The sequence below is a fragment of the Melanerpes formicivorus genome, unplaced genomic scaffold, assembly GCF_026170545.1.
Source record: "Melanerpes formicivorus ecotype bairdi unplaced genomic scaffold, bMelFor1.0.p_v2 SCAF_2, whole genome shotgun sequence".
Classification (NCBI taxonomy): Eukaryota; Metazoa; Chordata; class Aves; order Piciformes; family Picidae; genus Melanerpes; species Melanerpes formicivorus.
Genome location: NW_027142354.1, coordinates 38336322 through 38458217, shown reverse-complemented (window position 1 = coordinate 38458217; position 121896 = coordinate 38336322). Strand labels below are relative to the sequence as shown.

Genomic DNA, 121896 nt, shown 5'->3' with positions numbered 1-121896 from the left:
TCCTTTCAGCAGAAAAGCCTTTCTGCAAGCCAGTGGGAGAGCCCCCTTGGGCTGGGAGGGTCATGAACCGTGACTGGGTTCCTGGTGGCAGGGCAGGGCTTGTGCTCGCACAGAAGTACACAACCCCCTGCTCTTTGTGCATTATGCATGCTCCTGCCAGAGTCGTCTTCTCCCAGCTTCCAGACCCCAACCCACTCCACAAAGAAAAGGCTGCAAGAACAATAGCTCCTTTTTTTCCTTTTTTTTTCCTTCTCTTTTTCTTTTGTACACAAATATATACAGGGTATTATACACATCTCTACACAGACAGTGCCACTCAGAACACACAGCTCTCTGCAGGCAGAGTCCCAGCAGCTGCTGAGGCAGTCCAGGCCACAACTGTACCTACAGAGACTGAAGCATCCCAGCTCACCTGCTGGACTGGGGACAAGGGTGGTAGGTGTGTGCAAGACAAGGGAAGCAGGATCAACATCCTCCCTGCCCCAGCCTGGGAGTAAACTGGGAGCTCACATGCTCATTTCATATGTAGCTCATCTCTGGAGGGGACAGGTGATCCTCACTATGCTCCTCTGCACCCACATGTGCTCCAGCCCCAGTGGAGCCCTGGGAGCCAGGGTGACCTGCCCTCCCCATGCATCCAAGACCTACATCTCTTCCCCTCCATCCCCCTCTAGACCTAGGATTCCTATAGAGAGGTGTACAAGAATGTCATCTACGTCCTCCCCAGAGCAGCCCCCCGCCTGCTCTGTGTATCTGGCTCCCCTTCTCTAATGGGGGACAAGGGAGAGAAAAGCCATGGGATGGGACTGCCCTGCCCAGAGCACGGCTGGGTAGGGCTGACGCCTCACTCGTTCAGGTCTATTAAAGTGCTTGGAGCTCCAGGGCCAGCACGGGTGATTGAAAAGGTAAAGGCTGTTCCCTTCCACCTGGACCCATCAGGCCCTGGGGGGCACGGCCCCAGTGAGCCGGCGCAGCACCCACAGGCAAAGGGAGGGTGGTAGTGTCTGCAACGAGCACCAAACGGGATGGTGGCAGGGGCTTGAGGGAAATAAATATAGTTCAGTAGCAGGGAGATTTATTATTGTCCTTTACATTTTACACAAGGAGAGGGGGGAAGCAATTGAAGGCAACTGATCCTGACTAGAAATGTCCTCACAAAGAGTCTTTAAACAGGGTCAGGCCTCCTTGTAGATACTAGAGGCTCCGGTCCACCTCTCCTATCTGTCTGGTCCCCTGCCTGTCTCCAGAACAGTATTCACCAGGGAGAAGGCAAAGGCAGAGGAGAAGCAGCCCCCCTCTTTCAGCCTACACCCAGTCAGGGCAGGTGAAGAAAACCAGCATAGCCCCATGAGGTTTTTGTGCTCCTGAAGGTGGTGGGCTTGCTTAGAGTAAGTCCTGGGGAACCCCCTCCAACAGGACTCCCTCTCTCTGCCTCAGATGGGGGAAGATCCTGCAGCAGCTCAGGGAAGGCAGCCCATGAGGCCCCCTGTGGCAATCAGGCAGCACCAGCCCCTCAGGGTGCTGAGGGCCTGCGGTCCAGGACCCTTTCTTCTAGCACCCAAGTGACCCCCAGCACAGCCCCCATGCCTGAGCCTGCCGTGCACACATAGGGCAGCAAAGGAGGTCATGGTACCACCACAAGGGTCAGGTTGATTTGTTTGAAAAGGAAGAGAAATGTGCACAAAAAAAAAACCCACAACAAAAAAGCCACTTAAAATGATGCTGCAATCCCCTGCCTGTGCCCCTGGGGGAGGAGGGGATAGGACCTGGGGAAGAGGCTGCCTGCGCCTCCTTTTGCCCTCAAGAAGTGCTCTCAACGTCCCTCACCCTGCAAGGAGCTGCCCAGTTCACACCACCCTTGCACCCCTTCTCCAGGGTGATGCTACCCCTGACCACAAAGCTAGGCTGTCACCTACCCTGTAGGAGTGGGAAGCCTCTGCCACCAGCCCCCATGCTTAACCCAGCTCCTGGCATGCCACAGCAAGTGGATGCCACAAGGGGCTGATAAAGAGCATGCATGGTGAGAAGGTGCAACAAAAGCCACCTCCCTCCCTAGGCAGGGCTCCCAATACACTGACTAAAGCTTTTCCTTTATTACCTTCCTGTAAATCTAATAAATTATTAGTATTTTTCACTAGGACAAGGGACAGAGAAGTCACCAAAGGTTCCCCTTGTGGCCCACCCCACCAAAGCACCCAGCTTTCCTCCTCCTTGCAGGTCCAGAGCAGCACCATGGGGATCACAGTCCCCCTCTTCCCCAGCCCCCAGCATTTTGGGGTCCAGGGATGCAGTAATGAAGGTAGCTAGTAAAGAGCATGCCTGCCGAGCTGCTGGGCTGGTGCAGGGGTGGAGGGACAGGAAAATGGAGAGCTTGGGGCAGGACCTCTGCCCTCACTGAGGACAGTGGCCCTGGAGGGTGGGTGGGGCAAGAAGCTAGCACCCTCAGGTGCCTCTCCCTAGGTCTCCATGCACACAGCCTGCCCTGCTCCTGGGCCTCCTTCCCCTCCCACCCTCTGAGGTCCCTACTGGTGGATCTCATTCTCTATCAGGCTATCTTCACATGACTGGAAATCCGTGTCGTTCATGCCATCTGTGTTGATGAGCTCCTCGTCCTGCGACCCCTGCTCCTCTGACTCTGTCGCTTCGCCCTCCGGTGAGGAGTCCTGCAGCACTTGGGCGATGTACTTCTGCCAGGGGCAGGCAAGGGGGTTGGAGAGAGTAGAAACACATGTCAGTCTGGGGGGCTGCTCGGGGCAGCAAAGCACAACATGCAAAGTGCCATGCAAGACATCGAGCCCGGGAAGGGCCAGGAAAGGTCCAGACTCTCTGGGATGTACCAGGAAAGGGGGTTAAAAGCAAGGCTAGCTTGCCCCTGCAACAGTGGATGTGTCAAACCCCAGCACCCTGGGACAGGCAGCACAGCCATGAGGCCAGGGCTGGGAAAGTATGGGGCTCCTCAGCACTTTAGAGTCTGTGTGGACTAGAAGACTGTGCTCCTGTTTTTGCCAGCTAGATGTGTCCCTCTGAAGCTGAGCCTGTCTCCTATGGGGAATCACCTATTGGAGAGATACTACTGCCCTTAGTTACACAGAAAATAGGAAAGAGCCTGGATTATATGCCCACACCCCAGACTCACTCTCCTGAGGAAGTGGGAGGCTCTGCTTTACCCTGTCTCTGCATGTAACCCCCCCAAACAGCTCTGCACATACCATGACCAGAAAAATCTAAGGGTGGAAGGAAGCTGCTGGAATGAGCCAAGAAGTTTAAAAAAAAGGGTCTCTGAGATCTCAGAGAGTTAGGCAGAGGAAGAGAGAGTGCCCAAAGCACTTCCCTGGCCATCAAGGCAATGCCCACAGAGGCCCCTTTTACACTGCCACTAGGGTCAGCCTGGTGGATGAGAGCCTTTGCTGATGGGTAGGCGTGCAAAGATGCAGAAGGAGAAGGGAGACCAACCTGGCTGGACTCACTGCTCCTGCTGAAAGAGGCAGGGAGTAAATGCACAGTGCCTGAGGAGCACTGGGAAAGGGCTGCAGTGATTAGGTGATTACACTTACATTGTCCAGCTCCAGTGACAACAGCACCCGACACCTGCATCCCACCCTCACTGGGAGTCCCCAGATTCTCCCTCAGGGAGTTACCTCCCCCTTCCAATCCCAGGTAAGGAGTGTGCCAGGGCATGAAGGTGGAGACAGGGACTCACAGCTGATTTTGGAGCCGGCAGACTGGTGGCAGCTCTCCCATTCTGCCTATTTTCTACAGTGTCCACCTCTGTGTGGTCAATCTGGAAGAAAAGGAGAAATTGAGAGACTTCATATGGCAACATGTTTATTCTTCCACCACAGGGGCAGTACACAGAGGGAGTGTCCCCTCTGTGAAGGCAGGGTTAAGAGGCTCTGCTGAGGAGCAGGTTGGGAGCCCCTCAGAGGCCCTGCTCTTCTGTGACTGAGTTGTGCTCCCAAAGAGAAGGGTCCCGTGCCCCTACCCAGCACTTTGCCTCACCTTGTAGTTATGAGCGCTGAGGTATTTGAAGTGCCCGAAGCAGACGTGACACAGACAGATCACAATGGTGATGACAAGGACCACAAAGGTGAACATGGAAGTGGGGGCCAGGAACCCTGGGATAAAAGAAAAACAAAGTGGAGATGTCCAAGGAGCCCCGACCATGCGCTGTGGGTGGGAACTGCCAGGACCACAGCTCGGCCAGGAAAGCAGCTCTGTAGGAGGCCAGGAGTTGGCATCTCAGCCCTGTGCTCACCTGCACGCATAGTGGAGAAGAAGAGAAGCCAGAAAAGGCAGAGGATGGGGGCTGCCACCACCTGGTTTACAGCCCCTGAATGGATCTTCTTGTCCAGCTTGGCAGGCAGATAAGCATAATACAAGTTGTACCGGTCCACCAGGTGCTTAAGCAGCATGTACATGAGCCCTAGGAGAAAGGGAGTGATGCTAACAGAACAGGGGATCAGTCTCTTGCCCAGGGCCTCTGACTGACAGGAAGTATCTCCCCCACACTACCCTTCTTGGCTCCCTCCTCGAACTCTCCCCAGCCGCTAACCCAGGGAGGAGGAGAGGTATCACCTACCAAAAGGGACGATGATAGGGCAGGTGATGCTGTATGTCATGACCACAGTGAAGACACACATCATCCAGGCATAAGCAGCCCCAAACTGGAACTCATAGGCCTGGTGCTGCAAGAGAGAACAAACCTCTGTCAGCGTGACCCTGGGAGCCAAGCAGGGGTGTGCAACACACCCAGCCGCACGCACAGCATCGGACCAGCCCCGTTAAGGTCCCATGGCAGCTCCAATTGCAGGTGGAGGCCAGAAGCTCCCCGCTCAGGCTGTCCAGGTACCCGTTTGACGTTCCTGCGCTCGGCGGCAGAGCGAGCCAGGCAGAGGCGTATCATGTACATCAGCAGGCCGGGGATGCGCAGCAGGTCCATGGCGTTCCCGATGAAGGCAGAGGCGATGACGTAGTTGACGAAGAAGGCCCCGTTGTCCGGCAGGAACACACATCTGGGGAGGTGCAGTGAGAGAAGGCTGCAGGAGGTGCTCCTCCCTTGCAGGGTGGCAGCTGGGAGCTCCCGGTACTGCGGACACCAATGAGAACCTCCCCCCCTTGCAAAGAGCCTTCTGCCCCATCCCACTTACTCAAATCGCACAGCGGCTTCGGCAAGGAATTTTTTGTCAAACAACCAGCGGAAAAACACATCCAAGCTGTGGAAAATGGGGTTGAGAAGAACAGAGAATTGGTCAGAAGCAGCAACAGACAGACATGCACATGAAAACATCTGGAAGCCGCTCAAGAATGACCCACGGCTCTGACTACAGGCTGTTTTGTTCCCTCTTGGGATGTGTCACCAGTAATTATGTAAACCAGACACTGTGAAAAACGGAGCAGAACCAAAAAAGGGATATATAGCTAGCTTCCCACTCCCCTGTGTGTTCTTCTCCCTTTGCTGTCAGTAAAGTGTTTTCCTCTCCTCACTGTTTGGGCACAATGCCCATGCAGGAACAGGTGAATGATGACTCTATAAAGGAAACTGGTGAGTGAGAAAGTAGCCTCCATCGATGACTGGATGAGGGCATTGAGTCCATCATCAGTAAATTTGCAGATGACACCAAGCTGGGGGCAGGTGTTGATATGTTAGAGGGTAGAAGAGCTCTGCAGAGAGACCTTGACAGACTGGACAGATGGGCAGAGTCCAAGGGCATGAGATTTAACACATCCAAGTGCCAGGTTCTACACATTGGCCACAACAACCCCATGCACTGCTATAGGCTGGGGTCAGAGTGGCTGGAGAGCGGCCAGGCAGAAAGGGACCTGGAGGTACTGGTTGATAGTAGGCTGAACATGAAGCAGCAGTGTGCCCAGGTGGCCAAGAAGGCAAATGGTATCCTGGCCTGCATCAGGAATAGTGTGGCCAGCAGGAGCAGGGAAGTCATTGTGCCCCTGTACTCGGCACTGGTTAGGCCACACCTTGAGTCCTGTGTCCAGTTCTGGGCCCCTCACTTGAGGAAAGATGTTGAGTTGCTGGAAGGTGTCCAGAGAAGGGCAACAAAGCTGGGGAGGGGTTTGGAGCACAAGGCCTATGAGGAGAGGCTGAGGGAGTTGGGGTTGCTTAGCCTGGAGAAGAGGAGGCTCAGGGGAGACCTTACTGCTCTCTACAACTACTTGAAGGGAGGTTGTGGACAGGCGGGGGCTGGTCTTTTCTCCCAGGCAAGCAGCACCAGAACAAGAGGACACAGTCTCAAGCTATGCCAGGGGAGGTTTAGGCTGGATGTTAGGAAGAAGTTCTTCACAGAAAGAGTGACTGGCCATTGGAATGTGCTGCCCAGGGAGGTGATGAAGTCACCATCATTGGAGGTGTTTAGGAAGAGACTGGATGGGGTGCTTGGTGCCATGGTTTAGTTGATTAGATGGTGTTGGGTGATAGGTTGGACTCAATCTTGAAGGTCTCTTCCAACCTGGTCAATTCTATTCTAAGAGATTAAAACAACCAAAAACCAACCCAAACCAAAACCAACCAACCAAAATTTAAATCATTTAGGAGAAACAAGTGCCATTTCCCTAAATTCTGGGGTTTGGCTTTTTTTCCTTTTTAAATATAAAGCCATGCAATCCTCTGACACCTGAGGTATTGGTCAAGTACACTGCTCCAGAAGAAACAGCAGGGGCACCCAGTCCTCAGAAGGAAGCTGACCTGTTAAGGAGGATCTAGGGAACCATAAACCTTCCGAGAACATTCACCTGCCCAGGTCACAAGGTTATACATTCAACAATGCATTTTTAGTCTGGCAGTGAATGTTGCTGTAGTCACCCCCTGTGATGGAGAGGCCTATTCTTCTGCCTGTGTGAGAGGGTTTGTTTATTAGCAGGAACTGCCTGACTTCACCACTGAGGGGCTGTATCTCAAATGTTGAATTTAGGAAGGTGGAGATTTCCCCACTCTACACCACGTAGGTACTTCTTAGCAGTGAGGATCCCCTGCCCCACTCCTCACAGCTTTGCTTTCCATACACTGTTTCCCTGCTTGATCACTGTCCAGTGCTGGGAGCCCACTCTGATGGCTGGTAGCTGATGCACTGCCGTTTGCCAGAGGATATTTCTATAACCACTACAGGAGGATTTAGGGTTCACATCCAAACAGACAAGCACTGCTGCCGCCTACACAACTGTCCCACCAGCCAAACCCTGCAGCCCACTCAGTTCTGGCTTAAATGGGAAATTCACTAATTTTGTGCAAAACTTGGAATGTGCACCGAACACAGAGAGGTGGGAAGTGCCTCCTTCACAACCACGAGACCTTGAGTAGACTTTTCACATGCATCCAACCATGTCACTTTTTGCTGCATTATTTGTAACACCATGGCAGCTATCAATGCTCCTGGAGAGCCAGCCAGGCCTGGTATAGCCTGGCCCCACAACCAGGATTAAACACCAAGGGGATAATGGCCACAGCACTTGTGCATTGGGGAAGTACATGGTGTAGGAGAGCAACCAGGGCTCCATATCAACCCTCTCCCCATGCTCCAGGTCTCTGCACTTGCTTCCCTTTCCCACCATCCCTACCTGCTCAGGCCCAGTGATGGCAGCAGCAAGACCATGAAGATGAGGAAGGTGTAACACTTGTGCATAGTTGTTCTGTTCTCTCCAGACCTGAGGGCAGAGAGGAGGCTGTTAATCTTTCACTGTCACCCTGCCAGCCCCAAGAGCAGCATCCCCATAGCTTCCTCATCAGAAAGAAATTTCCAGTGTCTAACCTGAATCCCATCCTGTCAACTACTAGTACGTGAACCCTTTCCCTTCATCATGTATGAGGTCTGTTCTTGAGTCCCAATTACTCCCAGGTGGTCCCATAGGCTGTCCCACTGGTTGTAACTATAGAGAGGACTCTGCAATTGTCTGTCTCAACCTGCAGTCCTCAGAACGGGTGACATCCTCCCCACCAGACTCTAATACAGAGCAGAAAACAAAGCTTACATTGCACATCCTCTGGGGAAGGTGCCTCGCAAGCAGCATATTTCTAGTGCTCTCCACTTCAAACACATTCCCTATGGCCAGAAGCCACAGCACCTTAGAGTGGTTTTCTCTTGGAAAAAGCAGTGACTTACACATGGATACAGGCACACCACCCCTGTCTGCTCCTCTCACCCAAGATTTCCCTCACTGCTAGCACTGCTCAGTGACCAGTCCAAACTCCTCCCAAGCTTTCTTCTTACAGAACTATGTCAAACTCTGCTCAGACAACCATGCCAAATAGCAACTAAGGATCAGCAGAACAGCTATCCATGACAGATCACAGGTGTCCAAGACATGCAACAAAAGAACGTGCCGGAATGGTAGAGAGAAGCAAAGCTTGTGAGGGGTTTGGAGCACAGCCCTATGAGGAGAGGCTGAGGGAGCTGGGGTTGCTTAGCCTGGAGAAGAGGAGGCTCAGGGCAGACCTTATTGCTCTCTACAACTACCTGAAGGGAGGTTGTAGCCAGGAGGGGAATGGTCTCTTCTCCCAGGCAACCAGCACCAGAACAAGAGGACACAGTCTCAAGCTGTGCCAGGGGAGGTTTAGGCTGGATGTTAGGAAGAAGTTCTTCCCAGAAAGAGTGATTGCCCATTGGAATGGGCTGTCCAGGGAGGTGGTGGAGTCACCATCATTGGAGGTGTTTAGGAAGAGACTGGATGGGGTGCTTGGTGCTGTGGTTTAGTTGATTAGATGGTGTTGGGTGATAGGTTGGACTCAATCTCAAAGGTCTTTTCCAACCTGGTTAAATCTATTCTATTCAAGCAGAAGGATCCAGGAGCTTTACATCAGTGAGAAGTGTCTAGTGGCCAGGCAGCATGTTAGTATGACTAAGGTCAGGTGGTGGCTCTCCTTACCTGGTCCAGTGCGCTTCAAAGAAGGCAGAATAATAGACGATGGTGGGAAGCAGAGCAGAGAAACACCACAGCAGCAGGGTAGGGAAGAACTGGGTGATGATGGGGTTCTGCAATGAGGCAGAGAAGAGACTGCATATTACACAGTGTGGCAGCTCTCACATCAGCCACAGGTATAGCTGCCTTTGCTGATGCTGAGTTTGCTGCATCGCAGCTTCCACTGCACCCTGGCCAGAGCGAGCATCTCCCTCACGGTCAGGCTCACAGGACCCGGGGAAAAATGACAGTCTCTTTCCCTACTCCCTCCCTTGCAGGGCCTGTTGTTTCTCAGGGTGGTTCCCATGCTACCCACCCTTGAACCAGTGTTCAGAAGTCTTACATTGAGGTACTCCACAGGCTTAGTGACGTTGAACTTGTCCATAGTGGTGATGATGATAGCAGGGGTGGTGAGGAAGAAGAGAAGGATGAAGAGGACTACGTTGATCACAAGGCAGCGGATCCACCAGATGAAGCCCCTTATGGAGAGGTGTTCCCTGAGAGGGGGAAAGGAGGACATCGTGATGGCTACATTAGGAAGAGCAGATGGCTACATCTGGAGCCTCAGGTTGTGCACTGCAGCCCAGCCTGTATTAACAGCACTTGGGGTGCCAGATCAAAGACTTTCCCCCTCCAAGTCAAATCAGACTTCTAGCTCATCCAGGCTGGGCTCCAGCCTGAAATATTCATTCAGCTACCAGAGGAACAAACGAGAAGGGAGGGTGCATGCCTTTCCTATTGGCAGGGCTCACTGCATCCCAGAAAGCTGCTCACCAGTAGATGTTCTGTGGGTCAGGGGCATAGCTGACAGTCCAGTTGGAGACATGAAGGGACTCACTGCAGGAAGAGGCCCTGGGCTCCCCACGGCATGCACAGCCCTGGCACTTGCAAGCGTTGAAATCTTTGAGGATTCTGGAAAAGAAGAGAAATGGGGAAATGCTGACACAGAGAACTGTCAGGGACAAAGCTGAGGGGTATGCCCTGGTGCTGCCATTCCTCTGATTTAAGGTGAGAGATGAGAGAGGACCCTTTGCACTCACATGGCTGTGATGGTCTCATTGTGGAAAGTGACAAAGGCCATCCCCAGAGGCTTTTCATTCACCTTCTCCTTCTCTCGCTTGTAGTCATCTTTCAGCTTCTGTTCCAGCTTGGTATAGTATTCAATGGCCTCCACCTGAGCAGGGGGACAGGGGTCAGAGCAAAGACCTGGGGACCTAAGCCTCCATTTGCCCTGCTGTTCAACACCTCCAGCACTTCCCCACCTCCTCACAGCCCCTGATGACGCAGCAGCACAGGTGGCCACAGGGCTTGGGGTTGATCATGGATGGAGTGTTCTCCTTGGTCTGCAGGTTGGTGAAGTAGATTCGCCCACGCTCAGCTTTCTTCCTGAAACAGAAGAATGGAAGAAAAGGAAGGGAAGAAAGAGAGAGTGTGGCTCAGAAAAAGCTCCTCTGGCACCAGGCATGAGGGAGAGCCTGTGGCATCACCCACCCTGCCTTCTCTCCCAAACTAGGTTACCTCTCTGCATCTAGGAACATCAGTCGGGCCACGTCATAGCAGGGACGAGCCTCCAGGACGGTGCAGTTGGCATAGGCCTCCCTGCAGACAGGAAACAGCAACTCATCACACCCAACATCAGAAGTACCCTCAAGCGAACCTCATACATCCAGGACTTCTCTGGGCTGAGCATCATGTTGCATAGCAAGAGCTTGCTGGGGACAGCAGGGGAGCCTGCAGGCTCTGTCCTTTATAGCGAAAGCAACAAACGGGGCAAACGCTGCACCCGAGAATCATAGCATCATAGTGTCAAAGGCTTAGGCTGGAAGGGACCTCAGAGATCATCTGCTCCAACTCCCCTGCCATGGGCACAGACACCTCTCAACTAGACTTCATTGCCCAAGGCCTCATCCAATCTGGCCTTAAACACCTCCAAGGCGGGGGCATCCAGAACCTCCTGGGCAATCTATTCCAGAGTCTTCCCACCCCTGTACTGAAGAACTTCCTAAGGTCCAGTCTAAACCTGCTCTCCCTTAGCTTAAGGCCATTGCTCAGGGGTGGTGGAGTCACCATCACTGGAGGTGTTCAGGAGGAGACTTGCTGGGGTGCTTGGTGCCATGGGTTAGTTGATTAGGTGGTGTTGGATTCGTTGATAGGTTGGACACGATCTTGAAGGTCTCTTCCAACCTGGTCTGGTCTATTCTATTCCTGTCATCTCAGGACATGCTGTGTTCAGTACTTACAGAGCCATGGAGGTCAGCATGGTAAGAGATAGCTAAGAATTTCCCAGGCACAAAACCAAGGACACTGCACATCCAGATAAAAATTCACGCAGGAAAATAAGAGTGAGAGGCCCAGAATGAAAGCATTCACTGATTCTGGCTCTCTTCCTGCTCTGAACGTATCATTGCCATTCCAGGTAGCACTACCCCAACAAAAATATCCCTGTTAGAGAGCAGCCTTTAATTAGGGGCACAATGAGACTCACTCAAAATGCTTCTTGATCTTCTCTGGCTCAGCATATTTTGAGATGCCATTGATGAAGAGAGTTCGCTTAACCTGGAAGGAAGACAGAAAAAGGAAGGAAAAAAGGTAAGTGTTGATGGTGTGGATGACTGGGACGCAGCAACCCCCTGAGGTTTGAGTCAGCAACAGGAAAGGGCAGCCCCACCACTTCCAGCACCCAGGGCTCCCCTGCTTGGCCAATTCAACCACCTGTTGGCATCCTGCATCCTGGTGCACTGCAGACTGACAGGTGGCTTATACTGCAGCTGCCTGAACTGAAGAAGATGGAGAAACCTTTGAGAAAGACATGGGGTCCCTCTTACATGTTCACCAGTACAGGCCTCTGCTATTTGTTTGGAGCACAAGCCCTATGAGGAGAGGCTGAGGGAGCTGGGGTTGCTTAGCCTGGAGAAGAGGAGGCTCAGGGGAGACCTTATTGCTCTCTACAACTACCTGAAGGGAGGTTGTAGCCAGGTGGGGGTTGGTCTCTTTTCCTAGGCGGCCAGCACCAGAACAAGAGGACACAGTCTCAAGCTGTGCCAGGGGAGGTTTAGGCTGGACGTTAGGAAGAAGTTCTTCACAGAAAGAGTGATTGGCCATTGGAATGGGCTGCCCAGGGAGGTGGTGGAGTCACCATCACTGGAGTGTTTAGGAAGAGACTGGATGGGGTGCTTAGTGCCATGGTTTAGTTGATTAGATAGTGTTGGATGATAGGTTGGACTCAGTGATCTTGAAGGTCTCTTCCAACCTGGTTAATTCTATTCTATTTCCTCACAGGCAGTCAGGGCTGCTGCTTTGGATGAGATCTGCCTATGGCCAGGCATAGAAACAGAACAGCCAAATCAAAACAGCTCCAAATTGCTGTGGGAAGCAAGGTGCTTGGCACTCTCTTCAAGGCCACCCGACTTGACAGAAGGGCATGGGAAAATGTGCTTGGGAGAGTGGCTAGATCCTGCTCACCAAATCATCCTCTTTGTAGCGCATCTTGGAGGTGTGCCGGCGCATGCTGTACACCGTCAGCAGCAGGTACAGGAAGGCAAAAGATGTGTGCAGCCACAGGAGGTTATTCCTGTCACAAAGGAGACCACAAAGGTCAATGCAAGGTTGCCACTGTAAGTCTTTGTATGGCCAGCCAGGCCCTGAAGGCACCAGGGCCAGGAGCAGTGTAACCAGCATGGTATCCACATGCCTGTACTATAAACTTCCAAGAGCTCAGCCTGGAAATTGGAGCAGAGACAGTACTCTTACAGCAAGGGCAGATACACAGCCTTCCAGAAGGTGAGGCTCTGCATGCAAGTGGGCATTTACAGAATACTTCTTGAGGGCCTCAGTTATCCGTCCCAACCCTGTCCACACATACCCAGAATTCAGGTTAGCGATAGTTGTCCTCCCAAAGCTGTAGGCGTTGTTTTCTGGGGAGAGAGAGGTAGACACAAGCAAGTTCAGTTTTACTGAGTGGCACAGAGCACCACTGGGGTGGGCTGCAGCAGGAATCTGACCTCTACAATACCCCAAACCCCAGGCTGCTATGGGTGACCTGGATGTGCCACGCTCAAAGCGGGACAACGGTCAGGATTTCTGTTAGAATTATCCTGCCCTCTGCTGCTCTCCAGTGGTCTGGGACAGGATGTTGGAAGCATCTCTCCCCAGCCTAACCAACAGCTCCCTGCTCTCACCTAGCAGGTCCCCTGAGAAGTTGACAGGTAGCACGATGCCCACGGAAAGCACACCCACAGCCACCAGCAGCCCGATGATGTGCCTCTGGAAGGACAGGTAGTGCACTGCGTCACCCCCACACTTGTCCCGGATCTCGTCATCCCTGCCGGCGAGAGAAAGCCCATCAAGCAACCTTCCACATTCCCTCAGGTGCTGGAGAACAGCACAGGGGCAAGGCTGCCCCTCCTTTTTTGAAGCCCACACAGCACCCCTGGTTCTGACTTATAGACCTCTAGCTAGGCCCTGGAGTAGGGAGCCCATAGACTTGCACCAGTGAGCAGAAACCAGCCTGGTGCAGGGCTTATGCAGCACCATGCTCCTACCACCTGCCTCCCAGGACAGGCAGCTGGACATGTACAAATACCACTTCATGCTCTTCTGGTGGGCCTTGCCTCCCCTGCTGAGATACAGGGTAGCTGACACTATCCCACAGTGCTCTGAAGCCAAGAAGTGCTTAGGAGACTGCTCCGTAGCACCATCAGGCTGGGAGTGTCTTCCTTGCACCCTCCAGTGCTCCCTTTGCAGTCATTTCATGGACAATAGTGCCCCTAGCAGGAGTCCCAGGGAGAGGAACATCTCTGCAGATCAGCAAACTATTTCTGAGATGGAAGAGAAGCAGAAGAGACCTGGGGCTGGGTGCTCTTCTCTGCTACAGACTTACTGTGACCTTAGTTTTGGATTTAAGACTCCTCATCTAGTCCCATCTTTGCCTGTCCTCTGCCAGCAAGTGCAGCAATTTCACACAGCTGTACAGTGCTAAGTGTCCAAACACCCTGCACTGCTCCTCATTCTTTCCCATGTGAGTCTCTTGTGCAGGTCCTGGAGCACTTACTTTATCCTGAAGATGGCTGTCAGCCAGGAACAGAAACCCTGTGCAGAAAGGAGACAGGATGGTCTCATATCATTCTGTGTTCCCTTATCCCTGCTCCATTCTTTAAAGGCTCATGGAAGCAGGCCGGTGTCCTTGTACCTCCACAGACTTGACTCAGGGTGGGACAGACCATGAGCACCCAGACATGCAGAGCCATGGATGGGCCAAGGTGAAGGAGATAGCAGCACTACTCCATGGGGTGTGCCACAGGCTGGACTCAGCCATGTGGTGGCTGGGCCTTACCAACTAACAGCTCAACCTCTCAGTTGACTCATTGGCACCTGGCTAGCATGGAAGCTCTCCACAGCCATGGGACATCCATAAATTCCACCAAACTGGTACTTTAGCCACTGTCCTGGACAAGAGGAGCTCTGCAGGGACTGGGAAGGCAGGCTGGGCAAAGCCAATGCTCCTTAGAGAGCACCCTGAGGTGGAATAGTCCTTGGGAGCTTTACCGTCCTTCCATCACACTCTGTTACACTACTGAACTGTGCCTCCTCTTTAGAGAGAAAAACAGCTGTAGAGGCAGACAGTGGCATGAGGATGTGCTGGCAAGTACTGTTTGCAATGCTAAGATGATAGGTTGGACAGCTGTTAAGCCACAGGAGTGTGCACCTACTTATTTAAGCACGTCTGGAAGCGATGTATTTTTATCTCCTTGAGCTCTATACCACACACGCTACAAAGTGTGGGACCTAAGGCCTGAGAAAGGGAAGTGTTTCTTTTGATGAGCTCTTGGTTCAGACAAGCTGTGGGGTCCTGGTCACTCAAAGACAAGGTGTTTGACTCTTGATGCTACTCACGTTGTCCCTCTGGTCGAAGTCCACAGAGCTGGAGACAGAGGTGAGACGCTCGTAGCGGTCATGGTTGTCGGAGTGCAGGGCGGAGGCTACGCTAAAATGACAAGTGGGAGGTGATGGATAGTTAGAAGATGCAAGGAAGCAGCCTGGCCAGGAACCAAGAACACTCAGAAGATCAGAGGTTAATTCAGGTCAGTCTGCCCCAGGTGAGATGAAGAGAGGCAAAATCAGAGCAGAAGCAGCAGTAAGCAGAGAACCCTGCCTCAGCCAGCACCCTGAGCCCAGCAGCCCCCATAGCTGTGGACGCTACTCACTTGGCACCTTCTGAGAATCACCTGCATTATGCAGCAGCCCCTGTGAGGGGGGTAGAAGCTGCAAAGGTGGGGAGATTGGAGCCTGTTTAGCATAGGTTTTGTACAGAGCAGAGGTGGTAAAGAACTAGAGGGTGCCACAGTCCCTCTGGCTCTGGTGTGGCCACAAGGCAGAAGCCCTATCCTGAAGGGCTCCACTCACCTCAGGGAAAAGGAAGGCTGAGAGTCTGGTGTCTGTATCCTGCTACACCAGTCCTCCCTGCCTTTAGTGCTTCAGTGCAGGGAAACCCAGGAGAAGCAATGCAGCTGAGCCCCAGCAGCTGTACTGCCTAGAGCCAGACTCTACAGCCTTGGGCTGGGCCTCCTGCCTGGAAATTCCTTCAGCAGGAGCAGGGCAAATGGCTAGAAGTGAATGAGCACAGGCTAAAAGGCAGGAAAGAGAGAGAAGTGAATACACCAGACAACTTTACTCCAGACACAGGCAGGGACCTAGATGAAGAACCTGCAGCAGAAGCATCCAAGGCAGACAACAGCCCCCACTACAAATGGAGATGGAGGGCAGCTGGCAAAAGGAGACAAGAAAATGGTCCACAGACCTAAATTAAATATCACTTGCAAGATGACATCAGGCCAGAACCTTGAAAGTGCAACAATTTATATAGCTGAAATAAAGGCTAGAAGCAAAGGGAAAAACAAACAGATGAACACATGGTCGCCCTGTAACCAGCACAGGCTGAAGGAGGATCAGATGGACAAGAACCAGGATAAGCAGCAGCTGAAACAAGTGCTCGAAATGCACTGGGTGACAATATGGGAAGGAAAACAACCACAGCCCCTTGTGACCCTGCCAAAGGACAGAGGATGGAATATGTGGCCTTCCTCAAAGCAGAGCAGCACCTGCTGAGTCTCTAGCTGGAAGTAACAGAAAGAGGAGAAAGGAGATTACGTGAAGGTCATAGGACTACAGGAGTGCAGACTAGGCAGCGACGTGCAGCCTTGTGACAATGCACTCTGCTCTGCTGAAAGGACAGCGTGAGCTCCAACCAAGCCTTCAGCCCTTTAAAATCCCAGAGGCCTTGAAGCTGAATGCAGGCAGCAAGGGTGAATTTTTGTTGTCCACAGCCCCAGGGAGAGCCCAGGACAATGACATGGTGTGTTTTCAGCTCCTTGGTAGTGGAAGCAGAGAGAGCAGAACAGAAGTAGCGCTGGAGGGAACAACTGAGAAGAGTGCCACATCATGAAGTGACCAGGCTAGCTAAGCTCCATTCAGGGAGATGAAGAGACAAAAACCAAGATCACTGGCAGTAATGAGAAGATAGGAGGCCAAATCTTGCCAGCAATGGGAAGCTGAAGAGGAATCTACAATCACACTTTGCTGGAGGTTTTCATACAGCGAAGCACCAACAAAGCAAGTGGGCAGAGACAAGGTTGCTCTAAACAGCAAAAAGATTGAAGTGGGACCTTTCCTGCTGCCCCAGGTTTGGTGCTGGCCCTGTCATCAAAAGAAGGATGAGGTCTGAGACATTGCTAGCCTCAGGGCAAGAGAATTGAAGGCTCTGGGAAAGGAAGGCCAGGCATGCTGTGTAAAAGTCAGGAAGTGGTTGTGCGGGTGATAAGCCACCCAGGGCTGTGTTATCACAGTCCTTGCACAAGTTGGTGCTGGATGGTGCCACAACCTCCTGGTGCAGACTGAGTCTCTAATTAAGAGCGCCAATAGCTACCACAAACCCTGGCAAAAGGAAGGACATGGACAGCACTTGCAGGTTTTCAGGCAAATGGACATATCAGAGGAGGAAGTCCTCCCACAGCAAGAGCAGTGCTGCACATTCAAGCATTGGGAGCACCAGGCAGCATACACGAGTCCCTAACCCGCCACCTGCCCCTGCACCCCAGCACAAAGGACAGATGAGATGGAAAGGTGCTGTACAGCCAGGACAAGCTTTTCTTGCTGAGCTCCACAAACTTCTGAAAGTTTCTGGCTACCCACACTTTCCCAGCTCAAGCAATAGGGATGGGTGGGAGAGGTGCATTTTGTCAGTAGATGGCTTGAGCAAGCAGAGATGAAGAATGGGAGCTGGAAGAAACAGCCCCTGGACAAACGTGTGTGAGGGTAAGTGAGGTGGCCACCCTGAAAAACCTCAGAGCATGATGGCTCCCCAACAGGGTGTTAGCAGTGAAAAGTTGCCAGACACACCTGAAGCAGGGCCAGCCACAAGTGAAGCACTCAAGCATGAGTGAGGGGTCCCCTCTGTGTCACGTAACACAGCTGCCACCACCTCTGTTTTTCTAACTCCAACTGCTATGCTGCTTTGGAGTCAAGGAGAAACCACAGAAATGTGAGCATTTCTGTACTCTTGCATGGCAGTAGCAAGCCACTACTTTGCAAGTGATGGACTATGAGCAGTGAGGCTGCAGTCTGCTGCCTGAGCCTCAGACATTTGTCAGCCTAGCTGAAGAGAGCATTGCAGGCTCCACACTACCAGCTGATCACCTCCTCTGCAGCGTGTACCACCCAGTCAGTCAGCAAGACATAGAGGACTCTGAGGCCTCAGAGCAGTAAGAAAGAGGAAAAGGCAGGGAGGGAGAATTCTTGGCAGGATGTAACAGGCAACACCAGACCAAGGTGCTGGAGGATGTTCTCAGCAGCACCGAGGCAGGAAGTGTGATTCTGCAGAGAACAGAGAAAGGTGCTGCCTTGCATGTGCTGCCATCTGCGGGTAGGTGGCAAGGGACAAGGATGAACACCGATCCTGGACCCAGCAGCCTAACAGGGTAAAGGAAAAAGTCTTGCAAGTGTCTGCCAGATGCTCTCTGTGTACCTGCCTGCCCTTGCAGCTGGTGTGGGAGCAGGCCTCATGGCACCCTGCTATGAGAGGAATCAGGCAAAGGAGGTTCCCCTGCACCTAGGTCACCCAAGTGAGCTGTGGGTTCAGGCAGGCAAGATTATTTTCTCCATCGTAAGGCAGAAGAGCTGGACATGAGCAGGCAGAGAAGCATATGAGACTCTCCAGCTTGGCTGGGAGCTCCTCAGCACTGCTGCCCTCTGGGAGGTCTACTAGAGGAAAACCAGGGTGCATCCAGCTGCGGAAGTGGCTGACACCAAGGGGACAGAAAGAGAAGAGAGAACAAATCCACCGAGAGGGAGAAATCCAAGCCTGAACTCCCAGCTACATAGATTAGTTCAGAAGCAATACAGAAAACCATAGAAGGAGAAAGTGAGAGTGTGAGCAGAGAAGAAAGACCCTGAAGAAAACAACATACTATTCCCGCTCCTCTCGCTCCGTCTGCCAACGGCGGCGCCTGGGGGCACAGAAAAACAAAAGCAGAGGTTACAACCACAGGAGCAGGTGCTGGGTCTCCTGTGTTGGTGGGAAGCTATGCACTCAGCAGGGATCCACGTTGTCCTGAAGAAGAGAAACTTGCCAACAGTCAGGTTGGAGCAGACTTTCCTTCCAGAGCCCAGTGTCACCCAGGCCACGAGATCCCAGAGCTCCAGCTGCCCCACAGGCACAGTGCTTTGTTGCCAGCTAAAAGGAAGCTGGCTTTACCGGGTAGGTGGCTAGGCTCCCAACATGGATGTGTGTCCCAGGGAGCTCCTGAAGGACAGGGACAGGTAAGACAGCCTGCCAGGGCTGCCCAGCTGCCATCCGAGCTCCCCTCCCATGCATCTCCTTCCCACGCTCAAGAAGCCAATACACTTGCATCCCACCCTCCCAAAATGCTCATCTCACTTCTTGGATGGGTCAAGTAGCAGGGACTCCTCCCTGGGATGTCAATCCTGGTGATCCATATCCCTTACCACTGCCGTGCTGTCCCTCTCCCTGTGTTTACCAGCTCTACTTCACCACATAGCTGGCACCCCCCTGCCTTCCTGCCTACCGTCACTGCTCCCACTTCCTTGCACCCCATGCGCTTAAAGCATCACCTCTGACAAGGGCTAGCCTCTCTCCACACTGAAGGCTGGCTATTCCTACCTCTGCCAGGCCAGGAAAGGAGAGGAAGAGGAGCCACATGGATACAGTTGCTTATCTAACACTATATCCAGGACTGCTCATCTGAAACAGGAGATTTCTTGTTTCAGTGATGGAGAAAACAACTCTTAGTCTTTCCACTGTTAAGCAAGGCATGTTGAAGAGCGGCTTGCTTGAATCTGTATAACCAAAAGAAACCAGAGAGGCTGGAGCTCAGCCCTGTCTAAACCTTTGGGTGTGATGAACTCACAGAGTTGATCAAGTTGAAGAACCACCTATCATAGTCAGCCTTCAGAAGTCACACTTTGACTCCAGGACGTGACAAAGATCCATGGGCACAGCAAACTACCCCTGGAGGGAGGCAGGTTATTCACACAACCCCTCTAGCTTCATCAAGGAGATTTCCTTTTGCACTGGAGGAACATAATTGTTACTCTTCCTGCAGCTGACAGCCAAAATGAGAACAGCATCCCACTCTGCTGTGGAGCTGCCATCTTCAGTGGGCCCTGCCTTTTGCTGACAGACACTGCAGCTCAAGCACATTGGGCAGGAAGGATCCATACCCAGACCAACTCATCAGCACCTGGGAAGGAAACTAAACTCGCATTATCACAGCAGTACTGCACCTGGAAACACAGCCTATCTACCTACTACTTTCAAGTGCTTTTAAGAACTGCATCCAGCAGAGACACAAAAGACACCTTCACAGGCTTAACAAAGCCTTCATTGTGGCAGCCCTCAGCCTTCCTGTGATCTTTTTTCCTCCCTCCTCCCTCCATCTGCTGTTCCTCAGTAAGGGCCTCTATGCACCTCTGTAACTGCAGGCACTTTAAGTGGTATGGAGCCAGCATGGACTGCCTGTGTTGGATGAAGGATGCTGTAACAAAGAAGTAGGTAAGGGGGGATTTTTCCTGCTCCTGATGCTCAGGAGATACAAATGCTTGCCTCTGGCAAACACAAGGGGATTTATCCCTGGTGCCCCACAGCAAGGAAGGGCACCACATGTGCCTTGTTTTCCTGCCCCTCTCCCATGCTTACCTGTCAGCATCAGTCACCAGGGCCAGACGTCCGTAGTCCCAAGCAACTTTACGTAAAATTGAAAAGACAAACAACAGTGCCTGGAAGAGAGAAAAGGAGGAGCTGTGAGAGGAGGCATTGTCCAGCTCTGTCCTTGTCCTCTCTGTGCAGAGCCACAGGAGCGAGGAGGGGAAAGGACTGCTCAGCTAACAGCACACCAAGGCAGTGGGACAGCACAAGTTCCCCAGGGCTGTTAAAATCAAACTCTCTTGGTGGCTGTAGGAAGCATGGGGCCAGGATGTAACATATGGTAGCTAAGTTAGCCATGGGATCAAAAGGCACTCAGCTCCCAAGGAGATGAGATTATGATTACAGCATCTGTGGTCCTGCAGTTCCTAAGGAACAAACAAAGCTTTTGGGTAGGTAAAGCTGCAGGGATTTGGCAGGGATAAACAGGAGTTTTGGGATGGAGCACTGACCTAACCCGACCCATGTCCTCAAGAAAATCTGCAAGGCCCTTCTGTGGACTCATTGTGGTGGTACAGGAGTTATGTCAATAGTGGCTAAGCAATGCAGTCCAGACCATGTAGTCAGCCAGCAGCATTTGGGCCCCTCAACTCTAAATCACCCATCACCCCACCACAGTCCTCTCTTCACAGGCTGGTTAGAGGAGAAGGTGCTGAAGCAGCAGCATGCAGACTTACAAGAAAGCACATAAAGTCGAGGGCTAGGACGGTGGGCACCCCCCCGAAGGGCAGCCCTTGCAGCACAGTGCTGCGGATGCGGGCACTGTAGCAGTAGTCCTTGGTGCTGTTGCTGCATGTAGAGGCTTTGCAGGTGGACCCTGCTGAGCCCAGGGTGGCGATCACGTAGGGAAGCATCTCTACAGCTTCATCGTCTTCCCTGGGGAAAGGAGAGAAAGGACTGGTTAGACACACAGCAGCTGGAGAAGAGGAGGCTCAGGGGAGACCTTATTGCTCCCTACAACTACCTGAAGGGAGGTTGTAGCCAAGTGGGGGTTGGTCTCTCCTCCCAGACAACCAGCACCAGAACGAGAGGACACAGTCTCAAGCTGCACCACGGGAGGTTTAGGCTCGAGGTGAGGAGAAAGTTCTTCACAGAAAAAATTGTTGGCTATTAGAATGTGCTGCTCAGGGAGGTGGAGTCCCCCTCTCTGGAGGTGTTCATAAAGGGATTGGATGTGGCACCTGAAGCCATGGTTTAGTAGTCATGAGGTGTTGGGTGACAGGTTGGACTTGATGATCTCTGAGGTCTTTTCCAACCTTATTGATTCTACGATTCTATGGATGAAAGCACTGCCTTCTTGTAGTCGACAGGCCAACCATGCCTGCTGTCTCAGGTTCCTCTGTGCTTCAGGATTTCCCTGGGAACCAGTGTCCATGGACAAGGTCATACAGAGTAGCCGACTGAGTTTGGGGCATGCTGGAGGTGCCTAGGTGTTCCAGCAGCTGCAGTCTCACCACGCAGATCCAGAGCTCCCTCACTTGTTCCTCTGCTCGCTACATTTAAGGCGCACATCTTCCCAACAAACTACTGAGGACACAGTGTATCAGTCCCCTTCTCTCAGCAGGGTGAACATTTAGAAACAGGAAAGAACTAAAGTGTGGAGCACAGGGGCATGAACTCACATCTGCTATGAGACAGTGGCTGCATCATGATCCCACAATTCCTTTTGCCTGGCTTTGTGCCAGGAGCTTTATTAGGCTGAACCATGACACTCTGTTCACTGCGGGCCTCAGCTTCCAGGGCACCCACCACACTAGTTACACCTGCTTGTTTGCTTTCCTTCCTCTGACTTGGATGCATTTAGATGCAACCACAAAGAGGGCAGACAGGAGGATTAGAATAAACCAGACCAGGTTGGAAAAGACCTTTGAGATCACATCCAACCTATCATCCAACACCACATCATCAACTAAACCATGGCACCAAGCACCCCATCCAGTCTCTTCCTAAACACCTCCAGTGATGGTGACTCCACCACCTTCCTAGGCAGCACATTCCAATGGCCAATCAATCTTTCTGGGAAGAACTTCCTAACATCCAGCCTAAACCTCCCCTGGCACAGCTTGAGACTGTGTCCTCTTGTTCTGGTGCTGCTTGCCTGGGACAAGAGACCAACCCCCACCTAGCTACAACCTCCCTTCAGGTAGTTGGAGACAGCAAAAAGGTCTCCCCTGAGCCTCCTCTTCTCCAGGCTAAGCAACCCCAGATTCCTCAGCCTCTCCTCATAGGGCTGTGCTCCAAACCCCTCCCCAGCTTTGTTGCCCTTCTCTGGACACCTTCCAGCAACTCAACATCTTTCCTAAACTGAGGGGCCCAGAACTGGACACAGGACTCAAGGTGTGGCCTAGCCAGTGCTGAGTACAGGGGCAGAATGACCTCCCTGCTGCTGGTGGATGATTTACCCAGGCTGCTGATCCAATTGTCTTATCCAGCATCCAGCAGCCACCCCAAATCTTTACTACCACCATGTACCATGCAGAAAGGTTGGCTGGCAGAGCATCACTTCTAGGCAATGCTCAGGGGATACCTTCCCAAGCCTAGAAATATCATCCAGGTGAGCTGGGCAAAAAAGCTGTCATTTACCCAAAGCATAAGAAAGCCACCACCACTGCTCTGTGCTGGTTTCAGCCTCTTGTCCCAGAGATGCCATCTGCCCTTCTAGCTCTAACAGGGACATTAGCAGAGGGGGCAGAGTGCTCTTCCCTCCAGCTCACAGGTATATCCTGACAACCTGCTGCCTGGCTGCAGAGATTTACCCACATCACACCGCAAAATGCTGCCTAGAGGATGACCACCAACCATTTGCTGCAGCGTCTTAGAGACCTCAGCTTCAAACTGTTCCCACCCAGCTCAGCTGGTATGGATGCACAGCTGCAAATTGGCTGAAGTACCAACGGCAAAGGTCACCTCGATGAGCAAAGCCCCAGCAGGGTACAGGCACTGAGGGGGCATCAGCCAAATTGCAGAAGCCACCAAACAGCCTTTTATGAGATAAACACAGGGACAGAGATGGAGCAAGGCTGTTTGGAGCAGAAAAAGGGAATAGAACAGCAGAAGACAGACCACCAGATCACAGCTGATAACCAGCTAGGGAGTTAGGCAGGATACACCCTGCCTAAATCAACAAGAGCCTCAGAAGCTCCAGGTAATGGATGGAAGAAATGATGAGATGAAGCTCACCAAAGGAAAGTCACAAGTTTTGGAGTGTGAATGGTTATACTCCTCTGTTTCTACCTCTGAAATGCCAGTATAGATGGATTTACAGCAAAGAGAAGTATCTCCCACTTCTCTTTTTGGAACATTACTAACTTTGAGGTTGGAAATGCTATGTTGCAGCAACATTAAGTGCATGACTATGCTCCCTCTGCAACTCCTCACCTTCAGTTCTCCTTGCATAGTGGGAAGAGGTAAGGGATAAAAGCCTTTACTTTATCTAAATCTACACTAAGCTTGCTACTATTAAGTGTCCTCTCCTTCCCACAACACGAGGTGTCTTCCAGCTCTAACCACTCTCACCACACATCCCCAGGATATCCTCTCTTGACCCTACAGAAAGGTGACCAGAACCACACATGAAATCCTGGGTAGGGGAATGACCTTGACTGACAGAAGAGCATCCTGAAGCTCTCAGCACGTCTCCTTAAGAGGTGGCTCAGGGGAGACTTGCTGTCTACAACTACCTGAAGGGAGGTTGTAGCCAGGTGCGGGTTGGTCTCTTCTCCCAGGCAAGCAGCAGCAGAACAAGAGGACACAATATCAAGCTGCACCAGGGAAGTTTGGGCTTGAGAAGAAGAGAAAGTTCTTCACAGAGAGAGTCGTTGGCCATTGGAATGTGCTGCCCAGGGAGGTGGTGGAGTCACCATCCCTGGAGGTGTTCAAAAGGGGATTGGACGTGGCACTTGAGGCCATGGTTTAGTCATGAGGTCTGTGGTGACAGGTTGGACTTGATGATCTTTGAGGTCTTTTCCAACCTTGTTGATCGGATGATTCTATTCTATGATTCTGCTACTCCTTGTGTGGCTGAGCATGATTTATTCCTCCAACAGCATCATTGCACATCCAAGAAAAGCATCTCTGTAACTGGGCTGCAATGCTGCTGCCCTAAGTAGCCACGGTAATTACAAGGCCGGCCATGTCCCAGAACAAATCATTCCTTCCAATACTCCCAGCTGCATGCTTCTCAGTACCCATTTTCTCATTACATCATAACCATTTGCTTTATATGGTGTTACATTAGAGTCACTTCACCTTGACAAACTACTCCAGGGTACATGCAGTGCTACAGGCTGGGGTCAGAGTGGCAGGAGAGTGGCCAGGCAGAAAGGGACCTGGGGGTATTGGTTGACAGCTGGCTGAACATGAGCCTGCAGTGTGCCCAGGTGGCCAAGAAGGCTGATGGCATCCTGGCCTGCATCAGGAACAGTGTGGCCAGCAGGAGCAGGGAGATCATTCAGCCCCTGTACTCAGCACTGGTTAGGCCACACCTTGAGTCCTGTGTCTAGTTCTGGGCCCCTCAGTTGAGGAAAGATGTTGAGTTGCTGGAAGGTGTCCAGAGAAGGGCAACAAAGCTGGGGAGGGGTTTGGAGCACAAGGCCTATGAGGAGAGGCTGAGGGAGCTGGGGTTGCTTAGCCTGGAGAGGAGGAGGCTCAGGGGAGACCTTATTGCTCTCTACAACTACCTGGAAGGAGGTTGTAGCTAAGTGGGGGTTGGTCTCTTGTCCCAGGCAAGCAGCACCAGAACAAGAGGACACAGTCTCAAGCTGTGCCAGGGGAGGTTTAGGCTGGATATTAGGACGAAGTTCTTCCCAGAAAGAGTGATTGGCCATTGGAATAGGCTGCCCGGGAAGGTGGTGGAGTCACCATCATTGGAGGTGTTTAGGAAGAGACTGGATGGGGTGCTTGGTGCCATGGTTTAGTTGATTAGATGGTGTTGGATGATAGGTTGGACTTGATCTCAAAGGTCTCTTCCAACCTGGTTAATTATATTCTATTCAATTTTGGGTACCTTGATTATCTTTTCTCCATCATTAATTGCAAAAGACTTCATCCCTCTGCTCCTCATGCTGAAACTGATCATTCACCCACAGGTTTTGTTTGTTGACCCTCAGACACTTTTTGATCCAGGACCCTACATCTCCTGCAGTGGACACTTTCTTTAACAGTGCTTGGTGAGCAATTTCAGAGGTTAGGAACTGGCCAAGTATTAACTATTATTTCATTGAAGTACTGAGAGACTTGCAGCAGATCAGGGAAGTGTGATTTTGACTCTGCAGAGACCAAAATGTTTACTTTATTCCTGCATGTTTTACAGCCCCATTTTCTGGTCATCTTTCTAACAGCAACACGGCTCATATGCTCCTATTACCCATAACCCTATCATAATCATTATTTATACAAACCATTACATGTTCAACCCAAACTTTGCAACCCTGTGGGTAATTTAACACACATTTCACAGAGACAGGTCCCAAAGATGGATTTTTCCCCCCGCTGAAGTCTAGAGAAGGGACTTGAAAGGGACTGGAGATACACTCCCCTAGTTTCTCCAGTAACCCAGCCAGAACATCCAGCAATGGAAAAGCTGTAGCATACACCCAAGGCTTACAATGTTTTTTTACCAGCCCAGTCAGATGGCACAACAGCAGTCAGCAGCATCCTTAGGTTTGCACCTTCCAGCCTGGCTGGTAAGTATAAGAGGATGCTTCCCATGGAGACTCAGGTGCTTCAGGTGTGTGGGAATGCCAAGAAGGCTTGCAGGGACATTTGAAGCACTTCTGCCCTTTCAGCTCCCTCAGCTGCAGGCACATCAAGCAGCAGGCTAGAGGTGACCTGCTGTCAAACCAGGTCAGACCCACCAAGGTGTGCTCACCTTCTGGGTTACAGTACAAATTAGGCAACTAAGAAGAAGCATCTCTGCAGGTTTGACTGACAATACCTACTTCTTATCCTTTATCCAAAGACTTTTTCCAGGAGCTTGTCAGCTGAGCAGGAGGCTGGTTGGTCATGCCAGGCATGGCATAACCCCATGGACCTGCAAATATACTGTCTTCATTCTTGTTTTGCACCTTAGTCTCAGACAGCCACTCCAGGGGACCCCTCTGTACCCATCCTCAACCAAGCAGGGCATGCTGCAACATGCCCTAAGGTGCAGGGCTGGTCCTGGAGGCAACTGCTGTTGGGAGCAGTGTTTTAAGCAAAGCACAGGTGAGGAGGAAAGGCAGTGCTTGCAACAAGCAGAGCCTTGCAGTGCAGCAGTGCTCTTCTCAGTTGTAAGAGAAAAACCTCTCCAGCAACGCAGGAGGAAAAAAGGGACCTCTCCAGCAACAACTCCCTAAAGACACACTTGATGCCCTGCCTGCACCCAAGGCAGTGATGGTTTTGCAAAGCTTTCTGTTCAGATCCCACTGCCTGCCTCTGGGAAGGATGCTGTGTGGCTCCTTACACACACCTACGCTGCCATGGCAGGTAAGAGCACTCTTGTGGCCACACCGGCTGTGCTGTACTGGGGTATGGAGAGAGGTGCCTTTCTTGGTCCCTCCTTCCTCTGCAGGGCTGTAGGACAGGGGGAACTTGGCTCTGCTTGAACTGAGATGCTAACAGCACCACGAGCTACTTCCTGCACATCAATAGAGTCAGGGCACAGGGAGCTGGTGGAAAGCTGTTGTGAAGGCAGGGATGGTGGGAACCAAGTCTTTTCCTGACAGTGAGCATGGCTTCCCACCATAGCACACAACAAGGGGAGGCAGCAAGAATAGGCCAGATGAGGTCTCATGCAAACTCTGGTGCCTCTCTCTTCTGCCCTCTGCACATTTAGCGCTGACTTCCTCAAAACAGCAAGGACAGCATAGAAGGACTTGCCAAAAGGCATTTTCAGCTCTTATTCAGCAATACTGGACTCCATCCTCTTTTATGGGCAGTGGGAAGTGGGGGAGGGAAAAACGTCAGTCTCCCTGCTTCCCCTGTCCCCAGAGATGCCTGCTCCCTGCCCTGCATCACAGCCTCTACCATTCCCTGTGGGACTGGCATGTCCACACTGCCCCATGTTTCCACCTCCATGAGTCAGGAGCAGAGGCATCCTGCTCCCCAGCTGAAGTCCCTAAGGCACACCCTGCCAGGTGCTGCAGTGCACACAGCCTCCAGCTCAGCTCCTACCTGCTAAGCCCTGTGCAAATGCAGCCCTGGGAAATGTGGCTCTCAAGGGCCTGACAGACCCAGCAGGGCTGGGGCTTTCCTCCTCCTCCTCGCTTTTGTGGCCAAGCAAGGCTCTGCACTCCCCATTGGCCATTTCAAAGGGAAAGGGAAGAAAGCATCATAAGGCTGGGAAGGCCAGGATCACATAATCACAGAATGGTCTGGATTGGAAAGGACCTAGTTCCAACTAGATCCCACTCAATCCAGTTGCTCAAAACCCTACCCAGCCTAGCCTTGAACACTTCCAGGTAGGAGGGATCCACACCTAAATGCCTTGGCACTTCCTCAGCTATGCCTTGACCTGCAGAGTGTGCATCACAATGCTCATGCTTCAGTCTGGGCAAGGACTTACAACCAGCAGAGACCCAAGTTGCTCTTGCAGGGCAGGAGACCAGGAGGCACCCATTGAGGAGGCTGCCTGCCCCATGCTGAACTCTGCTACAGCACAGAGTGGTCAGGGCATGCAATGAAAACAGCACCACAGGCCATTCAAAAGGAGTATTTCCCATTCTCCTTGCCAGCTCACCCTGGAGTCTCTACTCCTCACACCCTGCACATGCACCCTCTGCCAAATGCTTGGCACCAGGAGAAAAGAAACAAAAAGACTCTGCTGGGACTTGGGCAGGAGTGATGCAGAAGTTGGGACAGTCTTCTTACAGGCACACCAATGCACCAACATGGACAAGCACCTAGCTGTGTTCTTGCAGTCACACCACTGATGTCATCCAGATATGAGGGAGGTGGCCTGAGAAACGCTTGCAGAACAGTACAGATCAATAAAGCGTATGCCTGTGCTTTAATGATGATGTAAGCACACCAGTTATGTTCATTTGTTTTCTCACTGGTAACCTTAATAACCCCATCTATAAATAGAACAGCAAGATCGTGCTCTGGTAGAGATATATTCATTTATGGAAGTGACAGCCTCACAACAGGCTGGGGGGACAGAGACATGCAGCTGGATACCACAGAACCACAGAAACATTCAGGCTGGAAAATCCCTCAGGATCACCAACCAATAAACCTGCTCTGCAAAGTTCACCCCTAAACCATAACCCCAAGCACCACATCCAAATGACCACATCCAGGGTTGGTGACTCAACCACCTCCCTGGGCAACACATTCCAATGCCTGACTGCTCTTGCTGGGAAAAAGTTTTTACTGATGTCCAGTCTAAACCTACCAGTCACAGCTTTAGGCCATTCCCTCTTGTCCTATCACTAACTGCCTGTGAGAAGAGACCAGCAGCAGCCTCTCTACAATGTCCTTTCAGGTAGTTGTAGGCAGTGATGAGTTCTCCCCTCAGCCTTTTCTTTTTCAAACCAGCCAGCCTCAGCTCAGCATAAGAGGAGATTGGACGTGGCACTTGGTGCCACGGTCTAGTCATGGGGTCTGTGTTGATAGGTTGGACTCGATGATCCTCGAGGTCCTTTCCAACCTAAGTTATACTGTGAAGATTTATTCTCCAGGCCCTTCAGTCTTGTCGCCCTCCCCTGCACTCACTCCAGCATCTCCACATCTCTCTTGTATTGAGCTGCCCAAAACTGGACACAATACTCAAGGTGTGGCCTCACCAGCACTGAATAGAAGGGGGCAATCATCTCCTTACTCCTGTTGGACACAGCCTTTCTGATACAAGCCAGGATGCCATTGGCTTTCTTGGCCACCTGGGCACACTGCTTGTTGATTAGAACCCCCAGGTCCCTTTCTGCCAGACAGCTTTCCAGCCACACTGCCCCAAGCCTGTAGTGTTGCTTGGGGTTGTTGTGACCCAAGTGCAGGACCTGGCAGTTGGCCTTGTTGAAGCTCATCCTGTTAACATTGGCCTATTGATCCAATCTATCCAAGTCCCTCTGTAGAGCCTCCATACCCTGGTGCAGATCAACACTCACACCTAACTTGGTGTCATCTGTGAACTGACTGATGACACTCTCTGTGTGTTAGCCATTGGAATGTGCTGCCCAGGGAGGTGGTGGAGTCACCATCCCTGGAGGTGTTCAAGAGGGGATTGGATGTGGCACTTGGTGCCATGGTTTAGTAGTCATGAGGTGCTGGGTGACAGGTTGGACTTGATGATCTTTGAGGTCTTTTCCAACCTTACTGATTCTATGATTCTGTGTCTTAATCAAGGTCATCAATAAAGATGTTAAACAGAAGTGGTCCCAGTACTGAGCCCTGAGGAGCACCACTTGTGACTGGCTGCCAGCTGGATTTAACTCCATTGAGCACCACTCTTTGGGCCTGTTTGCCCAGCCAGTGCTTTATCTAATTTCACAACACGGGAATATTTAAAAGAACTGTGTCTCCGGACCGAGACACCTACCCAGCCTAGCCTGGAACACTTCCAGGTAGGAGGGATCCACACCTTTATCCAGCAGAGTGTGTGCTCATCCAAGCCACAAGCAGCCAGTCTGTCCATGAGAATTCTGTGGGAAACAGTGTCAAAGGCTTTTTGAAAGTCTAGGTAGACAATATCCACAGCCTTTCCCTCATCCAGCAATTGGGTCATCCTGTCATAGATGGAGATCAGGTTGGCCAGGCAGGACGTGCCCTTCACAAACCCATGCTGATGGGGCCTGACCCCCTGGAAGTTCTCTATATGATGTGGGGTTAGGGTTTCCAGATTAAAAATCCACCAACCCAAACCTGCATCTTCAGGACGTGACATTTAGGGAAGTGAGGTGTGTTCTGGTTCCTGACCCCAGAGGGTGCTGGGGAAGTGGCCTGAGGATGACAGCAGGAACATGAGCACAGAGGATGTGCCACACTGAGCCTGTGCCTGCTGGGGCAGCACAAACTTGCCCGCACTGAGTGCTTGGGGGCCCCTCATACAGCAGTGGGTACCCAAGGCTGAGAAAGCCTGTTCATCTCCCAGACAGCTACCTAGGTTACCTGCACCTCAACAACAAAGCCCCAGCAGAACTCTGTGCAAACTGTTTGCAGCCACAAACAGATCACAGGAAGATTCTTGGTAAGCAAGCAGGGGAAATTCTCAGGAGAAATGGAGAACAGGGAGTTTGCAAATTAGCTGAAAGCCCTTCCCACAGTACAGCAGCAAAGGGCTAAATAGCACTCTTGCCACAGAGAGAGCAGTAGCAAAGCTGCCCTGTGCCATCCTTCAGATATGGCATGGGGCTTTCAGGTAGCAGAAGGCTGCTGACATGCTGGAAGCAGCAAGGAACACAACCTGCAGGCCAGGAGATAAAGCATCAAGAAACAAATGTGCTGCCAGTGCTTTCAAACAAGCCTGGGCAAAGCACCCATAAGCCTAGCAGTGGGAGCAGTCCTGCTTCACCAGGAAGGAGAACCTGCCAAAGACCTGTGTCTCTCTCCATCTCCTCCAATTGACACACAAAGCTCTCCAAAGCTTTGATATGGCAGGTTCAGCTTCTTCAAAGCAAAAATTAAGTGCACTCTTGTCCTGAGTCCAAAGCCCTTCCAGATGGCTTTGCACCAGGCTTCAACTATCTACTAGCAAAGGGCATCACATCTTTTTGTGTGCATATCAGCTCCCAGTCCTGGTCTTGGCAGGTACAGTCATGGCCAGCCCTGGCCCCATGCTGCTCTGCATACTGCTGGCCAAGTGCATCCTGCTGCTCAGGAACCCCTAGTCCTGCTCGCACTACAGCTGTAAGCACAGCCAACCATGTAAGTGACTCATCTGTGCCAGGCCAGTGCTCTGCAGGGATGGACGTAGCCTCTAACAGCAGGGAGTCTTTGGATCCATGAGAAACCTGAGTTTGACTTTCTCCTAAGGATAACCAAGACCTACAGAGATCACTTAATGAGCAAAGCAGAAATGAAGTTTGGCTACTCCATCTGAAAGGAGGAGAGGAGCTCCTCCCAGCATTCTGTCCTGGATCTGCTAGAGGGTGATCCTGAGGGGATGCTTGTTTTGGAGACACAAGCTTACTTCCTGAGGCTCAGCAGTGGGCTGCTCATTCATTACAAAGACTTTAAACAAGGTTGTTTGAAGAACTCACTTCCCTGAGGAAAAAAAACCCACAACACTGCACAAGCCAGAGAACTTCAACATCAGGGAAATCTTCAAGCTTCAGGTGAAACCAAGCCATTTTATGTTCACAATTTCATCTTGAGAGTCCTCTCTTGTCCAGGTCACACAATACTTCTTTCTTGGAGGCTATTTTCTTACCCATGGTTTTCAACAAGGAGAAGAGCTTTAGGGCACTAGCTTCCATGAAGATCAGGGAGCTTGTCCACTTCACAACTCTGTCCCTTTCAAGATCACCCAGGACAGTCAATCACAAAACCTTGCCTTTGAACATCAGCAAACTCCTTCACGCTCCCTTCATCAGCTGTGACCTGTCTGCCTTGCCAAGCAATACAGATTCAGCTCCAGACAGCCATCTCCTTCCTGTGCCTCTTTCCTACAGGAACTCCCTTCCATCTGCTGGTAGTGCTTTCAAATTGCATGGTGCCCTGAACATATTGTACCATGCCAAGAGGGGCTATACCATGCCTCAAAACCCTGGTACACTTTGCTTCATGCTCCTCTCATCTCAGCTGGCTCACCTATCCTCAGTCTAAAGGCTCTTTGGTCTCTCTGGCTCTGTGTTGTGCACCCACATCACACCTTGCTGCTCTCCTGCCTTAGTTTTCACATCTCTGTGGTGCTGGGTGATGGGAAGGGATGATGGTGTCCCTTTTTCCTCCAGGGATGTTTGGTGGAACAGCAGCACTCACACAAAACCAGACTGTAGCTCTGCTGCCAAGAAGGTAGCCTGACCACCTCCATCCAGCTACAAGGAACCAACACAGTCATGGCACCTGGCATTCCACACAAGTAAGGCAAAGTCCTCAGCCCCATCTCATTTGCCTCCTGAAAAACACTTAATGCCTCATGGACACCCCCAGGGTCCCATCCATGTATCCCATGGAGCATGTATCCCACGCTTCCCAGGAGGAAGAGCCCAAACCTATCAGACAGTTCTGTACATCAATTAGCTTTCAGTCCGCATGGCAGAGTCACAGCCAGTCTGAGTTATATTAAATTTTGTGTGTTGCATTTCATGAGTCACTGAATCAAATGTTTTAGCTTCAAATGTATCTCCCTGTCACTTTCCCTTCAAGCTCCTGGGCTGTAAATCTACATGAAAGAAATTGAGTTTGTGTGCCAGCTCATACTTTACAGTCTATAAAGAAATAAGCATTTACTGTTTTGCTTCCCTTGTTTCCTGTAGGCATATGCTTGTAGTGATACAGCAAACAGAACATAACTAAGTTGAGCAGTGAGACTGACAAGGTGCTGAACTTCATGATGTGCATCTACAGAGCAGTGGCCATATGGCAGCCAAGCCCTGGCTGGGAGTAAGTCCCAGGAAACAAGACTTCCTCACCTAGCACCCAGCATATCAGCAGTAGCAACTCTACCAACTCCCACTTAGTAAATGCAAAGATAGATTCCACCATCACCCAAGAGCAGTGTTTTTCAGCTTCTAGATTATGGACCCCAGTAGCATATGGCTTGTTCCTTAGGGCTTGCCTTGATGGTTATCTCCTGCATGTCTACTACCAGTGCTTATGCTGCTTGCACAAGGTCTGCACTTTCCTCACAGAAGATCTGTGGGCTTGGCCCAAGTTGACACTCTTGTTCTTCATTTTTCAGGCGAGAGTGGCTATTCATACAGGATCCTTACTGCACAAATAGCACTTTGGCTTTTGGTTAAGGAGAGCTGTTCAGGTTCATGACACCTGCCTTGGCTGAAACATGGACCAATCTTCCTGGAGATTCCTTACTTACTCTGAGCTTTTTCCATGTTTCCCTCCATTTCTTAAGTTACTAACTACAGTCCTGTCCATTTTGCACAGGTACACATTTTTAGAGGGAGCTCTGAGCCTCTCCCAGCTCTCATCCCTTTTCCCATTTGTTTATGAGTAAGCTCATTTCATCTTAGAGCTTCTTGTTTATTCTGATTTTAATCCTCTTGTGCATAGTGGGGTATTAACTTACCTGCCTTCCCTCACGCCTCACATCTCTCTTCCCTACCAGTGGTCACAGACTGGGTATTCTGACCTGCACCCATCCTTTCCCTGAGTGAAGTGAATGTCCAGGCCTCATAAAACCGTGTTTCTGAGCTAGTCTCTCAAGGCCACATTGACTGTTTCTTCTTCCTTAATTCTACAGGACAAGAGTCTTTACCTCCTTGTTGTACAAAGACACAGGAATTCTGTCCACTGGGTGTGATTACAATTGCTTATCTAGGGCGCGATCAGTGCTTCCCACCAAGGAAACCTTTGGTGATGCAAGCCACCAAGCAGTTGCAAGGAGCACCTCTCAGAGTTGTGCAAGTATCTCCCAGGGCTCTGCAGCTGGTTCCTCATCAGGGGCTGGTTGTATACCCTACTGCATCAGCCCTGGGAGCATCCCAACTCCTTGTTCTGCAGCATGCAAGCTGCTCAGTCAGAGGTTACAGGGGGTTAGCTTCCCTTTGGTCTGACTCAGCATGCAGAGGGCTGGGGAAATCACTCTTGGACAGTCCTTCAGAAAAAGCTGCACACCCCTGCTTTTAGCAAGTGCTCCATATGGACCTAGGAAAATTGAAAAGCTGTGTCAATTCAGGAATGGTGGCAAAGCAGGTGCATGGACAGCTTAGAGCAGCATTCCTGGAAATGATGCTGAACAGCGTAGAGTAAAACCCTCCTTCGTATCAGAAGGTGAGGAAGCTTGGTACTGGCAAGGAAGGGCCCACGAACCTGCCTCTCCCATCCAGCAGGAAACATATGGGATGTACACCCAGGAAGAGGATGGGATGGGATGTGAACCCAGGAAATGTAGAGGGAAATCCCTTCCCTTGTAAGCACTGAGGAGCAAGCAGCCAGGATGCTGCATGACCTGCAGCATGAAGAGCCTCTTGGTATTGTTCCTACAACAGGCACATCTAACTCCAAGCCTCGGCATCTGAACCCTTCTGTAACAAATACAGCCTGACTCATTCTTTTTAGGGTCCTTGAATAAGTTGCAGCCCCAAGTGTTTGTGTTTTGCAGGCTGGGGATGTTCTTATGTTTTCTTCACCTTCCTTATAGCATTCCTAGGGTAGTGAATTGAATAAACCAGGTTAGAAGAGACCTTCAAGATCATCTCATCAAACAGCATCTAATCAACTGAACCATGGCACCGAGCACCCATGAAGTCTCCTCCTAAACACCTCCAGAGATGGTGACTCCACCACCTCCCTGGGCAGCACATTCCAATGGCCAATCACTCTCTCTGTATAGAACTTCTTCCTGACATCCAGCCTAAACCTCCCCTGGCACAGCTTGAGACTGTGTCCTCTTGTTCTGGTGCTGCTTGCCTGGGACAAGAGACCAACCCCACCTGGCTACAACCTCCCTTCAGGTAGTTGGAGACAGCAAAAAGGTCTCCCCTGAGCCTCCTCTTCTCCAGGCTAAGCAACCCCAGCTCCCTCAACCTCTCCTCATAGGGCTTGTGCTCCAAACCCCTCCCCAGCTTTGTTGCCCTTCTCTGGATACCTTCCAGCAACTCAACATCTTTCCTAAACTGACGGGTCCAGAACTGGACACAGGACTCAAGGTATGGCCTAACCAGTGCTGAGTCCAGGGGCAGAATGACCTCCCTGCTCCTGCTGGCCACACTGTTCCTGATACAGGCCAGGATGCCATTGGCCCTCTTGGCCACCTGGGCACACTGCTGGCTCATGTTCAGCCTACTGTCAACCAGTACCCCCAGGTCCCTCTCTGCCTGGCCGCTCTCCAGCCACTCTGACCCCAGCCTGTAGCTTACCTTTCAGGGTCAGAGCTCCAGCAACAGCAGCACAGCCCGACCCACAGCACTAGGGCACTACACATAGGACTGGCACAGCATCCAGGACAACCAAGAGCTGCAGGGCAATCCTGGCAACAAGGATGTCCTGACTAGGACACTGTGATGCTGGATAATTCTTTACAACACGCAGTTTCCCTTACACCTTCTGTCCCAGAAGCTACTGAAGTCCAGCAAGGGAGAGAGAGGCTGTGAGAGAATAATTCTGAGCTCCTTCTGGACACTGAATAAATAGCATAGGTTACAGTTGAATGAGATGTACATTAGACACAGCCTTGAGGTTGTCCTTGCTTCCAAGCCCTCACCTATGCTACTGAGAGAACTGCTAGGTCTCACTTGGCATACAAGTGCCCTAAAATGTCCCAGTTCCTCTTCTGCATAATGTTTGCTCTGATGCTGCCATAAGGATCTAATCTAGAGGCAGCTCCCCAATAAACTTTGGAAGGATGAGACTTTAACATCTGCCTGCCTTCGACAGCTGGAGTTTGGCCAGAAGTCACTCACACACACCAGGCTGGGGATGCTGAGATCTCAAGCAGCCACCAGCATCTGAGAGATGCTGACCAGGCTCTTCTTTCCAACAGTCTCTCCCCACCCCATGGGGCTTGGCAAGATGGAGCTGGGCTTGGCTGGGGAACACAGGGAACGAAGCGCCAGCCAGGCGCTGGGCACAGAGACGAGAGAGTCCAGCTGAGACCAGGAACACCAAAGTGGTACTTCAAGGCAAGCAGCCTGGCTCCCAGACGTGCAGATAAAGGTGTGTGAGATAAAGTGGCTCTTTGGACTTGAAGGAGGGCACTGAGTTTTTGGTGAGATGCAGCAGTGTAAGCCTCATGTCATCTGGACTCTCTCTCAATGTTAGGACAAACAAACCCCCAGTACTTTAACAGGGCAAAGCTGCTCTGAGTCACTATTTATCCGTGGAGCACAGCTCCACAAAAGCAAATACCAAGCCTATGAAAGTCCACTGAAGACTTGCAGCTGACTACTTGGGCTCCCCTTGACCACTGCTGCAGCTGAAGCCAGGGTGCTCAGACCTACTAAGATCACTAAAATTCTGGCAACATGAAGAAGATGGCTTGGAGGTCACTTCAGAAGCAGTGTGGAGAACATCACATACTGTGTTCCAAGGGCTGCTGGAGGTGAAGTCAGAAAGGGCCCTCCTGCCCAGCATCACACAGGACTAAGACAAGATACCTGGCAGGCCCCATAGGCATGTCTACCAGGCAGCCATAGCATCTTGGCTCTACTCCTGCAGGCTGTCACATTGGAAGGAAGACAGCAGTGGGTGCTTTCTGTGGCCTTGAGTGGGCTGGAGCTCCTGTAAGTCAGCCTGAGCACCTGGAGGCTGCATTCCACAGAAAATATCAGTGGGGAACTGCCTGACTGGTGCCACAGGGGCAGCCTCATGAGGTACCATGCTCAAAAGAACAGCAATGCTCCCATCCCACTGACTCTGCTTCTAGCCTATCCCCTTCAGCTTTGATCTTTGTGTCAGTGGCAGCCGAGCCCATCTGGCCATGTTTCCAGAGACCACCTTTCCCTCCCAAAGCACCCCCTCATACTCTGTGCTGCCACAGAGTATTTCTAAAGCTGATAGAAAACAGCACTGATGGCTGATGGCCCAAGCCAGGCATGAACTTAATCTCTGACCTTGTGTCTCCACCCTTGCATGAAGACTTGAAGTTTGAAGGTCATCCTGTACCCACAATCATAAGCCTTCTCTGGACACAGGCACCAGCATGCAGCACAACATTGGCAGGATGCACCAAAGCACACCATAGCTTTCCACAAAGAAAAGCCCTTCGAGATCATCGAGTCCAACCTATCACCCAACACCATCTAATCAACTAAACCATGGCACCAAGCACCCCATCCAGTCTCTTCCTAAACATCTCCAATGATGGTGACTCCACCACCTCCCTGGGCAGCACATTCCAATGGCCAATCACTCTTTCTGGGAAGAACTTCTTCCTAACATCCAGCCTAAACCTCCCCTGGTGCAGCTTGAGATCGTGTCCTTTTGTTCTGGTGCTGGTTGCCTGGGACAAGAGACCAACCCCCACCTGGCTACAACCTCCCTTCAGGTAGCTGGAGACAGCAATAAGGTCTCCCCTGAGCCTCCTCCTCTCCAGGCTAAGCAACCCCAGCTCCCTCAGCCTCTCCTCATAGGCCTTGTGCTCCAAACCCCTCCCCTGCTTTGTTGCCCTTCTCTGGACACCTTCCAGCAACTCAACATCTTTCCTAAACTGAGGGGCCCAGAACCGGACACAGGACTCAAGGTGTGGCCTAACCAGTGCTGAGTCCAGGGGCACAATGACTTCCCTTCTCCTGCTGGCCACACTGTTCCTGATACAGGCCAGGATGCCATTGGCCTCCTTGGCCACCTGGGCACACTGCTGGCTCATATTCAGCTGCTGTCAAACATTACCACCAAGGTCCCTTTCTGCCTGGCTGCTCTCCAGCCACTCTGACCCCAGCCTGTAGCACTGCATGGGGTTGTTGTGGGCAATGTGCAGAACTTGGATGTGTTAAATCTCATGCCTTTGGACTCTGCCCATCTGTCCAGCCTGTCAAGGTCCCTCTGCAGAGCTCTCCTACCCTCCAGCAGATCAACTCCTGTCCCCAGCTTGGTGCCATTTGCAAACTTACTGATGGACTCAACGCCCTCTTCCAGATCATCAATAAAGATGTTAAAGAGCATGGGGCCCAGCACTGATCCCTGGGGCACACCACTAGTGACTGGCTGCCAGCTGGATGTGGCATCATTCACCACCACTCTCTGGGCTCAGCCCTCCAGCCAGTTCCTGACCCAGTGCAGAGCGCTGCTGTCCAAGCCACGGTGTTAGGTGTGAAACACATCACAGGAGGATGACTATAAGAATGTTTAGCAGATTATGGCATTCTGGGATTAATTAATAACCCAAATGAGGTTACCACATAGCATTTCTCCCAACACAAATCTCACTTGGCCAGCTTTATGGGCTAATGCTTGTTAAGGTATTTCTCCAAGAATCTTCATATAAAAGAAACAACCCTTGCTCAGGAGAGCTCCTAAGTACACACTTATCTTGAAATGGTCTCACTGAAGTCATCATAGCTTAACTACATGGCTAAATCAAGGCGTTTACTTACAAAGGAACAGCCTATGCTCTGCTTCAAGCACCAGATATTTTCCAAGACCACTCTTTAAACCCTGCTTACAAGCACCAGTTTTCAACCCAGCCCCAGCTGAGCATCTCAGGGTAGAGGCAGTAAAGACCACGTTCGCTTAACCAGATTTTCTCTCCTGATGAGAAACAGGTTCCTTCTGTACACTACATAGTGATTGCTCAAATAAATGATCCTAGATCAGAAAGCCTTCCTCTCTTCATCAGGAAATGGTACTGGCTGGCTTGAAAGGCATGCCATTCCAATTCTGTTTCCAAGATTCATTACTTCTGCTTCTGTTTGCTCCCCTAAAAGTACTGCTCCCCCTTTTCAGTAGGTCCCTTGCTGTCAGGAGAGCTCTCATCTGCCTCTGCTCTCCTTAAGCTAATATCTGTACACCTGTCATTTTTCTAAGCACACCTTCCCAGCCTCTGCCTGTTTCCACAGCTGATGCCTCTCTGTGTGGTCAGCATCTTTCTAGATATATTGTGCCTGAATGTCCCAAGCACTGCCCAAGGCCAGAGGGAGAATGGTACTGCAGTCTTCTTGCTCTGCAGCACAACTTTGCATTCATGACCTGAGAGGCCACAGTTCTCTTCCAGTCACATCAGGACTGAGTGTCTTAGCCCCTACACCCTGTCACCCTAGCTTGTCACAGTATCACAGAAACACCAAGGCTGGAAGAGACTTCAAAGATCATCAAGTCCAACCTGTCACCACAGACCTCATGACTACACCATTGCACCAAGTGCCACATCCGATCCCCTCTTGAACACCTCCAGGGACGGTGACTCCACCACCTCCCTGGGCAGCACATTCCAATGGCTAACAACTCTCTCTGGGAAGAGCTTTCTCCTCACCTCCAGCCTAAACTTCCCCTGGCTCAGCTTGAGACTGTGTCCTGTTGTTCTGGTGCTGGTTGCCTGGGAGAAGAGACCAACTCCCTCCTGGCTACAACCTCCCTTCAGGTAGTTGTAGACAGCAATAAGGTCTCCCCTGAGCCTCCTCTTCTCCAGGCTAAACAATCCCAGCTCCCTCAGCCTCTCCTCATGGGGCTTGTGCTCAAGGCCTCTCACCAGCCTCTCACTTTCCATGTCTTTCTGGCACAACCTGCCTCCCATGGTGTGCAAACTTGTCCACAGTGAGAGGGGAAAGCAAGCTTTTGAAATTCTTTAAACAAATACAGTAGCCTGAAAAGTGCCAACTGTTTTATGGCAAACTTCAGTTTTCCCACTTAGATCAACAAACACTGAAAGATCCCAGCTGTCCCACTTTTACACAGTGAACCCTGATACCTGATAACCAGCATTAGCATGACTGCTGGCCCAGCTCTTGGCAAACACTACCCCACAGCCAACGTGGCCTTTGCATCCCCATTACTGTTAGGAGGTATTTTGAAATGGTCTCCTGCACAAAAGCACTCCAGTATCTCAGATCTAGGGTCTCCTGCACTCCTGCCAGGACAAGCATCTACAGATGCCAAGGGCAAACTCCCAACAACACATGATGGAGGAGGTGCTTCCCAACATTTGCGTTTCATGTCACGGTGTGCAGAGGCGCTACACGCCGGAGATCAGCCAGGAGCCTTACAGAGCATTCTGCACTTCATCAGTGGAGAAAGGGTGGCCACACTGGCTCATCTCACATGCTTGCCAGGCTGTTCCTGGGGTGTCTTTTGCCTGGCTCTTCCAACACATCCCAATCAGCTCAGAAGAGACAGTCAGATACTTCACAGGAAAGTGCTAGGCAGTATTAGGTTTGGAGGGCTCAAAACACAACCCGGACAAGGAAGAGTAAATCCAGACAATGCTGCTGATTTGAGCTGCAGACTGAACAAACCCTCCACTCCTCAAATTGGAGAGTTTTCAGATTCAGATTGTACTTTGCAAGCCATTACCATCCTTCCAAGAGCTCCCAGGTAATAGAATAGACCAGACTAGACCAGGTTGGAAGAGACCTTTGAGATCATCAAATCCAACCTATCATCCAACACCATCTAATCAACTGAACCATGGTACCAAGCACCCCATCCAGTCTCTTCCTAAACACCTCCAGTGATGGTGACTCCACCACCTCCCCAGGCAGCACATTCCCATGGGCAATCACTCTTTCTGTGAAGAACTTCTTCCTAACGTCCAGCCTAAACCTCCCCTGGCACAGCTTGAGACTGTGTCCTCTTGTTTTGGTGATGGCCACCCAGGAGAAGAGACCAACCCCCACCTGGCTACAACCTCCTTTCAGGTAGTTGTAGACAGCAAGAAGGTCTCCTCTCAGCCTCCTCTTCTCCAGGCTAAGCAACCCCAGCTCCCTCAGCCTCTCCTCATAAGGCTTGTGCTCCAAACCCCTCCCCAGCTTTGTTGCCCTTCTCTGGACACGGTCCATGTCCATGGAGTCCAAAAATGTCCATCTGCTCCTTCCCCCAGTCACCTTCCCATTTGATAAATGGAAAACCCACAAAGGTATAAGTCTCCTGCCTAAACATCACTCTAACAGGAGGTATATGCCGGCTATACCAATGCACAGCTCCTTTTCAAAGCATAGTCATCTGCAGTGGGGACATCCCCTCTCCATTCTATGCTGCTGGGATGGGGAATGCACCTTCCAGGCCAGCACCCAGAGATGAAGGTGTGCAGCTGCCCCCAGAACAAATGTGGCAGCCATACCTCACTCTTTCAGGGCCTGAAATGGGGAAGTACAGGGATGCAGGAGGGCAGCATCTCATCCAGCCTTTCCCCCTGAGAAGTCAGCCCCACCACTGCCACCCTGTCTGCTTGTTTATGCCCAAGGCTTGCCACAGCAATCCTGCCACAGCCCTGTAAAAGAGCAGAGAGGTTGGAAATTCACCCCTGGCACACTGCCCTCTGCTTACACCACCTGATCAGCATCCCAGTCAAAACCTCCAAGGAATCCCTGTGTATGGAAATCAGGCCTCCACTGAGGCTGCAGTGCCAGCCACCAGGCATGGCTGCCAGGGACTGACTTCTGTGTCTGGGGGCAGGCAGACATGCCTTACCAGGGTCAATGCTGAGACCTCCAAGACCAACCCTGCCACACGCAGCTCTGCTGGGCTCCACACAGCACATATCCTTGGGGGCTGATTTACTGCAGAGAAATCCACAGACCCAGCAGAGCCCTAGGGCCAACACCTACTCTCCAAGTGGCAGTGTCACAGAAATATGCATTCGTTATTGAGCAGCAATCAAAGAGAGGTCCCTCGTCTGGTGCCTTCTACCCAGCAGCCCAGGACAGGTCCTTATTTTCAGAGTCTCACCTAGATGATGGCTGTATACATTCTCCAGAGTCAGGGAACATCTCAACAGGAGGAAGCTGACAGCTACCAAGCCCCACATTCCACCCCACTGCTGCCAGCTGCAGTACTTTTGTCCCTACCTAAAACACCTGCAGTCCCTCAGGGATAACAGTAGTTATTCCCCCTAGCCATGCCCACAGCAGCCCCTCCATGAGGCGTGACCAGTGTCCCCACATGCCTGCCAGCCAAGCTCACACCTTCCCGGTCCCAGACCCACCACACCTGTGCTCACCAGCAGAGCAAACTCCTCCCAATATAGCATGAGCTGCCTATTTATAATATGATGTTTACTAACACCGATTATTCTCTCACTGGAAGTGGAGGAGATGATGAGTCAAGGGCGTATGAGCAAGGGACCTTTCTCTAGTCATGGGAAGATGAGGGAACTGTGGGAGGGTTACTTAGGGTTGGGCACTGCAGAATGGCTCATCACCTGCAGCTCCCTCCCCAGTGCAAGTGGACTTGAGGATATGCTCAGCACTTTCACATCAGACCCATAAGCTCTGTGAAGGTCTTCCTCTTAGAGGGCAAGATCAGATCCAGCATAGAGGAGTGCAGATTGCACCAGGATCCCCTTGCAGCCTTCCCTGGGCTTGGGAAGCACCAAGTGCCAGCAGGTGCTGAACACACTTTACATAAGGTCTCCAAAAACTTCCTGACAGCTCCCAGGAACTTCTCCCAGTAGTTCAACAAAGGGCTGCTAATTTCTGCAATGTTTTGGCAGGACTTCTTCAGGCAGTGCCCATCTCCTGGGAGAACCACAAACCTGCCAGCCAGCAGTGCTCCAGCAAGTGGGTGGGGAGGCAGCCCCCACTGCTCATCCTCACTGAGCCTTCACTTTGGATGGTCACTACCATTGCATTAGCACAGTACCCCAGGTAGAGTTAGATTTGAAGAGCTTTATAAAGCAAGGACATGTAGCAGCTGAGGCAGCTATGACAGTCTTCAGCAGTAGGCAGAGATGAGTACAACAAAGTTTGCTATGGGGCTCAAAATGGGGTAGGGGAAGAGATGGATTATAACCCCAGGCCTCCATGGCAATGTCTCGTGTTTGTGATACTGTGGTGGTTTGAGCCTTAACTGGGACTTCAGAGCTCAGATGGGGGCAAGGCTTCGAATCTCTCCCCTGCTCCTCCCTCCTCCCTCCCAACAGAGAGGGGAAAAAAAAAGGAAAGGGAAGGAGCAAATCCACCAAGCATTAATTTGGAGCCGGCTTGGAAGCAGAGAGGTAAAGAGTTTTCTTTAAATAATATATATATATATATAACAGGTAAGGTTCACAAGGGCAAGGAACAAGGATGGATGGGAGGAAAAAACCCAAACAAGAATACAAAACCAGTCTCTCTGAAGAGGCACGGAGGCAGCAGGGAGAAGGATCAGGCCTGACCACATGGCAAAGAAGCAGGAAGACAGCTGCAGCAGCTCTTGTCCAGGAAAGGCAGGAGCCAAGAAGAGCTAATGGCTGCAGTGTCCTCCCTTTTATACCCTAGCTGGGCAGGGAGGGGGAGGGGAACAGACTCAGTTTCCCAGGGGGAAAAAGCCCTGCAGGGCGTTAAACCCATCACAGATACTGTCCAGGAATGTGCTCCAGAGCAGCAGAAGGCAAGAAATGAGTACCTGCTGGGGCTGCTTAAATGTTGCAGACTTTCTCCAGTGTCCAAGCTATACCCTCTCCTGGGTGGCTGGAAGCAGACCCTGCATGATGTTATTGAACTGCATACCCATATAGTGGTGGAGTCTTGAAGCACATCCAGGCGAAACCACCAGCACCTCTGAGAGCCACCACCACATTTTCTAATCCTCCCTCCTGGCTGCATCCAGATCTATCCAGATGCCAGGTTCATTTTCAGAGCCTCACATTTTCCTCTCCATCTTTGAGAAAAATATTGCTTTCCTGCCCTCAAATAGCCAGCATCTCTCCCACCCCAAAAAACCTCAAACACACTGGTAATGGACCTCCTGGCTCCATTCCCCTCTGCCATTTCCATCTCCTATGCCACTGCACTTACTAGTCCAAATGGGCTGGTGAAAATGCACATCTACTTTAAGAGGCTGGATTGATTTCTGAGTTTTAAACCTTTCCTAATGGGCACAGTGAGAGCTGTTCTGGGGGTTTTACCCAAAAGCCTCAGTTGAGGCTTGGTATGTCTTTAGCCTAGGCTGGGAGTCCAGACACATGCCTGAAGCACACCATCTTTGCTGAAGGAATGTGGTACATAGTCACAGGTAGGGCCCAGGAACTGCTGGTAAAAATGAATTATGAGTTTCAGGTATAAGCTGTCCACTCAGCACACCTTTAAGTACCATCCCTTCAGCATGGCTTCTCCTGATTGCCAAACCACAGGCTCAGTGGGCATGCAGATTTCTGCACTCTGTGTGCCACCAGAGGTGGAGTCACCAACAGCACTGCCCATGCCCAGGATGATCCTTCACTCTTTACATCCTCCTGGCTCACCCCAGTACCTAGGGCCCCACTCTGCCAACTGTGCATATGCCCACATGGCAGCTCCTGGCCATCCTCACCCATTCCCTGGCCAACCTGCTCCTCCTGGCACTGATTCTGATTCACTCACCCCCAGTGCTGACTCACTCCCCAACACTCACGACTATGCATCCAGCTTGCCTCTGTTGTCCCCACCACCCCGAGTCACAGGGCAAGGTGCCAGCACTGTTTGAGAGCGGCACTGAGGCATGGCCCCACAGCGCTGGACAACCTGGCATCTTGCTCCAACTGGTTGCACAACCACAGGCGTGCTGCTGATACATGCTTCTGCCCATCAGAATCACACACACCTCTCCCAGGGAGCTCTCTTGGCTAATTCACAGGCATTAGGAAGGCATGTCGCTCTCCAGATTAGACATACCAGCAGCACACAAGTATTCCTTGCTGCCTGCATTCCCACCTACAGTCAGCTGAAATCCCTCTTGACTTACAGAGTATGTCTGGGAGCAATGGCCCTCTGCTCCTATTGCAAAGGTGCAGGGAAGTAGCACAGAGCTGTCCCTGACCTGCTGATCCTTCCTCTGCTGGGGCTTCTACCCTTACCTCTCCCCTGGGTAAGCAATCCCTGTCCTGAACCTGGTTGAGAGTGTCATCAGCCACAGGATTAACGCTGAAGATGTATTTGGATGGTTTCCCAGATGCTTTCTGGGGTAACTGCAAGAGAGCAAGCTTCACACCTTCACCAGCTCAGGTCAGTTCCAAGCAGTCAGGGAGAGGCTCAGGTAGGCAGCAGTGCACCTTATGAAGTTTTCCCACTGCTGGTTTAATCTTTCATCAACACTTAGGCACTTCAGGACCTGGAACACTGCCTGCCCTTGAAGGTGGGGTGGGAAGTGGCAATGAGCCACTTAAGCAGGAAGCAGGAACATGCTCCTTGCTCACCTGCAGCCCGAATCACAGGACCTCCACTAGCCCTGGCACAGCCTTTCTGGTCTGCAGGCAGCATCCACCTTTGGGTAGCTGTGAGGTGCTCTGCAAGGTGCTCCCAGCTGCTGCTCCCCATCCATGGGTTCTTCATGCAGCGTCTTGCATGACTCCTGCACATTACCTCCTGCTACCTCATACTACCTCCACCATTACCTTTTCTCCTTTAGCTCTTTTCTACCTGGAGAGGATTTCAGGTTTACATTAGGACCAGGCCATTCCCCAGCCTACAAGGGGGATCTCAACGGTGACAGCGCATACACCTTCTGTAGTCTGCTATTCTCCCTTACATCCACAGCCACCAGAGTAGAAAGCACACCTTGACTATTTCCCTTGGTATTTGTTTTGGTACCACATGGCTGGGGAAGGAGCAGAAGGTTCCTCCCCAGACATGGCAGGAAGCACCAGCAGGCACCAGCAAGGCCTCCTTGTGAGCCTCCTTGCCTGATGGATTATCAAAGAACGGGGCAGAAGTTTCAGTCCTACCATCCCCAACACACACACACCTTAAGAAGCAGGGGCAGATTAAAGGAAAAAACAAAGCCACAAACCAACCAAACAAAAATACCCCAACTCCCCCCCAGCCATATCTGAGTCTCAAACCCTCACTGATCTCAAAACCTACCTAGCACAAGGCTCCTACAGGTACAGACACAGTCTCAGGCTGCGCCAGGGGAGGTTTAGGTTGGATGTTAGGAAGAAGTTCTATACAGAGAGAGTGATTGCCCATTGGAATGGGCTGCCTGGGGAGGTGGTGGAGTCACCATCACTGGAGGTGTTCAAGAGGAGACTTGCTGGGGTGCTTGGTGCCATGGGTTAGTTGTTTAGATGGGTAGGATTAGTTGATGGGTTGGACGCGATGATCTTGAAGATCTCTTCCAACCGGGTTTATTCTATTATTATTAAAATAGGCCATGAAAAGCTACACAATCCAAGCAGAGAGGCAAAGCAGGAATAACATGGCAGCAGAGCCCCACGGCTGGGGTAAGAAAAGAGGGTGTTGCCCTAGAGGTCTGCCTCCATCTCCAGCTCTGCAAGAAGGGGTTAGTAGGAAAGGCAGGCTTTGCAATCAGCTGCATATTGCAAGTCAAGGGATGCTCTGAAATGCTGGGAGGCAATTACAGATGGATCAGGATGATTGATGGGCTGGAAACAGCCAAAGGTAAGGTAAGGTAAGGGAGCAGAGGAATGAGCAGTCCTTACCATGGCCAGAGAGGCTCATCACCCTGCAGCAGCTTTTCAGGAGTAGGCTGGGAACTTCCAGTCCAAACACGCATTTGGCAACAACACACAGCTCTATCTGCACCACTGCTTGTATGGGCTGGAGTCTATTTTCACTCAACAGGTTTAAAAATCCCTTTTCTTGCTCCAAGAAATGCAGTACAAGCATCAAGAGACAGAGCATATGCTGCAGTCCAAATGGCAAAGCCTCTCTCCACCAGCAGTCCAAACCCAGTTTCTTCTCCATGTACCAGTCACAAACTCCCAGCACTGCCTTCCTACCCTGACATCAGCCCCTCCCTTATAGTTTGAAAACAGGCTCATTAAAACTGCACAACTCCTGTACTTGGATTGCTTCATCTCTTCTCTTGCCTAGATTTTTGAGCTCCAACTAGAGGTCCTATTCAATCTTCCACACCCAACCAATCCCATGGATACGTGTGAGCCCGGCTGTGTCAGACAAAGAGACAAAGCCACAAGTGATCAACATGCCTCTACAGGAGTAAGTCTGCTGATGGTGGTGCAGATATACTGCCAAAACTGCTTCTTGGTGTTTTGAGGTGGTGGAATAAAAACAGACTGAGAAGCAGGTGCATTTTTGCCAAAAGAATTTATCAGCAGAGCAATCAAACCTACACATCAATCCTACACATCAAACAGGCCAGAAGCTGCAGGTCAGCAGGAGCACGGAAGTCATTGTGCCCCTCTACTCTGCACTGATTAGGCCACACCTTGAGTTCTGTGTCCAGTTCTGGGCCCCTCAATTTAAGAAGGACATTGAGACTCTTGAATATGTCCAAAGAAGGGCAATGAGGCTGGGAGAGGCCTCAAGCACAAGCTCTATGAGGAGAGGCTGAGGGAGCTGGGATTGTTTAGCCTGGAGGAGAGGAGGCTCAGGGGAGACCTTATTGCTCTCTACAACTACCTGAAGGGTGGTTGTAACCAGGAGGGTGTTGGTCTCTTCTCCCAGGCAACCAGCACCAGAACAAGAGGACACAGTCTCAAGCTGTGCCAGGGGAAGTTTAGGCTGGAGGTGAGGAGAAAGTTCTCCACGGAGAGAGCTGTTAGCCATTGCAATGTGCTGCCCAGGGAGGTGCCGGAGTCACCATCCCTGGAGGTGTTCAAGAGGGGATCGGATGTGGCACTTGGTGCCATGGTGTAGTCATGGGGTCTGTGGTGACAGGTTGGACTTGATGACCTTTGAGGTCTCTTCCAACCTTGGTGATTCTGTGATTCTTTTGAAGGACACACTTAATGCACCCTACAGACAGGGCCCACACCATGCTCAAATACTGCTACTGTGCCATGTTTTTATGCCTTTGATATGCAATACCCATACCCACCAAAGGGCAGCTGAGCTATGGCTGCTGCTCCACAAGGCTCTTCTGGAACAACTCAAGCTCTTTCACCCTGTCACACTCCACTCCCCAGAGGAAGACACAAACGCTTACTGGGGTTATTCCATACAACGCAAAGCTCTGCTCCCATCAAATGGAACAAAGCCTTGGGAATGAAGAAGAAAAAAAGAAAGGAAGGAAAAAAAAACCCCACTGTGTGTTTCCCCTCCTCCCTTAAAGTACTTCAAAGCATTTGCTTTCCCCTGACTCAAAAACAGTCACAAGCTATCTACTAGCTTTGAAATTCCCCTCCTACCCCAGGCAGTAATAAAACATGAAGACACAAGAGTGTGAGATTCCAGGAGCACTAGGCAGCAGGGATTTACAAGGGATACATCTTGTCAAGCACACTGGATCATCTTTATTTTTAACAGCATTACAGTGTTAGTGGGTGAAAGGGAAGTGGTAGATGTAGCAAGATTTTAGTGAGCCATCTGCTGCAGCATCTCACCCAATCTCCTTTCTCAAGGTTTGTTCATTGGACTAAGGCAGAAACATCACCTCAGGGATTGAATATAGGCATAATGAATATAGGCATAATAGGCATAATGACCCTACCTAAACCAGCAGCTACAAGTGACAGAGCACTGGACTGCAGGCTGGCAGGAGCCAGAGGCCAGGGTGACATCTGGTTCCATTCATCATTTTCACTAGCCAGGGTGCCAAGTTTGGAGAGGTGGTAGGTGCTGGTTGCTTCCAGGTACTTGTACAGCAAAGTTGAGTGCCATAAGGGAAGGAATGCTATAACCACTCAGGAGGCAGATGACAGGCTGGGGCAAGGAGATGCAGGAATATTTCAGAGGAACATGTATGGAGAGTAGGCACAGATTTGTCAGGGTATCACTCTGCAGTAGCTGCGGCCAAGCTAATGCTTTCATAGAACCAACAAGGGTGGGAAAGATCTCAGAGATCACCAAGTCCAACCTGTCACCCCACACCTTATGATTAACTAAACCATGGCTTCAAGTGCAACATCTAATCCCCTCTTCAACACCTCCAGGGATGGTGACTCCAGCACCTCCCTGGGCAGCACATTCCAATGGCAAACAACTCTCTCTGTGAAGAGCTTTCTATTCACCTCAAGTCTAAACTTCCCCTGGCACAGCTTGAGACTGTGTCCTCTTGTTCTGGTGCTGCTTGCCTGGGAGAAGAGACCAACCCCCACCTGGCTACAACCACCCTTCAGGTAGTTGTAGAGAGCAATAATGTCTCCTCTCAGCCTCCTCTTCTCCAGGCTAAACAAGCCCAGCTCCCTCAGCCTCTCCTCATAGGCCTTGTGCTTGAGGCCTCTCCCCAGCCTCCTTGCCCTTCTCTGGACACATTCAAGAGTCTCAATGTCCTTCTTAAATTGAGGGGCCCAGAACTGGACACAGGACTCAAGGTGTGGCCTAACCAGTGCTGAGTCCAGGGGCACAATGACTTCCCTGCTCCTGCTGGCCACACTATTTCTGATGCAGGCCAGGATGCCATTGGCCTTCTTGGGCACACTGCTGGCTCATGTTCAGTCAGCTGTCAATCAGTACCCCCAGGTCCCTTTCTGCCTCTTTTACTGGAGATACCTCTTCATAAGGTAGAAGAGCCTCAAGGAAAGGCCTTGGACAGGTATCAAGAGAGGAGCAACAAGGAGAGGTTTGAAACACAGAGAACAGGAATACACTGAGGAAGTGGCAACAGGCTAAGACAGGGACCTCAACTCATGCAAGAGAATGCAGAGCTGGATGTGAAAGTCATCACATCCCCAGCATTTCACCAGGGGTTTGTCTTGCCACTCTTCATGGCTTGGCATTTCTACCCTACCAAGCTAATGATACACAGTCATAAGATACATTATGCTTATGCAGGATAACCAAGTGTCACCTTCATCATTTCTTCCCTGATTAAACAGATTGATCTCCTTATGTTTCTCACCATAAAGCTTTCTCTCCAGCCCTCAGATTATCTTGTAACTCATCTGCATTTTCTTTAATTTTTCAGCATCCTTTTCTGAGCACTGACACTGGATTTAGGCAGCATATTTTAGTACCAGTCTTCCCAGTACCTCCTACAGCAGTAAAGTTTCATTCTCAGGGCTACTAACTGCTGCTTTTCCAGGAGTCAAATGTTTCAAGTAACCTCTAGGCTTGACCAGGTATTATGGGAAATCACAAAGTCTGAACCCCCCATTACAGGTAAAATGACTTCATATCCTGCCTTCATCACATCTAGTCTTCCAGAGGTACACTGCTGTAACATCCTTGAAGACATTAAGTTCCCTCTTCCATCTTTTCTTCCTCAGGCTACAACGTTCTAGTTCCTCTCATCCTTCCTCCCATACTATATTTCTAAAGACCTTAATAATGCCTTTGTGGCTACCCTCTTGTTTGCTCACGTCCCTCTCCAAGGGTTGCATCTAGAGCTGAGCCTGATCCTTTAGGGACACCGCATCTGTACTGAGGAGGGCACTAATTTCTTTCTGGATGTGTAACTCCTTATACATGCCTAGCACAAGGCTTGCCTCAGGTTTTTCTCCTCCCCAGCATTAGAATAGCATAAAATAGAATAGACCAGACGAGGTTGGAAAAGACCTTTGAGATCATCGAGTCCAACCTATCATCCAATACCATCTAATCAACTAAACCATAGCACCAAGCACACCATCCAGTCTCTTCCTAAACACCTCCAGTGATGGTGACTCTACCACCTCCCTGGGCAGCCCATTCCAATGGCCAATCACTCTCTCTGTGAAGAACTTCTTCCTAACATCCAAACTAAACCTCCCCGGCACAGCTTGAGACTGTGTGCCCTGCCTTGGCTAGCCAGAATCTTCTTACCAGCTAGGATACCTTTTGAGTACAGCTTTTCAACTGCTTGTGGGTCCACCTGAGGGATGCTTCCTATCTTCTTTGTTTATGAGGCTGACACTTGCGTCAGTCACACAGAATAAGAAACCAAGATCTCTTACATTCAGTGTCCCTGCTCAGCCACTAGGGAAGCCATCCTTTCATGCAAGGCTGTTAATAAGCTTGCCATGGTATGTTTCAAATAAGCACACACTGTTGGATCTTTGATGAGCATGTTCCCCCACCTCCTTAACATGATAAATAACTGCTTAACTCTATTTCAGATAATTCAGACAGGCTGCTTGTAGCTCCATTCTTTTTCCCTGTATTTCAATGGATCAAACTTCAGGATCTCCCTTTGCTAGATGTTCTCTAAGGTGGCTGCTCACTATGCAAGAGCTGCCTGAGTCTGTTCTTTCAGAAATTTCATAAGGCTTTGCCCACATGACTGCATCTAACTTACCTAAATACTCTTGTCACCTTTTCTGACTTGTGCTTGGACTTAAGTTTTAAAATTAGCTACTTTAAGTACTTTGTCACCACAATGTCCTTTGTAAGATGAAGATAAGAGTTCTTACTGTCACATTTTACTCTCACTCTTCTCTATGAAGCCAGGAACCAATTCCTCCTTCTATCCAACAGCTGAATCAGCTCCTTCTGCCCTAGCTGGGAGTTCACACTGGGTTTTGCATCCACTGCAAATCCGTTTCCTTCCTCCCAGATTTAGAACTTTGCAACTCATGCCAACTCAAGATGCCCTTTCTGTGTTGTGAGTAACAGCAAGCTCCTGGGCAGCTAATGCAGTTCAGCAGACACACAGTAATTAATCTCCAGGTCTATGCCTCCAGCATAGACAGACAAGAGCCCAGCACAGCCTAATCACCAACTTGCACACACAATCATCCTGGACAAGATGACAGCTTCACCAGCGTCACCTGAGTGCTTGCAGAGTCCAATGGTTTCACATGAATGGAATCTAGACCATAGGCATGGGAAGTTGAGGGATAAATCCCTTTTAAGATCTTCCTTGGGACCCAAAGGCACTACATTTTTAGCTCAGGAGTCCAAGTATTGTAAAGTCTGCTGCAGAGCCACTCCCCAGGCTGTGTCACTGCTTTCTCTGACCTCCACACAGGAGACATCAGATGTTGATAACTATTTCAAGCAGGAGGCAAGCTCTGCTACCATCTGCATTTCCTCTAAACACTAGATCATGTCTTCCCCTGACTTGGGAGGGACCTGAGACAGAGCCTACTAAAGGCCACTGTTCAATTAGCAAAAGTAGGATCAGGCCAAAACACTCTTGCAAGTAACTGCACTTGTAAAAGCAGCACCCTCCCTCTGATGAGTGTCAACAACACATCAGCAGACAGGTGCATGCTCTGAGGCAGCCTGTCAGGGCTGCTCTTTCATGCAGGTCAACAGGACAGAGCACACCACCTCCTCATGAGCAACACCACGTGGTCTCCCTGTTGACAAGAGAGTCAGAGGTCACATCTGCCTGTCTGCGGGTCAATGCTCTGCACTGAGCAGAGACCTGCATGGAAACCAACAGGAACACCCCTAAAGAAAAAGGCAGAGGGGTCTCACCACAAACAATTACTCTGCACAGAGAACTACAGGGTGTGGAGGGAACGAGCACACCCAACGCAGGGCCTCGTACAAGTAGCTCTGGGGATACGCAGTCCTTCTAGGGAGTGACAGGCAATGGTCAGACAGGAAACATTCACAGCAGCTGCTCTTCTAGCCAGGGAAAGGCGGGGAGGTTTTTTTGGCTTGCTGCTCAGAGGCAATATGGTTGTGGTGGCTCAGGAAAGCAACTGCAGAACGTATTGAAAATAGGCAAACCTGAAACATGCCTGCAACTGCCATGTCCTGGTGCTGATGCAATGTGCTGCCTTTGGAATACACAGTCCCTTTCCTTAATGCAAGAGCACAATCACCTTCACAGACTGGGCAACACAAATGGGAATCTTGCTTTAAGCCAGGCCCATACTACCAAGTGTCAATTTCTCTGGGGAAGAACACCATACATAAAGCAAGAGGTCTTTATCCTCCCAGCACAATAACCACGTGAGCAGAAGCCGCTAGCATCAACAATTAGACCAAAACACATCAGGAACAGGAGGCACTGCTCAAAAGAGGCAGTGGCCTATGCCAGCAGGATCCACATCTTGCCTATATAGGCTGCATAGCCATTTTGAGAGCTTGGCATAAGAAGAGCACAGGGATACCGGGAAAGTATTCCCACTTCCTCACCTGGCTTTATTAAGGATGGGGAGGAAGGGAACTGAAAGCAGAAGAGGAAGAATGGCAGGCAGGCAATAACAAGATGCAAGAGTCATGGGGAGAACAGATTTCCAGCACTGCTTAGTTATCATGTGCAGGGAATGCATAACAAGCATACAAAGATAACTCTGTGAAGGACAGCAAGCACTGCACAGAGAACCATAGAATCAATAAGGTTGGAAAAGACCTCAGAGATCATCAAGTCCAACCTACCACCCAACACCTCATGACTAACTAAACCATGGCTTCAAGTGCCACGTCAATCCCTTTTTGAACACCTCCAGGGAAATACTCTGCATCTAACACTTAGCAAGAAAATCTTGGGCTTCCTGCAGTTAATCTGTATTTGGAGCAGAGGGCAGACACCCAGCTCCACGCTGGAAGGACATGAAATGAGAAGGCAGTGCCAACCACAAGCCTGCAGTGAAAAGCTATTTCATACTTCAAGGCTTTGCTCTACAAGCTTGGCACCAGATTCATGAATCTCGCTCTCTGTTGCAGAGAGCATACACACATGCGTGTTTCTTTTTCATTCCTTCCTTTGTTTTTCTCCCTTTAACCAACTTTCAAACTGACACATCAGGCCTGCCCCCTAGTCCACTCCTCTGAGCAAGCCAGAATGTTGCTGGCATGACAAGGGCTGCAGGCAGACAGGTGCCTTCTGAGGACACCACAGTCAAGACAGATCTTTTACACACCAACTCTTCATGTGACTGTTGAGACAGTAAGTCCTTCCAAGAAAGAGCCTAAGCTGCATGGGGCAAGGCAGAAGCAGAGGGCTGCAGTCCCAGGCAGCAGGCATTCCCATAATGAATGTAGAGCTACCTTTGGAAAGGCCAGGTGCCCCACAATACAGTGCTTCAAAGCATCAGGACCAGCCACACACTTGCTAAGATCAAAGTGACAGAGGGAATTCATCCCCCTCTCCCTGGCTGGAAACCCGCATTTCAGTTTACCAGCACAGCCTGCAAGCAAGCACTGAGCTACACAGGCTTGTTTCCAGAGCCAGAAGGAGGAGACAGCTTTGCTGAGACCAGACACAGGCGAACCTTCCTCTGACTCATGCAGCATCCCAGAAGCAGTGGCCCATTCCAGGCTCCACAGCTCCCCCCTCAACGACTCATAAGCCATTAAGCAAGACCTGGGACCCTGAAGAGCCAGTTCAGGCAGTAGCAAACCTACCCCTTTGCTTCAGGCTCCAAGTGGGGTTTCCACTTGCTTATGTGAGGGGCAGTATGAAGAACAGGCAGCAGGAAAATTGGTCACTTGCTGCAGGAGCTGCCAGCTGGGAAGGATGGCTGCCAGGTTTGACACAACAGGCTGCAGGACAAGCTCTTCTTGGAAGAAAAGATGTAGAGTAGAAGCAGCCCCAAGCTCTGCCACCAAGGATCACCCCCCTACCCCTTGGTTCCCACACCCTGGAAAGCAGCTGCTAGATTAAAAAAAGCCTTTATGCACAGTCATTCAAGGACATGGACACAATCTCCATTTCCCAAACATCCCCATCATCTTCCCTCATCTATGAGCTACAAAAAGCCCCAGGGAAGATCAAGCTCTGTCAAGCTTTAGCTCTATCCAGTGAGCTCTATCATCCTTGCCAGCTGCTTCCCACCACCAAGCTAGGAGATGCTTTGATATGCAAATCAGCCACAGGATCCAAAACCAGCATCTCTGCAATTAACAGCATGCAGAGTAACCTACGCCCAGGGCCTCCTCCCAGACAAAGCAGGCAACCCCACAGCTGCACAGGCTCCATGTGGCACAGGTCCTGGCTGCCTTTCCTGAGAGCGGGATGTCCTCAGCACAGTATCACCCTGGCAGCCAGGATGGAGACAGAGTGCTTACAGGAAGGACACAGGCTGGGGTTGCACCTCAATATGAATGGAGAGGGTGGTGTAAGAGCCACTAGCAGGACAGGGCTCCTGAGGCACTCCTGCTACCTAGGGTCCAGGAAAGCATAAAGGACAAAAAGCAGGCCCTTGGCACTACCAGCCCTCACACTGCTATTGCAAATGTCACACTACCTGGGAGTTTCTTAAAGTCCCAGTTCCCAGAACAAGGCAATTTCATGATGATATTTAGGTTGTTGTTTATAATTTTTATGTAAAAAAACCCAAACAAACAAACAAGCAAACCTAAAACCATAACCAAGGAAGCTCCTAGCCTACGTTATTGCTGAAGAAAGCTAAAAAACATATGACCAATGACATTTTAAAGGCCCAGAAGGGGAAAAATAATAATCAAACAAGAAGCAAAGCACTCAGCATTTTCCTTGTCTTGGCTCAACTCATGGCTTCAGGACATTTCAGGATAGTTACACCACACTCTGGTCAAAGGGGAAGAAAATGGAGCATTGCAAAGCCCCATGGCAGTGCCTTCTTGACAAGAAAATCGACACTCAAAACACAGCAGCCTCAGTTCCTCCCAAGGTTACTGAAGACAGGAACAGACAAAAATAGAGCAAACTTAGTGCAACAAAACACACTCGTGAGCCAAACTCCCAAGTCTCTTCCTAAACCCCTCAAAGGCATCCTCTTTTGTGTTTATCTTGCTCCTATGATATCCAGGTGAAGACTGCAGGAAGGGCTTCCCTCCCTGCAAAGACAGTGTATTCCTGTCAATAAAAGGCTTGAGATAAAAAAGGCCTAGGTAGACACCAGCTAATTACAGTCATTAGAAGCAACATCCTAATGCTTTGCTATTTCTAGATTGAACAGAGTCCTTCTAGAGTAGGTTATGAGCTGAGTGGTCAGGTTTTGTTCTCTCAGAAGCATTAAGAGAATAAAAGGCTATTAGGGAGCTGCACAGCATGGGTGTTTGGAGAGGAAAGCTATCAGTCCTTGCAATGCACTTGTGAAGGCATCTGTAGGCCCATCCGGGAGGCATTTGTGCCACACAACCCTACAGTGGCTTTAGTGATGACTGCTAATGGGATGCTCCTGCTCCACAGCCTGTGGCTTTCCATATGTGCTTACTCCAGATGATGACAGGACAGAGCAGGTCACTTCCACATTAACAGACAAATAGGGGACGGAGGCTGCTCCTCGTGGTCTGTGTGAAAACAAATTAGCCATCACGAGCATGCACTGATCAGCCTTTTGCTTCCAACTCCTACTATCAAGGGAAGAATATGGGAGGTAGGTGCTCCGAATCCTAAATCCCCAAAACACCTGGTCTCCATCCAACTGAGAGCTACCAGATCTGCTACGGGCACCGGGCTGACTGCATCCACGTCACAGATTTTTGGCGTAATGCCTCCAGCAGGTAGCAACCTACAGACATACAGGGCAAATTCTAGTACAGGAGGAAAAAACATGGCTTACTGATTTGGAGGGGCTGGTGCTCAAGAGCAGAAAGGAACTGCTTGGCTACATGTCCGTGGACACAAGCCCTACCTGGCAGCTCTTTACTAAGGTCTGTAAGTACGACAGCCAGGGTGATACAACACATTTGCCTGTTGTTCCCATCATTGGAACATCCCTTCTGTCCCTGTGCTGCTCTTCGTCCCAGTGGGGCCCGAAGGAGCAGGCGAGGAAGACAGGCAGCTCTTCAAGGCCAAGCATGCACCAAAGCAGCCTCAGCACCCTCAACGGCGCTCGCAGGTGAGATAGGAGCCGGCGCTACTCCGCAAAAACGGGGCCGGCGACCCCCCGGGGTGCAGAAACCACGTTACCCAGCAGCAGAGCCGAGGGACGGCAAAGGACGAGCATCCGGGAGACGAGCGAGAAGCCTCGAACCAGCCCGGGTTCGGGCAGCCCCGACGGCCCTTGAGGCAGGAGGCACAGGAGCGCCGCACCCGGGCGCGCCCCTCGCCGCGCCCCGCACCGCCCCAAGATGGCAGGCGGCGCCCCTCGCCCCAGGCCGCCCCCCGCTGCGGCTCTTCGCGCAACGACCGCACCACCTGCGCCGCCCTCCTGAGCGCTTGAGGCGCGACCCTCGCCTCTCCACATCCCGATAAGCACGGGGGCAGCGGGCTGCCCATTCGGGCCTGCCTGGCCTGGAGGAGCCACAGCCGCCGCGCCCCGCGCCGCCCCGGCGCCTCGCTTACCCTGTGTCAGCGCGGACTGGCTCCCCCCGGGCTGCCGCTCCGCTTCGCCCCGCTGGACCGCGCCGGGGCGAGCGCTGCGGGACCGCGCTACGCCGTGTACCGCAGCGAGCAGTCACCGGTCGGCTGGGCTCGGTTCGGCTGGGCTCAGGGCTGGGCTCGGCGCTGGGCGGGCCCTGGGGTGGGCGGGCCGCGGAGGCGCCGGCGCCGCACCGCGGCGGGCGGGCGCGACGGGGGCGGTGCTGCGCGTGCGCGCGGGCGGAGGGCGCGCGTTCCCCGTGGAGGTGCGCGGCGGTGCGTGGCGGGTCCGGGGTCTGCGTTTTGCGCGGGGCTGGGGCACAGAGGCGACCTCAGGAGCGGCGGCGGGCTGGGGCGGGGGGGAGCGGGCATCGGGCGGGGGCAGCTGCACGGCAGCGGGTGCCCCACCCCTGAGCCGCGGCGGCGCTGCCGTCGCGGGGCCTAAGGCTGCCTGCGGGAGGCCTTGCCCTGTCGCCGGGTCGGGTTGCTCCCGGTTGCTCGGCTTTTTCTGGCAGCCGGCTTCAGCCTCTCACGGGCGTCGGGGCAGAGCCGCCCGGAGTGCGGGCAGTCCCCTTCGGCTCCGGGGCGCTGGGCCTCAGTGCTGTGCGCGGCTGCCGTAGTCGTGCGGGGGCCCTGCGGCGCATGGGCTGTCCGGGGCCTCCCTTCTCCCAGGTGCTGGCTCGGCTGCTGGCCCCTCGCAGGTAGCCGTTTGCTGGCGTTGCCGACGCTTTCTGAACAGGGTCTGAAATGTCTACACCCTGAACACGCTTTGGTGCTTAACGAGACGGAGAAACGGTGGCCCCGCAGACGGCTCGAGTGGCATGCAGCAGAGCATATAGCTGTGATAGATGGTTAAAGCAGCTAGCAAACAGCTCAGGCTGTCTGGATGCTGGAGTGCTTGTGTTACATGCACACAGGGCATCGCAGATGGTGCGGCTGGCAGGATCTTGCCTCCGTGCCGGGCAGCACCCTCTGCTCCCCTGGGCCCATGCCCTAGCAGTCCTGCCTGGGGAAGGAGGCAAATCACAGAATCTGCTTTGGTGCTCTTCATGTGTGTCCTTCAGAATTTTTTTCCTGTGCTTCAGATTTCATGTGAGGCTGTGCTGGGAATAGGCTTGTGCGGGTATAAGTAGTCATGCAGCAAAGTTGGTCTGAAATTCCTGTGTCCTGACATGCCTGGCAGTTACTTGTGTGTGTCATGGGGACTCAGGAAGTGTGGGTGCTAGACTGTGCTTTGTTGGTTTTCATCAAAAAACTACTTTGGAGGGCCAGTGAGTAAGGGGAGGCAATTTGGGGAAGAAGGCAGCATGGCAGGTTTCATAGAACCATGAAAGACTTACTTATTGTAGTAAAAGCAGACAAATAGCCTTCTCAGAAGCAGGACATACATATTCATTCATTTGAGCTGTGCTCACTTGTCTCATTTGAGAGTTCTCCAAGCTTACCTAGGTGGTTCTTGTTTGGAAGGAGGGAACCTGATGTAAGGGAAGGTTTTGAATGAGAAGCAAGGCTTATTCCAGCAAAGCTGCAGGTAGCTCTGTGCTGGCTTGTGGCATGAGCGTGTCTTTCGTCTCCAGGTCAGGTTTCTCTTAGCCTGACTTCTGTCTATTAGGCATCCCTTCCTGGTGCAGCTTTATCATGCAGGCTTGGAACCTCAACTGTTCTTTGTCTGTGAACAACTAGCCTAGGTCAGTGGTTTCTGACATTTCTTTAATGGTTGAGCCACAGGTCCCCAGCTTCTCTTCCTTCTTATTTCTGCCCTTCCTGCCACAACTTTTTTCACTGTGGTTCCTGCTATCTGGTTTGTGGTCACACCTTGTTGGCTGAGACCTGGTCACCCAGGTCAGGGCTGGGAACAGAGTCTGGTCATGTGGCTTGCCACTTATTGTCCTGTTCCTGAGACCTTAGTAGTGTTAGAAGCAGTAAAGATCTACTCGAGAGGCGACAGCAGTATTAAGTTACAGGAGCCTAGACATTCTTTGAATTCACCTGTAACTCCAGAAGGCAGAGACAGGGAGGGACCTCACTGGGTTTCACTTCCAGCCCCACAGACCATCCCAGGGCAGAGCTTCTGGGGTTAGGTGCCTGCTTTACGGCTTCTTTCCTTTGGCCTCACACAGGAAGTTGTTTGCTACGTAGCTTAATTTTCTGCTGCTGCAGGGGCAATAATTCCTCCTTATTTTAGTACAGTGCTTCGAATATGAATATATAGACTGGTTTAAGGTGCTTGGATAGATACTAGAGTGATAAGAGACATAAGTACCCTAGAGTTGGGACTTCTGGATACTTAGAATACCCAAAGTTTTCCATTAAAGGTATTCATCTCTATCTTTAATCTGCCTTTCCTGATTGAGATCTGGAAAATTAGGTTAGTGTGTTTTGCTTCAAAATTGATAGCAGATGTACTTGTAATGAGTTTCTCTTGGTAACTTGGATCAATAAGTATCCTGTTTAATAGCTAATCCCTATTCATAAACAGAATTAGAAAAGACTTAATTCCTCTTTTTGAATCCTGGCCTTTCTGGCTGTCATTAATGTAAAAGCAATTACGTCTTGGTAATGAATATCTTGTGTATTTTTAACAGACACGAGCCCTTAATCACATTGTTTCCTTTATGAGGAGATCTGTGAATGGATTGAGGCCCATAGTTCACAGTTGGCTTTTGTAGCTCACCCTGGCAGACGGTCTATAAATAAACCAGTGGCAGAGTAGGGCTTTAGGTATTTGCATTGCACATATTGTCTTGGATTTATTTCCTGCATTTTAATGATGGATGACAGATGCAGTTCAAGCCTTTGTGGTGCCCTGAACATGTCTATTTTAGTCCCTTAGAAGAATAAAGGGGATGTTGGCCCCACTGTTTGACTGTGCAGATCAGGTTACTACTATTAAAGTGAAGAATAGTTTTCCCTGGTTTACTTTGTATGTTTGACAGCAGGCTTTGGATAGTAGGCTTCAGCATTTGCTTTGCAACATCCATTAGGTTTCCCTGGGGCCTGCTTGTGCAGATGAGTTACTAGCAGAAAGAAGAAAAATGGTTGTGGAACTACAGATCTTGGGCATACAGGGAGCAGGTGTCATTTCCAAACTTCCGTGATTAAAAAGGGAAGTAATACCAAATTGGAAGTAACAGCACTGCTCACAAGTATGTGTAGGATGCAGGCAGGGCAGTGAATGGCATCTCAGCTGTTTCTTAGGGCATACAACACTGAAAAGAACATGATCAGAGCCATTGCAGTGGCCTCTTGAGTGCTCAGATGCAGGCTCTTTTAGTCCCCCCATGGCCGTTAGAAACCTCAATGACAAAGTTGGTAGTGCATAAGACCCTTCATGGGAAGGTTGTGAGTTCAAGCCTGCAGTGGGCAGTAGTGTCCTCCCTACTCTAGTCATGAGGTCTGTGGTGACAGGTTGGACTCGATGATCTTTGAGGTCTCTTCCAACCTTAGTGATACAGGATACTGGAAAAGTGTTAACAATGCACATTCATACAGACTGCACATCGGTATTTTAGCTGAAATTAAAGAGATCCTTTTCTTGTCCAAATCTCCTGGTGTTTCTGGGGAGATACTGTCACAATGTAAGTCTGGGTTGGTAGTGAAAGGAGAAGTCCCAGTCTGTGTCTCACCAGCTTACCTTGCACCAGCCTGCAGGTAACAGTGGGATGAGTTGGATCAGGGAATTTATTTAGCTGAAAACTGACTGATTTAGATGAATGTGAGACCCAGCATAGGGAGGGAATGGAAATTTGTGCTGGGGGACACAGGGCTTGGTTATCCTGCATAAGCATAATGTATCTTATGACTGTGTATCATTAGCTTGGTAGGGTAGAAATGCCAAGCCATGAAGAGTGGCAAGACAAACCCCTGGTGAAATGCTGGGGATGTGATGACTTTCACATCCAGCTCTGCATTCTCTTGCATGAGTTGAGGTCCCTGTCTTAGCCTGTTGCCACTTCCTCAGTGTATTCCTGTTCTCTGTGTTTCAAACCTCTCCTTGTTGCTCCTCTCTTGATACCTGTCCAAGGCCTTTCCTTGAGGCTCTTCTACCTTATGAAGAGGTATCTCCAGTAAAAGAGGCAGAAAGGGACCTGGGGGTACTGATTGACAGCTGACTGAACATGAGCCAGCAGTGTGCCCAAGAAGGCCAATGGCATCCTGGCCTGCATCAGAAATAGTGTGGCCAGCAGGAGCAGGGAAGTCATTGTGCCCCTGGACTCAGCACTGGTTAGGCCACACCTTGAGTCCTGTGTCCAGTTCTGGGCCCCTCAATTTAAGAAGGACATTGAGACTCTTGAATGTGTCCAGAGAAGGGCAAGGAGGCTGGGGAGAGGCCTCAAGCACAAGGCCTATGAGGAGAGGCTGAGGGAGCTGGGCTTGTTTAGCCTGGAGAAGAGGAGGCTGAGAGGAGACATTATTGCTCTCTACAACTACCTGAAGGGTGGTTGTAGCCAGGAGGGGGTTGGTCTCTTCTCCCAGGCAAGCAGCACCAGAACAAGAGGACACAGTCTCAAGCAGTGCCAGGGGAGGTTTAGGCTTGAGGTGAGAAGAAAGTTCTTGACAGAGAGAGTTGTTTGCCATTGGAATGTGCTGCCCGGGGAGGTGGTGGAGTCACCATCCCTGGAGGTGTTCAAGAGGGGATTGGACGTGGCACTTGGTGCCATAGTTTAGTTAGTCATGAGGTGTTGCATGCCAGGTTGGACTTGATCTCTCAGGTCTTTTCCAACCTTATTGATTCTGTGATTCTTTTCTTGGTGCTATATGCCCTGAGGTTGGTCAAAGTAAGTATCTAATTGTGTCCTCCTCCTCTGGAAGCTGTCCTTGCTTTGTATCAACTCCCTGAGGTGACCTACTCACATGTTTGCCCACGTTTAAAGGAAATATCTGATGTGGTTCCTTCTGTTAGCTGGGATGAATTTTTCCAGAATGACTCCATTCAAAAACCACTCAAGTGCTCAGTAAGTATGTTGGTTCTTTAATCTCCAGGGAAAACAGTGAAGGTGGCAGCTTTAGTCTAGCACTTGAAAATGGTGGAGTGGGCAAAGAACTTCCAGAGGTTTATAACTACTGAAGAGTTTCTTTGTTGTGCCGTGCTGGAATTTGACATTGGTCTGTTGCATTGAAAGGGTGAGACTGAAGGGCCCTCAAAAAGGGAGTGTTTGCAGCAATCAGTTATTGATGCTCAGACTTACACAGTGAAGGAGAGGTTGGGTCATTTTAGTGAGTTTTTTAACTAACAAACTCCTCTCCCATTCTGAATCTTACTCTGAACTCTGTGGGCTGTGGTAATGTTTAACAGGCATGTGGAGCAGGAGAAGCAAAGCATCTTTATGTGGTTTTAAGAAATGAGTTTCTCTAACTGGGGGACAGAATCTACTTGAATTTAGGGATGGCAGGGGCAGGGTAGGAACAGGCAAAGATGTTTCTGAAGCATGATTCTTTATTGCTTTGGTGCAGCTACGTGTGGCTGATATTATGTCAGTAGTTAACTTTGTGTTGGCCCTTTCATTTTAGGATAGCTTCTGTTTACTGCTTTTGCCTAGCATGAGCAAGTTGGAAATTAATCTTCCTTGAGCAGGAGATTGGACTAGGTGACCTCCAGAAGTCCGTTCCAAGATAATTCCTTGGTCAGGAGTGTACTAGTGGCTGAGTACTAAGCAGCAGTGGTGTTTCACCTGTCTGAGCTGTTGGGTGCATTCCTGCATTGGTTGAGCAATATTGATAGCCAGTTTCTGGGAATTCCTGCAGATTTTCCTGTGCTTGAGGGCTGTGAGGGTACTCTTACCATACACCTCTGAGCACTGCAACCTGATGACCTAGGGGAGGCACCTTCAGGAGCAATTTGGCATCACGTGCTTTCCCTATTCCTGTGCTAAGTGCGGCCTCTCCTGAGCCTTTTTGTGGCCTACTGGTGGGAGGCAACATCAGTGCTGGGGAGGAGAGAGGTGCTGGGTGCTCTGGGGCCAACGGCTGTCATTGCTTTGTAGAGGTTCTTCAACTCTGGCACCAATGTGAAGCATTTGTGTGTGTGTGGTGGTTTGGCCCTGGCTGGGAGCCCATCAAAGCCACTCTATCACTCCCCTCCTTAGATGGGCAGGGGAGAGGGGAAAATATAACAAAAGGCCTGTAATGAGATAGGAGCAATTTTAATCACATGAAGCACAAGGCAAGGGCACGAGTGGAAGCAGAAGCAGAGAGAGATGTTATTCTCTACTTCCCATCAGCAGGTGGTGGTCGGTCACTCCTGGGAAGCCGGGCTCTACGCCTAGAGGTTGCTGTGGAGGACAGGCACCATTGACAAATACCCCACACTTCCTTCTTCCACTTAATGTATATGTCTGAGCTGATACAATATGGCATGGAATACCCCTTTGGTCAGCGTGGGTCAGCAGGCCTGGCTGTGTCCTCTCCCAAGATCTTGCCCACCCCTGAGCGTACTCTTGGGGCAGGGAAATGTTGTAAAAGCACAGCTTGGGTGCTCCTTCAGCAGTAGCCAAAACACTGCTGTGTTATCAACACCCAGCTACAGCACTGCAAAACACAGCATTAGAAAGATGCTCTGAGGAGAATTAGCTCCAGCTCAGCCAAACCCAATATAGTGTGGCAGCTCTCAGTATGACAGAGTGGGCAGCTTCTGTCTGCTTTGCAGTTTAGTTTAGCAATTAGCCACCACACAGCAGGGAAAACAGGGCAGAGGAGATGAAGTTCACAGCTATAAAGGAAGCAAGTTGGAACTGGGTCTGGTTGAGGAGCTCCTGGAGACACCCCCAGGCTATTGACTGCTTGTTTCTAGAGAGTAGCTGGCATGTTACCATAGCTGAAAATGTGGTTGACTCTTTGTGAATCCACTTGCACCCTTGACTGCTGTGCATCATGCCACATATGTTCTTCTCTTCCCTCCACTCTGAACCTCCCTGCTAACTGGATCCCCCTGGTTTACTCAGTTCCTAACAGGATGCTTCATACCGAGTATTCAACCCTACAGAGCTTCTTAGCTTGTGACACATCTTAATGCGCTGAGGAATAATTCTTAGTAAAGAAGTGGGGTCTGAGTCATCTGGAAATGTAAACAGCCCTTCAGCACTTGAGGCTGTTGATGCTTTTGCTGGTAGTTTTGTAACTTCAAACCTTCGCTGCTGCCACAGGGTAGAAACAAACAGTGAAACAAACAGTGACTCCTCCCGGGCCTGAGGAGTGAGTTCAGGGTTTAGACAGTGCCTTAGCACTGTGTCATGTGGCCTTGAGCACATCTAACTGTGGCCTTCCTGACATTGCTGTCCCTCTGACAGGCAGAGGATGAACCTGTGCCTGCCTTGCCATGAGCCAGCAGACCTCTCCTATAGGTCTTACATAGTGGTGAGGATAAGCAGGTCCATCTTCTGCCACCGAGGTTCTTATGATTACCAGGGGAATAGAGACAGTGGTGACAGTGGCAGCTGTTCTCCCCAAGAAGCATCCATCAAAGAACAGAGAGGCAAGCTTGCTACTGCTGCTTATTTGGGTTTTCTAGAGGGATCCAAGGCCTTGGTATGATCCTGGAGAAAGTAGGAGCAGTATTACCCACTGAGATTGAGTTTCATGTGGGAGAACTACACCCAAGGGCAGGATGGGACACATGCTGCGCTCCCTGCCAACGTAGAGTGTGGGCTTACAGCAAGGCAATGTACCTGAATTAGCTTAGAAATCCTAGGAGCATCAAGGCTCAGGTGATTTGACCTTGATTGCCAATGGCCCTGTAAATACAGGGGTTTGTTTTCATTAGAATCACACAGCTAGGTAAAAACACAACCTTCTTGGGAGTCTCATTCCAGAGAGAGGACAGTGCAGGCAAGTTCTGAAGGGAGACAGTGAACTCATCTGGAGATGATCTACCCCACTGAGAAGTGACTTTGTTTAGCAAAGAAATGTACACTTTGGCTATTGGGTGTTCTGTTCCAAACCTACCTACCTGTATGTCAGGTGTAGATGGTTTGACACATACCCTGTGCTCTGCTCAGGGAGTGCTGCTGCAAAATTGCTGTGGTGCATCTTCCCTTGCTGTCAGGTACTGCTTGCTGTGTAGGACAGCCACAAACCCTGAAAGCTGCATACATCCCCAAGTAGGCAAACACCCCAAGGAGAAACAATAGTGAAGATTTAGCCTGGGCTTTACTTGGTTGTGGAAAGAACTGTGGCATCATCTGTGGAAAGGCTTTATGGGTATTGTTTTGTCTCTACAGAAGTTAGGTCAGCTTTATTTTTAAAATACAAGTTAATGAAATGGCTTCCCAGTGTAGAATCCTTGAACACAGGTTGGAAGTGACCTCAAAGATCATCTGGTCCAACCTTTCTTGGGATAAGCACAGTCATAATTTCTCCCCAAACCTCTCTATTCCCATCTGTAAGGATGTTGTTTCCTACTGAAGGGGTTGGGAAAAGCCAATGAAGGATGAAACCAAAGGGCTGTCCACCTCCAATGTCTCAGTGAGGCACTGAAGGAGAGCATGGCTACCTTCACCTCCAGCCTCGTGCTCAGGCGTGCAGCCAAACAAGCATGAGATGGGGATGGAGAAGTTGGTGCATGTGAGTGGGGGAAAAAGTCCCCATAACCCAAAACTCTTAGAAAAAAATAATAAATTACAAATCCAAAACCTGCAGACTTTTGCACAAAGCAATCGTGGTTAATTGCAATTCTGAACCTGTCTATTGCAGCCCACAACAGGCTGCCAAGAAGGGATCTCATGTATCAAACCACCGAGAGTTGGTTTGTGAAGTGTAAGCCAGGACCCTGCCCCAATTCCCCCATCACACACACACATCTCGAATGCTGTAACCACTAATTTTTTGTAGTCCCAGCATGCAAAAAAACAAACAAAAAAGTTGCTTGTATTCAGGCTTCCCCTGTTAAGGGGCACAACTCAAAAAAATAATAATAAAAACAATAGTTATGCTTCTGCCACAAATAAAGTGCAAAAACCAAGCTGTTTTTAGGTACCCACAGTTGTGTAGTGCTACAGTTTGTCCCTAAGCTCATGAGAGCTGGCAAAAGGAGGAAAGAGGTTGGTGTTTCTTCAATGTTACATTTGGAAAGGCAAAAAATGGCACATGTGTTGGTTACAGAGCCAAGGGCTGAGCAAACAGTGTCACTCAGTGGTAGCTGCAGTCAGATGGAAAGTCTAAGCCTGACCTGAGCTGGCTTGAAAGAGAACTGGCTTTAGGTCCATGTTTTCTCCCTTTGAATCTGCTGAGTAGCTACCCAAGTCATTGCTTCCTAACTGATGTCTAGTAATGTGACCTGGGTTCAGATAAGCCTTTGATTGTGTGCCCAAACTAGTCCCCATCATTCTGGCAGAACAGATGTAGTCAGGAAAGAGAGTGTGGTAAACTCGGCGGTTACACTTGTAAGCCAGCTCTGCTGCAGTTGGGGTGGAAGTTTGGTTTGGATTGAGCAAGTACCTCTGTGAAGAACTTTCTCCTCACCTCAAGCCTAAACTTGCCCTGGCATAGTTTGAGGCTCTGTCCTCTTGTTCTGGTGCTGGTTGCCTGGGAGAAGAGACCAACCCCCTCCTGGCTACAACCTTCCTTCAGGTAGTTGTAGAGAGCAATAAGGTTTCCCCTGAGCCTCCTCTTCTCCAGGCTATACAGCCTCAGCTCCCACAGCCTCTCCTCATAGGGCTTGTGCTGGAGACCTCTCCTTGGCCTCGTTGCCCTTCTCTGGACACATTCAAGAGTCTCAATGTCCTTAAATTGAGGGGCCCAGAACTGGACAGTCTTGTTTCTTGTCTGGCAAATTCATTATGATGCCAGTCTGCAGGCTATCTCTGGCTCTTTGCTTGTTTTTATAGGTAGCATTGGTAACTTTTACAAGTAACTGTGGTAGTTTTACTAGTCACTGCAGCCTCCAAACTAGTTCACATACAAGATTCTCAAGCCTGCTTGTTGTTACATGGTTTACAGTGCATGCAGATGGGCTCTTACCACTGTGTTAAGGAGTCTAAAATGCAGTGACACTGAATCCAGCTTTGTAGTTTAGCATCTCAATTCTGTTGTCCCCTGCATTCAGGCAGGGGTTGTTGATCTGCTTTGTAGCACGCTGCAGATGCTGCTACCACTTTGTGTGCTGTGGCTTGCAGTGGTGCTAAGGCTCTAGTGTGTGATTCACATAGGGGAAAGGATGCAAAATGAAGTCTGTTGGTAATTGTCTTGTTTCTTACACAGGGCAGGTTACCAGAATCTAAATGGCTCTCTGGAATAAGCGGTTTGGTTTGTCCTTAGCCAATCTAAGCAGCACAGTGATCCAGCGACACTTCAGGTAATTCTTGAATCTTGCTTTTGCTTTGCTTTTCTTGGGAGAGTTTCTTGATTGAAGGAGATCCTGTTAAGTAGGTCAAGCATAAGATACAGTGTTTCTAGTTGAAAAGAGATAATAGAATAGAAAAATACCTCTCAGTTGTCTGTTTGCACATTGTAAAGTAAGCCCAAGCACAGCAACCTATGCAGGTTTCAGCCAGTTTTGGCTGGGATCTGAACTCTGCATTTTCATGTGTGTAAGGAGGTTTCTGGGCCTTGGAGAGCAATGCAAGGGCCTGCAAGCAGAAGTTGGAAGTGCTTGTGTTTCTCAGCCAAGTGCCAAAAAAAGAAAGGCTACAGCCATCACTTGCTGTTGCAGAACCAACTACATGTTTAACATTATTCCTATAATTTCAGCTATTGAGATCAAAAATAACTGGGAAAATAATTTCCTTGTGCCTTAAAGGTGTCCGTGTGATTGTTTTCCTTTAGGTCCTTCTTCCAGGCTCAAGGCATTTCAAGCTTCCTAAATTTATGGACTCACATATTTTACAATGTCTTGCACAAAACTTAGAGCCCAGTCCCACAGTACACTTGCTGCATGTCTGGGGCACCTGTAGGATATAACTCTTCAAAGGGTCAGGGCTTCAGTTTAAAGTCATTCATATCCATGAATGACTGTCTATTCTCTGTGTCTAGAGAGGGGTTTTAAGAGTGCTCAGGGCTAGGTTGTGTGATAGTTCCAGGAGCTATCTTGAGGAGGTATTGTAAGTCTTGCTGTCTTTCTCTGTAAATGGGCTGCCTGAGAGCATTGGCCAGTAGACACTTAAAGGAGATATATACAAGGACTGGGAGAGAGTGACACTATCCACAGAAGTCAGCAGTGCTACTGCAGGGTGTCAGCAGTCTTAATGGAGAAACCTTTACTTTGTGGAGTGGGTCTGCCTTGGATGTGGTGGGTTTTTCTCCAAGTCTGTTTCAGAAATTAACAAAGGAGAGGAAAGAAAAAGTTCTTCTGCAGTTTACTCTTGTCTAGTGGTACTTGGCCAATCACACTTAGACTTTGTGAACTTGGTCCCACCTAGGTTTCCCCTTGTCCTTCCTGTGACAGCACCAGTGTCCCTTTCCAGCCTTCTCCCTCTGCCTTCTCTGCTGAGCAGCTGGCAGGCAGAGAACAGAGTGTGTTATTCCACAGTTGCTGCTGGGGATGGGACAATGTGGCTTCTTGCAGAGGGACGTGACTTATGAGAGAGAAAAGAGGTGTTCTCTTGGAGTGAAAAGCCAGAGCAGGCCTCTGCTGCAGGAAACTAATCTTGAAAGGCAGCAGTTACACTAATGCAGACTGACCCAGCTGGTCTTCACTTTCTGCATGTAAAAATGCCTGCTCTAACCATGTCCATCCACACCATGTTTGATACACAGAGCATGACTTGCTCTTCTCATAGGCAGCATTGCAAACACAAGTCCTTGTTTTCACAGAGAGGCCTGAGGCCCCCATTGGTCTTTATTTACTGTGCTTGTTTCTGCTCTGCAAAGCAAGGTGAATGTTAGGTTGATTCCATATGTTGTCTATTTGAGTAGTTCAGCTGATGTCTGCAGCTGTCTGGCCAGTATGTTACTGGAAAGCAGTGGTTTAGCAACAGAAAGGATCTTCCTGCTTTTCGGATGGTCTCTGTGTGATGTCCTGTGAAGAGAAGCAGCAGATCCCTTGGTCAGTTAGGTTCTAGTTGGTGGCAGATTGGCGCACACACTGCAGGATTTCAGAGCTCCTGAGAGCAGAATAGGATGAGAGGCCCTCAGAAAGATGACTGAAAAGGAGGTTGGTCAGAAAAGTGCTTACTGCTGGGGACTGTATGCAAGATTGAAAGAGTCTGACTGGAGTCTTAGCTTCCTGCAGGCTGTTTGTAGCAGAAGCAAGCACATTTTTTGGCTTGTAAATCAAAGTTGATTGTAATCCTCTGCAGTGGCTAAAAAGGCCAGTAAATGAAAAACACTCTTCATGCCACCTTTTAGTCGTGTGTCAGAACAGCTGGTCATTTAATGTTAGACATTTAGTGAAGAGTGTGCAAAGCCCAAAGCAGCATTTGGCTGTCAAAGGGCACGTTGAATGCAGTCAGCTCACCACCCGTACGGTATGTATTTATCGCTGGCGCCTTCCGAGTGGTTTGTGGAGTGTCAAGTCCCTGTGCTGGCTTTGCCCTTGCTCTGCAAAGATCATTGAAGAGATCTGTCTCTTGTTCTTGTCTTTTGCTAGTGTCACTGGGGCATGCCAAGCAATACAGAAACTCACCCGCGTGCGAGTGGTGGACAACAGCTCCCTGGGGAACACGCCGTACCACCGGCCTCCAAAATGCATCCACGTCTATAACAAGAGTGGCGTTGGCAAAGTGGGGGATACGATCCTTTTGGCCATCAAAGGAGAAAAGAAGAAGGCTTTGATTGTAGGGCACAAGATGCCCGGCCCCACCATGACGCCTAGATTTGATTCCAACAATGTGGTACTCATAGAGGACAACGGAAATCCAGTAGGGACTAGAATAAAAACACCAATACCTTACATCTTGCGGCGCAGGGAAGGAGAGTTCTCCAAAGTATTGGCCATTGCCCGCAACTTTGTGTGAAAGCCAAGCAAGGTCTCTGGCAATCTCTGTTTATATCCTCTCCTCTGTTTATATCCTTTCCTACAGTAGCTGTTCCTTGGTCCTGGAAGATGGTGTAAAAGTTGAGGTTCATAACAACTTGTTTCCTGTTTCAGAATTAAAAGCAACTAGTTTTAACTCTTGAAATGCCTTTTCTTTTCCATTTCCCCCCACACCCCCCCAAAAGAATGTTGATTAATTTCACAGAACATCTGCAGTCTGTTTGGGAAATGGTCCTTCACCCTTACTGCTCCACTGGTCTGAATAAGGTCTCCAATCATGAAAACATTAAAATCCTTCTTATTTCTTTTATTTATCAATAAGGTTGGAAAAGACCTGAGAGATCATCAAGTCCAACCTGTCACCCAAGACCTCATGACTACTAAACCATGGCACCAAGTGCCACATCCAATCCCCTCTTGAACACCTCCAGGGATGGTGACTCCACCACCTCCCTGGGCAGCACATTCCAATGGCCAATCACTCTTTCTGTGAAGAACTTCTTCCTAACATCCAGCCTAAACCTCCCCTGGTGCAGCTTGAGATTGTGTCCTCTTCCTCTGGTGCTGGTTGCCTGGGAGAAGAGACCAACCCCCACCTAGCTACAACCTCCCTTCAGGTAGTTGGAGAGAGCAATAAGGTCTCCCCTGAGCCTTCTCTTCTCCAGGCTAAACAAGCCCAGCTCCCTCAGCCTCTCCTCATAGGGCTTGTGCTCGAGGCCTCTCCCCAGCCTCATTGCCCTTCTCTGGACACGTTCAAGAGTCTCAATGTCTTGTGTTACACAGCTTATGCTTTTGTTTCCCCCTTTTCCCAGTTCCACATAAACAAGAAACAAAACACAGTCCTTGTCCTAATGACACTGGGATCTAAAAAATGGATTAACGTGTAACAGAGCAGGAGAGATACACAAGGAACTATCAGTGCCTTGGCCATACTCAATAGAAGGATTAGTTTCTGTGTCTTTGCCTAAGAGGAGTCTTCAGGAGGAATGAAAACTGGGAAAGCATGATGGACTACAGCTTCAGTGGTGTGAACAGAGTATACCAGAGAGGGGGAAGCAAAAGTAGGAAGGAAAGGTGAAGAGATCAGGTTTGAGTTGCAGCCTATGCTCTCCACCTGACCACACTCAGGAAATTATATTCTCTGAGTAATCACAGGATCACAGGATGTTAGGGGTTGGAAGGGACCTCCAGAGATCATTGAATCCAACCCCCCTTCCAGAGCAGGACCATAGAATCCAGCACAGGTCACACAGAAATGCATCCAGATGGGTCTTGAAAGTCTTCAGAGAAGACGACTCCACAACCCCTCTGGGCAGCCTGTTCCAGTGCTCTGTCACCCTCACAGTAAACAAGTTGCTCCTCGTGTTGAGACGGAACTTCCTGTGCTGTACTTTATATCCATTGCCCCTTGTCCTGTCCCAGGGTGCAACTGAGCAGAGCCTGTCCCCTCCCTCTTGACCCCAGCCCTCAGATATTGATAGACATTGATCAGATCCCCTCTCAGTCTCCTTCTCTCCAGACTAAACAGCCCCAGGGCTCTCAGCCTCTCAACGCAAGGGTGTTGCTTACTGCTTTTTGTCCTCTGGGGTAATTGTGCTGGGTTCACTGGGGGATGTTCCAGGTGCTCTTTTGGGATGAGTGCTGTTCTACAAGTGGCTTCTTGGCCCTTTGACGATGGTGGTGCTTGCCCTGCAGGGACACTGGTGCCTGGAGCAGGGGGGTGGATCCCTCCCATCCCTCCTCTTTATGCCTTTTAACAGCTGTGTGCTCTTGCTTTAGAAAATGTTCCACACCTGTTGAAAGTTCCCCCAAACCCAGATAAACAAATACTTTACTCTTTTTTTCCCCTAAACAAATCATAAGCCACTTGCCATGTCTCTCATGCCCTTCCTGCAGACAGAAGGAGCTCAGACTTGCTCAGTGTAAATCCTTCTGAGAACAGAAGAACAAGATGGCTTCCTTTCACATAGGGCTGGAGAACATAGTTTCAAATTGCACTTGTTTGGGGTATTTAGTTTCCATGAAAGGCTATGGGCACAGTGGAAGTAGGGTCCATACCAAGCTGGAATACCTTGGTCCCAGCTAGCCTGGTTTATAGCTCATCTGGAGGGCTGCTTCACTGTTGAGGTTTTTGCTTGGCAACAACTGCAGCCTCAAAGTGTCTCCCAGTAGGGTCTGGGGGCCTGCAAACAATTCTTCTTTTTCTTGCCCTGACCATAAGGACTATGAGTCTCATGGGATGTGCAGACCCTGCTGGTTGGATATTAAACATTTCACAGAATATTTCTGGTAACTTCCCAGCATTTTGCTGGGGAAGAGATCATGGGGAGAGGGCACGAGAGGAAGCGGGCAAGACAATGCAACATGCTTGAGACTGAAATGTGAAGCCGTGCTTGCTTTCTAAGGAAATTGATACATGGAACTAAATCCTTAACCTCAGTGCTTAATGAGCAGAGCTGCAGGCAGCTAAGCTAAGCATATTCCATAGTGTCTCCTGCAGTTTTTACGCTTCTTTCCACAATGAGAAATGGCCTCGGCAGAAATTCCTGCCTCATGGTGACAGCTCTCTGCTTGGCAAATTCCAGGCACTGCTTCTAACAGCATCTCTCAGAGGGCAAAGGGCCTGGCTTATGGATGAGCCCTTAGCCTGCTTCCATATGTGCGACTGAATTTGGCCCCACCACGGCTGCAGGTTGCTCAGCTGAGACTGCCCTGACACTGCTCTGGCAGCAGAGCCCACAGAGGCAGGAGAAATGACTTGGAAGTAGCCCAGGCTGATGCAGGTTCTCTAGGCTTTCTCTCTTTTCTTTCAGACAGGCCCTATATTCTAGGTCCTCTCTTTTGTTTTGGCACAGGAGACAATACCTGCTTGGTTTTGACTCCCAGGTTGCCTCCCACTCTGCTCTGGACATGCCAGAGCCTTCTGAGCAGCAAGGTGGTGTCTCTGGAGCAGCTGCTGGGTTTCCTGAACTCTGGCTGGCAGCATCCCCCTCTGGGATTTGCCTGAGACTGAGCTGTCCTGAAACAGGATTTCCCTTGGGGGTAGAAATATTTGCAGGGCCTTTTCTGGAAGGATGGCTACAGGCTTCTGGGGTGGTTCCCTCAAGAAATGAAGGAAAACTAACCCACCACCTACCTCGGCTACTGCTGGAAGGTCATTGTCTCCCTCTACATTTCTGCCATTAACATGATTTTATATGGTAAATGGGAAAATTTCCCAGTATGAGATGGTGCTGAGGAGGAATTCTGTCAGCCTCCTGTGCAGCCTCTGGGGAAGGTGTCACCCGCTGCAGAAGGAAGGGAAAGCTAAAGGCAAGAGTCTTCCCAGGGGCCTCTTGCCCTTCCTTGTCAGCTCTGACTGGGCCCCTGGGTTGCCATCCATGCCTGTGTGTTTGGATATGGGATCTGCATCAGATGAAGCTCCCTAGGGGGTGCTTGTTGCCCTGGCAATGGTGGGGACTTTGTGCCCAAGAATTTTTAATGGGAATTGGGGGAGAGAGATATTTTTTTAGGGCATCCTGCATGGGTAGGGAGAGACAGCCTTTGGGGAGATGCTTACCCAGAAAAGACATACAATGGGGCTCTCTGGTGAGGGCTGGGGACAGGAAAAAAGCAGGAGAGCACTGGAGATTATCTGGCTGTGAGAAGGGGGTGTCTCTGAAAGGAAGTGAGCGAGACAGATTATTGTGGAGGGATGCAGAGGGAAGCTGATGTCTTCCATCTGCTTGGAGACTGAGGCTGGAAGACAGGCAGCCCTGTCTTGTGGCCCTGTGCCAGCAGAGTGGATGGACTGCTTTCCAGTATCTTAAGGGGGCCCACAAGAAAGCTGAGGAGGGACTATTTAGGGTGTCAGGTAATGGCAGGACTAGGGGGAATGGAACAAAAATAGAAATGGGTAGATTCAGATTGGATGTTAGGAAGAAGTTCTTCCCTATGAGGGTGGTGAGACACTGGAACAGGTAGCCCAGGGAGGTGGTAGAAGCTCCATCCCTGGAGCTTTTAAGGCCAGGCTGGATGTGGCTCTGAGCAACCTGATCTAGTGTGAGGTGTCCCTGCCCATGGCAGAGAGGTTGGAACTAGATGATCCTTGAGGACCCTCCTGACCCTAACAATTCTATGATTCTGTGACTGCAGAGCTAGGGGAGGCAGTTAGTGTCATTTGGGGCTGGGAAGAGAGGGAGATGATGAGAGTAAAGGCAGATAGCCAAAACCCCAGCTGAACTGAGGGCAATGCAGCCAGAGGCCAGACTCTGGTCCAGAGTGAATGGTGCTTGATTGGCAGCAATGAGGGTGGCAAGCTGCACATCCCAGAGCAGGAGGCTAGGTGGCAATGTGGGCACGATGGTGTGCCCAGCGCGCTGCCCAAACCGCCCTCCGCAGCGCTCGGCTGGCCCCTAAGCCTGACTGACGCTGAAGCTGGAATCTCCCTCTCTCAGCACGGTCCCCAGCCACCCGCCCACAGCAGGGCTCTGGAACCATAGTCGGCAAGGAGGAGGAAGATGGAGACCTCAGGCTAACGAGGCCTGACCTGGTCCCTTGGGGAAAGACTCAGCAAGACCCAGGGAGCTCTGGCCAGGGCTGAGCCCTGTCTCCATGGAGAGATGTTGAGTGGCTGGGAGTGGCGGGATCACATCTAAATCCTGTCACGTTTTGGGGAGGGCAAGCTGGACTAGGGAAATCAATGGAAAGATGAGTCTGCAAGCAGCCCTGTGACTTCCTCAGGGCTGGTAACTGCTCATGACGGAGAGAGGAGGGACACATTGCCCTGCCAAGGTGCAGGATGCTAGCTTCTGGGTGGCAGGGGGCTGCAAGGCAGGGGGCAGAGGTGGGCAGTGGGGGGATGCAGCCCAGCTCTCTTGGGGAGGCTGGAACTGGGCCACTCTCCTGATACAAAACAACCCCTCAAAATGCATTGAAACCCCTGCTGGAGCCTTTTCACCTGGAGGCTGATGCCACATTACCTTTCCTGAGGGAAAGGCTTGCCAAACTTCAGGCAGTGAGTGATGTTTGCAGGCTGAGCAGCATTTTCCACCTGGCTACTGGCAGAGAGGCATCAGGAGGACCCTGCGAGACCTGATGAGACAGATGAGGGTAGTAATTTTTTCAGACATCTGCTTCTCATCTGGATGTGACTGAGGATTCACATGACCCAGGGAAAGCAGAGAGAACTGGGAAACAGCTGGACCCAGGGCCTCGCTGTTTATATGTTGCAGCTACTGTTTGAGATAGACATGGGCAGGGGGAAAACATCCATCACAGAATCACAGAAACATTCAGGTTGGAAAAGACCCTTGGGATCATCAAGCCCAACCCATAACCCTACTCTACAAAGTTCACCCCTAAACCATATCCCCAAGCACCACGTCTGAACCACCTGTAAGCACACCCAGGGTTTGTGACAATTTGAGGCACACACAGACGTAGAAGACAGCATAGAAAGAGCTGGGATTCCCAAAGCATCTTGCTTTGAGAAGGGGCAATTCAGTCATCTCTTTTGGGAATGGAAAGGTGAACAGCACTGAAAGCCTTCAAAAAGGCTAAAATTATCACAGTACATTAGAGGTTGGAAGGGACCTCCAGAGATCACTGGGTCCAACCCCCCTGCCGAAGCAGGATCACCTCGGGTAGTCTGCACAGGAATGCATCAGGGAGACTGGTATGAGCTGGACACTTGTACTGGAAAACCTAAAGGGGCTGAAGGGTGTAAAAAGCCTGGAGTGAGCATAGGAGTGCTGCTGGGCTAGAGCCCTGAGGTTGAAGCCTCTGTGATTGCTGCCCAAAGGGTTCTTGTATAGAATCACAGAATCATAGAATTGTTAGGGTTGGAAGGGACCTCAGGGATCATCTAGTTCCAACCCACAGGGCCACAATTACGTCTCCTCAGAGCCTTCTCTTCTCTAGACTGAACAGCCCCGACTCCCTCAGTCTGTCCTCATAGGAGAGCTGCTCCAGCCCTCTGATCATCCTCGTGGCCCTTCTCTGGCCACCTTCCAGCACCTTCCTGTAATAGGGGCTCCAGAACTGGATGCAGTACCCCAGGTGGGGTCTCACCAGAGCAGAGTAGAGGGGGAAAATGAGTGCATCAGCACCAACTGCAGCTTTGTCAACTCATTTTCTGAGCAGTTTCTCGTGGTCTCCAGCATAAGAAATGGAGTATTGAACAATACTGAATTTAGCCTTAATGATGTTGCATAAATCACTGGTGGAGCCTCAAGTGGGCTAGTATGTACTAGGCTGGTCAGCTTATCTCAGAAGCTGTCATGGGCAGGGGATGGGATTTTCCTAGGCCTGTTGCAGATACAGCCTTTAACAAGAAAATAGAATTGGAAAACTCAGCAATGTCTAGCCTGGAGAGAAGATTAATGAGGGCTCATGACAGAAGGATAAAAAGAAGGATGTGGAGAAAGCACACCAGGCCCACCCATTCACCTTCTCTGAGAGTGCAGCAGAGGCCATGTTCAGTCAAATGGGCTGCTGGGGAAAATAAAATTAGGGCTTTTTTCATTTTTCTTTTCACCCAAAGCACAAGCTGTGCCACAGAATTCATTGCTCCAGGGCACCAGCAGGCTTCACTGCTCAAGGCAGCTCCAAATGAACCAACACTCACCTCTATGCCAGCTAGGGTGAGCATGCTCAGCATGGGTAATACACATGCCCTCTCTGAAAGGCTGGGAAGTGATGTGCCTGCTTATAGTGGTGTAGACACCAAAGACAAGCAGTCCCTTGGGTGTCTGAAATATGAGCTTGCTTTGGAAATGTCTGAGTGCTGTAAACTCCATGAACCTAATGTGGCTCTTGGAAAATAAACACACAGGCCCTAAGATGTAACACAGAGCAAGGCAAAGCCTCTGAGGCAAATTCAAAGTCATTTGGTCTAAGATCATACCCCAGACCCTTCTTACTCTCTAGAGGCATGGCATGGTGAGCTCTGTGGGCAGAAGGACTGTGTCTCTGGGAAGGGCTTTGTGGGCATATTGTCCTGGGTACCAGGGTACTTCTGGTGGCAACCTAACAGCAGCTGTACCCTAGGCTGCCTGTGAAATGCAGGGAAGCAGGTGAAGATGCATTCAAAGCCAACCAGCTGCTTTTTCTGCCAGGATCTACTAGGGCAGGGCAGGAAAAGGAATGAGACAGGGCTGAGCCATCCCAAGGAAATTCTCATGTCCTACACTTTGTATAGCAGTCCTCCCAGCTGGGGCTGTCCTCATACCAAAACCAAGGGCAATGCTTTGATGGGCTTCCTGCTGCTCTAGCTCCCCAGTATAAATGTGGATGGTGGCTGACCTTCAGCTCTTGAAAGCTGAAACCTCTCATGTATGGTAGCATCACCCTGTAATGTCCATCCCTGGTCAAAAAGTGTCATCACAGAGCTCATAACCATGACCATGTGGCTCAGACACTGAACCATACCTCCTCTGTTGGACTCCAGCTGTGACCATGGCATCCCAGTATGGTTTCTCATATTAGATACCTCACTTGGATTAAAGGATTTGTTTCTCTAGCTTGTGAGAGTTCGGGCTGAGCTGGAGGAGGTGAAAATAAACCTTTCTCCCATTTCTGGGACAGTATGATGCAGGTATTGAAAATCATGGTGATGCCTTCTCAGCTCTGAAATGAGGAACATTTTGTGAGTTGAGTGAGTAGCTTTTGAGCATTAGGAGTGGTATGTACTCCTGGGGAGCATGTTCCACCTCCTGCATGTGGGAGGTAGGCAGAGATCAGGTGTTCCCTGACATGCTGGTACTGCCAAGCCTGGTCCTGCTCACCCAAACAGACACCCTATGCTGAGAGAGAGTGATCCCTAGAGGCACTGACAACAGCACACCTCTCTTGGCTGACCAGGAGTGGCAAGACCTGAACAGATCAGAGTGTTTCTTATCACCATGCTTCAGGTCATCCCTAATGGATCCCTGCCTGGCTTCCCCTGGATGCTGTTTTGTCCTGACTTTGACACTGCCCTATGGTCTGGTCCAAGCTGTCTGGGATGCACAGGACACTTGGGATGGTGGTACCCTTCTCCAGTGCAGGAGAGGCTGCTACTTCTATGTGATGAGCTTTTGGGCTTTTGCATTCATGCATGCCTGGAAAAAAGAAACTTATGTCATGCTGCCCAGCCACCTGAGCTTTGCTTGCAACCATGTCCATGTGCCTTTTCAAAACAAGGCCTAAGATCCCCCATGTGTGTCTGAAGAGTGGTGGGAAAGGCTCCACTTCACTGATGGCACAAAACTCATTGCTTGGAGGGGTAGATAAAGTGAGGAGAAGAGGTGGTAGGATGTTAGGTGGTAGGATGTTAGATGTTATCTTTGCCCTTGTTTCCTGATGTTGATGTTTGGCTCTTGGCCTTTCTCTGGGAGGCCCATGACATCTCTAGGAAGCCTTGCATCTCCATTTCATGACGTTAAAAGCAGTAAATAACTGGTTTAACTGGCTTCACCAGCCTGCTTCTTTCCCCTTGATGTGCCTTGCGGAGGAGGAACAGGTCCCCAGGAGGCCTCACCTGCAGTGGGGTGAGCTGAGGACACAGAGGCCTCCAGGGCATCAAATCCAGACCCACAGAAGGAGTTCTGTCCTGGAGGCTTGTCAGCTCAGGCACTGGGGCAGCAGGAAGAGAGAAGCCAGGCTGGCCTCCTGCCTGCAAGAGAGTCTGCAACCATCCACTGAGCTCTGCAGGACAGGATCCATCCTTCCCCTGCTCCCTGAACTTCTTCACTGCTGAGATTCTTCACTTCGTGTGCACACAGCAGCCTGTGTTTCTTTCTGGCAAACTCAATGGCAAAGGCCTGTGCCAACACAGAGTGGTGGCTGGCAGGTGGTATCTTGTGTTTCTGCAGACCTTTTAAGAATGGGGAAATGCAGAGTTAATGGGTTATTCTGTGCAAATTTTGGGCCACCTGGGGCTGGGCTGAGCTCCCTTCCACAACCTCCAGATCCTGCTTTGTGGGGTGGTTGAAGGATGGGGAAGAGCCCTGGAATATCCTTGTCAGATGGTATCAATCAGGCATGTGAGGGGCTGAAAGGAAGTGTCAAGAGCAAAGTGGATGTGTGACTGGGGAGGCACATAACTGTGGTTTTAGGGCAGGTGTTGGCTGCTGGAGCACTGTGCAAAGGCTGGGCACCGCAGTGTTTCCTGCAGCTCAGGAGCAGCGCTTTTACTGACTGAGAGGACAGCAGTTCCCAGCTGAATTCCTCCATAGCTCTGCTTTTTCAAACAGGGGTTGTGTGAGGTGGATACTGGACTGTTTATTGTATCTGGAGATTATAATCATGCAGTTTATGGCAGGGGTGCCACTGTGGCCTTTTAAAGCATGCTGTGCAGAATGGGACCAATAATTTGCATAGTCTTTGGGCAATGTCTCAAGCATGCTAAGAGAGGTGGAGATCAAAACCAAGCTGCATTTACAGCTCCACTTTGTCATGGGGTGGTTAGTGGATTTTAGCACGTGAGTGAGGCCTGGTGTGTACCTTTCTCCATCACTTTATCTACCCCTTCCTTCACTTGCTCTCTTGTGCCCATCTCATTCAGTCATGAATACACTCAAACCAGGCTAAGATGCTGGTGGGACCACCAGACCTTACTATGCATCCCTCTCACCCCTGCTTTTGCCAGGCTGTGCCTCAAGCTCACCCCATTTCTCTCCCTCCAAATCAGCAGTATCTAAGGGACTGTTCAGGCAAACAAAACAAGTCTGATGAGTCCCATGCCCTTATCCTGAGACACACTGAATCTCAAGACAAGATGAGGAAGTGGGCACATTTCAGGGCATATTAAAGCATATACTTTAACCATGGATCTTCTGCTCCCCGAGAAGGCAGGTGGAGTGCTGTGCTGCAGTTCATGGCCCCATTGGTATTAGAGACCTGGAGCAAGGCTCCCAGGGCTTAGCTGACTCAGTTTCACACATGCCTGGCACTAAGCATGTGGGGTGGATAACTTAGCTGGGGACAGCAATCTTCTTAGTCTGGGGGCTGAGTTTGTTGGCACAGTATCTGTAAGGTTAAGTAGTTTCCCTGTGGTGTAATGCTGATGACACACCCCGCAGCCCTGCCTGGGCTCTGCCTCCAAGCACTACTGCCTGGCCTGTCTTTATTTAAGAGGTGTTCTCCACATCCAGGTGTTGGATGTGTGAACAGGCTTTGAGTTGACTTTCTGCCAAGCATCAACCTGGCTTGGATGACACAGCATGAAGGTGCTGAGACCTGGAGGTGCTGCACCAGCCTGTGGCTCTGCTGCATTGAGATATCAAACCCATGCTAAAAGCCCCTGGTGCCATGCAGAAGGGTTAACAGTCCACTCGCTCTCTCTCTGCTTCAGGGAGCTTTGTTCATTGGAGTATTAAATTCCACAGCTGTAAATAATCTGCAGCATGAGAGATTATCAAGGCCTTGGGAAGAAGCAGCTTTTATTAATAAGATCAGTTCTCCCTGAGAAGCATCACGTAGTCGTTCTCCACCCTTTCCTTGCTGCCTCACCGGGCACTGCCGAGAACACCCATCCTCCTGACGTGCTCCCTTCGCCTTGCTGGCACTGCTCAGCAAATACATCTCTTCAGAGTGACTGGTGGCATGGGCTAGAAACGCTCCCTGTGCTGCCTGCCATGTAATTGTGGTTTCATGTGGACAGGTTTCTGCTAGCTGAGGTGGGGAGGCTGCAGGACACATTCTTGCTGGGATAGGAGCGCAATGCCACTTGACATCATGGCACCTGCCTCTGTGCCAGGCTGGAGTCTGCTCTACATCTGACACTTGCCAAGGAACAGCTGCAGGCAGGCACAGCATGGATGGCCTGGCTGTTGGTTTCCACAGCTGTTCTGGGAGCAGAAAATGGGCCTGGAGAGTGCTTGGAGGGAGACACCTCCTGATTCTGAGCCACATGGTCTGGGAGATTTTTTCCAGAGCAACCCAAGAACATCAGATGAAGGTGAAAGGATTACAGCTACCCAGGGCAGACTAGGTTCTAGCTAAGGGCCAGCCTGAGAGATGCTCTTTAGGATGGATACCAGGGCTTGGCACTCTTTCAAGCCTCTCAGTTCCATGAGATCCCATACTTGCATGTGAAGAAAATTTCCTGTGCCTAATTCCTTCTATCCTCCCCGAATTTTTTTCTGATCTTCTTAGCATAGCCTTGGCCAGGAACGATCCCCTCTGCTGCCTGAGATGAGCACACAGTGAGGTTTTGCAGCTCAGCAGGAAGGATAAAAGACCTAGTGGTGATTCCCAGCTCCAGGGGGTGGCTGTGGTGGCTCCCCACCATGCTACAACACCCTCCCTGGTGCAGGGCCATCTTGAGCATTTCTCTTCCTTTTGTGACAGAGATGGAGAGCCAGCATAAGGTTCCTGTACCCCCAAACACCCATAAGCAGCACGCAGATATTGTCCTCCTCTGCCAGGAGACAAATTGGTATTGGGGAGCAGCACGTTTGGAACTTGGGAGAGGGAGTCCCTCAGTTTTCACCGGGCTTTCAGGGCACTCTAAGCATCGCCGGGAGAATCAATCCCAGAGTGAGGCCAGTGTGAAGTGAGCACAGCACCTCTTCCAACTGTCATTGCAAACCTGCTGAGTCCAGAGCTAACCCCAAGCAGGCACATCTTCCCTCCACACCACTCATCCAGTTTGCTCTCCTCCCCACGTCCCCAAAGAAGCCTGTGCCCTGCTGACTGCAACATCTCTTTTAATTAAAACGGCTCCCCTACAATGAGCTGTCTGCATGTCTCTGGTTCTCCCCACTGGGCTCAGGCCAGAGGGACGTGCTGGGGCAGAATATCACATTGGAATCTCTCAGAACAGCAGCCAGTTCAGAGAAACCAAGGTGGGAGCTGAGAAAGCAGCTTATAGCAGCAGCACACTGTTGTCAGCAGGCTCTACAGTGAGACCAAGCTCTGTCCTGGGCTCTGAGAAACAGGTAGTCTTGACTGAGATCCAGGTGAAGGCCTGGGAATGAGATTTAACACATCTAAGTGCCGGGTTCTACACACTGGCCACAACAACTCCATGCAGTGCTACAGGCTGGGGTCAGAGTGGCTGGAGAGCAGCCAGGCAGAAAGAGCCCTGGGGGTACTTGTTGATAGTAGGATGAACATGAGCCAGCAGTGTGCCCAGGTGGCCAAGAAGGCTAATGGCATCCTGGCCTGCATCAGGAACAGTGTGGCCAACAGGAGTAGGGAGGTCATTCTGCCCCTGTACTCAGCACTGGTTAGGCCACACCTTGAGTCCTGTGTCCACTTCTGTGCCCCTCAGTTGAGGAAAGATGTTGAGTTGCTGGAAGGTGTCCAGAGAAGGGCAACAAAGCTGGGGAGGGGTTTGGAGCACAAACCCTATGAGGAGAGGCTGAGGGAGCTGGGGTTACTTAGCCTGGAGAAGAGGAGGCTCAGGGGAGACCTTATTGCTGTCTCCAACTACCTGAAGGGAGGTTGTAGCCAGGTGGGGGGTTGGTCTCTTCTCCCAGGCAACCAGCACCAGAACAAGAGGACACAGTCTCAAGCTGTGCCAGGGGAGGTTTAGGCTGGATGTTAGGAAGAAGTTCTTCCCAGAGAGAGTGATTGGCCATTGGAATGTGCTGCCCAGGGAGGTGGTGGAGTCACCATCACTGGAGGTGTTTAGGAAGAGACTAGATGGGATGCTTGGTGTCATAGTTTAGTTGATTAGATAGTGTTGGATGATGGGTTGGACTTGGTGACCTCAGAGGTCTTTTGCAACCTGGTTTATGCTATTCTATTCTATTCTATTCTATTCTATTCTATTCTATTCTATTCTATTCTATTCTATTCTATTCTATTCTATTCTAAATGGTGTCTCTCACTGCAGAGGTGGGCAGAGCTGGAAAAGCCCAGGGGAGGTTGTAAATGCTGTGATCAGTACGGCAGGATTAAGGGTCACCAGCTCCCCAGGCATGGCTAATATACCAGCAGGAGAGCTAAGATGGGGCCATGTGCAGCACTTGGTGGGAATTGGAGGTCTCTTCCCAAAGTCCAAAGATATGTTAGGGTAGGACAACCTGGAAGAAGGCAGGCAGATAAGGATCCCCTCCTAAATGGAGATAAGCCTTTCCATTAATGTTTCAGGGCTTTACTTGGGTACCTGGGTGAGCTCCTGGAATAAGAGCTCCCAAACAGAGAGGGACCTGGGGGTACTGATTGACAGCTGCCTGAACATGAGCCAGCAGTGTGCTCAGGTGGCCAAGAAGGCCAATGGCATCCTGGCCTGCATTAGGAATAGTGTGGCCAGCAGGAGCAGGGAAGTCATTGTGCCCCTGTACTCTGCATTGGTTAGGCCGCACCTTGAGTACTGTGTCCAGTTCTGGGCCCCTCAATTCAAGAAGGACATCGAGACACTTGAATGTGTCCAGAGAAGGGCAACAAGGCTGGTGAGAGGCCTTGAGCACAAGCCCTATGAGGAGACACTGAGGGAGCTGGGAATGTTCAGCCTGGAGAAGAGGAGGCTCAGGGGTGACCTCATTGCCCTCTACAACTACCTGCAAGATGGTTGTAGCCAGGAAGGGGTTGGTCTCTTCTCCCAGGCAACCAGCACCAGAACAAGAGGACACAGTCTCAAGCTGCGCCAGGGGAAGTTTACACTCGAGGTGAGGAGAAAGTTCTTCACCGAGCGAGTCGTTCGTCATTGGAATGTGCTGCCCAGGGAGGTGGTGGAGTCACCATCCCTGCAGGTGTTCAAGAGGGGATTGGACGTGGCACTTGGTGCCATGGTTTAATCATGAGGTCTGTGGTGACAGATTGGACTCAATGATCCTCGAGGTCTCTTCCAACCTTAGTTATACTGTGATACTCTGATAATGGCTGCCTGCTCCAAGGTGGCTTGACTCTTGAAGCCCTCTCGGCAAATACCTCTCTGTGCCCCCAGCATCTTAGCAGCTTTTCCTGGGATGAAGACAGAACTCAGCTGTCCCTGCAGGATGGTATGCTGAAGGTCAGTAACTGTCCTTGGATGAAAATTGGAGCCATGCCTCCTGCTTCTCCAGGAAGTGTGATTTCCACATTTGTGCCCAGCTGTTGCTGGACCTTCTGTGGGCAAGGGTGTTGCATTGTTGTAGCTGCTGGTGGTGCCTCAGACACACTGCAGAGTCAGCTCTAAGCAGAGGGAATTAATGGGGTGTTTCACCTCTTGCAGTAGTGTATGACACTTGGCACAGGCACCATGACATGTGACAAACGTGCACCACACAGGGCCACTCTGACCCTCACACCTTCACAGGTGGGCACAGCAAACAGGCACACCATGGAGTTGGTTATTTCTGTGAAGCCCCTGCAGAGACTTCAAATTTGTGCTTCAGGAAGTCAAAAGTCAGACTCCTGGCAGGAGGTGAGGAAAAGTGTGGAAGGGCAGGGGAAAGGTCTGCTGTGCAATGCAGAGGACTCTCTGAGGGACTTGGAATCCACATGGGTGCTCTTACGGGCCCCTTGTCTGTTGAGGCATTATCACAGCAGCTCCTGCTGTCACACGTTGCTCACAGAGAGAGAGGTCTTGCATGCTCACATACATCTGGGGCACCAGCTAGCAGTAAATTGAAATTCTTTACCTCCTGGACACACTGGGATGAATCCATGGGTGCCTATGGAAACTGCTGGGACACGTGTGCTGCTTTATTAAAGTACACAGCATTCTATCCCGGGATGGCGGATAGCAGAGCCAGGCATGGCTCTCGATCTGTGATGTCTCCTCACTTCTCTTGGCTTTGACCTTCCCAGAACCAGTCTGGGCGAACCCCTGTGTGCCCACTCTCGCTCAGCCTCCCCTCTCTTCCCAGCACCGTTCCCAGCACCCCACGCCGCCGCTTCGCGTCCCTGCAAGGCAGGCGGCGGCCACACGATGTCAGGCGGGTGCCGGCCTTCCCGCCGAGCGGGGCTGCGGGACCGCTCGCCGGCGCCGCTGGGACCGGCAGCGACCGGCAGCGACCGGCAGCCCCGGGGGGCCTGGGAAGAAAGCCCTGGAAAAGCGCAAAGAACGGTCTGGTTCTGCTATAAGTAGTACCCCCGCGCCCACCTGCCTATATACGAAAGATGGTTTCTGCTCCTTTCCCCACTGCATGTAGGAGGGAGCTACGTTGTTCAGGTGCTGTGTGAATTTGCCGGGATGGGAGAGGAGGTGGTCTCCTGCCCGGAGCACTCGAGGTGAGATGAGTTGTGCTGAGCCTTAGCTTCCCGCTGGGACACGCAGAGGAAGGCTGCCCTGCCAGGGGAACAAAGGGACTTCAGTAGCGAGAGCCACACTTGCAAGCAGCGAGTGCTGGCCACACGGCTGCTGTTGCTCAGGAAAGAAAGCGCCTGAGCAGGGGCGTGGGGAGAGGCTGAGTTGACGGGGGTGTGGGTTCCCAGCAGGAAAAGGGGATCAGGGGGTTCGTGTTGCTGAACAACCCCTGAAACTGAGGCAGGCACAAGCTCAACCTTGAATCAAGTTCACTCGTGTGTCTCCTGGCTTTCTGCTTTGCGACTGCACCAAGTGTAGGGGGGAACCCATTTTTCCTGCTGCATTTTCGTGGTGGAGGTAGGGGAGCCGGTAGAGAGAGAGAGAGACGGAAGGTTGGGGAGGATGCATCAGTGAGTGACGTGTTATGCCGGAGCGAGGGGTGGCCCAGCCTTGCTCAGGTGCAGCTCTCCGTGCTGTGCCTCACGTACAAAGATGCTGTCTATCCTCCAGCTATTTACTGCCAGCTCATTTTGCAAACGCTGCACTCACAAGATTTTTTTTCCTCCCTCTCCCTCCCTCTCTCTCTGTCTTCCCTGTAGAGATGCTCAGACAGTGCTTCCCATTCAGCTTCAACTGTGAGGTCTCCTACCTCCTACCTATACACACATTGCACACACTGACCTGCCTGCAGGTTGTTCTGTTGGGCTGGACCAAATTCACCCCTTCTTCCATTCCCTTGTGGTTTTAGTCCTGGCAGAGTGAATTCTGTTTAACAAAAGGAAGCTGGTGTCAGCTGAGATGCTGCCAGGGCAGGGACTCGGCCAGAGAGCCCACTGCTCCTGCTCACTCATCCATGAGCCCAAAGGAAGGAAGGGAAGGAAAGAAAGTGAATGGGGACTTAGAGTGTTTCCCCTGATGTTGGTGGGGACAAGACTTTATTTCTGTGAGCGATAGTAATGGATGTGGAACAAGACCAAACAAATCACCCTCAGTGTCTCCTCCCGGAGGGGGCTATTTGGCCTTGGGAGGGTTTCTTCCTGAGCAGAGACTATGGTTGATGACTAACACCCTTCTCCTGGCAAGCACATGCTACTTTCATCTTTTTTATTAAAGCCTCAGGCCTATGGCTCCTTACAGGAGAATCTGGGGTTTTATCTCCCCTCTCCCCTTGCGGAGAGAGGCATTTCTGACTTTAAGGAGGTGCTTGAAAACACCCTTAGGTTTTCCTAAGGGTGAGAGACCAGAGAGTAGAGGTAGGCAACCGCTGTCTTGGTCACCTCCTGATTTCTAGCTTCTTGGTCGGAAGCAGTGGGACTGGCTGCTCACATCTCTGCTGCAGCAAGGAGACCCTTCCAACTTCAGCCTGAGCCCCTGAGGCTGGGGTGAGGGGCTGGATGGAGAGAGCCCATGTTGGCAATCAGGGCAAGGATGGAATTGGCCTTTCAGCATGTGGGAAGTCTTGTGGGGACGTTGAGAGTGCAGCTGGGACGAGGGCGTGATGGGGTCACAGGCAGTGGTCAGGGGTGCGGGCGGGGCAGTGGGCTTGGGAAGTGGCCCGTGGGCCGAGCAGGGCGGTGGGTTTGGGGGGCTGCCCGTGGGCTGCGCGGGCGGCGAGCTGGCCGCTACACGCCACGGTAGATGGCAGTGCCGCCCGGATTTATGAATGGAGAAGGAGGAGGGGAGGCAGATGGATGCGGGGAGGTGGTGATGGAGAAGAGAAGGCGCGGGGGGGCGGAATTTGCTGGCTGGGCTCCGGTCTCCACCTCCGCTCCCCCTCGCCCCTGCGCCAGGCGCCCTCCCCCAGCCATTAGCATAGGCCTGCCCGGGTTTACATGTCAGGCTGCACGTTGCAGCGGCCGGATCCAGCAGCCAGCAGTGCTGGCAGCCGCCCCGAGTCAGCTGCTTCCCGGCGAGGAGCGGAGCGGGGCGGCGGGGAGGCGGCCCGCAGGCAGCGACTTTAAGGTGTCCCGGTGGAGATGCCGACAGCGCTGCGCCCTCCCCGCTTTCTGCCCCGCTTCCCGCCACACCGAGCTCCCTGGCGGCCCCTGCAGCAGAGCCCGACGAACGCGACCCGATACATTTTACACCAGGCTGCCACCGGGACCTTGGGCAATGCACTGCCCCAGTGATGCTCTCCAGGTGCCTCTCGGAGAGGATTTGGCAGCTCCAGGGTGTCGGTGCTGGACCAGGCTGGGCTTTGGCAAGCACAGCCACCTTCTGCTGTCGACAAACTCTCTTCTCCCCACTGCCCATTTCTGTGCCTGGCCTTGCAAGGCAGTGCTGGAGCATCATCTTCCCTGCAACTTCGCTGTGCAGTGGGGGGTGCTTGCAGCCTCCCATGCCACGCTCCCATGATCTCCTACTTACACCAGAGGTCTCCTTTGGTGGTGAAAGCCAGAAGAAAAAGCTGCTGTTTGTTGGGAGAGAAGCTGAGGTGATGAGTGCTTGGTGCTTTGAGATATGGAGAGAAAAAACCCTTCTTTTTTTTTTTTTTGGAGCCTCTGAGACATCACCTGGAACTGCATGTGTTGGTCACTTCCAGCTGCAGATGGGATTTCCCACTGTAGGGAGCAGGACATTAGCATTGCTAGCTATTGACTGAGCAACAGAAGTGGCTGCACACAACTCCAAAACCTTCCCTCTGACCCATGGTCAGGTGTGGGTCATGCCTGCAGCATGGAACAGATAGCCCTTGCTGTTCCAGGAGTCAGTAATATGGAAGAATTGCTTCTTTCCTATCCACCCTGCCACTTGGGGGATAAAATTTCTTCCAGAGGCCACTTTGACTGTATTGGTGAGGCTTGAATTACCCTCTGGAGAACATTTGAGGTGCAGAGGATGCTAATGGGGAGCTTTGAAGGAGATCCCTGAGAGCAGTGCCTCCCCATGAGGGAAGTGTAATGTGGCTTTTTCCAACAGCATGTTGATCTGGTTCCTGTTGGAGGCACATCCCCTTGCGCCACCCCTGTGTCACAGTGCTGGAGCAGAGCCATCTTGCAGTGTGGGCCATGGACCCTGCAGAAAGCCCAAGCACAATGCCCACAGTGGATGGATCCTGATTGTTAGCAGCATCCACCTGTAATAGAGTGGCCCCTCCCTGCTCCACCCCCCAGCATGGCTGGCCATACCTCAGGGGTGGTATCCTGCAGATCTAGTGGTGCCTTTGGCACCATTTGGGCACTAGTTCCTGCTTGCTGGTCCTGCTCCAGCCTGGATGATCCCACCTGCCTGATCTAAATCCCATAGTGGTTTCAGCAGGACATCTCGCCCCTTTTCTGAACCAGTTAAGTACAATCTCTGTGTGCTGGGAGGTGGTTACTGTGTGCCACCCTAAAGCAGTCTCCATACTTCAGCAGCACCCTGGATCCTGCAGGATCCTTTGTCCAGAAGACAGATGAGATGGAAGTTCTCTAGCCAGCCACAGTGAGGTGTCCCCTGGGCCAGGAGGTGATGCAAGAGTACAGCAGAGGCTACAGCAGTGTGGGTGCTTCTACCTTGTGGTCAGCAGAAGGTGCCTGCCAGGCCCAACACCTTGTGGCACCTTGAAGCCACCAGCAGCACAGGCCTTCATGGGGCTTAAGTCCAGGGAGGACTGGGGCACACTTTGTCACCCCATGTGAGCCTGGCCTGAGCAAAGGACAGCAGCTAAACTTCAGAGAGAGCATGAAGTGGAGCCCAGCCTGGGCTAGATTTTCTCACCTCCACCCTGTGAGCAGCACTGGCTGCCGCAGCTTTCCCTGCACCCTGTGTGTTTGCCAAGCCCTCAGACGGTCCCTTACTTGGAATTGCTGACAATCCAGGGATTTTTGTTTGCATATTAAATCAGCTAAGTATTCAGAATTGGCTCCAGCTACCACCATGGGGAAAGCAGCTCCAAGACACATAGTTCCCTGCCAAACCTGCTTGCGCTACCTCTGAGGCAGCAGTGCTGCTGCCCTCCAAAGCTGCTGGGAGCAGGTATGTGGCAGGGCTCTGACCCACCAGCTGGCTCTCATGCAGTGTCTAGCCAAGCTCATGGGGAGAGCATCTCTCTGAAAAGCTACCAGAGGGCACATAGGGAGCTTGCCCCACTACCACCGTGTTGAGTGACTTCCAAACATGTACCTGGCTCTCAGTCCTCAGGAAGGAGTGGGTCATGTCTGCCTACAGGCTCAGACAGAGGGGAACAGGATGGAGGAGTGGGTGTACACCCTACCATCCTGTGCCTGGGCCTCTGTGGCAGTGGGTAAGAGAAACTCACTCCACATCCATGCACAGAGCAGGATGAGACCTCACTCTCTGGGACAGTCATGCTCTGGCTATTTGCTCTGTTCCTGGCTCTTTGTCTTGCTGGTTTTTCCCCATGTGGTTTGCGGGACCTGGAGCTGGTTTGCCTGCTGGGCACAGCACACAGCATGTCCCTTTTCCAAGGCAAGCTAGTCTGGCTCTCCTGGTCCCATTTTGGAAAGCAGGGATCAGGGGAGTATGCCCTGCCCGGCACGTAGGCCATCCTTGGGTAATGACTGTGTTTGGCTGGTTTGATGCAATGAACTAATTAGGACTTTGCTGTCACCACAGCTGGACTAACCTGGCTTGTGTGCTGCAGCTAGGTGATTCTCATTTCATGTGACAGTCCTCCAGCCTCCCTGGTGACCAGGAATAGCAGCAAGTGGATCACATGGCCACTCTGGCTGTCCTCTTCTGTATCATGCCAGCCTCCTGGCAGCCATTCATGCAAGTGTCATGAGGTGGCTTCAGTGGCCGTGGAGGAATGTGCTTCTCCTCACCACCCTGGGGACAGGCGGATGACAAGTCTCCTGATGTGCTGATGTGTGGCCAGGGCACAGCCTTGGCAGGATGGAGGGGTGGGGGTAGTCATGGCATCCATCCTTTCTGGGATTTAGCCAAGATAGCCAAGGGTCCTGAGGGTGACCTGATGGCTTTGGAAGAGTCTCTCTGATGGTTTGCAGAGGTCTTCCTCCCAGGCAGAGCATCCTGCTGCCTGTCTGAGCGTAGCACTCTGCTTGTTCTGACCCTGAAGTGGGTACCCTGTAACTCTGCAGTGGAGTGGGCACAACACACAAGGATTCCACAGCCTGAGTCTGTCCCAGGTAATACACAACGCAGAGAACCCCTCAATACCAATGAATAATTTTAATACCTGATCAGGTAGCATAGGTTGGCCACTGTGCCTCGGGTGCTGATGCTAGCTCACGGTATCCCAGCATCTCTTGGGTTTTCCCACAGGGAATTCCCAGAAAGAGCCTACTCTTGGCATGTCCCAAGGGCTGGGATCTGTGAGTGGACACTCTGAGAGCCACCTTCATGACCTGGATGCTCTGGGTAATGCCTTCTCCCAAAAGGGCCCTGCCAAACTTTCCCATGGATGTGGGTGCTGAAGGCCAGGAGGTGACAGGCAGCCTCGCTCTGGCTCTTCCCCAGCTCTGCTGAGCTGGTGGCACTGGAGTCTCTGCAGTTGTCAGGGTATCAACTTTTTCACCACCTTCCAAATGCAGAGTTTAGGAAAGGCTGTGGCCAGGGAGCGTGGGCTGCACTCTGCTTGCACCAACAGCTTGTAGCTGCTTGTGTGCACAGCTCTGCTGGCTGGGGATGCACATGCACAAAATACCGCAGAGGCACGGGAAAAAAAACCCATATTTTTTTCCTGAAAACCTACATAAATTGGAACCATCTTCCAACAAGAAGCGCTGAGTTTGGTTTCCTGATCTACAGTGGCAGCCACAATGAAGAAAAAACACAAAAAAAGGCTAGACCACCCACTGCCTGGGGAGACAGCACCCTGGGCCTCTAGGGCGTTTGGAGGAGAGCTGGCTGGGCCCTGGGGTCTCTGCAGGTGGGATGCTTGCTGCCTGAAAACGCAGGGAAGCTTTCCTGCAGCCCTCCCCAAATCCAAGGGAGCCACCTTAAGAGCTCTCTCTCCATAGGACCAAACGGGATCCGCCAGGCGTTTCATATACCATATTCTATAGCCAAGGAAACCTTAACAAAGAGCCGTACGCTCTCACGTTTCGCTTCAGGCTTCTCCCTGCTGCAGCTGGGGCTGAGTTTTTTAAAATCTTTGTGTCATTATTTCGTTCCTCTTTTGATTCAGCCATCGAGGGACAAGGAGATGCCAAATGAGAAGAATGGGCATTTAAACAGAACTAGATTGAAGAGGCAGTGTGTGCGCCGAACAACAAGTCTTTTTACATTTCATATGATCTTATACATGGGCTCCATTCAGTATATTTCCCCTCTGTTTCATTTGAATGTACAGAATTAGCCATTCACATCCTCTGGAATTACGGCTCTTTAACATTTCCATTCTGAGCTGCCTCCATATTTTGGGGGTTGGGAATGCTGTTAGCTCCACTGGGGAAGCACAGGCTGAGGTCAGAGTTGCTCTTGCAGGTTAGAAATGAGCGTTTTCCCTCTCTTCTTTTTAGTTTGGTAAGTGCAAGATTTGATGCTTGATGACTGTGGTCAGAAAAATATACAAGTGTACACAAACACACACATTTGCTGGAGCACAAGTGTCTCTGGTTTCATTGGGGTGGGGTGGGGGGAATCTTTCTCCCGTTAATCCTGGTGGAGTTTTTCTTCCAGTAATAAAAACAAGCCTCCGTTTTCCACTGCAGGGTGTGCTCCACAATCAACCCCAGGTTCTACGCATGGCCATGTCCTTGTGCATGGTTGCATGTCGCTGCCTCCTTGTCTTTCTGAAAGACAAATACTGAAAACAAATATTTACTTTGTTATTTACTAAAGCTCCCTGGATACTTGTACAAATTTAGAAGAGTTGGCCCAGAAAATTCAGTTACACTGAGCTGGGAGTCATGAGAGGAAAACCAGGAGGGACGTGCGTGTGCAGCTTATCCTGCTGAAAAGGTTAGGAGCCAGTACTAGCCTGGAGAAGAGGAGGCTCGGGGGAGACCTTACTGCTCTCTACAAATACCTGAGGGGAGGTTGTGGACAGGCCAACAGGAAGTTGGTCCCAGGCAACCAGCACCAGAACAAGAGGACACAGTCTCAAGCTGCACCAGGGGAGGTTTAGGCTGGAGGTTAGGAAGAAGTTCTACACAGAGAGAGTGATTGCCCATTGGAATAGGCTGCCCAGGGAGGTGGTGGAGGAGGTGTTCAGGAGGAGACTTGATAGGGTGCTTGGTGCCATGGTTTAGTTGATTAGATGGGTTGGGTAATAGGTTGGACACGATGATCTTGAAGGTCTCTTCCAACCTTGTCCTATTCTATTCTATTCTATTCTATTCTATTCTATTCTATTCTATTCTATTCTATTCTATTCTATTCTATTCTATTCTATTCTATTCTATTCTATTCTATTCTATTCTATTCTATTCTACTGCTGTCTTGAGCAAGCATGGGACTGTATGGTGCCATTGGTGCATCTTGTAGTCCATGCTGCCTTGCCATATAGTCTGGCATAATTTCCCTGGTGTTACTTCTTGCACCCATCAGCACAAGGAAGGATGTTGGAGTGGGAATATTTCACTTCTAAATTTCCCTTTTTTTTCCTGGCTTTGCGTGTCTGCCAGTATCTCCAGTCTTGTGTCCTGTGCAGGGATGTCCCACCTTTCCCCAGCAGCTACATGTGGGAGGGTTTCTAGTCAGAGAGCTGGGAGCTGGAAGTGGTAACAAACAGCAGAGAGGAGAGTTGGGATGATGGGATTCTGCCACTTTGCTCTGGTGAGACCTCACCTGGAGTATTGCATCCAGTTCTGGAGCTCTCAATAGAGGAAGGACATGGACCTGATGGAGCAGGTCCAGAGGAGGGCCACAAAAATGATCGGGGGTTGGAGGACCTCTGATATGATGATAAGCTGAGGGAGCTGGGGGTGTTCAGCCTGGAGAAGAGGAGACCTAATAGCAGCCTTCCAATACCTGAAGGGGGCCTACAAGAAGGATGGAGAGAGACTGTTTACAAAGGCCTGTAGTGATAGAATGAGGAACAATGGCTTCAAACTAGAGAAGAGCAGATTTAGACTGGATGTTAGGAACAAGTTCTGTACCATGAGGGTAGTGGAACACTAGAACAGGTTGCCTGGGGAGGTGTTTGGGGCCCCATCCCTGGAGATATTCAAAGTGAGGCTTGACAGGGCTCTGGGCAGCCTGATCTAATTGATGATGTCCCTGCTTACTGCAAAGGGGGTTGGACTAGATGACTTTCAGAGGTCCCTTCCAACCCAGACCATTCTATGATTCTATCTCTGCTGGCCACTGCAACACCTACATGCTGCAGAGATACTTCCCTTAGAGGGCCACAAGGCTGTAGATGAAGTCAGGGATCAATGTCCCTGAAAGAAGTCTCTACCTCTTCTTCCACTCTTTCTTTGTTGTATTTTGAACTTTTTCTATCCATGGCTTCTGCATCATCGTTTCCTCAGGCCATCTCATCTGATAGTTGTGGAAATGAGGACAAGGGCTTAAACAACAAACACAGGCCCCCAACAGGGCAAGTACAACTAGCAAGGTTAAGCATGGCACAGAGGACAGCAAGTCTCTCATTTTCCCCCACACCTGGCTTTCTACATGTAAGGCAAGGTATATCTTGCCTTATAGAAAGGAGCTTGCCTTAAAGGCAGGAGTGCAGACCGGGGGGCCAGAATATCGTGCTCTGCTGGAGATCATGGCCAGTTGTCTTTGCTTTAATACACAGCTTCTGCTGGAGAGGGCTTCCCTGGGCCAGGCACAAAACCCAGGTCCCCAGTTGACCACCCCTGAACAGGGCAGACACAACCGGGCTGTAGGCTTTCCCAGATATCACTCCAGCCACAGCCCCTTGCCTTAATTTAACCTGGTTATTTATACCTTTACCTGTGTATGTTTAATTACAGCAGAACCTGGCAATACTGCTGTGCTTAACGGTCTGTTGGCGTTTCCATTATGAGGCCAGACTGGAAGGGATTATGTAGCCTGAGTGTTTGAACTGAGCCTCAGACAGCGACTTGGCATAGACTTGCAGCCTAAATACAAAGATTTGCAATTGGCTAATGGCAGTTCTGAAAAGGGAGTATTTTTCACATGCTTAGACTCTTCCATTTGCTTCAGCTGCCTTCCTCTGTTTGAGACTTAGCAAGCAAGGAGTTGTAATTGGCCTGTTACAGCAGTGACTCGTGTCCGTTGCACGGCGATGCTGTAACCAGCCAAGGCAAGGCCTTCTGCCTCAGGAGGAACTATGCAAGAAAGATGTCTGGGAAAAGTCATCTTTTTCACTCACTGGCATCATACCATCTGTGAATTTGAAATGAATCTGCTGTGGCCAGCACAAATTGTCTGACCATGCCTTAGGCTTCGCAGTGGATACGTCTAATGTGACCAACATGTCCTGGGCTTCATAAGCAGCCAGCAGCGCTGACAAGGAACCAGTTACTTCATCCTTGAGCTGACAACTCAGATAGATTAGTCTGATCAAGTCCTAAAGATGTTTTTTCTTCCCATCAGCTATATGGGGAGCCTGGGGTAATATTGGCTCAGCAGCTTCCATGCTGGGTATAGTCTGATGGGGCCAGTCCCACTTGGAGGCAGTGTAGAGTAGATCCCATAGTAGAATGTGGGTGCATAAATATATCTCCATAAATCTTTTCTCTAACAGCATGTAAGGCAGAGCAAGAGCAGGGGAGAAGCTATGTCTATTTTTAGTGCATGGGAGTCTTTGGTACAGAAGGATCAAGTTATTTACCCAAGGTCTCGAAGGAGGTCAAAGGAAAGCCTTCTTTGGGAGCAAACCTGGATCTGCATTGCACACCAATGCCTCTGCAATGGGCCTTCTGCCATCTGAATGCATTAAATAAGCAAGATGAAGAATTGTAAGTCAGCTGTCCAGGCACCAGCACAGAAAACTAGCTAGTGAATTCAGAAGGAGCTACAGCAAATGGTGTGGATTGCAAACAGCCTGCCTCTCCAGAAAACCTGGCTTTGGTAGTAGTCACTCTGTGTCTGTGTCCCAGGGAAAACAGGTTCATCCATTGCTGTTGTCACTGATCTTTTGCCTTTTGGAGAGGGAGTAGAGGTAAATTCCAAACCCCATACTTGGCTGAAGGAGAAGCAGTAAATCCCATGGCTGATGCATTTGCAGAGTGGCTCTGGAAAGGTCCAGGCTATGAAAGGTGCCCTGGCTGCTGCTCCCCCAGAGCTGGGGCCACACTTCATTCCCCATGTCAGGGGGGTATTGGAGCTGGGTGCACTTAGCCAGACTGTGCCAGGTGGCTGCACCCCTTGACCTGTGAAGGGCTAGTGGGGACCAGGCAAAGGAGACAGCTTGGTTCTCACCAGGACTGTCACCATGGGAACTTTAGGGACCAAGGCCATTTATGGCTGGTTGTAAACCCTAACTCTGACAGCAAAGGCTTTCTTTGCCTCTTCCTCTGGACTTGGCCCTGGCTGTGTCAGAGAAAGCAGGCTCACATTTTACCTCCGTCTGGCTCTGCACACACATCCCCTGGCACCAAGTGCTGGCCCGCTGCGTGGGAGCTGCTCGCGCCCAGGGAAGTGCCCTGGCTGTGTCTCCCAGAGAAAGTGGAGCAGACGCCTGAGGTCGCCAAGTGCTCTGTGTGTGATGGCTCTGCAGACACCTGAAATTGCGGGGAGAGAAATGGTGGGCTCAGTTTTCTCCAGTGGTGCTCCTTGGAGGAGCTCTCAAATTCATTCATGAGGCTAAAGATCTCTGCTAAGGGTCTAGCTCACTTCAGCAAGCTTCTAGATTTGAGGCTGGAAAGGCTCATCTCTTGGCTTGGCTCAAGCTGGCAGTGTTGCAGTAAAGAGACACAGAAACAGCTGGCAGGGGCAGCCTGTGGAGGAGAAGACAAGTTGAGGGCAGAAGGACTCCAGCAGCCAAATCTCATCTGGTTGTTCTGATGCCAAATGCTCCTCTGAAGCCAGTTCTGCTGTGCAGGTTTTGAGGACTACTCTTGTTTGAATGCCTGCCTGGCCCTCCTCTAGAGAGGAAGGCTAAAAAGCAGAGCTGGTTGAGAATTGCTTCTCCTCTATCTGTTCAGCTTCTGTCAAAAATTATGTCACACTCAGGACTTCTTAAAGCTGCTCTGTCTCCTGGGAGTTGCAGTCCAGGTGATGCATGACCCTCACCCTTCCTCAGTCCCGGCTCCCTGGATGGACTTGTAATCTCACTGTGTACCAGCATGCCCTGCTAACAAAATATCTCGGGCTTGTGGGTTCAAGCCTGAAGTGGGCAGGCAGCAGTGTTCTTATGGAGACTTGATAGGGTGCTTGGTTACATGGTTTAGTTGATTAGGTGGTGTTAGATGATAGGTTGGATGCAATGATCTCAAAGGTCTCTTCCAACCTGGTCTGGTCTATTCTATTCTATTCTATTCTATTCTATTCTATTCTATTCTATTCTATTCTATTCTATTCTATTCTATTCTATTCTATTCTAAATGTGGTGGCATGACCGTAGTGCTGGATGGGAGTGTGGCATGGCAGGGGAGAACATCACAGGGTAGGAGAGAGCATGGTAAGGCAGATCCTGGCAGGGCAGGGAAGAGCATGGGAGGTCAGGGCCTGGGGATGAGGCGGCAGCTATGGTGCTTTGGGGTCAAGGTCTGGGGGAGGGAGGGAATTTGGCCAAACTCTCTGGCTTCCAGGAGTTGAGGTTTGTTTAAAAAAGTAAAAGCTCCCTGCAGAACACAAAACCTGCTGTTAAAACAGAATAAAAGATTCAATACAAAGGAAAGCTCCAACAGAGAAACTCCAGCTGCTCCATATAGAAAGCATTTGAGTGAAGAGGTGCCCAGAGATGCTCCCTTTCTTGAAGCCATTCACATGCACAAACACTCCTCATCACAGGTTTCCCCACAGCTTGAGGTCCAGCTCTGCCCATCACGTCTGCCAGGCCCTGTGACCCTGTCTGCAAGGGAAGACATCTCCTGGCAGAGTGACACACTCAGAACAGCATGGACCACTGCTTCCTTCATTCTTCTGCTTCATGCTCCCTGATTTCCATCGCAGATGAGTCACTGGCTGGCACCTTGACTGGCAGATGGGCGAGTCACCCTCATGCTGCTGACACAGCCTGAACATAAACTTTCTGCTCTCACCTAGGCATGAAATAGGGAAGAGGAGATGTGTTTCCTGAGGAAAAAAACAAAAGTGGCAGTGCTTGTCCTGGGCTTCGTATGGGATTCTGAGGAGAAACGTGAAAATATATTGCTGCCTTGTGAGTCTTAAGTGCCCTTTTTTTTTTTTTTTTTTTAATAGATTTTTAAGAAAGTGGCAAGGAAATTTTCTTCCTTAAGGGAAAACTAAAGCAAATGCAGAGACTGGTAGCATTGAGCGCTCATCCGTGGAGAGCAGCGGCACCATGAAAGGCCAACTAACGTCCGTAAAGAGACCGTTTGCGTTGGTGCCTGCAGCTAATGAAGTATGACTGTGAAGGGAGCTCTTAATGCTGGGGCAAAGGGAGGCTTACAGGCAAATGTTTGCCTGGATGGTCTCCAAACCTTCTGCCCTCCTTTGGGCTGGAGCTGAGGTTGGAGACCTTGGAGTTGCTAGGATTTTAGTGCAGCTGTTTCCAAGCAAAACCACAGCATCACAATGAAAACAAATAAACAAATGGAGCTATTCTGAGCCTCAGTCACATTGGAGGGTTTCATCCAGACCATACCAAGCAGGATGTGTCCCTCTCTGGAAGCAATGTCCCAGTTTACAGTTTATTACTTTCCAATGAATTCCCCTCTCTGTCTTCACTGCATGGAGCCTACACATCTGTATGAGATCCTCAGCTCACACTTCCAAAGCTCTGATGATTTCTTCCAGCAGGGCAGGTCCCAGACATTTTGGTGCAGGACAGATTCACCCCCTACCAGAACAAGAGGACACAGTATCAAGCTGCACCAGGGGAGGTTTAGACTGGATGTTAGGAAGAAATTCTTCATAGAGAGAGTGATTGGCCATTGGAATGGGCTGCCCGGGGAGGTGGTGGAGTTGGCATCATTGGAGGTATTTAGGAGGAGACTTGATAGAGTGCTTGGTGCCATGGTTTAGTTGATTAGATGGTGTTGGATGATGGGTTGGGCACGATGATCTTGAAGGTCTCTTCCAACCTGGTCCTATTCTATTCTATTCTATTCTATTCTATTCTATTCTATTCTATTCTATTCTATTCTATTCTATTCTATTCTATTCTGTTCTGTTCTATTCTATGTACTATTTCCATGATATGTGCCTTCCCCTCCATGCCTCATGCTAAAGAAACCTCCTTGCAGATGTGGTCTTGTACTAACACCCCCAAACATCAGCTCTTGTCTTTCCTGTGCACCTTTTGGCTGTCACCTCTGTCTGCAATGCTGTCCCTGGTTTTGCTGGGGCCCTTGCCTCCTTAAGTGCTGGTGACACTCAGCAGCTGGCTGACCCCCTTCTCCCACCTCGCTCCTCATTTCCTCTGGCTCCCAGGATACTCAAGCTTTCTCCAGGGATGCATCCTTGCAGGATCCTATGCATCCTTGTGCCGTGCTCTTGGCTGGTCACAATTCATGCAAAGTCTTCATGGAGGCTCATAGTATTTTTCTTTCCTGATCCAATGCAGTTTCCCTTCAACCAAATCCCCATCCCAAACCCTCTGTCCTTCCAGCAGTTCCTCTCAGTCTGTTTGGCTCCTTTTCCCACCAGCTTGTTTGTGTGTTGCTGTGCTCTTGTGCTGTGCTCTTGGCTGGTCACAGTTCATGAAAAGTCTTCATGGAGGTTCATCTTCCTTTTCCTTCCTGATCCAATGCAGTTTTCCTTCAACCAAATCCCCATCCCAAACCCTCTGTCCTTCCAGTAGTCCTTCTCAGTCCATTTGGCTCTTTTTCCCACTGGCTTGTTTGTGTGTTGCTCATGCTACCTAGGCTAAGAGTGTGTGAGGGTGTGTGAGGGGGCAGGATCTGCCAAATTTCAGGGAGGGACTAGATTTGTAGTCTGGATTGCAGCAATCCACAGCTTTGCTTATCTGAAAACCCTGCTCAGCCCTGGCTGGAGTGCATCCTGGAAGGGGAGAAGTTGCAGAGAATGTAGCTGGTGATCACTGTAAGGCTGTCTTAAGAGAGCACTCATGAAAGGGAGTATTTCAAAGACTTGGCTAAGTTTGGTGGCAGCAAAGGGTGCATCTGGACTAAACCAAAGGCCTTCCTTGCTTCTCCTTTTGCCAAACTTCAAGTTTGCATGCCAAAAACATGCAGCTTTGAGAGCTCTTCAAAGAGAAGGTCATCAGATTTCTCTGTAACAAAAGCAAGACAAACCAAAGCATTTCCCCTTACAATGTTCTTGGAAGCAGATGAATCATTTTGGCTGAAATTATATATTTGTATAGATAGTTTAGCATTAGGCAACCAACCAGCAAGACAAAATTCAACCCAAATGGTATAAGTATGGCCACGTTAAAACCATCTGAAAAACACTGCGTGGCATTTATAGCACTTGGCAGGAGCATAGCTACCTGCCCCTTGTATCTCTGCTCTCACAAAGCTGCTGGAATGGAGACTGTGTTTGGTCAGGGTGAAGGAAGTATGAGAAAACTCTCAACCCTCCATCCTTTTCTGCCTTCACTTTCTTCTCCAAACCAGAATGGCAGTGGTCAAACTTTAACCTCTGAGTGGTATCCAGACTCCAGCTTTGATTTGGAGATGGAGCTTGGGGTGGACAGAGTATGCTTGCTTATGCACAGAAGAGTTGGTGAGCTTACACCAATGCTTTCCAGCTTCTTTGAATTTACATCTGGTGACAATTCTGAATGGTGCTACAGCCTGCACACTCAAGTTTGTGACCCAGGGCAGCACCAGGGAGAGTCTGTGTGGTCCTCATGGCAGGGTGAGGAAGGAAGCCAGGCATCATAGACTGATGTGCAGGAGAGTGTGGCTGTGCTAGAAGAACCTGCAGAAAATGAGGACCCCAGGGGCAGGCAGGGCTGAGCAAGGCTGTATCACTTGTTTAGGTCTGTACAGTATCCTCTCTCATTTTTCTGCAGTGTGATGAAACAGTGGTTCACTGCCCCCCTTCCTGGTGCTCTGTGGCATGTCTGTGTTCTGTCAAGGTGGGGAGTCAGCATCCCAAAGAAAAGTGATGCTGCCCAGGACTGGGAGGAACTTGCACTGGGAGGAACTTGCACTGCAAGGAGACCAGCAGTGGAATGTATAGTTAGGCCACAGCAAATAGCATAGAGTTGCACTGTAGCAAGGAGGCATTAGAGGATGGAAGTCCCCAGTTAACACCACCTGCTGCAGCACCATGTGCTGAAAAGATGGTCTGGATGCTGCGTAAGTGCAAGGCCCCTTTTTCTCCTCTCCCTCCCTCATTGCCACCATGCCTTGGCATGAGCCACTGGACAAGGAAAGTGAGAAGCTGGCCCAGCTGTGGTGATACTGTGTTGGGTGCAGGCAAGGCTGGGGACCCATGCTGCCCTTTGCAAAAGCACTGTGTGTCCTCATGGGTGCCTATTTTGCTGTCATGACAAAGCCTCCTGTAAACCTGCTTTTTCCTCTCTGGGAGATGAAATAGCCTCTGAGTAATAAGAATCTGGCAGCCACTGCAGGCCCTGCTGTGGCCCTGGGGTGTTTTGGGGAGGGGAGAGAATACCTTTAGAGCAGAGGCTCATGGTATGGCAGATGCAGTTTTCATGACAGGCTCCATGACCCCCCACTTCTACCACATGAAGGCTCTCCACATCTCATCAGTACTCAGCTAGCAGCAAGCTGCACTTTCCTTTCTGTCAATCTGCCAGGTCTGTGGCACCAGGAACTCTCCTATTTAGGCACCTCCTGCCACTGGTGATACGGACAGTTTGACAAAGGAAGGACATGAGAAGGAGGGAACATCAGGACATGAGAAGGAGGGAACGTCAGGACACGGACCAGGAAATAAATATTTAGACTCAGATCCACAGAAGATAACATAGTGCTTTCCATCTGGCTGTCACCAGGATGCACTGAGCAGTCTCTGGGGTCAGAAGAGTTGGCCCACCCTTGAGACCCCACCTGGAGTACTCAATCTAGTTCTGGAGCCCCTATTACAAGAGGGATCTGGACGTGCTGGAAGGTGTCCAGAGAAGGGCCACGAGGATGATCAGAGGGCTGGAGCACCTCTCCTATGAGGACAGACTGAAGGAGTTGGGGCTGTTCAGTCTGCAGAAGAGAAGGCTCCGAGGTGACCTAATTGTGGCCTTCCAGTATCTGAAGGGGGCCTACAAGAAGGCTGGGGAGGGACTTCTCAGGATCTCAGGTAGTGATAGGACTAGGGGGAATGGAATGAAGCTGGAGGTGGGGAGATTCAGGCTGGATGTGAGGAAGAAGTTCTTCCCCATGAGAGTGGTGAAGCCCTGCAATGGGTTGTCCAAGGAGGTGGTTGGGGCCCCATCCCTGGAGGTGTTTAAGCCCAGGCTGGATGAGGCTCTGGCCAGCCTGATCTAGTGTGGGGTGTCCCTGCCCATGGCAGGGGGGTTGGAACTAGATGATCCCTGTGGTCCCTTCCAACCCTGACTGATACTATGATTCTATGATTCTGTGACTTGAGTGGCCAGAGGGTGCTTAGCACGGCGCCAGCATTGTGGCATCTCCTGCCAGCCTCAGTTGTCTGCTGATGTTCCTTGGTCTGAAGCTGATGGTGGCTGGGGTATGTGAGTCACCAGGCTCTGCTGGCCTTTGTCCATGTGCTCCATTTGGTGCTGCTTTGTGTGTGTGGGAGCACTCCCCTCTCCCAGCTGTGCGTGCGTGCCTGCCAGTGTGTGGCTGATCGAATTTGCATCTGTGCTGGTTTTTGCCTTTCTTTGTAGTTCTGAGAGTCTTGTTCATGGATTAGAAGAAAAGGAGGAGGAGGAAGAGGAGGAGTAAGGGAAAATGAAAAATTAATCTATTAATCAAGAGAGGCAGAGATGCCTAGTAGAAGAGAAAGTCTGCTTTCAGAGCTGTGTTCCCCCCAGGCAGCAGGGTGTGCCGTCATCCCCACTGCACCTCCGCCACCAGCAAGCAGAAGATGCCAACTCCTCACACCTTCCTGAAAGATAGTCCGGGGTGCCTGCTGGAAATCCCTCTGCTTTGCTTGGGGGCTGCTAGCTCCCCCGAATGTCACGTTGATTCCTGAGAAAACACAAGCCGCTGTCTCATGGCTTTGCATCCAGTTCTACTGCTGCTGGGATTGCTTCTGCTCTCTCCATGTGGTGAGGGGGCCACCCATCCTGCAAGTAGACGGACTGGACCTTCCTCAGTAGGCACCCTCAGCTCTTGACCACAGTGCATGGCCCGTAGAGCATGGAGGTGGTATATACAGAGCTAGCTGGCCTCTTCAGCATGAGCTGGCTGGCAGCTACAGAGCTAGGACACACGACCTCACAACCCTGTGTCTGAGAGCCTTCTTCATTGCAGGTTTCCAGCCATGGAACCTTGCAGGGGAGCCATGAGACATCCCAATGGGGAGAGTCCCACCTGTGAGGAGGTTTTTGGAGGTAAGTTTTGCTCTTTGCAAATGCCTGGGGAGGGCCTCAGGATGTGCTGCCCAGGACCCTGGTTCTTGTGGCATCCTGTGGACAGGTTAACCCCCAGAGGGTCTTGTGGGTCAGGAGATGCACTAAAAGACATTTTTGAGAGCTTGAATTCCATCCTCCTCTCTACACTGGGGTGCTACAGGCTCGGGGGTGTCAATGTGAAGCTTTCCTCTGCATATCACAGCAGGTTTTGCCAAATTATCTGTTCCCCTGCAATGGATCATGGCACCCATCACATGGGGTCTCTGAAGGATGACCAGGACTTTAAGAGGTATGAGTTGTGCTGCACACTGTCTTGCTTCCCTGTGTTTAATCGTCTATGGATGTGATGAAGCCCCCCCCAGCCTTCAAAGTACTATCCCTTCTCCCAGACCTTTCCTGTAGCACACCCAGTTTCTGAAAGGGGCCATTTAGATTCCCCATCATTTGGCCCTGTAAATTCTGTCTTTTACCAGGGAAGAGCAATAGCCTAAAGGTTGATTGTGCTTTAGCTGGCATGGATGCAGATTTGTGGGCTCCAAGGGTTGCCCACCTGTGTGCAAATGAGATTAGACAATGCCCTGAGGATGCAGGTCAAATGGGGACAGAGCAGTGGCTTCCCACCAATGGGCTGGGAGGGCTGTAACTTCCTCAACAGCTGTGAGCCTGCAGATATGATGGGGAAGGCACTCAAGAGGTCTGGACCAGTGTTTTAAGCAGTCATGAGCATAACCAAGCTGATTTTACAGTTTACAACTGAGGTGTACACTGCAGAAGGTATTTTCCCATTCTTTCTGGCAGTCCTCATTCACAGCTGGAGAAATGCTTGGGACTTGAGAGTCTCCTGGTGGGATGTCAAGCATATGTGTGCTATGGGCTGTGCTGAGATGGGGCTTAGATGCAAGAGAGCTGCAGCAGCTGCAAAGACCCTAGTGCTTTTCACTGAGGTGCCCAGGGCTGGGGCGGGAAAGACCTCTTGTGCCTTGGTCCCCAGGCTAAATCCCCACACCCAACCCTTGCTCATCCTGTAGTCCATGGACTTTCCCCAGATTGCAAAGACCAGGGATGATTGTGGCAGACCCCTAACTGGGGACTTTGCCTTCCAGTCGTGGTGCAGGAAGTAATGTGGTGCCATCTCAGGCACAAGGGTCTCTGCTCTGGCAAGGCCAGCATATTTGGTAGCCCCCACCCTAGCATGGGAAGCAAGCAGGTAGTTTTAGATGCCTTGCAGCATGTTTTGGTGTGCTGTGGAGTAGGGAGAGGAGTGTTGCCCCTGTGCACCAGCCTGGGAATAAGCATGTGGGTGAAGGAGGGTTAGCTGCTTTCAGTGGAAGGAATAGCTGGGGGGGGGGGGGGGGGGGGGGGGGCATTTTCTGAGGTGCTCAGCTCCAGAGGGGACTGCTGAGTGCCACAGAACGAGCCCTTGAAATCCCAGAAGTTCTTCTGTGCCACTCGTGTGCTGCATCCTCTGCCACTGTTCCTGAGGCAGTAGTCTGGGGGTGCTTCCAATAGGGTCCTTGGGCAGGAGCACGCTTTCCTCTCTCCTGCCCCAGCAGAGATGGCTGCTGGGGTGGTGCAGGAAGATACTGTCAGCTGGGATGAGGGTGGGAGGCAGCAGCTATCAGAGGCTGCTGAGCAGAAGGCCTTAGGGAGGGGACAGGACACAACAGCAGGCAGCGGCTCCGGCTGTCTGGCAGCACGTCGCCGTGCAGAGGCCAGAGCAGCAGTCAACGAAAAGGGAAGGGGACATTGTAGCCCTTGTCCCGCGCCTCCCCCGGGGTGGGAAACGTCCTCATCTCCCCTTGCATCTCTTGCGAGGGGTTAGAGAGAGCACATGGCACCCCTCTGGGCGGGGGGCAGGAAGCAAGACTGGGTGCTGGATGAAGATCCAGTCTCTCTGGAACCGGGGCGGGTGGAGTGGGAGCCCCCGGGCAGCCCCTGCTGCCTCTGCCCTGGGGCCGCCTCCCTCGGAGCGCAGCCGGGAGCGGGCCAGCGCCCACCTGTGCGCCCTGGGCTCGGGGAAGCCCGGGCAGCGCCAGCGCTGGCGCCCTTCCAGCATCGCCTCCCGCTCCCGGTGCTCCCCCGCCGCCGGCCGCTCCGCCAGCCCCGTCCCGTGGGGCTGCGGGAAGCACCTTCCTCACTTCCGCAGCTCCGCCGGCGGCGGCGCCTCCTCCCCACCTGGGAAACAGGCTCCCTTCTCTTCCCGGCCCGCTCTGCAGACACCCGGCTTTGCACGTAGCAAATGGAGGCGATTTCCTCCTTAGCGGCAGCACATGGAAAGTATTGAGCCGAGTGTGGGTTGGCTTTTTTTCTCCTCCTTCTCCTCTTCTCTTCCTCCCCCCACCGCCCGCCCCCGTCCCTTCTCTTGGCCGACACAGTGTCAGTGGACTGTTGAATGCCGTGTCGGATCTCCCACACTTTTCCTCTCCTCTACATCTGCTCCTGGTCACCCTGCGCAGTGCTGAATGTCAGGAAATGACCGAATCGTCCAGCAAGCGCAGCCGGGCTGACCCGGCAGGGCCAGGGAGGGGAGGAGTGGGGGGCATTGATGGAGCTATTGGGAAGCAGGAGGGAAGAAGGAGGGGTTTGGGAGCCATAGCTTGGCTGAAATCTCTTGCACTGCTCTCTCCGAGCAGGAAGAACTGTGGAGGTTCCCTGTGTCTCCCACCTCCAGTTTGGTTGGTGTCTGTAGCATTGGTTTGCTCACAGAGGGGTCACAGGGATACTTAGTCCCTCACTTCTCCAATGGTGTATTGTTTCCCAATAGCCACCGGGCAAACCCTGGAGAGCCTTTTCCTCACCCTGCTCCCAGCTTGGGGCCAGAACAGAAATACACTGTGTGTATTGATTGTGTGAGCCACTGGGACTGGGATGGCCAAGGAAACCTTGTAATGACTGAGAGGAGATCTCCTTAAATACCCAGTGTTTGGTGTAGTCTGCCCTGACAAGGAAAACAAGCTGAGAGGGATTCAGAAAGGACAGGTGCTCTGGGTCACAAACTGAGTATGGTAACCAGCTTAGCATCAGTGCTTGCAGGCTGCTTTATGAGGACTTCTGCCATCATTGTTGTCTTGAGACAGTCAGCTCCCCCACAGCCTAGCTGCAGCACCAGGGAAAAGACAACTGGGGCATCCACAGCACAGCTACACTGTCCCTTATCCAAGGCAGCATGAAGGGGCAGGACATGTGCAGGGCACTGGTGACAGAGGCCAAGGGATGACTTTGCCCTTGGAAAGGAGAAAAGCTAGGTATGTATAGAACATAGATGTCTCTGAGCTAGCAGTGCCAATAGTTAGTCACTATGAGGACATGGTCCAGGCTCCCTGCTGGAGGTAAATGACTCATATTGATGCCTGTGGGACCAGAGCTTCATTGCTTTTGGCACTCAAGCTAGATGGATGTAATGCTAGGTTGGGTACATATTTGTGGACTGTTAGAGAGTCCTTCACAGCATGCTGTGCTGTTAGCAAGGACAGGACATGTGCTTTCTGGAGCAAACATCCTATGAACCTAAGAGCATGTCTTGCCCATCGGTACCTTGCCATGCATTTGAGCGAGATACCAAAAAATTGCCATAAATTCTTACACAGCATGGGGAGAAGTGAGGGGTGGGAGGTGTGTTTGCACTGGGCAGTGCACCAGCTTGTCTCACTCCCTGTGCATTGTCTTCATTCCTCATTATTGGACACATCCTGGGATGCCTGCTGCGGCCATGCTGAGGCCATGTGCAGATGCCACTGGAGGGCAAGGGGCATGTGATGGACAAGGTGTTTAAGGATATGTTCACAAGTTTTTTTTCCTGGGCTGCTGCTTTGCTAGCTAGCAGGAGGATCTCCCCTGCTTCTGCTGATCTAAGCTGGACAGGTGAAGCAAATCACTTCCCCCCGATACTGCTGCTGGTTTCTCTTGGAGGAACCCACAGTATGTGAGGGCCAGAGCAGTGTTTCAGGAGAGATGGTGGACCTTCTCTCCATCTGGCTGTCTGGTGTTCATCCTCTGGACTCTTTCTTTCCTCTAAGTAAGCACCTCTCTGACTCATGTTTGAATTCCTTCCTTGCTGCTGCTCCAAGAGCTCACTGCACACAGGAATTGCTGTGGGTGTGCAGACCTTGTGCTGTGCCACCCCTTTGAGCACACTCTGCCATGAGAGTCCTCCTGTTCTCCTCTGATCTGCTCTCCCTGAGCTGGTTACAAGGTTTTCCTCTTCCTTGGAGTATTTTACATACAAGCCTGTTTTTTTGTGTCCCACAATTATAACACTGCTCAAATTCTCTGTACAGTCCAAGCCCTCTTCTGCAAGATGCAGTCCCCTCATGGCCACGTTTGCATGCATGCAGAGTATGAAGTGTTGCAGAGAGCTGTGGGGATCGCTGTGTATCAGCTATGTACCACATGCTCATTGTTTTGGCACTGACCTAACCCCTTGGTGGGGTGCTGGCAGGAGAGAACACAGGGTGCTGTTTGCTAAACGAGCTGCAAAAAGTGGCTGCATCTTGCTTATGAGCCAGAGGGATTTTGCTCTCAGAGTATGTGGGAGATCTTTGGGAAGTGGTACAGGGTTTTCTTTGTTTCCAGCTTCTCAGTAGCATCCCCCGATGGAACGACCTCAGACGGGCTGATTCGAACACCACCAATGGATTCAGCTTTTGGTGACCAATGGTGGAAGAGGCAGCCATGGGGTGACAGGAGATGCAGCCCATCAGGAGCCAGGGGAGGGCCCAGGAGATGGGGCTAGCCTGGGGGAGGTACCCTACACCATGGGAGGTCTGGGCTGGGTTCCTCCACCCCTCACAATCTCTGCTGACACAGGAGCTTAGTCCTGGTCTTGACAACCCATGTACTAGCCCTGCTGGGACATACTCCAGGGGGACATACTCCAGGGGGACTTAAGTCCTTGGAGGGAGGAAGCTTCCCTCAGTGTGGCCCTGACAAGTGAGAGGAACAAAAGTGCCTCAACTTCCAAGCATCTGTATCCATCAGGATGCGAATGCAGGCCTGTCCAAACACCTGGCATGCAAGGCCACTGCTTGGTCCTTGGGGTCCCTCTTTGCTTTGCTCTCCAGCTGAGAAGTGCTGATGCAGGTCCTCTCTCCTCCACATCACCGCCTGAGACATCAACATCAGCTGGGCACTTGGCAACTACCATCCCACTCCTGGAAGCTAGCCAGAACTGCTTCAGCACACTGGTGTTCCCCAGCTCTGCTCAGCCCCGTGAGCCATGGTCATCTGCAAGGACCTGGCACCACCTTGGAGTAGGTCCTATGGGTGCAGGTGAGAGGCGCAAATGGGTGGCTGCCACCCTCTCACCTGGCTTGCTCCACGGCTCTACCCTGCCTGCTAGGCTCAGGAGTGAGCACTCAGCCTGTCAGGGCTGGAGGCAGCTGGGGTGTGGAGATGGGGTGGAACTGCCTAGGATCCCTAAGCAAGCCTTAGTCAGAGCCTTGCTGCTGTACGTGCAGCCTGTCACTGAGATGGGGTGTGAGCCTCTGAGAGAGGCAGGGAGGGAGAACTGTGATAAGCAAGCCTGGATAATTAACTCCCACTTCTGATGCATGCCTGCTTTCCAAGATATCTGTATTGGCATGATCCTGGGCAGGGCTTGGCCCCATATCCAGCAGACACCTTCTTTTATCTTGGTTATTTCATCAAATCTGTTAATTGTATCTATATCAAGCCCTGGGCTCAGGATGGAGATTTCACATCAAATAGCAACAGCTCACAAAGTGGATCCTAGCCGGGCACTGAGCTTAACTCTGAGGCTGCAAAGAGGAGTAAGAGACCTCCCAGACTGTGATTTCATCCCAGGCTCTCTGTGAACAGCCTCCTCATGCTTCTGGGGCAGATGGGGTGTGCAGAAGGCTGTTGAACCCTGTATTTAGCAGGCTAGGCAGAGAAGGAGTTTCCTGCACTTCTAAAGGAAGTCCCAGCCCTGCCTACAACAGTCAGGAAAAATAGCCACCTGGAGCTTGGAAAGGTCACATCTACAGTGATGTGAAATTGGGAGCAAGTAATCTCTGTAAAATCCTTACCTGTAAGTCAGTCATTGAGGCTCATCCCAAAATACATGTGCTTGTTGCCAAAGCTTCTGTGTAAGACTGACACAAGGGTCTCACATAGATGTCCCTCTTGCAGGAGCTGGCTGCCCAGCTCCAGGAGGCTCTCAAGACTTCCAGCCTGTCCTGCACATGCCCTGCAGACAGCTCATTAATTTCCATTTCACAGCCCAATCCTTCCTCTGACACAATTACTTAAGTTTCTTTGCAGTCCTCCAGGCTGGCTTCCCTTTTCATAATTCTCTTCAGCTTATGTCCACAGGACTTTGCCCTGAGCCTCCCTTCTGAAGATCTTCATAGCTGAGGCCTCTGGTGGAGACATAGGAAGACCATGCAAGGTCTTCCTGGACTTAATGCCCAGACCTGTAGCTTCAGGCAAAGATGTGAGAAGCCCCTAAAAGCTGCATGGGGCAAAATGGGGCCAGATCCTTGATCCTAGGAGAAAAGAGTTCTGGTCTGTGCTTAGAAAGGGCAAGTGGCTCAGAGATCCTCATGGGGCTGCTTTTGGATGAGAGGCTTTAGGCCAATGAGCCAGGTCAGCAAGCACAGGCTTGCTTCTCTTCCCGAGTGCTTGTCTCTTGGTGACATGAATAATAATAAAAGTCTTTGCTGCTCTGGGTGTTCTGCCCCTCTGGGCCACACCTTGTGTCTGGAAGTGCAGGAGCTGATGAGACCATTTTTGACCAAGCACTCCTTGTGTGAGCAGCATTGCTGAGGAGTTGCTGCAATCTGTTGAGCCACAAAACTATGGCTCCTTCCCAGAGCAGCCATGCAGTGGCCCTGACCATCAGCCTCCAGAGAAGTGGGGAACACCAGAGAGGAAATGCAGCAGCATGAATCCTCAGCTGCAATAAAGCAAGTGGTTGCATTCCCTGTGCTCTCCAGCGACACAGTGGAGAAAGTGGTTTGGAGGAAGTGTGCAGGAGGCCTCTCGTAAGCACGACTGGATGAGAAGGAAGAGACTGTTTAATAGGAAAGCAGGTAAGCAGGTAGTACTGATCACCTCGGAGGGCCAGCAGAGTGGAAGCAGGACCTGCTTTCTCCCAGGAGCATAAGAAGGTGGGGAGGGACAACACTGATGGCTGGAAGTGGAGATGCTGCATGTGAGGGGGAAGGTTGGCATCTGGCAAAGCTGTAACCACTTGCCATCCTGAGATATCCCAGAGGACATTGGACGATTCCCATGTCTCAGCTGCCCTGCCCACCCTTGCTGAAGGAGAACCTGATCTTTTAGTTCCAATCACAAATTCTGGAAAGGATGATCAGGCTGTCATCACTCAGCCCCACTGGGTAGCAGGCACGGGGCATTTCCATCCCCTGTAATTAATGGTGTGCAGAGCTGTCTGGCTCTGCAGTGGGCAGAGGAGAAGTGAGTGAGAGGTGGGTGTAGCACTCCCCCGGCCTGCCTCTTTCTCTCTGCCTGCCTGGGAAAACTGCTGGACCAAAGAATAAATTCATTCATGGCTAAAGGTAAGGACAAGGCAAAAGGGTTCACCAAAGAATTGGACAGTTCCTATCTGGGAAAAAAACAAGTGGGAAATAGTGCAGTTGGGTCAGGGGGATGATGCTGGGGCAGCCCCCTTCACTGATGCGCAGAACTGTGCTTTGTGCCACTGCTGTTGTGTCCCTTTAGGGGCCTGGGAACTGGTTGGCCCATGTGTCCCTTGTCCCTTCCCAGGTACCCAAAGGCAGCTGCCAGCTCCTGCCTGACAGAGAGGATGTCAGCATCGCACCCGCAGCCTAGCTGTAGTCACCAGCAGCCTTTGTTCCCTGCTCTGGCTGCCCCTTTCCCAGGGTGCTCTCTGGCTCCTGGGAGCTGCCTGTTTGCCAGCTGCCTAGCGAGAGCTGCTATCTGCCCTGTGTGAATGTCGCACATCCATCCAGCAGCCTCCCAGCCTTCCACTGAAATGCCTCATTGTGCAGCTGGCTGGACTACGTGAGCTTGGCTACGTGGAGCCTGTTTTGCTTTGAAGCTAACTCTTCCTTTTGAGTCAAGAGAGCTGTGTGGTGCAATTGTAAAATTTCCCTTCGTTGGCCAACCTCCTGAAGTTAACAAAAGCTCCCTGCTATGTAAACAGGCCAGATGCTGGGGGATGCTGTCTGCAGCCTCACGTCCCCTCCTCGTGCTTCAGGAAATGCTAGACTTGCACCTGTGGGCTCCCTGAGCCGGGCAGAGCGATTCGAGCTGCTGAGCCTCCTGGCTGAGGCAGTGCCACCACTTCCCTCGTCCTTTTGCTGGTGACCTGAGATGAATTTCTTTCTTTCTGCCAGATTAGTTGTCCCTGCTGAAACCCTGTCTGAAATGATCTCAGATGTGGTAGTAATTATCTTACAAAGAAGGGGTGAGGTTTCAGATGGCTAGGGAAGAAAGACAGAGGGATAATGCTTGTTCTCAAAGGAGCAAAGGCAAGGGAACCATGAGACAGCAGACCTACCAAGCTGCTTTCAGCACCAGCAGGGGCCCTGAAGCAGATACCTTATTTTTAAGCCTGACCTACACAGCCAAGGTGAGAAGTTTTGGGGTACTGGTCGATGGTAGGCTGAATATGAGCCGGCAGTATGTCCAGGTGGCCAAGAAGGCCAATGGCATCCTGGGCTGTATCAGGAACAGTGTGGCCAGCAGGACCAGGGAAGTCATTGTGCCCCTATACTCAGCACTGGTTAGGCCACACCTTGAGTCCTGTGTCCAGTTCTGGGCCCCTCAGTTGAGGAAAGATGTTGAGTTGCTGGAAGGAGTCCAGAGAAGGGCAACAAAGCTGGGGAGGGGTTTGGAGCACAAGGCCTATGAGGAGAGGCTGAGGGAGCTGGGGTTGCTTAGCCTGGAGAAGAGGAGGCTCAGGGGAGACCTTCTTCCTGTCTACAACTACCTGAAGGGAGGTTGTAGCCAGGTGGGGGCTGGTCTCTTCTCCAGGCAGCCTGTGACAGAACAAGAGGACACAGTCTCAAGCTGTGCCAGGGGAAGTTTAGGCTGGATGTTAGGAAGAAGTTCTTCACAGAAAGAGTGATTGGCATGGGAATGTGCTGCCCAGGGAGGTGGTGGAGTCACCCTCCCTGGAGGTGTTTAGAAAGAGACTGGATGGGGTGCTTGGTGCCATGGTTTAGTTGATTAGATGGTGTTGGATGATAGGTTGGATGTGATGATCTCAAAGGTCTCTTCCAACCTGGTCTATTCTATTCTATTCTATTCTATTCTATTCTATTCTATTCTATTCTATTCTATTCTATTCTATTCGAGCCAACATGAATCTGGCAATGGCCTAATTTCCTTCTACAACAGAGCTGCAGGGCAAGGCTGTAGGAGATGGGGAAGATGTGTCCTGGCTCTAATGCTGTGAGCTACTTGCATGATCAGCCTGGGTGTTGGTTTCAAAGGTGCATATTACTTTTGCTGCCAATGATGGCTGCAGACACTTTGGAGGTTAGGATGGGACTTCAGGCAGATTGTAACACTGGTGAAATGGATATAGACAGGATGCAATTCATAAGGGCAAATGCCCACAGCAGGATAATTTGTTGTATGTATATACAAGGGGGCAACAAGGCCTTCAGAAAAAGGTGTGGGTGGTGTTGTGGTGATGGGCTTAATTACTGACTTGTGAAAGAAACCCAAACGTCCCTCTTAGGCCATGTAAACTAAAGAGCCACAATCACCATGTGTGCTGCAATCATTCCACTTTATGCAGCATTAGGAAAGCCTCATACCTTCTGGCTTTCTACAGTCTGGAACAATGCACTTCAAGAAAGGCTTACACCTATTAGAGTCCATGGAAGATGATCAACAGCTTAATAACCACAACCTATGAGTAAAGGTTGAAAGAAGTTTAGTCTGTGTAGGAGAAGAGGAGGGGGAAAGGATGATAACCTTGAGGTTTATAAAAAATGTCTAAACAAAGGAACAGAATGGATTGTTTTCCTCTCCAGGAGGCAAAAAGTTAGACATCCAGAAAAAACTTTTCAGCTCCTTAAGGCCTTCTGTCCTCTTAAGACAAAGTGCCTTGCAGAGACTGCACAATCCCCTTAGAATAGAATAGAATAGAACAGAACAGAACAGAATAGAATTAACCAGGTTGGAAGAGACCTTTGAGATCATCACATCCAACCTATCATCCAACACCACCTAATCAGCTAAACCATGGCACCAAGCACCCTATCAAGTCTCCTCCTGAACACCTCCAGTGATGGTGACTCCACCACCTCCCTGGGCAGCACATTCCAATGGGCAATCACTCTTTCTGTGAAGAATTTCTTCCTAACATCCAGCCTAAACCTCCCCTGGCACAGCTTGAGACTGTGTCCTCTTGTTCTGGTGCTGGTTGCCTGTGAGAAGAGACCAACCCCCATCTGGCTACAGCCTCCCTTCAGGTAGTTGTAGAGAGCAATAAGGTCTCCCCTGAGCCTCCTCTTCTCCAGGCTAAGCAGCCCCAGCTCCCTCAGCCTCTCCTCACAGGGCTGTGCTCCAAACCCCTCCCCAGCTTTGTTGCCCTTCTCTGGACACCTTCCAGCAACTCAACATCTTTCCTAAACTGAGGGGCCCAGAACTGGACACAGGACTCAAGGTGTGGCCTAGTCAGTGCTGAGTAACAGGCGCACAATGACCTCCCTGCTCCTGCTGGCCACACTGTTCTTGATACAGGCCAGGATGCCATTGGCCTTCTTGGCTGCCTGGGCACACTGCCGGCTCATGTTCATCCTACCATCAGCCAGCACCCCCCTCTGCCTGGCTGCTCTCCAGCCACTCTGACCCCAGCCTGTAGCACTGCATGGGGTTGTTGTGGCCAATGTGTAGAACCCGGCACTTGGATGTGTTAAATCTCATGCCCTTGGACTCTGCCCATCTGTCCAGCCTGTCGAGGTCCCTCTGCAGAGCCCCTCTATCCTCCAGGAGATCAAGTAATTTCCAGACCCAAGCTGTTACAAATACCTGTCAGGCCTGATTAGGGAGGAGTATTCCTCCTTGGCAGAGGAAGTCTCTAGCTGAAGTCTCAGGTGCTGTGTTTTCAGTCAGGCACTGTTACATGGTAAGGTGCAACTATGTAGTAGTAGCAGAAGTGAGTCAGTCTTTGCAGGCTGACAAGAAGGGCATTGCTGAAAATTACCAAGCAATAATCCCACCTTGCTGTGTTGTCAAGACAGCACACCATACTCCCTGATTGAAAAAAAGTGGGGTAGCCTTGTAGGATACATGACACACCACCAGAAGCTGTCAGTTGCCCGGATGAAGTTTACCCCACTGTCCAGACAGCCCTACCCATCAGCTGACAGAGGACAGCAGGCTACTCTTGCTTTTCCTGGGAAATACAGCAGAGGCTCCAGAAGGGCTCGTGACATCATTCCTAACTGCATAAATCAAATGGGTAGATTTCTTGAATGGGACCCTTGTCTGGTGCTGCCTAGATAACAAGTGAAGGTTTAGAGAAACAGTGGATGAAGCCTACCCTTTGTTGTGGCTGAATTTAAACCACGAGTCCAGGGTAGACTGCAAGTGTGGAGTAAGCGTCAGTATTTAAATGAGCTTTCATGATGGAAGGAGAAAGAGGGCCTGGCCTCCACTAGACCTCACAGCAGTCCTTCAGCAGGAGAACACACTGATGCTGTTGAGTCCTCAGGGGGTCAGTGGGAAAGCAAACTCACAGGAGTCATTCGGAGCTGTGCCAGGCTTATCTAGAAGGCTATTCAGAGCAGACCTGATCTAGGCTGGATGTTAGGAAAAAGTTCTTCACAGAGTGATTGGCCATTGGAATGTGCTGCCCAGGGAGGTGGTGGAGTCACCATCACTGGAGGTGTTTGGGAAGAGGCTGGATGGGGTACTTGGTGCCATGGTTTAGTTGATCAGATAGTGTTGGATGATAGGTTGGTCTTGATGATCTTGAAGGTCTTTTCCAACCTGGTTAATTGTATTGTATTGTATTGTATTGTATTGTATTGTATTGTATTGTATTGTATTGTATTGTATTCTATTCTATTCTATTCTATTCTATTCTATTCTATTCTATTCTATTCTATTCTATTCTATTGTATTCTATTCTATTCTTTCTATTCTGCCTTCCTTGTCATGCAGACTTGGTGCCATAGTCTGCATGGAATATCCTTGTATGGCTGTGTTGGTTCAGTCCCATGCTGAAGCTTACAAATCACTCCTTCAAACTCAAATGCTGTGTGAAGGCTGGCTCAAGCAAATGGACACCTCTACCAGAGGGTAAGTGCGTTCCCAGCGGTTGGGTGAAGGCTGCATGGAAAAGCCAACCTACTGCACACACTAAAGGGGGCAGTGGCAACGAAAGACCTGATCACTGCCCGGATTACAACACCGAGACAAGAGAGGCCACTGTGGTTTAAACAACTACTTCCATGATTAAAAAGGGAAGTAATACCAAATTGGAAGTAACAGCACTGCTCACAAGGATGCAGGCAGGGCAGTGAATGGCATCTCAGCTGTTTCTTAGGGCATACAACACTGAAAAGAACATGATCAGAGCCATTGCAGTGGCCTCTTGAGTGCTCAGATGCAGGCTCTTTTAGTCCCCCCATGGTCGTTAGAAACCTCAATGACAAAGTTGGTAGTGCATAAGACCCTTGATGGGAAGGTTGTGAGTTCAAGCCTGCAGTGGGCAGTAGTGTCCTCCCTACTCTAGTCATGAGGTCTGTGGTGACAGGTTGGACTCGATGATCTTTGAGGTCTCTTCCAACCTTAGTGATACAGGATACTGGAAAAGTGTTAACTGTCAGAAACAGTTCAGGATTGGAGCTGAGACATTCCCCACAGGTGTATAACACGTTCAGAGTCTCCAGGCCAATGATCTGTTTTCTGTTCCTCAGTGATTTCACAGGTGAGTGACCTCAGTGATCTCATGACCCATTAATAAATAATTCCTCCAAACAGCTTGGCTGAATTGCTCCTTTGTGATGCTGCAGGATTAAATCAAGGGCAATAGTTTCCTCCAAGATTTCACAGTGCAGTTCAAAAGCATTTGATGAGGCCATCCTGCAGGGAGTTCAAAATCCCCTGTGCTTGGAAGGGAGGAAAAAGGTGTCACACTGGATAACACAGCTGGAATCTTGGAAAGTACCTTCTCCAACTGTCTTGCTCAGCCAAGATGAAACTGCCCCAGCAGCTGGTTCAATTCTGCTGGATAAAGAGGTACACAACCATTCCAGCAGTGCTCAGAAGTTACAACTGGCCCTCCAGACATTCCCATCTTTTACTGGAAATGAAAGGGGATTGCATCTACACTATTGATTTCTACCAGCCAGCACGGCTTTGCTGGTTGAGGGTGTGAATCGGGGAGGCTGCCTGCACCAGCCAAACGTCTCATAACATCTCATCTTGGTATCTGGCAAATTTGTTCCAGAGGCTGAGCTTGGAGGAGTACCATGACCTCCTCCCCTCCATATCTCACTCAGGAGAGTGAGTCATCCATTTTTCATGTGGAGCTCCCCATCGTTCCAAGGGAAAAGGCCACGCTTCCGGCATCCCTTGGCACGTGGGTTTCCATTCATCCATTGATGGCCAGGCAACATGCCATCTCCAGGACAAAATGCCTGTTGCTTAATTCCTCTGCCATTAGTGCATCCCTTAAGATTTTGTTACATTTCTCCAAGATCTCTATGTCTTTTGGACAGTCTGAGTGGAGAGAGCTCAGCATCTGGAGATTTTGGTGTCAATCCTTCAGTGCACTCTGGCCAGCTCAGAAAGGCTGCCCCTTCTTTTCCTCCTGTGCAGGGCAGGAGCGGATCTGATCTTTCATTGCTACAGTTGCTCCACAGTTTAAGGTGGCAGAAGCGCATCTGTGCCTGTGGCTTGTCAACAGACTCAGTTAGCAGGAGATAAAAGGTTATGAAACACACTGTCTTCTCTTGGTGGGGGGAATATTTGATGAAGAAATATTCCTAGGCAGAGCAGCCAAATTGGGCCCTTCTGAAGTCAACCAAAGCAGACTGGGTGGTTATCAAGTGATTCCCCTCACTTTGGGGAGCATGTAACACGTGGTTTCTTGGGAGGATCAGCTAGCTTTGTCCTTGATGTGGACAAAACTCCCCTGTTTCACAGGAGGTGGTAAACAAGCCCTGGACCTCATCCCTTGTCTCCAGGGCACGTAGTTGCAAAGCTCTTCTGATCAGTGTGGGAGGAAGTGCCTCCACCCTCTTTATAGCTGCCCTGTAATGAGCCCCAGCTGTAAGCCTCTCCCTTCCATGCCTGGAAGCCCAGGCTGGCCTTGCAGGGTGGGGCATGGACTGTTTAACCCATTCCCTGGACAGATGGATGGATGGATGGACGGACGGACAGACAGGCAGATGCTCTCCAGCTGCTGGGAACCTCTCTCTGCTGAACTGGCTGGCCAAGTTGCCAGAAAGGTACCAAAAGGCTGGGGATGCAGAGGTGTCTGGGTTCATACACTATGGGTACATGATGGCATACCAGGAAGTGACCTCTTCCCTGGGCTGCAGGCTCTGCTGGCACCTAAGCACAGCCAAGAGGTGTGGGTTTTGGCAGAGGCATGGGTTGTCCCCAGTACTTTCTTCACAGGGCTGCTCCTAGTGGCTCCTACCCACATGCACATGCAGGCACAGCATCTTGCAGGCAGCATCCCACAGGCACATGGGCTTGTGGGTTATTGCAGGGTGTCCTTTCCTTCCACAGTCCAGCATCCCAGCAGCACCTGGGGCTTTGGCTCCTTTTGTTAGGCAGCTTTTGTCCCTTAGAGAAAAATTGGCGGCAAGGAACCATCTCCAGCTGGCTCTCCCATCCAGGCACAGGCTAGTGGCCAGGCAGCCACTGGTGTGATGCCTACGTAGCACCGCGCCATGGATACAGGGCAGAGGATTCCTGAGGTGATGGGGCTGAAGCACAAGAGGGGAGCAGTGCTGGATGGTGAGAAGCTTTCTCTGCTCATATAGCTAATAGACTAATTAGCACTGAGCTTGAAACTTGGCGGTGTTTGTTGTCAAATGCAGGCCCCTTTCCAAGTAGTGTTAACAGCCTTCCCTTTTCACTTGGAGTGCATTGTACAGCCAGGGCTTTTCTGCTGCTTCACAGAGGATTCCTCATTTAGTCATCTATATAGGCCGAATAGCTGCTGTAGCTATAGGTGACACCAGGGTCAGGAGCAAGGGGTGTCTGCAAGGGGACAGAGAGAGGGCAAGGTCCTGGGACTGGGAGAGCAGTAGGAGGCTGGGAGAGGGGATGGAGAGGGCACTGGCCCAGCCATGTGTAAAGTAGGGGCAGTAGCGGGGTGCAGGCATGCTGCTTGGTGCCAGGGGGAAGTGAGTGATTTGGACAGCTGAGGTCCCTGGGGTTGAGGTAGGTGCCAAAAGGCAGGAGAAGAGTGCACAGGCAAAGGTGTGTTTCCGAGCCGAAGGTACGGCTCCTCGTGCCATTTGCCGCCTGCTAATTAAGATGGCAATGTTTAAATGATCCGTTTGAAAAACGCTCCCGTTTCACACAAGAAACAAAAAGTTCACAGAGGCGAAAGGCTGCCGGCGCTGGCAGGACGCTGGCAGCATGTGGGCAAGGGGCGGGCAAGCTTCCCCGACACCCCGCTGCCAATGCAAATCTCCCAGCGCAGCTGAGCTGAGCCCAGGGGAAACCAGGAGATCTTCTGCCAGGTTCCCACAAGTGCAGGAGCCGAGGCTGTGCCTGTAATCACGTCTGCCCACAGGCGGTGGCCTTTGTGGGCGGCCTGGATAATGGCTATTCACTGCTGGCAGGAGTGGGGACTCCTGTCCTCTTGGGCCCACACCTCCATTCAGACACTCTGCATTTTGGTTCCCTTCAGCCTCCCGACTGCTGAGTACCTGGCTCTTCAAATTCACCTTCTCCTCAGGAGCATCCTCTCTGGGTTTCCCTTAGGATGCCTGAAAGCGAAGTGGCCAGGGACTTGCGGGGCTGCCCTGTCATGCCAGGCTGGTCCTTTGTGCAGAGAGGGCAAGATAGGAAGGCAAGGGCTTTGCAGAAGCTTGCCTGCAACCAAGGCTGGAGGCAGGGGAAATGCCTGCAGCCTTGGCTGTCCCTCAAGTGCTCTGCAGTGCCTGAAACGGTATAATTCACACCTTCACCACACACTCAAACACTACCCCAGCCAAAGCAAGGTGAGCACCTGTCAGCCACACACAAATATTATCTGAGTGTCATGGTAAATATTAGGCACAGGGCCTGAAGTGTGCTCAGCCTTCCTCCAAGCTCCATGAAGGCTGCTGGCCTACGGCAGGCCTGGCTTTCCCACAGATGTTTGCAATGCCATGGCATTGCTGCTGCTGTTTTCTTTGGATCAGGGCTGACTGCTTATGGAAAAGTAGCCAAAGCAGGGTGGATGACAGGCAGTGGAGAGCCAGCGTTGGAGGTGGGGTGCCCTGTTGATGCAGTGGCTCATATCCCTAGCATGGCGTAGTGGAAGTGCCCAAACCTCAGAAGCAGGGTAGTGGTTTGGCAGAGTCATGACTCCGTGACAAAAGCCATGACTGGAAGTGTTTGACGTATCCACACTCATTCATTGTGATGCTTGGAGCCAGAAGAGACTTCCAAAAACATGTACTCTTTTGCTGTTGGAGATCCAGGAGGAATTAACTGCCTTTAATAGCAGCCAGGAAACCTAATACCAAGCCAGGTGTTTGAACCCTGTGGTGGGTTGAAGTTTCCCCCCAGCATTAACTTTGCCAGACCTACTCAGTTAGAAGCAAATGGAAGCTGTATTTTCAAGCCAAAACTACACTCTACAAGGTAATGCAATGAACATGTACAAAATATACAGTAGTTACAATATTGTACAGATATTTACAATTAGCAAACAACATGAAGAGTCCCCTGGTCAGAGACCAGGGAAGCCGTTCCACTGCCCTCCTCTATCCCCCCCACCCCCTGTCCCAAGAGAGAAGAGGAGCAGAGAGAAAGCAATGGGTTAGACTTAACTAAAACAATCCAGCCAAGGCCAGCTGACAAGCAGGTTAACCTCTCCCGAGCAAAGCCACCAAAGAGATCGGAAAAAGAAGAGGGAATTGTGTAGGTACAGCCTGTTCTATGGCAGATATTTATCCAATGAATTTGTTTAGAATAATCTTTAGTTTTCCTATTTTACACCCAATAGTGATTTAGTTATAGTTTTCTACTTTTCTGCTCAAAATCTGCAACCAAATTTTAAAGGCATAGCCTAAAACCACCACAAACCCACTTATACTCTTGCCACTTTCTAACCCACTTATACTCTTGCCACTTTCTGTCAGGCCCTGGTAAAGTCTGTTTGAAGATCATCCAAAGAGCAAACACAAGGTTAACCAGCTCATGGGCTGCCTGGGAGCTGGTCATGGTGTGTGGAGTGTGACCTGCCACCAAGTCATGCTGGCTATTTATGCTCCTCTTCCCCAAACTGATGCAAGCCAGGCTGCACCAAGGCCAGAGAGGCTTCTGAGATTGCTATGCAGGTGTTGAACCCTGGCACTGACAAGCTTGGGATCTTGCTATTTGAACCTTGGTTCTGAAGTTTTCCATGAACATCATCTCCTAGTCTGGAAAATAAGTTTGGCGACAGGGTCAGGTTTCCAGCTGAGAAGAATGAATGATCTCACTACCAAGTGGGCTATTTCCAGAATGGCATTTCCCAGATCAAGTGCTCCAGTGCTAAGCTCCCCTGAAGCAGTGCTGGCGGTACGTGGTGGGGCCAGGCTGTTTCTTGTATGCCAGCTCAGCTTCATCATTTCCTTCATTCTCCTTCCTTGTGTTAGGGATTTCAGTGCAGAGACCTGTCTGCTTTTGGATTCCCGCCTCTTTCTGTGCTTGCCTCTCTGGGTTTGGTTGTCTCAGTTTTCCAAATGCTGGTAATTCTCACCCATTCATCTGCTTTCTAAGCTCTGCTCTGAGTTTGCTTGTCTCGTAATCTATTGCCCATTTGGGATTCGGGCCTAGAGGTTGGGCAACTATGGAGGCAGCTTCTGTCCTAGGTAGTTCTTGGTTTAAACAACCCCTGTAATTCCCTTTGAGCCACCTCTTCCCTTTTAGTCCTTTCAGTTTACCCCTTAAGTCAGGTCCTTCCTTCTGCCCCTTCCCCTATCTGAACTCATCACTTCTTTCACTTTTCATCCCTACTTTCTATTTATCCCAGTTCCTCCTTCTGCTACTTCTTGGCCCCTGTTCTTCCTCTTCCCCAGAGACCTGCTTGGTCTCTGGAAGAGGTAGGAAAGAGGCACAAGTGTACTCACCGTATTAGTGCCTCAGAAATGAAACACTGAGTTCAGAGGTGTAGCATCCTCAAATTGGCAGCAGAGGGACAGGCCTGGGCTGATGCAAGAGAAGCTTTTGGAAGTATTTAACCTAGTAAGTAGCCTCAGCCTAATACATGTTGTTATTCCTGCAGGCAGATCTCTCCTTGCTGCTCAGAGCAGTGCTAGTAGGAAGGTGAGGAACAGGTGGAAGATGGGTTGGAAGCTTGCCAGCATCACAAAGCTCCCCTGTCATGGGATTCAGCCATCCCAAACTTTGCCTGGAGTGGGGCACTGAGGTGACATCGTTGCTGATGTATATGCAGAGAGTCCCATGGAAATGGGGGGTGGAAAATGCTCTGGCAGAGCTGAGGGCCCCTGGCTAAAGTAGGAAAATATCTGGGCAGGTTATAAGCCCAGAGGACAATGCTTACAGATACAGGGAAGCTGCTGCTCCCATTTCATAGAATCATAGAATTGTTAGGGTTGGAAGGGACCTCAAGGATCATGTGGTTGCAACCCCCCCTGCCATGGGCAGGGACATCTCATACTAGATCAGGTTGCTCAGAGCCACATCCAGCCTGGCCTTAAAAACCTCCAGGGATGGAGCTTCTACCACCTCCCTGGGCAACCTGTTCCAGTGTCTCACCACCCTCACGGGGAACAACTTCTTCCTAACATCCAATCTGAATCTACTCATTTCTATTTTTGTTCCATTCCCCCTAGTCCTATCATTACCTGACACCCTAAAAAGACCCTCCTCAGCTTTCTTGTAGCCCCCCTTAAGATACTGGAAGGCCACAATAAGGTCTCCTCAGAGTCTTCTCTTCTCCAGACTCAATAGCCCCAACTCCCTCAGTCTGTCCTCATAGGAGAGGTGCTCCAGCCCTCTGATCATCCTTGTGGCCTTTCTCTGGACACGTTCCAGCATGTCCATATCCTTCCTGTAATAGGGGCTCCAGAACTGGATGCAGTACTGCAGGTGGGGTCTCACCAGAGTGGAGTAGAGGGGGAGAATCACCTCCCTCACCCTGCTGGCTATTTCTTTCAACAAACAGCAGCCTCCCAGCAGCACTGCCTCTGGGAAGGTCTGAGCCTGCTGAAAGGCTGCTGGCACTGGGGAAGCTACCACCACTCATAGCAGGTGGGGTTCTGCCCTCATCACCTGGCTGGACTGGCAAGCTAGGCATCTTTTGCATCTACTTTTTCTGTCTTGTCATATTCCCTTACCTGCCTCCAGGTGTAATGTTTCCAACAGTTACATCTGCCTGAACCTCCTCTGACATCCACTTGGTGTAGGCACTCACCTTTTCTATTGTGAATAGTAGGAAGCAAAAAACTGCCAAACTAACCTTGGAGAGCATGGGAGGGCAGGCT

At 50.9% G+C, this 121896-nt stretch overlaps 2 protein-coding genes across 3 annotated transcripts; one reads left to right on the top strand and one right to left on the bottom strand.

The window, feature by feature from the left end:
- Nucleotides 1-1058: 1058 nt before the first annotated feature.
- On the bottom strand, nucleotides 1059-56935 carry TMEM63B (transmembrane protein 63B). Of its 2 annotated transcripts, XM_068157126.1 has the most exons (24): nucleotides 56777-56935; nucleotides 20800-20998; nucleotides 20117-20196; nucleotides 18369-18407; nucleotides 14800-14890; nucleotides 13958-13995; nucleotides 13086-13228; nucleotides 12770-12821; nucleotides 12370-12478; nucleotides 11393-11463; nucleotides 10426-10506; nucleotides 10170-10293; nucleotides 9948-10081; nucleotides 9682-9819; nucleotides 9251-9404; nucleotides 8875-8981; nucleotides 7570-7656; nucleotides 5148-5213; nucleotides 4850-5012; nucleotides 4580-4685; nucleotides 4256-4423; nucleotides 4000-4115; nucleotides 3701-3781; nucleotides 1059-2687 (listed from the first exon to the last, which is right to left on the bottom strand). In XM_068157126.1, exons 2-24 carry the CDS (start codon nucleotides 20974-20976, stop codon nucleotides 2523-2525), a joined length of 2490 nt encoding a protein of 829 aa, XP_068013227.1. In that variant the 5' UTR covers nucleotides 20977-20998; nucleotides 56777-56935; the 3' UTR covers nucleotides 1059-2522. The 2 variants fall into 2 exon arrangements, with proteins under 2 accessions (XP_068013227.1, XP_068013236.1); XM_068157135.1 differs by lacking the exon at nucleotides 18369-18407.
- A 70-nt stretch (nucleotides 56936-57005) lies between these two features.
- MRPL14 (mitochondrial ribosomal protein L14) lies at nucleotides 57006-69834 on the top strand. Its single transcript, XM_068147751.1, has 3 exons — nucleotides 57006-57067; nucleotides 66986-67079; nucleotides 69312-69834. The coding sequence occupies exons 2-3, from the start codon at nucleotides 67006-67008 to the stop codon at nucleotides 69676-69678; spliced, it is 441 nt and encodes a 146-aa protein (XP_068003852.1). The 5' UTR covers nucleotides 57006-57067; nucleotides 66986-67005; the 3' UTR covers nucleotides 69679-69834.
- The last annotated feature ends 52062 nt before the right edge of the window (nucleotides 69835-121896 follow it).

Bases quoted from the DNA above. Each gene is read 5' to 3' on its own strand.
- TMEM63B (XM_068157126.1), bottom strand. From the start codon at position 20,976: ATGCTTCCCTACGTGATCGCCACCCTGGGCTCAGCAGGGTCCACCTGC. The intron at 9,820-9,947 runs GTGAGTGCAAAG...CTTCTTTTCCAG, and splicing joins AATGAGACCATCACAGCCAT to AATCCTCAAAGATTTCAACG. The intron at 9,405-9,681 runs GTGAGCAGCTTT...TCCCCCTCTCAG, and splicing joins GACCCACAGAACATCTACTG to GGAACACCTCTCCATAAGGG.
- MRPL14 (XM_068147751.1), top strand. From the start codon at position 67,006: ATGGCTCTCTGGAATAAGCGGTTTGGTTTGTCCTTAGCCAATCTAAGC. The intron at 67,080-69,311 runs GTAATTCTTGAA...GTCTTTTGCTAG, and splicing joins GTGATCCAGCGACACTTCAG to TGTCACTGGGGCATGCCAAG.